Source organism: Betta splendens, chromosome 19, assembly GCF_900634795.4.
Source record: "Betta splendens chromosome 19, fBetSpl5.4, whole genome shotgun sequence".
Taxonomy (NCBI): domain Eukaryota; kingdom Metazoa; phylum Chordata; class Actinopteri; order Anabantiformes; family Osphronemidae; genus Betta; species Betta splendens.
The window spans coordinates 512,087-651,204 of NC_040898.2; the positions used below are offsets into that span (position 1 = coordinate 512,087).

Below are 139,118 nucleotides of genomic sequence, written 5' to 3' on the forward strand. Positions count from 1 at the left end.
GGTGATATCCGACAGGCTGACCTAGGCTTCCAATAAAGTGCAAAACACCAAAAAACGATAAAAAAGGCGTTGCGTTGAACACCGAAATGGCAACTAACCGGTTTTCAATAGACCACGTGAAAGCCCCCACAAGGCAGGATGAAGGGAGAATGGTGTCTGGGACAACATCCTCCTCGGATTCATGGACACGGGACAGTGCTTCAGGCCAACGTCAGGCCAACAATAATGACAAACATGCTTGACAAGAATTTAATCGCTCAGTGATCTAGGTATTCAAGGTTTTTGTGGTTTGTGTGAACCGTCTCTTTAACCCTTTAACGAGAAACGCATCTCCTTGAGTGAAACCTTGACTGCCAGGAGCTCCTTATTCCTGATATCATCATTTCTCTCTGTAGGACAGAGCTTGCCGGATATAAAAGCACATGGATGCAATGCACCTTCTGCGCCCCGCTGGGGCAAGACAGCTCCCATCCCGGTGTTGAAGGCGTCAACCTCTACTATGAATTGTCAAGCTGGATCTGCTGCTAGTCCCGGCGGGACTGTGGAACCCCCTAGTTCTCCACTGCTTGGGTCTTGGAGGAATCCATCCCATCCAGCCCAGGACTACAGGATAATAGGATGTGTTGGAGAAAAAATGGGGCCGGTGAGTAACTTTCCATAAGCGGCGTTCATCCAGGTCGGTGGTTTTTATGGTGGAGGGCAGTGGGAAGGTGAGGATGCCCCAATCTCTCTGATTCCATCAGACTTGCATCAGCTTCAGAGTCCACGAAGAAGGGCCTGCTGGATAGAGTTTTCCCGGAAAAAGATTACTGTGGGCATGGGACGTGAGGAGGCTTTGATCATGTGAGTGTGGGAAGTCTGGCTCACCACTAGCCTCCTGACTAGTGGCCAGCCGGTTCTTTTACTGTGCACAAGTGACTTACATCTCTGCATGTCCCACCTTTATGGGCTCGTCAAAAGGTGTCTGAGCATATGGCTTCAGAGTAGTGACCACTTCCCAAGGGATCCCGATTAGATGACTCACGATGATCCGACCACCTGGAAAGCATTGCTTGGTTCCCGGCTCCCTGGTGCTGATGGCAGGAGATAGCACAGAAGCTGAAGGCAATTGTTGGCTAAGTTGCTGTGCGTTGCATAGACAATCTGACAACTAGACTAGGTGAGTACTGGTGCTTATATGCAGAGACTGATGACTGATAGATTGAAGCTGGTAAATCACATGACTGATAGTAAAAACAGGAAGTACCAAAATAAAATCGGGAAACTATACAAGACATGACTATGGAGCTGGATGTGTGACAATCACGGTGGTGACAATCACAGACGGTAAACAGGCGTCTTGGTCAGAGCCTTTAAAGCTGAAGCTGCTATGCTTCCCGTCCGTCGTCTGTAGACGAGTGATGACTCTCCTGACTCTCATACACATTAAGTCAAGATGAAAGAATCAGAGGGAGCCATGGTTTAACACACAGCATCAATGATTTCCTCACACAATCAGTCCTAGCAGCCTTTCTGTCACACCAACACGTGACTCATGAGCTGCTTGGATCATTGTCATCCTGTTGGTGATTTGTATCTAGAGTGTTCATATAAATCTTATCTTCTTTTATTCATATTTTCCTACTTCAACTGCTCCAAACTACAAACCAGGGTTTTGCCTTTCAGTGTTTTATTTTTGACTTCTGCAGTTCAGAATAACTTCTTTGAGAAGCTGCATAGAAGCTCTGTTGTAATCAAACAACATTCTTGACACATGATAATTAAATGTGTGGAAAGATTGTTGTACATTTTCACCCTACAGATTTTTGATTTCATAAAATAACGGTAATTAAAATTTGAAGTAGAATTGTGTCTTTTACCAAAGTCTTAGAAAAAGGTGCAAGTACTATGAAGATCAAAGAGAAGACACATGTTCCAATATTCCTCCTTAGTTCAGGTTTGTGTCATCTTTTGTGTTCTTTACATTAACATCATAGCTGGTCTTGCCTCCTACAACAATTAGATTTGACATTTTACCGGATGAATCACATGTGGATGTATCCTCCTGGATTCTAACAGCATCCCTCCACACGTCCAAGCCAGACGTGATGACATCAGCTCTGGCCGATGTCTGGAAAGAACACGCTTCAGAACAGACCGTGATGCAGGATGGTGGCAGCACTGTGTTGGTTTCAAAACCAGGCTTACAGACAAAGGGGCCATGTCTAGAGCCGGGCCGTTTAACTCGACCTGTCACACCAATTAAAACAAACCTGGGGATAATGACCCCAGAACACAGGAGCCATCCTCTTCTTTGTTAGCACAGCAGATTTAAGGCAAAATCCTATTTGGCCCCTAGACCGGACCAGACACTGATTACATCTTGGAGAGCATTAGTGCTGGAGCAGCAGGCACTGGGCCACTGGCAGCCCACTGGCCGACCGCCCACACCTCGTCACCTGGCCATCGCCCAGGTGAAGGGGAAGTCCAGCTACTTACTGGGAGAAGATGGACTGTCACGTATTCCTCAGTGGCAGCTTTCGCTTTAGTGTCAATTTACTATCATTGAGGCTCATCACAGTCAAACACAGTAGCCCAGCGGGAAACACCCTGCACTCCTGGCTTCACACTCTGAGGGAACCTCTGGCACACATACAGGAAAGTAGCACCCGAAATAGATTCAGTTCAAAAGATAGAGTAGCCTAAACCTTCAAGCACCAACAGCAAAAATGCTGCCTGCTCCAAAGAGATGGCAGCCTCCATAGTGCAGGCATTTGTTCTGCCTGAATGAAGGCTGGCAAAGTGGCCGGTCTGCTGGCAGATGAGCTGGTGGCACATCGCCACCCTGTTGCAATTAAGAAGAGGAGATGGACATAGAACCCCCTCTGCATGCGCAAAATGACAGAGCACAGCTTTACGAAGCTGAAAATAATGAAAACTATCGCTACTGGATGAGGTACCGTCCTACTGTTCTCTCTGCTCATGTGGGGTCTTTAGCTCAGGCCAAAGCAATGGCACCACCTCGCAGCATTGAGCCCGTCGGGTTCAGTCAGGAGCTGAGTCTGGGCCCGGCTGCCTCTGAGCAATGAGTGTAGGAGCATGGCCTCCTAAACACACAGATCTGTTCAATTCAGAAACAGCCCAGTCATTGGACAGGACCAGTAAGCAGCCACCTCTAAGCCTGGTCTGCAGTCATCATCTCACAATGACCTGAGGTTGAAACCAAAGACTTCAGCCGCACACACATTAATTTCACTAAGGCTTGGTTTCAATTTCAGATCTATCTACGGTTTCACTCAGCATTTAAAGGATTTATCAGCCAGTCTCCTGGTCTCTGCCCCTTACCTCACATTCTTTGAATACTTTAGCTGTGGCTCTGTGGATTCTAGTGTGCGTGTCCTTGAAGAAGAAGGGCAGCAGAATGAAAGGACGTTTGTTCTTTAGCCTTTACATGGAGAACTTTGGGGTTTGATGAAATGAAGAAACCTTCCTTTTTTTCCAATTTGACAGATTTAAATAAGGTACTAAATGTCTGTTAGTGAATCTACGTCACATACAGTAGTTGCCACAGTGGACAATGAGCATCCAGTGGAGGCTTCGATCGACAGAACGAGTCGTCAAGGTGTGTTGCTTAGTGTGTAAATGAGACGTGATCCCTCAGCTCATATGACAGAGGAGGTCAGGTCACAGCCTTCTTACTGTCGTCATGGTAACAGCAGTCGCTGACAGACGCAATGGCGATGTTCGTCTGTCGGAACCATATCTGTTTGATCCGTCTTCAGATTTTTCCTCGAGTTCTGTAGTTGTGACGACAGACAAGGTGAAGAGGTAAATGGACCAGAATGCCACTCCATGTGTGCCAGTCAGACAGCCGGCATGGAGTAGACTGATACACACAACTGTTCATCAGACAAACTTTGAGACGCAGTGTTAAGCATCTGCCGACGCTGAAGGCTGGCAGCGTGCAGCCGGGGGGTGCAGAGGTAACGAACGGGGAGTTCTCCAATCAAAAAGCTGTGAGGGGGTTGTGCTGCACTGTGGCCCGCAGCGCTCTCCCCAGCTTTGTTCTGCCCGTTATCTTCAGCAGCAGATAATCCTGAATGTGCTGCATGGATCACAGCTGCTTCGCCAGGAATCAACCACCGGCTCATCACGCATGTTAAACTCATTATATATTCAAAGCGAGCTAAATCTCCTTTATATCTCTGTTGGCTTTGTGCATTTGTGTTTGCATGCACGTGTGTGTGTGTGTGTGTGTGTGTGTGTGTGTGTGTGTGTGTGTGTGTGTGTGTGTGTGTGTGTGTGTGTGTGTGTGTGTGTGTGTGTGTGTGTGTGTGTGTGTGTGTCTCAGCCGCTCGTTCCCTTCAAACAGGCTTTGCTACTGGCATTTTCCACCTTCTATTCAACAACCCCCACCCTCCTTCATCCCTCCTCTTTTTCACATGTGCTTAGAGAGTTGAAAATGGCTTTGACATAAAACTCTTGAGGATCCTCTGGTGATCAACAGAGCAGCTGAGTCTAGATGGATGAGTGTGTGGGTGGTGTGGGACACAGGGTCAAGACTCCAACCATGATGTGCTCCCAAAGGGCATGTAGGACCATATTAGACAGTGAGAGTCTGAAGGGTTCAAAGGTCAAGCTGAGCAAGCACACACTCTGATTTAAGAAACGAACCTGCAGTCGTTTAGTAAAGGCCAGACTCAAAACAAGGTTTTTCTGATGAATTACCAATCAGTCAATTAGCAAACGTGATGTTTCAGTGCAGCATTGTTCAAGTGCAACAAAGTTGGTTGAATACTGTAGCTAAATAAAAAGTAACGCAGAATGTGCAGAATTCCCACTTTGATGCTCTGGCACTGGGTGTGTTTATAGTGATTATCTGTGATTTGTTACTGAATATGTTCCTCAGTTAACATATTTACAACATACTGTCTTCAAACTGGTCAACAGATAAAGTAGATAAAGTATCAGCTACTTAACTCTTCAAACATCTTCACATGATGAGCTTGATTTGATCTAGAAGCAGAGCGCCTGACCTTCAATCAACCAAAGAGCAGGACTGTGACTCAGACACAACCAGAATTAGTGAAGCTCCATTAACTCTTTATACTGACTGCTTCTGTTTTCAAGGAGATGAGCAAACATTAAATATTTGCATTTTTGCTTCTACCAGAAAGTCGAATGTTAAAAAATGCTGCATTTGCATGTAACAGGGGCAATGCGCTCAGACAACAGATTTGTTGGAGATTAGCCTCCAACAAGCTTTAGACATATTCTGGCTATTGCCTCAGAAAGTCAATTAACCAACCAGGCCTGAGTGGAATATGGGCTCAGCAGCACAGCTAATTACATCGCTGTTCTCCTCTAAGCGGGATAAAAGCTGATCTGGGCTTTTCTAGCAGTGTGATACTGAATCACTCTATAACTGAGTTGTTTAGTAGCTTAGTAATGCACAAATTCTGTGGCTAGCACAGCGAAGGGTTTGGGCACGTCTGTATGACAGAAGCTGTCCTGGGCCCTGGTCTGTTGACCACCCACTGTATAAACATGCCCTTGTATGTTTCATCTTATAATGTTGATGCGATTTAGCAGCAGATCAGTTGAATGGACATCAGCTCAGGTTAATTAGTCGTGTGGATAATAGTGCTTGTTTGCATGTGCAGTTCAGTCAGTGGAGGCTGATCTCTCTGCAGCCGTCACCCCTTAATCCTGTCCCCAGACAGTCAGTGGCCCCCATCTCCACCAATGACCCTGCTGTTCTGGGGATCAGCCCCACAAGCTCCATCGCTGGGTTTCTACAAATCTGCCAAATATTTGCACTAAAGGCACTAAAAGGGTGGCAAAAGAGGTTAAATGGTGCAGAATAAACATCAAACAGACTTCAATATATCTTTACAGGCACATCTTTTTCTTATTTCTGTGTAAAAGAATATTCATGGTCCAGCTGAACTGCTGGGACTAAAGGTCACTTTCCCTGTAGACGTGTGACACTCAGTCAGGGCGTTGCTCATCCGTGGTAACAGCAGCATCTACTTTCTCTAACAGTCTATGAATGCTTGTCAGTACTTCTACTTTAGTATTTTTAGTATTTTAAGTATATTACTCCAACGTGAGGAGCAGTAAACGAAAACAAGGTTCAACTAACTGTTACCAATATAAGGAAGCATTTGTAGAAAACTGAATGAAGACGAGATAGAGCAGATCATGTACTCGTGGTTCTGGACCCACAGCAATAGCATCATTTAGTAGCAACGTAACCAGTCAGGTAATAGTGACAGTGGGTCAACTCAGCAGCTCTATTTTGTAAAAGCACTGTTATTTAGCAGGAGGCTGCATGAGCTGGGCACATATAATATAAAGATGCAGTGTTTTCCTTTTCAGACGCTGTGACTTTATGCTTTCTTTTCTTTGATGAAGCATAACCCATAATTACTCTGCTACACAAAATGGTGCTTTCGTCTGCTTTATATATTTAACCAGAGCAACGTGCTACAATCCTACAACCACAACACACACAAAACAAATGTGTGAACGATCAGGCGTAACACGTTCTTCAGACCTCCTCTGTTCTCTAGGCTTAAAATGGGTCATATTCTGGTGATAAGGCGGTTTCGTTCATTTACAGGACCCATATGAACTAAGGCTCACCGTGACCCAGGACATGCTCAGAATACAGATGAGCTGCTTGTGTCGGATGCCCTCAGTTCAACATTAATCGTCTAAACACATCATCCTTCTGTCACCTCCTCCACCGTCTCCTTAGTAGCGGAGAGAGAAACCTGTCTGCTATATATGGAGAGAGAGGAGCAGCACGTCCAGCGTGTCTCTGTTAAACCACTGAGACACACTCAGACCAGTCAACGCTAACTTGTGGGTTCTGGTTGTCAGCTTGAATAAATTCACCAGGAAAGTGGGTTGATGAGTAAACATGCCAGCATCAATACTGCATGAGACTGAACATCTAATGATGTCTGTAAGAGATCTGGGTCGAAGCTCCTCATGCCCTGACATGGAAATGTTTAGCTGTGTTTTTACAGATTAAAAACAAACTCTGAGCACAGAGGCTGTCAAAGCATCAAATAACTGAGGAGACAAACCATAAAGCACTGAATGTAAAGCCTCCTAAACGACAACAGAATGAGGAGTCAGCATCAACATCATGACCTGAGGCCCACGAGAGCAAGAGCAAAAAAGAGGATTCTACCTTGTTTACACGGAGCCAGAGCTGTTCAGCGGCTTTGTTGGTGCAGTGAGTTTCCCCAGTGAACTGAAGCAGATGTCAGCAGAGACACCTGCTCTGGCTCAGCCTCCTCCTCCGCTGCTGATGCCCCACATGTCAGGGGTCGAGCCACTCAGCCCCCCGGCATGCTCTTGTCTTAAGCAAATCTGCAGATTTCTTAACTTGTTAAGACATTTCACAACATTTTTCTGCTGCTGAAATGTTGAGCATGAGAAGAGCCACAGCTGATCATAACATAAGCAAAGAGGACGTCAATAATAACTCACTGTGATGAAAAGACCTAAATTAGTGATGAGCACAGAAAAACTGTAAGGAGCTTAGTGCGTCTCTCAGAGGAGTGGTCCAGGCTGGAGCTGGGTGGGGGCTGCATGCGCTGCCATCTGTCTCAGATGTCTCATGGTGGAGTTGACTGACAGTTGGGGAATCCAATATCTGTGGTTCAGAGTGGGACTCAGGGCGGCACTGGTCTCTTAGTGAGAAAGGACGCAGCTTCTTAACAGTAATGGATGAAAGTCAGATGTTGCATAACTCGGCATTGACACTGGGGCAGAAATGTCAGAGCTTTAATCAGACACATCAGCAAAGTGATTTATATCTGTCCTCAGCGAGGCACATCTCCACAGCAGCATGTGTTCATTCGTCTGTGGTACGTAAGCTAGGATGAGATGGGTTTCACTGAAAACCAGAGAACCATAGCTACAGTGAAAATCTGAAGAGCTCTACTGACCAGCTGTTTCTCTGAACTGGTAGAAAAGAGCCTTGAGGGACAGTGATCACCAGAGAGGAGTTAACAACTCGTCAACAGGTACAGCAGAGCTGGGAGACCCTCTGTAACGTGCTTCATCCCAGGCCCAAAGACACCTCTCTGCCTCTGCAGTTTGCTTTGGAGGAGAAGGTGGGAGTGGGAGTGGAGGACGCCATCTTGATGCACCGACACCTTTGTGAACAGGAGCAGTGGAGCTAGAAGAACCTCTCTAGCACTTTTAATGCCATCAGAGATAAACTGACAGCAATAGGAGCTCTCGCCAGGTGCAGCACAGACTCTCTGGCAGGTCAGGTCTGTCACCACAGAGATTCTGGTCACATGGGATCTCCAGCACAGCGTGGTGTCCTGTCACCTGCATGGGCTGAGTCAAGAAACTGACACAGACTTTGTTCCTTGGTGCAACTCCAGTCACCTGCAGCTCAACACTACCAGGACCAGAGACACGGTGCTGGACTCCAGGAGGATTATCTCTGATCTTCACCTGACTTCTTCACTTTTAGCAGGATGGGTTAGAGTTAGGGTTAGGTCTTACCAACAGTTGAAGCGTTAACGAGCCACTGAGCCTGTTCAATAGTGTCCTTCAAAACAAATTCAGCAGGGATTTGTTATATTAATTAAAGGCAAATAAAGTGAAAGCAGTGAGTTAGTGGCACAGTTGTTTGAGCTAATGTGTGGCTGATGAGTTTACAATTCTCTGAGCAACAAATAGGCAGTAAAGAGCACCAGCCCCTGAAAACAAGACTTAGATGTTAGCTATTCAGTTTGTTGTAGGTCAAAAGTGAAAGAGCAGAGTGATTTTGAATGCATGTAACCTAGATATAGGAAAAGGTTACTTTTCAGCAAAGCAAAGCTTGTGTGTCTATGATAGACCCTGAACTACACAGACGCTCTGTTCATCCTGCGGTTGCGTAGTCGTGTCCTGGAGGAAGGGAGGCCACACAGCTCACATGAAGTCGGTCACTTTGATGTGGTGCTTCTTTTACGCTTTTTACACTTTGACTCATGGATGGTGGTAAAACCTTACTCTCTCGGACAAACGACCACCTGCTCCATTCATGTCAGCATATATGTACAAAGAGCAGCTGACGTGTCACTCCACACCTGTTCTCCTCAAAGCCAGGTCTCAAGTCCTTGTGGACCAGTACTTGCTCTTCTTCTGTTAGTACAATAAGTACAGCAAGCACCACAGCAACGGACGTAGCCTAGCATACGTCATAAGCTGATGAGACATAGAGTCTCCACAGGCAGTAAGTATCAGCGGTGAAGCTGAGGCCTCTGCTCACTCGTATCTTACTTCAGCTCTGTTTTGGTCTCCACCAACTAGCCTGTGTTATAAAGAATGGATATACTGTACAGCTGTCTGTGCCTTTGCCTTCCGGTAATAAATAGCGCTTCATTCGTTAAAGGATTAGAAACAGCTCTGACTGTATAAACATGTTCACCTTTGGGTTGAATTTGCATAGAACCATTTCTTTCTAGACCATTAGAAACACTGTATATGTGTCTACTTGGTTTTGGTGTCTGATTGCTTTAAATATTTCATGTAAGCTACTGGCACAGTGACTACTCTAAGTGAAGTCCAGCTCTCATTTACTACCTATTGAAACAAACGAACACAACTTATCAACTGAGAGCGACGCCACATATGTGCTATTTTTACTGCAGTCAAAGAAAAACATAGCTGATAGAAGAGTTGTGACGTGAGGCTGGTGCATTTATTAACATTGCAAAAGAGCGTGGACATACGTAGTCTAAATTTAGAAGCCACTTCTTTCCACGCCAGATTTAGGTTACTGGGACACGGGAAACTGTCTTGTCTTCAGCACCAGTCCCTTGAGCTTCCAGATCTCAACATCAAAGCGCTTGGAGCTTCGCAAGAACAAGCACAGTTTTCTTAAACACACACTTTTTTCTGCTTTTCGGCTGCAGCTGGCACAGCCATGTACAGCAGGAGGAATGGCTGAGACAATATTTAATGTATAATGTTAGATTTCAGTATAACGGTAATTCATTGAGGTGAGGAGGTGCAAACACTGCACCACTACCACTGCTACAGACCGGTGCACATCCATCTGTTGGGCCACCTCCACCTCCTCTTTCTTTGTTGCTAGTCTTTTTACTCTTTGTTACATAGTTTGTGAGTATGTCACTTAAAAATGGGATCACTTTGGAGTAGTTCAAATATTTAAGCTGTTGGAGGAAGGAGAGAACTTGGGCACAAGGAATTAGGTCAAACTTTTGAAATGATAAATCTGCCTGAGCCTCTTTTTCCTCTGCTAAATATTTCAACAGGTGATAGTATCCTCACGCTTCTCATCTGCCTGCAATGGCAAACGTGAAAGGAGGAACTCTCCCAAAGTCTTATTGAGGATATATAGGCTAAAAACACACTTGCTAGTCATGGATTTAGATGTTAGACATCACATAGAGGAACTGTCAGCAGGGCGTGGTGTCTTTGGGACTAGGAAGACTAACAGAAATGTTAGTCCCTTAGGTGAACATGTCTGTGAACATTCAATTTGTCTCACTACTTTTATTTTCTATTTCCTTTGATGTTCATAGTGTTTCTGTGTCACAAGCTTAAATTCCAACTTCCCCGAATGACACAATGAGAAACTGTTTCCTGTCATATTCACCCTGTGTGAGCACCCACATTCATCCATCATCTCGTCGGGGTCATGAAGCTGGGTTCACCCCGGTCAGGGCCCCAGTCCATCACAGGACCACATACTGAGACCGACCAACACACAGTCACATCTACAGGCAACGCTGCGCCTCCACCTAACCACACGTCTCTGGACAGTGGAAGAAAGCTGCAGACAGATGCACCTTTTATAAGGCTCATTGTGTCTGACTCTGTAGCGTCCCAAGCTCAACAATAGCAACATAAATGACACTAAAACTATAAACTGATGGTACTGGAATGAAAGCATCATCACCATTACTAAAACTGAGAGTAGAAACCCAGTCTATTGAACTATCCTGTGAGAGTAGACAGACAAGAGTCCACCCCTCATGTCCTTTACTAATTGCTAATAATTGATCTACGGTAACAAGAATTGTACAACATACGTTTTATCATGTATTTTACGGCATTTGGGTAAAATTTGCAGCCCGTGCAGCAAATACATGCGTCAACAATCAGACCTATACCTTCTGTACTATATGCAGTAGTTGATACAACAGGAAAGCAAAGTAAAGGTAAAGGTACAGAACCACAGAACACAATGTGAAGGAAAAGGTTGCAGGTAGTGAAAAGGATGAGCTCAACAGCAATCGCTTCCTAACTCTGACCAAGGTACAGTTTAGTGCTGATGTAGCGCTTCACGCTGTATCACCAGAAAACACTACTCTCCCTGTGTGTACAGCCCAAATCAACCTTCCCTAACCTCTAAGACAGAGCCAGATGGCTTTTCCGTTCCCTGGGCCAGTCCGCTAGACAGCGCAGAGAGAGGACTTCACCCATCAAGTCAGAGCGGAAAGCAGCAGGAAGGAGAGTTGCAGCCCCTGGGAGCACGTCCTCCTCAGGTTACCAGCGAAGCCGTAACTCAGAGGCTGATTGAAGCCAGACACAGAGGAAGCCAGGGAGGGTGGAAGAGCGCACCAGAGGGAAAAGGAAAACGGCTGCTGTAGACGTATGCGCAGGTTTACATGGTTACGCTAGCGCTCTAGCTTCATTACGCTATGTTAAACACAGATAATGTAAAACCAGCTGGAGACTGAAGCCAGGATTCATGTGCACGCTTTGATTGCTCTCCAGTGGAGATAGTGCAGCAGGATAATCCTGGCAGATCACTTGACAATGTTCTGATTAACATTTATACAGTCCCATGGATTTACTCTTCTACATCTGATACAACAGGAGATGAGTGTGAAGGTATGATGTCCTGAACCACTGGCCTGCCGCTTATCTGCAAGCTCATTGGTGCCAAATGGAGATTGCACCTGAGAACGGAGCGTTTTTTCCATTGTGTAATAAATAGTAGGAGTTGTATTTAACAGCTGGAGGGACAAGAATGTGGGTCAAATGGTAGCGACAGTAGTGGTTTTAATCTGTGTTCACTGGCAGATGGTTGGGCTTTTCTTTATCTCAGACAGTTGTAAAGGAGTTTGCACTGAGGTGGCACTCAGTGTTCCTGCTAAAGCATGGAACAAAAAAAACGAAGCCACTCACAAATAACAAACCACCAGGACAATACACAATAGAAAAATACAAAAGACAAAGAAACACAAACTCAAGATTACTGCGTGGCTCAAACAAAATTATTATGTAGTGAACTGCCGTGGTACAATCTGGCCAGACCTGGACCCGGCTAGCACCCCGTTTTTGTTTCTAGTCGAGCTTTTTTGTACCAAAAGGAGGGAGTTTTTTGTTCATTGTTCTATTTGTGAACTGTTCCCGGTTTTCCGGAGGATATTCGACCCTATTTTACTGAGCTTGCGAGGGAATACGTGAAAGCGCCCAGCTCAAAAGCACAGTTCTGCGTAGTAAAGCTAGCAGTCGACATCCTGGAGGATGAGTATTGGTGGTTTGACGACCCTGGTGTAAAGAAGCTCTTCGCTCAGCTACGCTCAATAAGAGAGGATCTGGAAGATGCTCTGCGCGCAGCACCTGCCAGCGCTCCTGCTCCATGCCAGATGCCAGCTCCATCCACCGGCTCCTGGTTCTACCTTGTCACTGGCGGAGGAGGAGTTGTCTCCCAGCCGCCTGCCTGTCTATTTTATATTTTCATAGCTCCTTGATGTCGCCAGCTCAGCCACAGACCCACATGCCAGGACACACACCTACAGGAAGGTGGTGGCTCTTTTCCAGAGAAGCCCTGGGCTTCAGGAGCCAATAGGCATGTCAAACTGCCATTTTTTTCTGACCATTGAATCTCAGCCTGCATCAACCACTGTGTCTCAGCCTGCATCCCCCACTGATTCCCTGCCGGTCATGATCCCTGCTGCACCGGTCTCCCAGCCATATCAAGCTCCAGCGCAGCGTGCGTCACATTCTGTTCAAGTCCTAGAGGTGCAGCCATCTCAGCCAGCTCCAGCTTAGCCATGTCTTGCTCCAGCTGCAGCTCCAGCCACAGCTGTAGCTCAGCCCCGCCTTGCTCAAGCTCCAGCCCACTCAAACAAAGCCTCTGCCCAGTCAAGCTAGGTTTGGATTTCAGCCTCTGCCGGCCCAGAAGAGGCCGTTCCAGCGCCCGTCGGCCCGAAAGAGGCCGCAAAGAGGCCCGAAGAGGGCGTTTCCACGTCAACCTCGCTTCCTGGTGGTCCGGACTGGATCACGCCGGTCCTGTACCCTGTGTCTTTTGCTGTGTACAGGTGTCTTCCCCAGAGTTTCTGGTGGTTCTTAAACGAGCACGTCTGCTCCCATCCCTAGAGGTCCAAGGGGGACCACGCCAACTTCAGTCTCCAGTAGCCTGGAGATGACTGCATCAGGACGGCTCCCCGCCTGGAGGCAGCGTCGCTCCCTGTGGGGCTCTGGAGGTGGCTGGTTTCGACGACAATTTTTAATGGGGGTTGACCAAAAAAGGGGAAAGGGACACATTAAGGAACACTCAGATTCCTTCATAATTTCTTTGTAGAGAAATTATCATTTATTCCTCTGCTGGAAAGTGTTTCCTGGAGCACAAACGTTCTCTTTGCCATTATGTTTTGCATACACGTACAGTACTAATATTAAATGGCCAGAGGACCTGCTCTGGATTATTTATGATACAGCGAGTTCTGCTGTATCAGCACAGTCTGATATTCGTGGTTACTTTTATGCAGAATACAGCGTGTATAAGTTAAGCTGTAAACTAAGTACGAGCCGCAAACTGGTAGCTTACAGCAGAGAGCCAAGAAACGACATCCAGCAGCTGACAGCCAAGATAGATAGATAGATGAGTAAAGTTGAGGAAAGTTACGAGCTGCTGCTTGATGTGTTTTGGACTTGCGGGGACTTGCGCTAACCAGGCGGCCCTGGCCACATTGGCGCCCTCTACGACTGTCGAGTTTGCCTGTGCCCAGAGCTGGCTGGCCCTAGCTTATATTGTTAACGCTAGCTTGTGCTCTAGTTTGGCTGCAGCAACTCTGATACTAATTCAGTATTTAATTTTATCCTTTTATAGGTAAATCAGCCGGTCACGTATCGTCATAGAGACTCTTGGAAGGGACAACCATCTTGTTTTTTCCAGCTACTAACAGCAGATGAAGAAAAGGATTTTGGCTAAATGAAGAATCTGTGACTTTCTAACAACTGTCTGAGTTGATTCAAAATAAAAGCCTGCTATGATATCTGTGTTCAAACACATTGTTAAAATATAGCCTTTTGTTAAAAACGTAAAGCAATGACCAAATGTTTGTCTGTAACCCGGAGGCGTAAAACGCCCTGCAGGATTAGGTACATTCCAATCTCTGCAGGTTACGAGGTTTGTCAGAGTGCAATGCATTCTGGGTGTTGTGGGATTTGACCATTTTAAGCCGCAACACATAATACTGCCGCTTCTTCCTATTTTTGCTGGACACAAACCATCAAGGTAAACGTTTTTACACAGTAGTGTCCAATATGTATAACAACTTGCTTTTTAGTGGTGAACTATCCCTTTAAGTCTGAATATGAAAAACAACGCTGCACAGGTACACCTGCAGCCTCCAGTGTTTTCAACGGTAACACATGGTGCCAGTGATGGAGAAGGAGCTGCTCAGTGCACATGACCCTGGTCCACTGCCGTTAGGTGGACGACCGTTGGTTGTCATGACAACATGTCTAGCACCCAACCACTAAAATAAAATCTCATTCTTCATCTGAAAAAAAACTAGTTGGTGAGAGTTTGCAAAACTAGCTTAGACGAGATCGTCATACATTCTATATGTTACCACACACGTGATGCTGCTGGTAAACCTAGCAGCCTGTTACACAAGCTGGCTCTCATCTAATTTCAGAGACCATAACATAACTGCTTAAACGAGGACACCTTCAGTAGCTTGAAACCTCTTTTATCCTGTTTTCAAATCAGCATCATAACATACAACTTACAAAGATCCAGGCTGGATAAAACCACCCCTGAGGTCATTGCACACCGGCAGCAATCAGATCAGTATCACGATCCTATGTCAGCACAGCAGGGCTCCGCTGGGACAGCATCCTTAGAGGATGAAGGCAAACGAACAGTATCTGACACCACCTGACAGGTCCCAACTGGAACCGCTTCATGGATCCACACAAAGTCAGTAAAGGCAAGCAGCGATGCCCTGTCTCCACTCGTTTTTCTCCAGTGCCAGTGTTTTTATATAACAGCCTTAATGAGACTAGGATGATATCCACATGGGGAGAAATCTGTATCCTTGCACTCATAGTGTCTGATCCTTAAAAGTCATCTAATCCTTCAGATTGTTGAGTTTCAAAGCTTTGTCATTCAGCTCCGCTTTGCTTTGACATTCTGATACACTAGTGAAGGGATAGATTAGCCTAATCCGATTACTGAGGTGTCCTTCACATGTGAGAGAGCTTTTTATGAAGCACGCAAGGCTAAAATTCCTGCTTTCCCTCGAGGTTGTAATGCTGCTATATAGGAAAGGTTCAAACCAGCAAGTGTGTTCTCACAAAACCCGGTGATCTCACAAAAAGGAAAATCATTCAAACACTGTATAAACCTTTGTTACATTAGAGTAAACTTAACATCCTGTAGTGTTGGTTTGACACCAGGTGACAACTGCAGAGGTCACCTGGATAACAGTGTGTGCTGCTGGTTTCACACTTAGGGTGACAGACATAATCTATGACAGGAAGAATCAAACCTAGACCACTATATTAGAACTTTATTCTTTTTTTTTTACTTTTCTCAAAAAAGCAGCTCTCACTAACTTATTAACAGGCACGTAAACTCTTGGTCCTTCAGAGGCCAACAAACTGACTAGAAACCCTTCAAGAAAAAATAACATTGTACATAAACAAACTCAAGACACAAACAAAAAAATAACTTAAAGGAAAAACACAAAAAACACGGTTCAAACTAACAGGAAGAGACAAAGTTTTTAACTGACGGAGAAACAGGGAAGAACTTACAAACACAGAGAACATGAAAGCAAACTAACCAGATAAATGACAATGACTGCAGCATACTCACTGTTTCAATGCAGTTCTTCACGCATTAGATCTGATTAGAACATATCTTTGGTCTGTTGTCAATTCTGTCCGAACTACTTGAAATGTACTTCTGGCATATAAAACGTTTTATATATGTTTTGTACTGTTAAGAATAAAATAAAATTTTCAAATGGGCAAATAATTTCTTTTCAATATTGTGATCATTATACATATATATCTACATTGACCAACATGATTTTCCTTTAACACAGAATGTGCCAATACACAAAGACTCAGTATGAGAGAGTCATGATGGTCAGACAGGATCCCTCAGATCCATAGTTACAAACCAACTTTCCAGGCTTGGTGAAATGTGTGAGCCACGGCAGGGAAAGGTGCCCAACATAATGTCATTGCTTATTATCTTGGGGTTGATGCGGCTTCTTGCTCTGACAGCAGAGGAAGTGGACACATTCAACTTCCCGGGATGGTTGAAAGAAAGAGGTTGTTGCTATGGTAATGAGTGTGTGTTGCTATGGATTTGAAGTAGTGAAACTCAAAAAGGAGGGAGGAGCACAAAAGACTTGCAGTTTCATTAGAGATCTGATAGTCGAATATTCTCCCGAAGAAAATTGCTGAGTAAGTGATCTGAATCTGTATTTGATTGTAAGAGTCCACATCACTATCATTGAGAAAACAGGCTGTCCCACTTTGTAGAGCTTCCCTGTAATGATCTATTGAACCCATCCTGGGTAATGACCTAATTCTTCTGAACCTTCCAGTGAGCCCCCTGCGCCTCTTCTCTAGCTGCTGCCTCCTACTTCCCTTCTCACATCTTTCCATCGACTTACGAAGGATGCTAACATGTAGGCCAGCAGAAGGAAACATCACATGGGAGGTGGAGTAACCGCTCAGTCAAGGCTGTAACAGATGAAACTCGCGTCTAGCAGAGCCGTGACCTTCATCTGCTGTAGGGTAGAGGACACAATGTGATGGAGAGGCCTCTGTCTCTGGGACACTCACACACTGTTATCTTTTCTAACACTGGCCTGTCATAGGATGCAATATGAAGAAAAACACCCCATGCTCCTCTCTGTGCTGATGATGAAGCATCATATTGTTCCTGCACCGAGCCCCCTAGATGGGCTGGAGAAAAACAACTAGTGCAGGGTGTGGGCGACCCCCTACCTGTCCCACCTTGCGTCATTTAAACTGATCCCCTGTCATCACCAGAGGAAGTGTAATGGACGACAGTCCTTTGAAGCGTTCTACCTAATAATATTCTCAGTGATGAGAAAAACTCAAATGCCCTCACGTTTCTCACCATTAATCATTATGCTCCTGTACTGTGTTTTAATATCAGCGGCTGCTGACAAAGGGTGTGTCAGGCTGATGGACAATGTAGATAAAAAGGCAGCACTGGTGTGTGAAGGGAGCTTCATCCTCTGATAACAGAAAGCCATTAGCTACAGGTCTGTGACTTGCAAGGAGGCGACCTTTCGCCATCAGAAGCCGCAAATACTGCAAACGCATGCATGCAGCCAGTGGCAATAGTGTAGAACCACTAGATCCCTGTTTGTCGTGTCACCCCTGGGATGGACTCACTTTTTAAGGGTTTTCTTTATCATGGAACCAATTGTTGTTTAAATACATTGTTTTGATACCACTGAACTACAAATGTGAAAAACCTGATGCAAATAAAGACGCTCTCTTTACTTGACTGATTGTTGCCAAGTGACATGACAGAGTTGGTCCAGCAACTCCCAACACAGTAAACACAGACAAGGAAGCGTCCTGAGAGCTGAGACCAGGAGACCTGGACAGAGTCCTGACATGGGACAGAACCAACATCTAACACAGTAAAAGCATTATTGAAAAAAGACTGGGGTGGGAACAAAACAGGAGGAAGATGGAAATAAGATAATCAGGAGAAAATATGTCAGAATTAAATTAGCTGAGAATAAACCGAGGTCCAAACCACAGGGGCAGTACACTGAGAAATCAACTGTTCAAGTTGAAGTTGCTGTGTGGATCTTGAACAACAATAAACATTATACACAAGTCGCATAGTTCTGTATATGCCCAGTCAGCACCACCAGGATACAACCAGTACCTGGCTTAGAGATGTAATGTTGTTGAAGTAGTGTTGATCACTAGATTGTTATAGCTCAACTGCTCGTTAATCTGTGATCGTGTTCAGCCTGCAGCTTGGTCAACGCTCACTCACCCCTAAACTGTTAAAAATAATTGGTGCCTCCACTGCAATTCCAATACTGGTGTAAGGAGCATATGGAGCTCTAGAAGTGGCCCAGTAAGCTTTTTTCATTCTCACAGTTGCTTTTCTGTGCCGGAAGCTGTGAAACAGACCAAACTCAGTAATCCTGTTCATGCTAATTGAAGGGACGGTACAGCAGGTTTGGGTACAATGGAAAGGAAACAATACTGGCACTGTGAGGCCGACAGCTGGGTTCCCACCCCCTCTATGCTCCCCTGCCAGCCCCCACCAGCACAGCTTTGTTTCATCAGCTCGAGGCACAGCAGACTCAGGGCTTACCCAAACCCTCATGACATCACAGCCCAGCTGATAGGAAGCACAAAGGATGCAGCTACAAATCATGCCTTTTTTTACAATGTGCACCATGATGCTATTGCCTCAGTCACATGTTGGGTCTTCAGGCTTCTGTATTTAAATGTACAAGAGTGAAAAGAGCTTTCCTGAAGTCTGGAGAGCAGTGACTGACTGTCCCAAAATGCAGGGTGATGGACCCATATGCACAGCGCGGACAAGACGTGAGTGAAGATGATTTAATCAAGCTCGTGGTCAAACAGGCAAAGGTCGGTACACAGCAGGGACAACCAGGTATGAATAAGGCTCAGGCAAACAGTGGTCAGGACAGGCAATGGTCAATACTCACAGCGGCGGAACAGGATTCACAGGCTGGACAAGAGACGAGGTCTCACACACACACACACACACACACACACACACACACACACACACACACACACACACACACACACACACACACACACACACACACACACACACACACACAGTCTCTGAGAGTCTATTTGATCTGTACTGACACTGAGAACACAGTAGTTGATGTTACAAACTGACAATGTGTCATTTACCGAACTTCCTGTTTAATGTATCATGTCAATACATAAAGAATAATGTATGTGAAACTAGCAAAAACTACACACTCAATAGGACATACATGTAGATAAGATAGGTCAGACTTTATTAATCCTAATATTAACGCATACACACCAATGAGTAGCAGCGAGTAGCCACACATGTGGTTCTCTGGGAGCTAGTGTGATGTGACTTGGCATCAGCTACAACCTCCCGTTTCCAGACCTTCCGTTTCCCAGACCAATGCGCTACCCACTTAGCCACCAAATACCAACCTACATCACCACCAGAGGTCCATGTGTTTGGAGAGTGAAAAACTAAAGATATACTGCTCATTATATAATGTAGAACATGTAAAGCATATATCATGTTCACTTGCCACTTGTCTACCTGGTCTCTGTAGACCTCTCTGAGCTCATTGGAGGTGTCTGCGGAGTCATTTTCAGCTGGTAGAGTAAGTAGAGGACACCAACATAAGACCCGTTTTTCCTCTGGTTGAGCTCCTGTAATGAAGACAGACATTGGGCCTCAAACAGAGGCTGGTGCAGGTTGTTCTGCTCCAGAAGATGCTTATTGTTAAAATACAATCTTAGCTGAAGAACAGAGCTGCTCATCATAAAGAGGAAGCAGAGGTGAAGCCAGATCGAAAAAGTCTCCACACGGCATGGAAACGTTGCAATGATCTGTCCAGGGATTAATATAAATGCTCAGTGAGCAGACACACAAATCTTGTGACTTCCAGATCCCATTGATTAATGTATTCGATAAAGGTTTGCAGAGACATGTGACCGTGTAATTCATGCTGCCTATAGATGATTATTGACAGGCAGACACAATGATGTAAGAGCATGTACTGTAGCAGTTATTGTCTGCTCAGCATACTGATTCATTTCACAAAACCAGGAACGATGATGATGATGATGATGATGATGATGATGATGATGATGATGATGATGATGATGATGATGATGATGATGATGATGACCTCTCCAGGATTCCTAATGCGACTGTTAGTTGCTTCCTCAGATTGTGACAACTCCATGTAGATCCAAGACTTGCTACATGTGTGTCACATAGATCAAGGCGTCATCAACATATTAACACAGAGAGACACGGACCCTTGTCTGAGATTCAGGGGCATCTTGTTGATGTCATTTTTCTAAGATGGTCTTTGCAATGAATTGCCTGCTAGGTGTCATTGACGCTGAGACGTCATTCAAGGTGATGCCACACCACAATCAACCCTGATCTGAACTGTGACTGTAGAACTGATAACAAAACTGAACACAAATGTAACAGGATACGCGAAGCAACAAGTAATGGGGCCACAAGAAACAAGTCACTAAAGTGGTTAAACACAAATATAAGAACATACCTTAACCACAGTTTAAGTGCTCCTTGTCCTACAGTTCTTGGCGTGATGGGCCGTAACACATGGCAGTGGAAGAGCAGTATCTCAATTGCTCTTTACACCTTCTGCTCCAAGTCACAAGTCATTCATTTAAGAATGAAATCAACAAACCAGCGTCATATAGAAAAACCTCTGCATAGATGATTTTTAAAGTTTAAAACGTCAACACAATCTGCTGCTATGGGGCGACCAGTTCTCCCTGAAGCTGAGTCCCAACCCTGTTCTGCATTCACCCCAGTCAGCGTCCAGGTCTGCTCACAGCTCTGCCACAGTCATAGAAGTAGCTCATGGCCAGAAAGGAGCAGGATTATCCTGATCAACAAGCAATGGAGCTAAAGCTAACAATGCTACTGTAACAGCAAATGTAATGATGGCCTTCATCGAACAGAAACACACATTAAACCACAAAGACAGGATCATTGTAGAGCAGGGGTGGACAATCCTGGTCCTCAAGGGCCGGTGTCCCTGCAGGTTTTCCAACTCACTGCTGATCACCTTATCAGGTGTGTCAGTTAGCTTTTTTACCTGCTGATTGACTGAACACACCTAATCCAGGTAATCAGCTGTACCTGAGACAGGGAAAGTTGGAAAACCAGCAGGACAGCGGCCCTTGTGGACCAGGATTGGGTGCCGTTGTTGTAAAGAAACAGGAGCACTCAACATGTCAGAGTAGCTGCTAAAGTCAGATTTTTGCAGCAGATGCTTTTAGTCCTCTAAGTTTCATGCTCCAGCACATCTCACAGACACTCGCTTTTGTGAAAGGTAAGTTGGAGGCTACAAGTCAACTCCTCAAACTCAGTGATGCAGTTTTTCACCACTGCACCGTGGTCCATGGTTCCCAGTGGGTCTGATCCAGGCTCCCCGACCAGAGTGTGGCTTGTCACTGTGCAGCCGCTCTGATGCTCTGTGTATTTTGTGATGAACCTTTCATCACTTTCAGCTTCAATAGCTGTTGGACGAAGCCAGTCTCTTTCCCCCACATTCAGCAATGAGCCAATGATCGATGTCTAGATGATGGACTGTGGCAGCTTTATTCTTCTAGAAGACATTGTGTGGTATTATGTTTTCTGATGCCTTATCTTATAATACAACATGTTCCCAGATTATATTTCACTTACAAGCAGATGATTGCAAATGTTCCATAATACTGAAAGAGGGCTGGCAGAGGCACCACCATACTGTACCTCTGATTTATTGATGCTGGCCTGATCTCAGGAGCACAAGGAAAATACATTACTTGATCTTCTGGAGCCACATTCAAACACTTAAATACATCCAGCGGGATCAATTATGAGCAAAGTAGAGCACAACGGAAGACTGAGCCACCACAGGTGAGCTACAACAGGAAGCAGTGGAAAAGCAGTCACATGTGAACACCATCACCTTCTGGTTTCACTCCAAGGTGCAGGTAGGGACTTTTAATTTTGATTAATGGTGGCAAAGCTACAGATGAAAAGAAGTGGACACCTAATCAATCTATGTGACTTCAGTCAGCAGGGCAGAGGGAGCTTTGAAACTAGACCCAGTCTTTGGCTTTCCTACGCTCATATCATTAATCACTGCACAGGCTAAAGTCTGGTAAACCCTGTTCACTACTAATGACCAGCACAGAAGGCCATCACATCACATGTGTTAATGAATGCCACGTGTTTATTTAACTGAGTCTGAGGAGAAGTAAAATAAAGAAATGTAAAGAAATGAGCTGACAGATAAGATGCGATGAGACATAACAACACTGAATAAACATATATTAATCCCACAGCTGAGGTGTCACGTGTTTAGCAGCTCACAAGACAACAAGAGCACAATTTTTATATCTATTATCTACAATTACAAATTAGAATGGTAATAACATACAGATAATATAATATAATTATAATTATTAATTAATATATGTTAAGAGAACTGTGTCACATATAACAGTCAGTCACAGTCTGGACCCAGGACTCTGACGCCTCTGCATCCCACACTCTGAGGCCTCGGTTTAGTGATGTCACTGGCACTAGACTGTAGTGTTTGACTGAAGTTCCAGACCAGACAGCCATCATGTGTGAACAAACAGTCAGCGCACACTTTAACCTGGTCATGCACATGAACAGACTCCAAGTTGCCTAGGACCAATCATTACAGTAAGTACTCATGACAATAACGATTAGTTTCCCTGAAAAGACTTTACAGGAACCAAGAAGTGGTCCTGGACACCTGGACCATAGAGACCAAGCATTAGACCTGTCTGTCCATTATTGAGCTGTTTGTCCTCATAAGGCTGCTGAAACCTAGTTCACACTGGGCTTTAGTTGATGCATATCATCAGACAAATAGCATCATTAAATATCAGTTACCTGTATCAGCTTTGACACGTGTGTCTGGTGTCTTCTGAAGGATGTGGTCTGGCCCCACATATGGCTCCCCAGGGGGTCACTTACAGGTCCTCACCAGACCAAATTGATTTCACAGAAGAGGTCAAAGTCCTTTAATTAGCATAATGGATCCACTAGCACGCAGAGGCCTGTCTAATTGAAATGAGAGTCTACTCGCCTCACATCCTTCCATCTGAAGCTAATGTGGATCTGCACATGTTCTCAAGCCTCAGTTTTTTTGTTAACACACTTTAAATCTCAGTAAATGGAAATAAAAACATCATAATGTTATTCATCATAATTTCTGACACATGCTGTAGTTGCACCTTGTAAACCATCAGAAAGATAGAAGTGCCTGTGGTTTATTGGTCACAGGAGCAATCACCAAAGAGTGGGACACTTCTGGAACATTTGGTGCCTGGGCTTCATTTGGAAGAGGAGCTGAGCAGCTTGACCCAACACTGGAAAGTAAAAGAACAGTTATTGGGTTCTACAGAGCTGTATGGCCAAGACATATATCTTCATCTTAAACCTAGTTAAACACATCTGCAGGATATTTAACATACAGCTGTGCCACTGGAGGGTCAACGGTAAATTATATGGCTCGAGCCGCCAAGCATGATTTACACCTCTGTACAAGCAGTCATTTGACAAGGAGCAACATCTGTGTGCAGCCATCCCAGTCCACGCTGGACCCATAAACGCAAGGTTCAGGACAGAAGGTGTTGTAATGAGATACATGCAGGGTTCAACGCAGCAGTGAGGGATTTCTTTGTTTTGCTCCACAGAAGTCAGTCAGTCTCAGAGTCAGTTCCTCTCGTGCTCCTGCAGTTCTGGCTGTGAAACTCAAAACAAAACAGTAACCGCTGACAAGGAGAGAGTCCTGAGGAGACACGAACCATCTGCTTATAAAACCCCAGTCAAATACCAGCACCACCACAAAGTTATGGGTTTGAGAACAAATCTGCGCAGCAGAGTGGCTGAGAATGAACAGCATTGTCTCTAAAGCACACAGGGTTCAGTCATACCAGGTTGCTAAGAACCAACACTGAACAAAGGTCCAGCTTTAACTGGAAGGATGGGAAAGTTCTGTTGTAAAGCTACATGGTCCAGCACAGTGAGACTGGAGGAAGAAGGAGGTGAAGTCAACATACGATGCAGTTGAAGTCATAAATAAAATGACCAGACAATAAGAAGTCTAATAAACTAACAGGGAGGAGGGCTATGAATAAAGCTGACTCTGAAAGCTGAGCATTGTTTTTATGCTTAGATCAGAAGCCCTGAAGTAAGGCTACTTCAGCCTTCTAACTTCATATTGTCCTTTAATTCAGTCGCCAGATGTTGCTGACATCAGCAGCTCTCTGAGCAAAAGGAAAAGACAACAACATTAAAATGATTTTCCAGAACAACACAATGTTTTGCAGGACATCCTTTTTATTTTGTGTTAGTTTCCATGACTGGAGAACGGCTCTGGAGTCGTCAGGTTTTCCAGGATTTCAGGACCCCTGAAAAAGAAAGGCTGCTTTTCATGGAAGGCTTCATGGAGCTGACTCTGTGTGCTCTGTATTTGCTCTACCTTTGCTGTTTGATACTTTGGATTTATATGCAACATTTAAACATCTGTCTAACTATCACTGAACCAACGAAGCCTCTGTGTCTGGAAGTAAACACGTGCAGCTCCGCACGTCTCGTGGTCTCAGCTCCTCTGAGGTGGAGGTAATATTTGGCCAATGAAAGTGCCTTCAACACTCTGGAGAACACCTCTTGTTACAGATGAGAAATTGCCTCCACCAGGTGTCAGACAGCTGCTTTATCATCACTCGTCCCAGAGGTAAAATGCTCATATCCAGCTTTTGCCTTTGAATCTATTCACCCGCTCCAGTGTGTGACTTGTGGGAAGCACGATGTGACGTCCTACATCCTGAAGAGATGATGAGCTGATGATCCTGGTCTTAGGTAACTACAGGAACATGTATTACTTGTTGGGGATCGACTAATCTAATGATTCTAATGATTTTATCTTTGCGCATTCTGCAGTAAACACACACATTTAACTGATGTTAATGTGTCAATTTAAAGCTGAAAGCTCCTCTTCACATTTAAATTTCTCAAAGCAGCTCCTAAAGTGTCTTCACGTCTGTGGAGGTGAACCTGGCCTCCACCATAGGCTCTGCATGACTTAGGCACCTGGTTGAACGCGTGGCCAGTCAAGCTCCAACAAGCTGGACCTCTGAGGGGAGGAGGAGCCACCCTGCATCCACATGGGGAACAGCTGGAGGAGCTCAGGCCTGGTGTTTCTGATGGGGTTGCCGCGGCACCAGAGACAGACCATGGAGGTGTGGAGGCAGTCTGACTTCCTGTCATTTTCAGTTTGTTCCATGCCCACAAGCTGCTGACACAGAATGTTGTGTGTTTGCCTTCACAGGTCTAATGAAAGCCAAGGGAATGTGTGTTTTCAGCACATCAGCGGGAGGAGAAGTCTTGGAATGAGCTCACACACACAGAATGTGGGTTACCCTGTTAAAGCACCACATGAAAGGGACTCCTCTGGGTTTTTGTGGGAATCCATAAATCCCTCCACTCGTTTACCCTCCAGGAGTTTTCCAACCACTGGCCCCAAGTTAATGCTGGGTTCAGAACTTCTGGATGATCAGCTACTGTTCATCATAGTCCCACATTGAGGAGAGGATGACTGGGTTTGTGTGTAATTAGACCAGGTCAACTTTTCCTAGTTTGCTAAAGTTAAGCTAAAGCTGAGCATCTCAGCAGTGAAACAGCTGTTGGAATGGGAGACTGCTCGTGAGGGCCATAAAGGCAATAATAGAAGCGACAGAGTGATCTAAGACAAACACCAGAGCTGATGATGGTCCAGTATATCTGTGCCAAGGCCAGAACAAGGCAGCGAGGGAGTCAAACCCAGTACAGAACCTCACTCACCAAGGAACAGTTCTCTCTCCATTCACCTCTATTCATCCCTCGACCTTTTCAAAGATGAAGCCGGTTTATTTTCCCTCAGGAACTCAACATCGCACTCATCACAGGTGTCACAGGTCCAGTACAGACACTGCATCGCTCCTCCACCTGACTTTAGCCTGCGGTACGTTTTAGCCAGTGGCTGCTGGTAATCACCTTTGACTACCTGACACTGCCTGAGTCGAACCTGAGCGGTCGACGCCTGACGTGGCTGTGAGCTATGCTGTGAGCTGACAGAGGGACAGACCTGGAAGGAAGCGACTACCCATAAACCAGTTAAACGCTGACTGAGCACTTCATTAGTTGCACCTGTTCACTCTAATTCATTCATTAACCACAGGTAGTTACTTCTTAATGGACGTTGGTGTAGCATCCTCATCCCAGCGTGCCAGTGAATGATGATGTCATTAATGGCTCAAGGATGAAGGTTTCTGCCCACAAACCCTGTTCAGAGGGAGAATGGAAGGACCAACACCATCTTTCTGCCTACGCGTCGCCACTGGGCTTCAGATCAAACACAGGATCAGACATGATGGGAGGAAACTGCTGCGTGAGAATAAACAGAGTGCAGTCTGCCCTCTGCTGAGCCTCAAACACAGCGCACGCTCTGTGTCTTCGCTGCAGCGTTTCCATTCCTCACTGTTTGCTGCATGGTAGCAGACGTGAGAGCAGTGTTACCAACAGGCCAGTAGGTACAGTAGGTAACGCAGACACAAGACACGGTAACAGCTACAGTTTCCACTATTGGGTCAGTGCTAAACCTCCACTCACACAGAGAATCCAGTGAGCAGCGCGCTGACCTTCATTTGGAGTGAGCAGGTTTCACATAGAGGCTTTAATGCCAACACACAGGAGGAGATGCAGACTGAGACTGAGAGAAGACCAGGAAGCTGCATCGTCTTGGTCGCAGCTGCAGTGGATACTGGAGTTTTGTTTCACCTGATCTCTTGATATGTCTGAGCAGATTGTTGATGTGGGTTGTTTGAGCGTATGGTTCAGTATTGGACTGTTTTCACTGGGGTTTGTCTCTGGGGCTGGATGGCAGGTTACAGGAACGTTTGCCTTGGCAGTGAGCGGACGCTGTAGGATGATTTCCTTGGCTGTGCTCAACGGTTGTGGCAGCCAACACACCGTCTCCAAGGTATGAGGAGCTGAAGGGTAAGAGGTCGGTTAAGCACTCAATGCTCCACACAGTGTGGAGCCTCCACTCTTTCCTAGTTCCTGACCTGAGATGTGTGCCGGCTCAGGGGTCATATCAGGTTTCCATTGTCTGTGTACATTTCATTTAAGATGAACACAAAAAACCTGCCGTTTTAAGTTCCTCCATACACTATGTGTCATGGCCCTGGACCTAGATTCTGACACATTAGGTTCAAAAGCAATTATTCTCATTCAGGACATAACCTGATTTTAAATCACCCCCAGACAAAGCAGTCAGTCAGAGACACAGGAAGACGTTTACGACGTGGGGACCTGAGCTCACGGGGTTTCCAGGACCGACTAAGAGCAGCTGCCGTCCAGGTGATGCTGGGCTCAGACTCACTGTGTGCTGCAGTGTCTTCGCTTTAGCAGCGTGTCTGTGTCACAGCGGGATGCTGGTGCAGGCTGCATCTGGACCACTTGGTAGGTGTCTGTTTGTCCTGTGCCCGGCTGTTACTGTACCTGTGCTTGTAATATTGTAATTAATAAATTATATATATTACAGTACACTGACTTCAAATAATATGAACTGGTAGTGAGGCAGAGTGAGGCAGATAAACCTAATAGAAACATCCTTCATTCATTAATAAAAGACTCAACGTTAGCATAGTGCAGCCCCATGTGGTGAAATCAAGGCAAAGCGTCCTCAACATAGACCTGGTCAGATTAACTCTTTACTCAACACAAGTGTGACGATGGTTTAGGATATAATGTGACCTTGTCTGTGGAGGATCAATGACTCATACACAGATGCTCCCAAGTGCCACCATTCACCTGTTTTATTTTGTAGTATTTCCGGTTTTCTGCTCCACCAGGTTTAGTGGCAGTGTTACTTTGATTCAGCAGCTGTCATCTATTTGTAATAAGTCTGGGTATGTAGTCCAAAGTGCTCACCTCACTCCTTATTTCTGCCCCAGTGACAGGAGGCAAGCTGTAAAATGTCGTACATGTTTTATCATCCTGTTCCAATGATAACGTTGGAGACCAACGCGCTGTGTTCCATCAAGTAAACAAAGTGTGTACAAAAGGAAAGGTCGACACCTGTGCTTTTATGGTGGAGTGGAGCCAAACGGGAATTGGACACAACTGCTCCAGTGAACTACTTAAGTGTAGTGGACGTTTCGACTCATCACAGTCAACTTCTCCAAAAAGTAGGACAGACCAAGATGGAAACATGGCTTATTGTCCTGACAGCAGATATTCAGTGTGTTTCAACGTTTACAATAGTGACATTAACTTAACTTCTCTAAGGCATCTAAGTATTTTGGACAAACTAGTGAGTCCTTCTTAGTCACTAACATCCAGCAGTCTGGAACAAAGGGATTCTTGTTTCTGGTCAGCCTGATGAATGCTGCCTATCACGGGAGCTTGCAGCAGACCACTCCTCTGTGCCTGCAGACCTACCCCATCACCTGCGGATGGAAATGCTTTCTGCCCTCACCTACCCGGCCAGTTCCAGGACACTGACAAGCTGGCATGTTCTCCCAGCACCGGTGAATATCACTGAGCCCACAGCATCACGGGATGGAGATGCTCCAGACCACCCACTCTGTACTCACTTACCTGATACCTGATAATATCCCTAAGGAAAGTTGAAGCAGCAGATGGGAAACCAGTAGATAATTCATCCAGTCTCGGTCCTGGACACAGCTACAGTAAAGGAGACCCAGTAGGCGACGTTTCCGATGAGCCTTTCATCAATCAAAACTAGCTGGAGCTCAGATTGGACCAGGACGGAGCAAGATGTTTTCATGTGATTTCTGCTTATTCAGATCATTATACTTTTTGTCATTTTAAAATCTGTAAATTTTGTGAATAACGTGTGTTATTAAACACTCTAATGCGCATCAGGTTGTGAATTGGTTATAACAGCAGTAAGATAAAAAAAAAAGTTTAATATCAAAAGATATTTATTAGAACTTGTTAGCAAATATGTTTTATTTCTCATAAAATGCAACCTTTTCAATGACTTTGACCAGTAATCTTGTTAGTGAAGCTACAGAACATCTTCCACAGGTCCAACATGAAACGGAAACTGCAGCTAAGAGCAAAATAAGTCACAGTCCAACAGGCAGCACCGAGTGGTTGGAGGGTCCACATGTCAGCCCTCTGACACGCCACCATAAGTATAGAGTATGTACAGTATAATGATCCACCAATATGGCCCTTCACAAGGGAGCTGCAGTGCACAACCAGCACACGAGGGTATTCACAGCTGAAATACTGCATTCAGAATTCATGGAATTCAAGCAATGTTCACGACCACAACATGATTACCAACAAACATAGATCCGAGGCACAGATGTCAAAAAACTATACACCAACTACAGAACTACTAAGTGTGTGCAAAGCTGAGCAATACTCTGAAGGCTACAAGGGTTCGTAAATGCAAAACATGTCAGACAGCTTCTACTGAGCCCTGGACCCAGTGAACCCATCACTGGGCTCATGGCCAGTTACTGCCATGCTACGCTGAGGCTCAGTGTTTTCAGTTCTCGATAAAAGAAAAATATCTGGAAAATCCACTTTAAAAAGACAAGATATACAAAACAGGTGAGGATCAGATAACAAAAATACAGTCTGCTTCACAGGCCAAGTGGAATCAGCCAGAAAGCTGCTCCAGTTATGTTTCTATGTGAAGGTTAGGTCATTGCTCTGTCATCCCATCATCCACCTGCCCACCATCTTCTAAAAGTAAGAGAAGCGCAAGACGCAGGAACCAAAGCAAATTAAACATTCAGCTGACACAGCTCATCTCCTAACTGATTAGTACAGCTTTAAGTACAGTATGTTCATTTTGTCCGATGACTGCTGCTGCTCTGGACCTTAACTATGCACCAGAAGCAAAATGTCTTGTTTGTCAGAGACCAATGTCATTTAATTTGTTTGGGCTACAGGCCAGGTGTGACCTGGTAGCTCAGTGGGTAGGGCATCGGCCAGGGAAATGAGAGGTCCTCGGTTCGATCCCTGTCTCTCACTTCAAGGTCCTTGAGCAAGATACTTCACACTAGCACCCCAAGGGGATGGTTCAAATGCAGGGAATTGGTGTTCTGGTAGCTTAGTTGGTAAAGCGTTCCCCACTGCAGACTTTAATTTAAGTTAGATTCAAGTTGTGAATGAACTATGTTAACATGTGGATAATGTGGACATCATTGGCACTAGCCAACGCTCCACTCTTTCCATGTCCAAGCCTGGATGAAACCATCAAAAATAAGAAAAGTGCTCACCGAGGCCTTGGAATGTTGTCTATCAGCACCTGTAAAACACGCACAATGTTCATACAACTGTGAACTAGCTACAGTGGCTGTGGGTCCAGAGCCTCATTTTCTGGTGACGAATGATGAATCCTTCATTTCGATGCCAAACTGTCTTCATCCTTAGAGCCCCGTGAGGTCTACAATGGCTTTGATGAAAATTGTATCATCGCGAATGTATGAGTTTTTAGAGTCCAGCTTTGAGAGCGGGCAGAAGAGTGGGCAGCCGCTTGCAATGTTCATATCACTGACTGGCCTCTGGAACGAAGACGACGAGATGTCGGGCCGGAAGGCGTCAATGATGTGCTCCTTGTTGTTCTGATCCAGCAGCATTAGGGTGACCTGCAAGGAGAAGCACAGGTAAACTGGAAGCAGACAACGAGGCAGAAAGCCCTAAACATTTGCAGTAATTTACAGTTTTTGGTAAGAACTGCCAACTGACAACCAAAACAACTTACTGTGCTGGTTTTGTTAAGGTTCAAAGCCAAAGTAGAAAAAGCTTAAATCACAATGTACAATGTATCTATGTATGTAAACAGTAACTATGTGTGTATCAGTTAACTATGTATTTAGTATGTAACTATGTATGGAACTATTTATATAGCATGTAACTATGTATGTAATTATGTGTGTAGCATGTAACTGTGTATGTTACTATATGTAGCATGTAACTGTATGTAACGATATATGTAGCATGTAACTATGTATGTTACTATATATGTAGCATGTAACTGTATATGTAACTATATATGTAGCATGTAATTATGTATGTAACTATGTGTGTAGCATGTAACTATGTATGTAATTATGTGTGTAGCATGTAACTGTGTATGTAACTATAAATGTAGCATGTAACTATGTTACTATATATGTAGCATGTAACTATATATGTAGCATGTAACTATGTGTGTAGCATGTAACTGTGTATGTAACTATGTGTGTAGCAGGTAGCTATGTGTGTAGCATGTAACTATGTATGTAACTATGTGTGTAGCATGTAACTGTGTATGTAACTGTATATGTAGCATGTAACTATGTATGTAACAATGTGTGTAGCATGTAACTATGTATGTAACTATGTGTGTAGCATGTAACTGTGTATGTAACTGTATATGTAGCATGTAACTATGTATGTAACTATGTGTGTAGCATGTAACTATGTATGTAATTATGTGTGTAGCATGTAACTGTGTATGTAACTATATATGTGGCATGTAACTATGTATGTTTCTATGCATGTAACACGCAACTATGCATGTAGCATGTATGCAACACTATGTATGTAATTTTGCATGTAACTATGCACTTAACCTGTGCACAAGAAGCACTCACAAAATATAGCAGACAGTGGTTTTGAGGTTAAACCATTCATTAGCTCCATTTAAACATTAATGACGTTTCTCCTAATATGGAATGTGAGCAGCCGCTTTAAAAACCAATTCACAGTGCATTAAACTAGTCCTACGTGCTACATCTTGTGTTGTGTTACCTTCTGATTGAACGGCCACTTGAGCAGTGCGTCACTGTGCCCCCTCATCACCACAAAGAACAGTGACAAGTGGGAGCTCCGGCCCGTCCCATCACCGTTCAGGTAGATCCGTAAGCACATCTTGTAGCCGTATTTACTGGTGTAAAAGGCTGAAACACAAGATACATAGAAGTGTTTGCAATGTGGCTCTGCATTAGTGTGGATTTTAGATTTGTGATGCATGTAACATGTACTGTAACCATGTATGTAACAATGCATGTATTTATGTACAGTATACAACATGGAACTATGCATGTAAAATGTTACTATGCGTGAAACATGTACAAGTGGAACAGTAACAAGTGGGAGCTCCGGCCCAGCCCATCACCGTTCAGGTAGATACGTAAGCACATCTTGTAGCAATACTTTTTGGTGTAAAAGGCTAAAACACAAGATACATAGAAGTGTGTGCAATGTGGCTCTGCATTGGTGTGCGTTACCAGGAGAGAACATGGCAGGGGCGCGGCCAGCCATGGCATCCTGCCTCTTCTTAGTGAAATCTGATATCTTCCAGACAAAGATGCCATCATACGTGGCTGCAGACAGTTCTCTCATTTTCGCCTCCATCTCCATGATTGACAGGTCTCTGAGGCTCACCGTCCTCTCCAGCTGACGAACCTGCAGGACAGCAATGTGTGAACAAGTAAGGCAAGGTTATAACAATTTGTTTAAGTCTACCGGTGTCCCAACACCTCATTCTGCTCTGCTAGACAGACATTGAAGTGTCCTGAGACACCAGTGCATCACACACACAAAGACATACAAACACTTAACTGCCCTACATATAGACACTTTAGAATAGCCAACCTAGCTGCATGTCTTTGAAAACAGGAGTTTCCTGCTCCTGAGGCCAGTCTGGCCTTAAATCAGATATTATTCTTTACCTTGTTGTTGAGGATCTCGATCTTATCCTGGTCCAGCCTATGCTGGCGGTTATAGGCCTCCATGGTGGCACAGGATCGCTCCATTTCTCTATTCAGGACGCAGATGATGTTCTCGAACGTGCTCACTTTGAGCTCGAGCTCCTGGCAGCGCCGGCTCAGCTCCGTCACCTTGGTCTTTTCACTTTGAAGCTGAAGGTCCAGGGCGGCACCCACAGCACTGGGCAGTGGGGTGAAGTAGGTGGAGAGGGTGGAAGCACAAGCACCCTGAACGGGAGCCGCACCAGCACCACCCAGCTGATTCATTTTTACCTCTAGGTCCCTGAGGGACTGGTGGAGCTCCTGTAGCTTATGGCTAGCCATCTCCAAGCTCTGGGGCTGCAGGCTCTCCAGGCTCACTTTAATGCCCATGATGAAATGCAGCAGGAGGTTAAGGTGCTCGTAGGAACACTGACGTTCATGCTCATGAATCTTTTCTTTCTCCACCTAGGAATCAGGAAAGATGCACAATTATCCTTAGCTGTTACATGGGATAAGAGAACGATCCTGCTTGTTTTCCCACAAACGAGGAAATGTCAGGGTGAACAAGACAAGCCACCTAACAGCGATCAGTAGTATGATGAACAGTAGTATTCTAATGGCCTAGATATAGAAATGCAGGAGGATTCAAATCTCACTGAACTTCCTACATATACATCATTTATTTAAAATAGACTTATGTTTAAGGCACAGTGATGAAATATTCCACAATGGTCAATAACACAACTGGTACCGTTCTGCTAGTGGAAGGAAACCCAGCACATGGAGTTGGAGCTCAGTGAGTATGATGATCAACAACTAAAGAATGGGCTATTTGACTTGGGTTATGAGCCGCATGTTCATTTTGTTCTCATCATAAGTTGGAACTTGCTAAAAAAATAAAAAGAAATCAAACAATTTACATTAGGTTTCTGCACAAAACTATAACTCACTTTAATATAATCTGAAACATCCTGTTACACCTTTACACAGACAAACGCTGTGTCAGTGGAGCAGGTCATGCAGGCACCACCTCTGTGGAGAAACCAGTCCTGCCTGGTCGGACCTGCTGCTGCTGCTGGAGGAGTGAATAGGGCCTGTGCCTCCTGCTGATGACCTGCATTAGGTCTGTCCAGTTGTCAAAGGAAGACAGCTTAAGAGAAGCTTCTCTTCTCCGGTGGGATTTGTTTTCATAGTCAAATTGTGAAATACTTTCTTTGTAAAAAGTGACATGAGATAATGCCAAACGTGTTTTCAGTACAAACACACATTCCATCAACCACCGTGAAGCAGCAGCTTAGAGTCTCTGGTAACAAGTGTCAGATTTTACACGTATTAAACTTGGTTCTAAAAGTCAACGTGAGGCAGAAGTACAGGCAGTGAACTGAACAACAGAACAACTTATTATTGCTCCACTTGGCTCAGACAGTAAAAGCACAGAAATATCTAATAGCTACTCTGATGCCGTTCTATTGTATTTTCCAGTGTAGCACGTGGCTCATTACAAAGGAGGGGTCTACTTACAGAGGTATCGCAGCCAACAACATGAAATCTGCACGGTGCTTTAAATTTACTGCAGAGTTTAATATGGTCCACATACTATAAAAGAGAGAGACATGAAAGAGGCAATGACATAAAGAACACGACGGTGGATGAGGTCTATTTAACAAAAAACATCAGAATTCATGAGAAATCACTTGCAGCGATACCTTTTCTCTCGGGATCTTCTTCTTTGCACAACCTTCACAAATCATTGGAAACTTTGGACAGATCTCATCATGAGCCTGAGAACAAATGTGATACTATTGTAATAATAATAATAATAATAATAATAATGACGTTTGAGCTTTTTGAGCTGCACATAGACAGTAAATATACAAGTACAGGGGGTCGCAGTCCAACATGTGGGAGCTAAACCACTGACCCGGTTCATGAACTGCTGCTTTTCTCTGCGACATAGTAAAACTGCCTCCATCTGATATTGGTCCAAGCTGCATCACATGACTTCTAAACATGGAACCTTGAATTAACTAAACACAGAGGCTGTAAGAGCTCAACCCTCTGAGCAGGGAGCAGGTTTCACTTGTCACTTGTATGTGCATCCATGTATGTCGGATAGACAGACAGACAGACAGACAATATATATACACAAACAGACAGGCGCGCACACACACACACACACACACACACACACACACACACACACACACACACACACACACACACACACACACACACACACACACACACACACACACACACACACACACACACACACACACACACACACACATATATAAATATTCCCACTCACCACTTCCTTGGAGCGTCTTACTCCTACAAGCCCGGGTCCTCTACCAGAAGCCTGGGAGCTTGAGGGTCTGCGCAGTATCTTAGCTGTTCCTAGGACTGCACTCTTCTGGAGATCTCAGATGTTGTTCCTGGGATCTGCTGGAGCCAGTCTCCCAGTTTGGGAGTTACAGCCCCTAGTCTTCCTATCACCACGCATTGTACCCTCACCCTCCACATCTTCTCAATCTCTTCTTTCAGCCCTTGGTACTTCTCCACCTTCTCATGCTCCTTCTTCCTGATGTTGCCATCACCTGGGAATGCTACATCTATCACTACAGCCTTGTTCTCCTATTTGTCCACCACTACTATGTCGGGTTGGTTGGCCATTGCCAGTTTGTCAGTCTGTATCTGGAAGTCCCACAGGATCTTAGCTCTGTCGTTCTCAACCACCTTTGGAGATGTGTCCCATTTAGACTTTGGGACTTCCAGCCTGTGCTTAGCACCGATGTTCCGGTATACTATGTCAGCCACTTTGCTCCATGTATGCCCTGCCTCCTAGCATCGTGCATCCTGTTGTTATGTGCTGGCTTGTTTCAGGGGCATCTTTGCACTGCCTGCACCTGGGCTCCAGCCTGGTATGGTAGGTCCCAGTCTCTATTGACCTGGTACTCAGGGCCTGCTCCTGTGCTGCTTGGATTAATGTCGATATCAGCCACTTCTTGTTCCTGCCGGTGGTACATACCGTGCAGGGGTTTGTGTTTCCATGAGGGTTCCTCCTCTTCCTTATCCTCCTCCTCTGGTTTCTGGTGCCAGAGGTATTCACTAAGCATATCATCTGTTGGGGCCATCTTCCGGATGTATTCATGTAGCTTAGTTGTTTCATCCTGGAGAACAAAGCGGGTCCTCACTAATCCTCTGGCCTCCGTCCTTACACTTGGGGTGAAACCTTCCGTGCATTGTAAGGAACACTTAGGTCTCTAACTCCCAAGCTGGGAGAGCAGCTCCAGCAGATCCCAGGAACAACATCTGAGATCTCTGTCCAGAAGAGTGCAGTCCTACGAACAGCTGAGACACTGCGCAGACCCTCAAGCTCCCAGGCCTCTGGTAGAGGACCCGGGCTTGTAGGAGTAAGAGCGAATCCAAGAAGGGGCGAGATTTGTTTTTTTCTGTCAGACAGACAGACAGACAGACAGACACAGACAGACAGACAGACAGACAGACAGACAGACAGACAGACAGACAGACAGACAGACAGACAGACAGACAGACAGACAGACAGGGCTGGGCTTGAGCGGTGACACACGCAGACAGACAGACAGACAGACCTTTATGTTCTTTAACAGGAAGGGTTCTTTGCAGTATTTGCAGTTGAGTGTTCTCTCTGGACATTCTCTCTCGTTGTGTCGCTCCTGTTCGTTGGCTCGCATCAGCTCTTTACAGGAAGGACACAGGATGATCATGAACTCACAGTTCCCCTCGTGGTTGGCCTGCAACACACCAGAACAAAGGTGCTGCTTCTATGAGTTGTTACAGATGTGTCTCGTATTTTTGATCAATGTGTCCTGAAAACAATCACTTAGATGCACAACTCATCCAAACAATTAAGTAAAATCTTAGATTTCAACTTTGTGACAAACTACAAATACTTTATTTCTTTTTATACAATTTAATAATGACATAAAGCAAAGATTTTGCATCTCAGCATATGTTAATGTCTAATGCTGTTAACTCTGCTCTCTACTGTAACTACAGAACATGAGTACTGTACACACTGTACTGTGTGTGTCTGCCTGTCCTGACCTCTGTCCATGACATGAACTGCAGCAGCTTGTGATAATGCTGTGAGTGATTTGTGTAAACTCTGTAGTTTCCAGTCTCTGAATCTGAGCAGTAGCTGAGACATTCTGCTTAATGTCCGACAGACACAGGGACAAAGCTGCATCACACTATGGGAAATACACCAAACATGGCCGCCGAGTACACACCTCAAACTCTTTGATGGTTCCCATCCATGAGCATCCCTCGTTGGGACACACGGCTGCCAAGGCCTCCACTTCTCTCCGAGCCGCATTGTCTGGGAACGCCTGGATGAAGAGGTTGTTTTTACACAGTGAGGGCTCGTGTTACAAACACAGCATCAGTTTACAGAGCTCACTTTTCTGTCCTGCCTCTAGTTTCTCCAGCACATTTGATCTTGCTAATGACACATCATTTCTGATTTGATTATGTTTTCTCTCCACGTTGACATGCAGAAAAGCATCACCGTCTTGGAACTTGAACTGTTCTCAATGAGCCGAACCTGAAATCTACCAATGTGAAGATGATGTTAATCATCCCAGTGCTGGTTATCAGACTGGCTTTGAAGGACTGGATCAACAGGAACCTTGCCAGACAAGACGAGTCTTCATTGTGCCAACCCTCTATAAAATGATGCAACGTAGGGTACTTACACCACCTTGCTTGAGAATAGAGGTGGACTCCTCAAACAGGTCTTCCTTGATGCAAGCATTGCATTTCTGTGGTCCACAACTTGAAGAGAGCAGAAGCATTTATAATAAAACATAAAAGCATTTAAATAAATATAGTACATATATGTGGTATAATACTATCCACATAGTTGTTTATACTACCCTTGTTTAACCTTCCCTTCACATCTTACAACATATAAAGAGCTGATTCACATGAGCCTGTAAACCTATAAAATACAGTTCTGTGACTTGTCAGTGTACAATCCTGCTCATCTTCTGTATCTCCTGTTTCTTTGTGGCTGCTTTGGCAATTGAATTTCTTCCCTGTGAGATGAATCTTATCTTCAAATCACCCCTCGTCATCGCCTGGTGTTCAGCAAATAGAATAACTTTGATGATTTTTATCAGTTTAGTCTGATTTAATGAATCAGTGACAGAAATAGAACTGACTCCGTGTGCTGGACATAAGGTCCAACACTCAACAGGACAAAGCACAGTGAATGAACAGTAGGCCTTAGTGGAGTGACACAGCAAGTCTGTAGGCAGAGCACAATCAAGGAACCGTCTGCAGTAGTAAACACAGTTTACATCAGTTTATATGTGTACTGGCCGAACCATTGCAACCACCTACTGCCTGATCATGATCTGGACCCTGAAAACCTATGACTCCAGCCGCAGTAATTCAGACACAAGCAGCCACTAAGGATGAGGCGCAGTGGCTGAGACTCTCTGTTAGGCGCTGGTGTTAGTTTTCCGCAGCTAGTGTCAGATCACCCGCTGCTAGCTTAGCTTAGCCTCCGGCAGCCTGACGGGTCAGCTGACTGACCCATCTCACAGACTGACACTGTGCAGGGCTTGAGGGCTGACTGGTGAATGACAACACATGCTCGCTGCCTCATTTACAGGTCATAGCTGAGTCCCAATCGTTTTTAAGACTGATGATGCGGCTGGTAGTGACAATAAACAGAGGGCTTGTGAGAAGCTGACTTGTCATGTAGGCTACACGTGTAGCTAGCTCGGTAGCAGCTCTACTCACCTCACGATCTTGTGGAAGCAGAAGGCACAGTAGCGATGGCCGCACTGCGCTTGCAGAGGCCTCCTCAGGATTTTCTGGCACGAGTTGCACAAATGCTTGTCTTCCAGACTGTTGGCTAGGATTTTCTTCGGGAAGCCTGGCTTGTTGCCTTCCAAGGAAGATGGTGGAGATGGCTCCTGTGCAGCCATTATTCCCCTTCAGCCGTATCGGGGTTCTCAGCGGGGTCTGTCAAGACAGCGAGCACGGCTAAATAGTATCTTTGGAAAAACTAGCGCATTTATTCATTTGTGGCCATGTGATCCATTTAATCGGACAGTCGTATGTACAAACACACGACACCAAGCATTTTCTGTTATAAATTTGACAGATGCTAATATTCGTCCTGTGTTACTATAGCGACCGCTAGGCGCCGCAGCCGGGCAGATGCGCATCCGGATAAGGTCCCATTGGAGTAAAGTGTCCTTCATAAAAGGCAGGGCTATGTGTAATGAAATGCCAGCAAACTAAAGATAACCAAAGGGGGGGTGCAGTCAATAGAAGTAAGAAATGCAATTACAGAAATTACTGCCCAGAAACGATCTAATTTCGCATAACGTTTTCACATGCATTTTATTGTGACAGTTTTAGCGGAAGTTGTTGGACGCTGTACACGTCGCAGGAAACTTGACGCCGTGTCGGTGTAGCTGTTTTCTTTGCAGAGGAATGTCGCTGCTATCGCTCCGTCAGGATGTTTTGAAAAAACGAGGTTGGGACCGCACTCTCGTGTCTCACTAAATAACTGTAAGTATTTGTAGGCGTTGCCGTCTGTAAAGCACCCGGCTCAGTTGTTACACTGACCATAGGAGAGCTAGCATTAAGCTACATGGGCTGGAGCTAGCTACTGTCAGCTAAAGCAGAACCAATGATGATGTTATTGGCTACGAAATCAACGCGTCTCACAGCCGTTGGACGCTCATGTTGACCCCGACTCGCCCTCTGTAATTGGGAATTTAACATTTTGTCAGTTGTTAAAACACATCGCAATACTCTTTTGGTAGGCGCTAGTAGCACGGGTAGCTAACGTTAGCCGAGGAATATTAAAGGGAAATTTCACTGCATAGGTGTCAGTAATTGTGGCTTGGATGTTGATTTCCGCTCAGCAGCGAGGCGCGTATCGTAGTGGTAATGCTCATTGGACACACATTCCGCCACTGATCTTGATGGTGAATAATGTAACAACCCGGGGACCCTGTGACAGCTCCGGGATTCTACACCGAGTCACTCCGGTGACGTTACGTATCGCTTTCATATATCGCAATATAGCGATGATATTTTCTTCGAGACCCGAGACTGACTCGCTTCTTTGTATTTAAACGAGTCCTGACTAGGTCACACACGCGTAGCTCGATCACCAACATTACAACAACCCACAGATGTATTTAACCACCATGGGTCAATTAACCTACAGAAAGGATTTTCACCACATTTTCCAGTTCAGATATGCTAAATATAATAATAATTCTGTAAAATGTCAGAACGATTTCCAGAGTCAAAGCTGTTCTCTCTTCTTGTGTCAGTACTTGAGGTGTTAGGACAAACAGCCTTTGGGGTTTTTTATCAGAACAGTGTTTAATACCCACCTTTTTATTGGTTTATGTGGATATTAAACTTCATTTAAGTGTCTCTACATTTTGCAGAAGAGCTAAGTTGAAATATTGTATATATTTGTAAGGAACTGAATTCCCAACAATTACTCCTGTGTCTCTCTGCTTTTCTTTTAGATGATGCTCAAAACAACATGATAGTTTCCTCCACCGCTGACTGTCATGCAAGAACATCTGAGCAGATTGAACAACTGTTCAATTTAGAATCAACACGAGGGATTTGGCATCATTTATTTGGCACTGTGTTAGCATGGACCCGTAATTTCCTCAGCCATTAGGAGACCCCTTTCTTCATTGCGTCACATATTGTACAAACGTGTCAACTCTCATCAAAATGTTTTCGGCACTCAAAAAGCTGGTGGGATCTGAACCAGGGCAGCTCAGAGATAAGAACATTCCGGCTGGTCTGCAATCTATGAACCAGAGTTTGCAGAGACGCTTTGCCAAAGGGGTTCAGTATAATAGTAAGTAACCCAGCACATCAGTGCCAGTGTAGCTTCACTCACTTCAAAGCGTTGCGCTCCTCCATCATCCTCCTACATCAGATTATTTCCCTCTGAGGAGTGAGAAACAATGTTTTGAAAGCGCTATGTGGGAATACAACAGACAGTCCTTGTGGAGGTCTGTGTTGGGAACCAACACATCACTTCACTGGAAATATTGTAATCTGGTGTCAGATACATTATGAGGATGAATATTCAGTCTAGGGCCGTTTACTATTATAATTCAAGAACTTTTTTTTTTTCTAACACAATGCAACCTTTGATGTTGTTTGCCACACGCTTGGACCAGCTATCACTCCAGTCAGCATGTATTGACACGTTAGTGGTTTCTTTATTTGTCCGCTCATCTTCTAGGTGCATAAGTACATATGCATAAGTGATAGGATTTATAGATTGGATAACGTTCAGTGACCAGTTAATGCAGAAAACCAAGAATTTGATCTTGTGCATCAATAAGCTCACTTCCTACTCAGTAAATTTCCCATCTTTTTTCCACTCAAGTGAAAATAGTTATCCGTGGAGACAGAAACACTGGAAAGAGTACATTATGGTATCGACTGCAGGGCAAGAAGTTTGTGGAGGAGTACATCCCTACTCAGGAGATTCAAGCCACAAGTATCCATTGGAATTACAAAAGTAAGTGGGTACATATTTCCCCTACAGAGGATTTAGTTTTTTCAACACCGCGGTTTTTCACTGTTAATGTTTGGTGTCTGCTGTCTGTGCCTTGGTGATTCATTTCAGTGGCTCCATATCAAGGTAAAAAAAACTAGACTAGATTAATTTTCAGCCACAGACCTTTAGAATAGGTCTCCTGCATTTGCCTTAGTACTTCGTCCAAAGTCCTTCACTTCATGTAGTGCTTTTAGCTACTGGATCTATACTGGAGTTTCTCAACATTCTCCACATGTCAGTTGTGTTACTGTGTGATATAAAAACATGATTAATGGATTTTTTTTCTCTCTCAGCTACTGATGACGTGGTGAAGGTAGAGGTGTGGGACGTAGTAGACAAAGGTGAGTGTTGACACAAACGTCAGCTGGTGACTTTCCACCGGGCCTGAACGTTTTATGACTTCAGATGGATGCCTGGTTGCGTGTCTGATGTTCAGGCGTCACTCTTGATGTTTTCTTTCCTTTGCACTTTCTTGCACTCATCTCAGGCCAAAAATATCCTCTTCCTGAAGGTGTAGGTGAGCACCACTGTAGTGTGTCGACAGTAAGCTTGATTGTGTGCCGTGGGTTTGCTCCGCCTTCATGCACCCTTTATCTGAATGTCAGCGTTCTCTGGGTTTGGCTACATCCAGGTTTGCTGTATGGCTACTTGTCATAGTTTAGCTGACTTCTCCTGTGATAGAGCATCTGAGCATCTGCGCTGTATGAGCCACTGAATTTAGCTCACTTAAATTAGCCTGGAAAGAGCATTTTGCAGATGTTGTTCTCTGCTTGCTTCACTGACTGTAAACTAATGTAAACCAGCAAACTAAGCAGCAACTCTGATATTATAACACATTTCTTGTTCTTTCAGGCAAAGGCAAAAAGCGTGGAGACAATTTGAAACTGGAGAATGAGCCCCAAGAGGTGACTATCATATGACCATCATGTGTTGAGGATAGAAAGCTTACGTGTTCTATGTAGGTCAGTGGAATTAGCCAGAGCCTGTATGGGTGAAAGCTAGAAGCAGTCAGACTAAAACTATCATGTTTTTTTTAATTCTGTTTGATTTAATCCAGTGTTTGTCCGTGCATCTGTTGTAGTCAGACGAGGTGGCCCTGGACGCAGAGTTCCTGGATGTGTACAAGAACTGCAATGGAGTGATCATGATGTTTGATATTACCAAGCAGTGGTAAGCTCCTCTGTCTGAGCTACTGCTTCAACGCGATCTCCACTTAAATGCTGCAATATGCATGGACTGCTTCGGTTTCAGTCTGCATGAGAGGATAGGTGCACCCGTGCAGAGTTTGTCCAAAGGACTCAAACTGTTAGAAAAATATTTCAACACCTGTGTGTGTGTGTGCGTGTGTGTGAACAGTGATAGTGGTATGATATTATTACACTCCAGATACCAGCATTCACAAATCACCTCTATACTTGATAAATGTACAGCAGTTTACTTCACGGAGCCTGAAGTGAACAGTAAATGCTTCCTCAGGGTTGAATCTGAGGTTAACCTTTAATAATTATTAGTTCATGAAATAATTTTATCCAGTAAAATTAGATTCAGACAAAACGAGCACAACTCATTTGATCTCAATTGTCTGAGGTTTTTGTCTAAACAACCTGAAACCATGTAAACTGCCAAGAATGGTCCACGGTTCAGTTGCATTAGTCTGTGCAGCTGTGTTTTATTCACCCACACACTTTTTAGTCTCGTCATTTTTGTCAATTACAGGACATTTAACTATATCATGAGGGAGCTGCCCAAAGTCCCCACCCATGTGCCGGTGTGCGTGTTGGGGAACCACAGGGACATGGGCGAACATCGCGTCATCCTCCCTGATGATATTAGGGAGCTGATTGCTGGACTGAACAGGTAGAGGTCAGACTCTTCGAAGGGCAATGACATCCATGCACATCAGCATCTCTAGTTTCTCTCAGACATTTTGTTTTATATAAGACACACTTTTTCCATTTATTTGTGTTTCACAGGCCAATGGGCTCCTCCTACATCCACTACGCTGAGTCCTCTATGAAAAACGGATTTGGTTTAAAATATCTTCACAGGTTTTTCAACATCCCCTTCCTGCAGCTTCAGGTTATTTCCCAGTTTGGTTTATCAGGACATCTACATAATACTCCGATCAGAGAAAAACGACGGCTTTGTTTCAGCTCTGTGGCGTGTTGTTATTCACTTTGTGACTGTGCATGCAGAGGGAAACCCTGCTGAGGCAGCTGGAGACCAACCAGCTGGACATGGACGCCACCCTGGAGGAGCTCTCTGTCCAGCAAGAGACAGAAGATCAGAACTATGAGATGTAATCTATCTGTTGTCTTAGGCTGAAATATTTCAGCTAACAGACACATTTCTCACTAACCAGTGCTCTGATCACTGCAGTTTCCTGGAGAACGTGGAGTCTCGCAGTAAGGGCTATGGCTCACCTGGTCCGGCCAATGGCCAGAGTCCCTCCTCAGGCTCCCAGTCCCCCATCGTCCCTCCCAGTGGGGCCTCCACAGGAAGCTCCAGCCCCAGCACCCCTCAGCTCCCAGTCCCCTCTCAGATGCTCCCACAGTCTCCGTCTGTGTCTGTGTCTTCCCCTCCACCACCCACGGCAGCAGCTAGCGGCGCAGCTTTACCCACTGTTGAGTCAAAGCAATCAATTCAGTCACCTGAACACCTGCAGTCATCAGCTCCCCAAAAACGCAGCTTCATGTCTCGCTGGTTTGGTTCAGCACCTTCTGCTGATGCTGCCCTGTCTGCTCCAGGTAAGTCCAAGCAGTGTTTTAGTGACCCAGGCCCTGTGTTACTCATGGATGGATGAATACAGTACAGTATATACTAGACTTCTTGTCCACAGAAAGGCAAACATACTTAAACATGGGACTGTTACTGTCAGAACGTGACTTCTTCTATTGGCATGTTCTAGTGCCAATCATGTGACTCTGTCTGCAGATGACACTCCAGCACCCGCTTGTCCCACGAAGGTTCAGAGTGTGGATGATTTCGTGCCAGATGAGAGACTTGACAGGAGTTTCTTAGATGACAGCATGCCCTCCAAGACCAAGGTCCCTCATCCTGCCCCTGTTATGGCTGGGGACAGTGACAGGTGAGTTTGTAATATTCAGCAATATGCTTCAATACATTTGTTGATGCTCATGAAGGAAGCATTACTTAGAAGAACCATGCAACGTTGCCAAAGTAACTGAGAACCTGCCTATGCTGCCTCCGTCCGACAACAGGAGTTCAATGTGTTTTATTGTACAAGCTGTGTCCAAAACCATGTGGTGTTAACTGCACAGGGCACCACTAGCCAGCCATTGCTTTCAGGAACCTGGCTTGGTTGATATACTCATACTATACTCATGTAGGTCACATTAAATCAGCATTTCTAATGATGCTCTTTCATTTTAAATAATAGAGGGCCAGCCTAAGGTATTATATCCCTAATATTCCTAATATTCCTTTTATTTATTTGCTAATAAGTAAAAGTAACAAGGCATTTTTCATGTTTCTCTATCCCAGTGATGGTGAAGAAAAAGGAAACCCAATGGTGTCCGGTTTCCAAGATGAACTTGATCCTGACGACACAGAGCCGAGCCTTCCTCAGCCTAAAACCCTGCCCCTAGGCAAAGATATAACTCTCAGCAGTGATGAGGAGGATGCAGTACCAGCAGCCCCCACTGTCACACAGGACCAAGACTTGGAGAGTGAGCCGGAGCTGAAGGCGTGAGTCTGCTCAAAGTTAATAATGTGTGGATGTAATGCATCACCTAAATACTGTTCATCTTGCTAAGGACATTTACACATGTTATTAATTTTTGATTCCTTTGACCCACCCTTTATTTAAATCTGCTGCCCACTGCAACTCTGGGTTGCAGTGGGTCCAAACTTGCCTTGTAATTGTGTAATGACAATAAAGTTTAATCTAATCTATTTACATCCAAAACCCTGATTCAGTAATAATGAACAGCTAAAATCATATGGCACCTGGGATTGCAGTAAATATTGTTTCCAGAGATGTTTTGGGAATCCAGTTTTACTTAATGGCCAACCAATGCTGTTAGGTCACTGAGTTACAGATCGGCAGCTAGGCTGTGATAGGATTTGTCGTTAGTTGAACACCAAGTGATTTGAATTTAATTTGACTAAATGTGACATTGCCTGTTCAAAAAATGTTTTTAGGAAGTGTTAAATTTTAAGGAAGGATTCCATTTATTCTCTAAGCTAAGTGTTTATGTTAAATGTTATGTTTAATGAGCAACTTCTGAAAAATACTGGGTCTGCACCTTCTGGTGGCGTGTGCTCTACACAGACCAGGAGGAACCAGGGCTCATGATCAGTGGTTAGATAGTGAAGGAATGTGTCCATCATCTCTTCTACATTTATCTCCAATTCAGCAATTTGCAATTAATTGACAAACTGATATTGACGCAAATAAATGCACTGAAGCCTCACAACTGTTACTCTCCTTCAGGCCTGTCATCCAAACGGCCAAACCAAAGTTATTAACTAAAGCTCTGGAGTCCAGAGGCCAGACCCCAGCACCCATCTCCCTCACTTTAACTCCAGCTTCAGAGCAACATACCAGACCACAGAGCAAGAAGAAGGGAGGTACACCCAAAGCTGAGGAATCCGACAGCGACCTAGAGGCCCCAGTGGCCCAGCAGATGCTCTCCTTTGTTTTGGATGACCCAGACTTTGAGTCTGAAGCATCAGACACACCAAAAAAAGCAAAGGTAAAATAAAAAGCGCTAAGTATCAGACTGACTCTGGGGTGGTTGCTGGTTGAGTTCATTGTGCCCTGTCCTTGCAGGATACATTTCCAGTCAGAGATGAGCTGCTTTCAGACTTATCTGAGGATGACATGCAGTTAGCCAAGGTGCAGGAGCCTCTGAAACCTACTCTGATTTCCTTCAAACACAAGGATGACACCGACCTGTTTGGTCTTGGAATCCAAGAAGAGGCTTCTGCAGCCAAGGACAGCAGTGAGGACCAGGAAGGTGAGTTTAATTACTAGGTTGTATTTGAAGCACTTGGTCTGATTTTCCAACATTAACATTAGCATAACCATAAACCTTTGTGAAAACAAGGCGATCACAGTAGACAGAAGGGAGATGAACTGAGGGATGGTTGCGGTTCCCTAGGCAGATCAGTCCTCCTCCAGTTGGGTGAATGGTGGTTGGATCCCTTTGTGACCATGTGTGCAGGCGCGAGCCCTGCTGCAGCATGCCGTGCTGTCTGTATTTTTACTTACTTTTTACTTACTGCGTGTGATTTTTAGTCTTGGTATTTAAGGTGCACCCTCTGATCAGAGTTTTTTGGTCCGTTTCCACTTGGATTTATACTTTCCCTCATCTGTAAAGCTGGTGCACAAGAGCAGAGCCGGCGTCACATGAACTTCGTTTACACCCGTAACCCCTGATCTCACTAAATTTGGAGAGTTCCTCTTGGGTGGAAAAAGTTATGCATTGTGCCACTGAATAAGACGTCACATCCCAGAGTCCTCAATGACCACAGACCTGGTTTAATCCAGTTTGCATATCAACCCCAACTAGGAGTGGATGACGCCATCATATATATGCGCCATCGCACCTACAACCACCTGGATAAGCCTGGCGCCTTAGTGAGGATCATGTTCTTTGATTTCTCCAGTGCATTCAAAACTGTCCAAATCTGTGAGTGCTGTCACCCTCTCACTATTAAAAATAAAGAGGTGGAGGTCTTGAACGAGTGCAAATACCTGTGAGTGTACTTGGACAATAAACTGGACTCGAAAAAGAACTCCTCATCTGTGTACAAGACGATGTACTTCCTGAGGAGGCTCAGGTTCTTTAACGTCAGCAGCTCCATGCTGAGGATGTGCTATGAGTCTGTGGGTCCAGTGTTTTAGGCTGTGGTCTGTGGGGCAGCAGCATGAATGTAGCAGACAGTAACAGACTGGACAAAGTGATCAGGAGGGCTGGTTCTGTTCTGGGGGTGGAGCTGGACCCCCTACATGCTGTAGGATGCTGGTCCAACTCCTCTCTATAGACAACACCTCCACCCCCACACAGTGTGTGGCTGGACAGAGGAGCACCTTCAGCCAGAGGCTGATCAGTATTAGGTTCTCCACAGAACGCCACCGGAGAACCTTCCTACTGGTGCCATCAGCCTGTACAACTCCTCCTCTCTCTGATAGGGTTATTCTTCATCCATGCAATAACATGTATAATAAAACTTTAGTTCGCAATTAGATGTGAGTGTGTGTGCTGTGTTAGCGTTCTTGTTTTTGATCTCCCGTCCTTCTTGTGTGTACCTCAAACTGTGACAGTGATCAAAGTCTGCAAATCCCCTTTATTAATCCCTCTGGGATAATAAATGCCTCAGTTTAAAATATAAGAGAAATGCTTTAATAATTTTTTCAGTGTTTAGTTTGATATTAACGTGTTTATAACAAACAGACTAAATCTATTAATACATCACCATAAACCTATTATATGTATCCTCTTCACTTTCAGATAAAGAAAGCAAACACTCTAAAGAAAAGAAGAAAAAGAAGAAGAAAAGCAAAGAGGTAAAGTGTTTGTGTGTTTTCAGCTGCACTCTGTAGCTTTTATACTTAACAGCGTTGCCTGAACCATTACCTGGAAGCTACTGTTTGAGTGACTTAACATGCTGCGTTATGATTGGTCAGAAATGTTCCAGCCAGATATTAGGGAAATCAACCTCAGTGCTAAAACAAATGCTGCTTTTTTCCACAGTGAAATTTATTGTTAAATTAAAATTAAGCAGTTTGTTGATAAAACAAACATTGATGATGCTCTAGCAAATTACCTCTATAAAGTTGCTACAATGCTGCTTCTATAATCATAAGTAAGTAGTACTGTGTATTTTCTTTCTCTTTTAGGAGGACGACAAGAGCAAGAAGAAACACAAACACAAGAAGAAGGATCAAGATGAAGCTGCAGGAGACGACAAAGAGAAAAAGAAAAAAAAATCCCGGACCAAGAAAAAAGAGGTGGACGAGCTGGAGGACTTCTTGGGTGGCGGACCGGGATCGATCAAAAGAGATGAGGGGGATTATGAGGAACTATAAAAGCTCCTGTTGTACTAGAAGTCTTCAAAGACTTCTAGTTTCTTGGTCACTCGACTTCTATGTGCATAAAGCAGCATCTCCAAGCCATACACAAAACCCAAGGCTACCAATCACACCCAGGTAGAAGGAGATATGTGGAGGACTGATTAGCCCACTGCACTACTGCTGTTCATTCCATCCAGAAAGGAAACCAGAGAGGACCAACATGTCTTGTGTTGCACTAGTGAGCACTAGTTTGTCGGGTGATGATGGCTGTAGACATCAAGTGGCTATTTGTTCCTTCACATCATATTTTCTTTGCTTGGTCCACTCTGAACCAGTTGCTGTAAATACGGTTACAGTCGTCTGAATGTTGGTGTAGTAATGGAGAGCATGCTCAAAGTGTCCGGCTGAGAGTTCGGTGTTCTTTATAACTTTGTAGCTGAGGGCTCTCAGATCTGTCTCCATCACCAACAGAAGAAGTTTCTTTCCACTTTTTACTGTTGGATTGTGTACAGGCTATATTTGTTTTGTGTCTGAATCTGCTTGGGCTCTAGAGCTCAGCTCATCTTTTGGGAGGCTCTCAGCCTAATCGAGTTAGCATCACCCTGGTTCCCGCCACCCCTCAGGATCAGTCATCTTCTCTGCATGTGAGACTAGCTTGTTTCTCATACAGAGTCACTGACAGAGCATCTATCGTACAGTAAATACCCCTCAGACCGTCAGAGTCCATTTATCAGAATGTGATTCCTTTGGCCCAGCCTGAAGGAGGAGTTAGCACAAGAACAGCTAACACACCCCCTCGTCTCTGCTTGTAGTGGTTGTGTGCGTTGTACCGTTTGCACCACAAAGATCGTCCGTCTTATCCACATCATTCATACATTTGAATGAGTATGTAGTGAATGGTAGCGTATGGAGCTTATCACGAGCCATTTATACAGACTATGATCAGTCTTTGTCATCATCAACCAACTGAAACCTCACTTCATGGATGTCCTCTTGACCGAATTTCAGTCACCACACCTGGAGATGCTTTGGCCCTGGAAGAGAAATCCTCATGTAGCTGAAGTTAGCTTCCTATTGGATACATAAGTTAAATGATGATATTTACAGTCTAATTTATTGATTTTTTTTACACACACACGAAGTGTGTTGAGCATCTGAGTTAAGGCCTTAATACATTTTAAACCCACTTTCACATTTGTGACAGTCACATTTTAATACTGGAACACTGAAAACCTCTTTTAAAACACTATTCTGCATTGATCTTAATATTCAGTTATGTTTCATCACAGCCACTGAATGTGAAGAATTCATCAAACATCAGCATCACATTTTGTGATTCACAAAGCTTTGCTAATCATGGAGTTTCAGTAAACCTCTAATCATTTCATTCACTCATTCGCCTGTTTCTAAACACAGCCAAGGAGAATGTGGTGCAACAATGAAGTTGACAGCGACACCTACTGTTCATTCGATGTTTTTCCACTAGAAGGCTTCTGGTGTTTTATAAAAGAAATAAAAACTAGGACGCTGTGGTCAAATCAGTTGAAGGAAACTGGGATATTTTTTCCTTCTACTGCAGAGCCACAGGTTTCCACCCAGGTCGGTTGGTGGCTCTTACATGTGCAGCAGAACTTTAAAGGAACTGGCTGGATGTCCATCCTGCTGTTTTCAGATGATGTGGAGTAATGTCTACACACCTGATGCCACTGCCCTTCCTGTCTAAGCTCATTAACATCTGCTACACACAAACTAGTTTTGTGTTTTCTGCATCTGCCTTACTGGAGGTCAGTTTAAGGGAATGTCTCCATCAGCCTTGGGTTAAGTGTTCTTAATGCAAACCACTGCTGGGCACAGTGTGTCCTCCTTAAAGCCTGGCCTGAAATTGCAGTGGATTAATACTTGTTTGTTTTTCTTTGGTTCCCATTGGACAGCAATCCAGAATTTAGCTTTCTCTGTATGTGACACTCCCATAATTTCATCATCGTTTTACCCTGATGATATTTATTGCTTGGATTTATGTTTGAGTGACTTGTGTTTGCAGAGCATGCAGCTTTTTTCTGGGCTAGTGTTTAGTGCTATAGGTTTCATGTATCTTTCATCCAGCAGCTGCTCACTGCAAATGGAGACTCCATGTAATGATTCCAGTAAGGAAGGCTTCATGGTCAATAGAAACAGTGTATTTTTAGACATTTTGACAGATTTCATACACTTTTCGTGCTCCACACACTGTTACACTGTTTACAGTTGAAGCTATGCAGCATTGATCCTGAATACTGTCTGCTGTTTTGTCTTGTGTGATTGAGGATAAATGCTGAAAGCAGTTTCAAGTAAGGCATGAGAATTAAATGTACACTATGGAAAGAATGTTTAGGGTAGGTACAGATCTAAATATATTTAAGGAGCTTTGTTCCAAAATGCGTAGACCACGTGGAAACTGTGACAGAAAGGTTCTAGTCGGGGGGTGCTTCTAGAATTCTGGCATTTCTCATTGTAGATTTGCACTTTGAAATCATTGTAATTAAGGTGTTTTTCCATGTGGCTCCTTTGGAATGAAACATTTATTTTTCACCCCATATGATCTGCTCTTACACAATGTGTGGGATTGCCTGTGTTCAGATTTGTCCAATAAAGGCAAACATTTCTTCATACAGGATGTTTTATCTTGTTTCACCTTTACCCTCATCATTCAACATTCCCCTACTGTGGGTCATTCCTATTGATCCTGAATCACTTAGCCTGTAGAATAGTCTAGGGTCCTTACTAGGAAAGAAAAGAGGTGTATGGATGTTTCAGCTCCTGCCAGTAGAGAAGCCACACAGGCATCTGTACACAGACCTCTGGTAAGCAGCACAAGAATCTGACTACCGGTAATCATTGTAAACTTAAACACTCTATACAGCAATGCATTGCGTAGTAACTAGTAAAGTCAAATTTTACACCGATTCAATACTACTACTATTCTAATGGCTCACTGTTATTCCACAGTGAAGTTGTAAACTTTAAGGAGTCATATTAAAATCGGGCAATGCATAAACTAATAAGTTATATAGCCAAATTATTTTTTGGGTTATACATTCTTGATAAATGTGTCAGTAATATGTCGTCTGTGTGTATATGAAGTTGTTACAGGTTTCTAGCCTATAGAGGTTTTGTGATGGTGCTGGGTGTTTCTGGGGAAAGGAATCAAAGTCATCATGCCTTTCCTGATGGACAAGACACTTATTCCACAGGTGGTCTAAATCCAACATAACTCATCAATTACCGTTTGAGTAAATGTGTTTTTTCTGTGCAGTACTCTAAGTATTTCTTGTTTCCAGAATAAAAAAAATCTAATTGATTTTACTGCATCGTTTTGAAATAATCCATTACTAAAATATTAAACAGTAAACAGTCTAAGAACCAATAACTGAAATTTGACCTATCATAAAATTTGTTCCTCCAATTATTAGCACACTGTTACTTCACAGTAATACAGAGTACTTCATAGACTACTACCACAGCAAATATGAATTTGCTCAAAGTATACAGTAAAATTACCTGATACTTTTTATGGTAGTAGTCACTTACAATATCACAAGTAGTATTTACTAACTCTACAATGAAGTACTAAGTAAAACTGTAAAGGTGTTCTAATAATTTCTAATCTAATAATCTAAAAAGTGTTCTTTTATGAGAGGTCAAAGTTCAGCCATTGAACTTTGCTAATCATCATCATATCAAGGCTATATAGTGTAAGAAGCTTTAGTAATGTATTATTCCAAAACGATGCAGTAGAATTGTATATTTTCTGTGGTCTATGAAGTACTAGGAAGAAACTATGTTAATTATAATTAGAGGAATTATATTATTATTATAATTAGAGGAACTCATTTTATGAGAGGTCAAAGTTCAGTCATTAGTTTCAAGGCCGTTTACTGTAAAACAATTTAGAAATGGATTATTTCAAAACGATAAAGTAAAATTGGATGATATTTGCTGTGGCAGTAGTCTATGAAGTACTAAGTAGTACTGTCGAGGAATAATGTTTTTCTACTTTGAGGAAGTCATTTTATTTAAAGCCAAGCTTTAGAATAGAGGCCAGTTGTGGTTTTATACATTTCATCAGTGAATATTTCCAAACATACATTAAAATTCCACCACTTCTGATATTTTGCAGTTTACAGTTTGTTTCTTTAGGACGTTAGCTCTAATATTATATCCGTTGTTTACTAGCTCCTCCTTGAACCGCCGCCTTATCGTGGTGGAGGAGTTTGTGTGCCTGATGACCCCGGGAGCTATGTAGTTGGGGGCTAAATGCCCCTGGTAGCGTCTCCCAAGGCAAACAGGTCCTGGGTGACTGGTCAGAGCGGTTCACAAACCCCCTAGGAAAAGCATAACAACAAGGACTGAGACGTCAGGCAGTTGGGGCTCGCATGCGAGCGCCAGGAGGCCGGGCCTATTCTCACAGGGCCATAGCCTGAAGGAGCGCCGTGGGACCGTCCTCAGGTGGATGTGCAGGAGTAGCCGTAGGCGGCTGGTGCATAGTGGAATGGGCAGCAGTCGAAGGCAGGAGCCTCGGCGACCCAATCCCTGGATAACCAATCTGGCTATTGGGACATGGAATGCCACTGGAGGGAAAGGAGCCTGAGCTTGTGCAGGAGGTCGAGCGGTACCGGCTAGAAATAGTCGAGCTCACCTCCACACACAGCCTGGGCTCTGGAACCCAAGTCCTTGAGAGGGGCTGGACCCTCTTCTACTCTGGAGTTGCCTGCGGTGAGAGGCGGTGGGCTGGTGTGGGCTTGCTCATAGCTCCCCAGCTTAGTCGCCATGTGTTGGACTTTTCCCCGGTGGACGAGAGGGTCGCTTCCCTGCGCTTTTGGGTGGGGAATAGGTCACTCACTGTTGTTTGTGCTTACGGGCCATACGGTAGTGTAAGTACCCGGCCTTCTTGGGGTCTCTGGAGGGAGTGTTGGAAAGTGCTCCAACTGGGGACTCCATCATTATTCTGGGATATTTCAATGCCCAAGTGGGTAACGACAGTGATACCTGGAGAGGCGTGATTGGGAGGAACGGCCTCCCTGATCTGAACCCAAACAGTGTTATGTTATTGGACTTCTGTGCTAGGCACAGTTTGGCCATTACAAACACCATGGTCGAACAAAAGGGTGTCCATTGGTACACATGGCACCAGGACACCCTAGGCCGGAGGTCGATGATAGACTTTGTAGTCATTTCACCTGACCTTCGGCCATATGTTTTGGACACTCGGTTAAAACAGGGGATGAGCTGTCAACTGCGAACCAGAGTCAGAGCTTGGTTCGCATTGCCGGCAGTAAGTTAAACCTGTTCCCAGTGCATATTGGACTTTATCAGGGCTGACCTTTGTCACCGGTTCTGTTCATTATTTTTATGGGCAGAATTTCTAGGCACAGCCAGGGGCCCGAGTGGGTCCGGTTTAGGGACCACAGGATTGCGTCTCTGCTTTTTGCAGATGATGTTGTCCTGTTGGCTTCATCAGGCCAGGACCTCCAGCGTGCGCTGGGGCGGTTTGCAGCTGAGTGTGAAGCGGCTGGGATTAGAATCAGTTTCTCTAAATCTGAGGCCATGGTTCTCGACAGGAAAAAGGTGGTTTGCTTTTTCCAGGTTGGAGGAGAGTTCCTGCCCCAAGTGGAGGAGTTCAAGTATCTTGGGGTCTTGTTCACGAGTGAGGGAAGAAAGGAGCGTGCGATTGACAGAAGGATCGGTGCAGCGGCTGCAGTAATGCGGTTGGTGTACCGGTCCATCGTCATAAAGAGGGAGCTGAGCCGAAAAGCAAAGCTCTTAATTTACCGGTCAATCTACGTTCCTACCCTCACCTATGGTCATGAGCTTTGGGTCATGACCGAAAGGGCAAGGTCACGGATACAAGCGGCTAAAATGAGCTTCCTCCGCAGGGTGGCTGGACGCTCCCTTAGAGATAAGGTGAGGAGCTCGGAGTAGAGTCGCTGCTCCTCCACATCGAGAGGATCCAGTTGAGGTGGCTCGGGCATCTGGTTCGGATGCCTCCTGGACGCCTCCCTGGGGAGGTGTTCCTCGCGTGTCCCACCGGTAGTAGGCCACGAGGAAGACCAAGGACGCGCTGGAGAGACTACGTCTCTCGGCTGGCCTGGAACGTCTTGGGGTCCCACCAGAAGAGCTGGAGGAAGTGTCCAGGGAGAGGAAAATCTGGAACTACTTGCTCAGACTGCTGCCCCATGACCCGGCCCCGGATAAGTGGTTGAAAATGGATGGATGGATGGATGGATAGGTTGTTCACTCGGCTGGCTCTTGGCTATTCTCTGTGATTGCAACACTGATACCTTAATGGTAACAGTGTTGCAACACTGTTACTATCATGGTAACAGTGTTGGGATCACAGTATCGCACGAATCACGCACTTCAACCATAGCGGCGTCTCATTTGACTCCAGTAAAAAAAAACATCAGATGAGAAATACCTGGACTTTAACTATTCTAATGTGAAATCCAAAATGTCAGCGCAAATCTGCTATTGGCCAAACAATCATCATAGTCCTGTTAAATAAGTCAGATACATACCTTCATTTAAATATATCCCTTACTGCACTATTCCAATTATTTGTGCCATGTCATGTTGTATGTTGTACTGTCTGCACCTTTTCAATGCTGAAATGCATCATCTTCCAACACCAAGTCAAATTCCTCGTTCTGTAAATTGTGCTCTACAGGATCTGGCAATAAAGCTTTTGTGATTCTGATTCTGATTCTGATTAAACCCTCTAAATGAAGTCTCCTAATTTCCCCTTATCTGTCCACAACCACTTATCCCTGCTCACTCCCTATACACACTTCTCTAAATGACATGTTTTCCTTAATAAATGTAGACCACCCTGCACACATGGAGCCGTCTATGAAGCCTAAGTGACAGTAAGAGGAGAAACATAAATACTGTACTGACCTGTGTGGTGTAACTGGTGGAGTCTTTTGATGGTCAACACAATGTGACTGATCTCACTGAGGTCAATGTGCTTAAACTCGTGGCTAATATTTTTTGTTCTTCATTGTTTTAGTTATAAATTCAAATACAACATAAAGCATGAGTTTTCATGGGCATGCATTATACCTTTACAAACTAATCATGTGAAGAGTTTGAGTTCCCCAGACTTTGCTTCCCTCATGACCCAGGAAGCATCTGATAAGTTCTGAATGTGTTCACCCATCTTAACATCTGTGTCTTCCATCTTAATCACATGGAGACAGCTGTGCATATAAACACATAAATGGATAGTGTAATGTGCAGAACTAACACACATACACAAACACACACCGTTGGACGCCACACGCGCGGCATAAGAAAGCAAGACTCTTATTTTGAAAAGGAGTGCAACGACGGCAGGAAGCCGAGCTTTTAATCTGATGGGGAAATCTAACTGTTAGAACGTACACGAACCGGACCAAGTGAGCATCGATTGCTCTCATTGGCTGTACTGTAAGCCAATAAAGAACATTATTGTACGCATGTCCTCTGTTGTCCATGTGAGCTGCGTAGCTGTTAACTGCAAGCTAAACAAGAAAACATGGTAAGTCGATGTTTGACAACAATTTCATTCAACAACATATTTGTTAAATAGATCGACTTGAATCTCTACTTGCGAACAAATGAGTGTCCCACTGAAGCGACGCTACGTCCATCCACGTTCTACGTTCAACGTAAACACCACAATGTGGTTCACAGTCTGTTAACTATCGTTTGAACGTTGACTGCGATACTATTAAACGAGACACAATCAAGTACAGTTGTGGTGACGAGCACACTAAAGAAACGAATCTTTGTCTTTGTGAGATATTTGTGGTTGCCACACTATATTAAACCTGTTGTTAGTCACACAGATATGGACATGTGTATCTGTTATATATTCTTAGACCTTATCTTGGCTTCAACGATCTGGGTTTAATGTTAACAGCTTCGTCGAGAGGTGAGACTGAGGAGGGAGTACCTGTACAGGAAAGCACAGGAGGACAGACTGCGAACCATCGAGGAGAAAAAACAGAAGTTGAAGAAAGCACTTGAAGGTTTGTCGCCATGGTTATTGCATCCATTGTTATTAATTGGATTTCGCAGGAAAATGTTTTCCTCGAATCCAGGTACGAAACCAGCAGTTTTGTTCTCTCTACAGAAAATAGTCTTCTTCCGACTGAGGTCCGCAAAGAAGCGCTGCAGCTCCAGAAACTGACGGAGTATGATGATGAAGGGGCAGAAGGCTAGTGCTCTTAAATTACAAATATTACCTGCTTCCACTTGTTTCCCTTTAAATGTCAGCCAATGGTTATGTCTGTGCAGGCGTCAGCTCTCATATGGATGATGAGTACAAATGGGCTGGAGTGGAAGATCCTAAAGTCATGGTCACTACATCTAGAGACCCCAGTTCCAGACTTAAAATGTTTGCCAAGGTCAGACCAAAGTCAGCTTTATTGTCCATACAACCATATGTGCAAGACATGAAGTGTATCGAAATTAAGTCTCTCTCGAACCCGTATCTATATATGTAGAACAAGTCAAAACTAGGCACAGCAGAAGTATGTGTAAGCAAATATATTAGAAAGTGTAGAAAATATTAAGTATTGTAATTTATTGAGATTTACACACACAACCCTGCACTGCTGCTGATAGAATAGTATGATTTGCTGTTTCAGGAGGTGAAGCTGATGTTCCCTGGAGCTCAACGCATGAACAGAGGAAACCATGAAATTTCTGCGCTGGTGCGGGCCTGCAAAGCCAACAACGTTACAGACCTTGTCATTGTGCACGAAACAAGAGGACAGCCAGGTACGTGTGTTAATCTGAGGTGGGAAGTATTCAGATCCTGTTCTTGTCTAAGTTAAAACATGCCTCTTAAAAATGTAATCACAAACTGGAGTCTTTCTTTCATACACACTGTTGGATGTGTGTATATCATGGTGAAATGGAAGAAATTAGTAAATACTTTCCTCACAGTATTTTACATAGATTGTTCAGCCACTCTGCCACTAACAATAAGACAAGTAATTAGTTGAATTTCTCAGTGGTAGAAAAGGTAAACATAGCCAAGAAAAGATGACGTAGTGAAAGACCTTTCTGAAAAGGTAACGTGTTTTGCAGTACGAGCGACCTGAGACACGGAGGCCTGTCTTTCAGCAACAGTAACTTAAACTTAAATGGCTTCAGGACGCTCTCAGGCGGCGTATGAGTGTTGGTGGTAAAGGCCAGTCTTAAACCCATCTCTAGAAGGGCCTGTCAGAAGAAGTGTCCCTAAATATTTGTAAAGTAAATATTAATTAATTGAATTGAGAAACTTGATTTACTCATCCCATTTTCATTTGCAAATTTCACAAGCACATTTACTTTTTTGTAAGCTATGAAGTGAATAAATATGCAGCTTTCTAGGCTGGCTAGCAATGTCACTATACAGGTGGTGTTTCTCACTATATGCCTTGGTTTAGATTGTCTATCGAATTATATTTTCAAAACTATAGGAGGGGTTTTGTAGAAATTTCAAATAGGCGTTGCTTCAGAGGATGTCTCCTGATCAGTGGGATGATCTTTCCTACAGCACCTCTAGAAAGACGTGACTTTGGTTTCCTTGTGAATAACTTTGTAATTGTGCATTTACAGATGGTCTGGTGGTGTGCCATCTGCCATTTGGACCTACAGCTTATTTCACACTTTACAATGTGGTGATGAGGCATGACATTCCTGAAATAGGCACCATGTCTGAGGCCTTCCCCCACCTCATTTTTCACAACTTCACCTCACAGCTTGGCAAGAGGGTGAGTTAGCGCTACATCGTGTTCTGTGCCCAAGCCACTGCTGTTATATTACAACACTTTTCTGTGTACACTGCTAATTAGTTCTGCTCCTACAGGTGTCGAATATCCTCAAGTATCTTTTTCCAGTGCCGAAAGACGACAGTAGGCGTGTAATTACATTTGCCAACCAAGAGGACTTTATCTCTTTCAGGTTGGTTACAAAACCTTCTTGACCATAAACGTCTTTTTAAACTTTAACAAACCCAGACCCCTACAGAAAGTGGGGCTGGAGTACTGGGTTTGGGAACCAAACAGTAATACTTTTTCCTATTACAGACATCACAACTACAAGAAAACAGACCACAAGAACATAGAGCTGACAGAAGTAGGACCCAGGTTTGAAATGAAATGTATGTAAAATGATCTTTTATTTATTTTTTTCTTTTAGACTGATCCAGTAGAAAGTAGAAGAAAGATCTGTTCAGACCAGTCTCTAGATCCAGGGTTAGCTTAAAACATGGCAGGACACAGGGAAAGATGGTCTTGGAATAGATCGTGATCAGAAAAGTGTGCACTAGCAAGCAATATGTCAAAAGAACACTATAGTTCAGAGCAGTGTTGTTTAAGCTGTTGATGATGCTAGGAAAAGCATTTCTCTCCAGCAATTTGCTTCCAAAAAAAAGTGCACAAATTTGTGCACATATTTGATTGACCCGGGTAAGTGACATGGCATGCAGGCATTCATGTTGCATTGAAGTAACAGTAATGATGATGTCTGTACACTGTGCAGAGGTTAATGGTGTATAATACACAGGCTGTCAAACATCACTGTGACACACTGATAAAGCTGAAGCTACCTTTTAAATCAATTATGTGACAAAGATCTTTAACAGAAATCCTGGTAATATTGTTTGACAGCATAGGAATATTATAACATAAGAATCTGCTGTTTAACTTTGGCATGCTACCCTTTTGTTTAGTGTACATGATCAAACTCGGCACCCTGGAAAATGAGACCACCGCAGATGTTGAGTGGCGTCACCACGCATATACACACACGGCCAAGAAGAGGAGGTTCCTCAGTGTGTAACAGGAGCCTATAAAGGAAGTTAAAATACAGATGACTGTGGTCAGAAGTCTGAGTTATCAAATGTGGAGTTTATAAATGCAGAGTGTTGTTTGAGTATCCTGTCCTGTATGACTTCAGCTATCATCACTATGTCCAGGGAATAAATGAAGCTTCATATTACCAGGTCCTCACACTCATTATTGTTATAGTCTTGATCATTTGACTTTATTATAACTGCTGTTCTATTTTCTAATAAACGTGGATTATGATTACCTGTGCTGGCTCGGTGCCCATTGACAACCAAGAGTTGAAATTCCGAGATATGACAGAATAGTGTGTGCCCTGCTTCTGTTAGCGGAGGGCTCGCGACAGAACGGTGGACTCAGGTCCCGCCCCTTGAACGCATCTGCCGTTGGCCAATGAAAACACACAACTACAAGAATAAGCCAATCGACGCGAGCGTTCTAGAGGTTTCCGCTCTCCCTGAACTTCTTGGTAGATCCGACTTCAGATTGAGAGAAATCAAGATGGCTGCTACAGGTAAGATTGTAACTTTGCAAAAACTGTGAAAACACTTAGAGGTAACGATGCATTGTTGTAATTACGACAAGACTGCAGTGATACTTACGATACTATTCACACGTTTACGTATTAGTTTAATAACTAACTGTGTATTATGGGAAGTTGACTAGCAAGCTGACGCGGTGATACCCCCCCACCAAATTGGCTAGCTAGCGTTAGCATCAGAGCTTTAACTACACAGTAAAGTAAATTGGCCGGATAATCTTACCTCACTCGAGAGCTCAGCTTGCTAGCGCAGTTTCACGTCGAGCTCAAGAGATTTTAACAGAAGCTTTGGTCGTGTTGACTTTTATTGCCGTTTCGTTATGAATACCACGAAACGTAGTTGGCCAGTGTTAGATAGCTAGTTAAATTCATTTATCTGGCGCCCCGAGATTAACATGGCCTCCTAAAACTCAAACGTCAAATAGCACAGCAAGCAAATCCCATGCTAAGCTAACGTCTGCTAACATTAGCACTGTGTGAGTGGTTAGCTGCTTAGATCCTTCATTTTAGTCTTGACACGCCACATTTAAACTTGAACGTCATGTAGAAGAGGCTGTGCCGCTGCATTACAAATGTGGCATTAGTGTTATCACGCGGTACGTGGCTTTTTCTCAACGTTGTTGCGGTATATGCATAAGTCCAAACCCCGGCTAACGTGCGCTGCTAGTAACATTACCTGTTGAATCGTTGGGATTTATTCGCGTTTCCTGCTTTGCGTACTATCCAGCAGTTCTTGTTAGGACTTCTATATCTGTATCCGCGATACTAGCAGAGCAGACATTTTGTCATCACCTTGTTAAGAATCTAAAAGTGAATTACACCACAACGTCTTTGAACTCAAAATAGTATTAGATGCTTCTTTGCACTTCTGAAAAGCCAACAAGTCACATGTACCAATGAGTGTGCTTTAATTCATACCGTCTTAAGTTGTGCATGTAAGTGTAAATACTGTACCCTGGTTATGTCAATCAAGGATGGTGTCCAAATGCCAAGATTCCCACAATTGTGCAGCAGGCACCAAACCGCTCTGTTTTTTTTGTACGGCAGAGATACCTACACGCTAACCCAAGGGTGGGCAATCCTGGTCCGGCGTCCCTGCAGGTATTCCAACTCACTGCTGATCACCTTCATCAGGTGTGTTAGTTAGCTTTTTCAGCAGCTGATTGACTGAACACACCTGATCAAGGTAATCAGTGGTAACTGATACAGGAAAAGTTGGAAAACCAGCAGCGGCCCTTGAGGACAAAGTTTGCCCACCCCTGCGCTAACCCATGGCATCATTACCATTTTTATTACCTACAGTGTCTCTTTTTCCAACTACCAATTCTGCTGTCTTAACACAGGGTGTCTATATTAACATAGATCCATGTTGTTACAGGTTCTGTGTAAAGACTTAACTCCACTGGACTCTACTGTGCATGAAGCTCTGCTAAGGTTGTGGTGTTTAACTTCTACATCCCCCAGCATCTCCTGCCTATCATCATGTCCTCCACCTCTTCCTCCTACTCCTCCTCGGGGGAGACCAGTCCAGAGGATGTACCCCGAGGTGGGGGCACCATACGAGTCTACCTCCCCAACAAACAGAGGACAGTGGTGAGACGATTAGCACTATATGTCTGTGTATTATAGTTTAAGTGCATATGTCTCATCAACAAATATATAGTTTTATGTAACTCAATTAGAAACAGATGACTGTTACCACCAGAAATTATGATCCCACTGATGGGTGTCAGTGTTGTTTCTCACAGAATTTTACATCTTTCACAGCACATTAACGAGACAGCTCTTATGCACAGTTGGTGTCAGGTTTCACAGACCAGCCATAATCTTTCAACATGCTGGACATAAAATTACCACCACAAATACAGTTGTTTAAAAAGATGCTGAGCCCTTCACCTTTTGTACTTTTGTGTACCTTGTATCGCAGGATACAAGGTACAAGGATACAAGGTTTTTGTTGGGTTTTTTTTGTTTGTTTTTTTTTAGAAAAAATTGCCATTTTGCTGTTAGTTTTCACAGAATCTTTTCCAGAAAGGTTTAGTCTTCATAATCATCAAGTTAAAACTAAACCCTTCCTTCACAAAAAATAGTGTATTCAATCAGTCTATTCAAACAGGTCCTTACAGGCTTCAACACCCTAGCTACAGCTGAGGTTGTAAGCTGTAGCTAGGCTAAGATGTAAAAAAAAAAGGAAAGACAGGAAGTTTAAGAGCAGAAACCTGCATGTGTTCATTTTGTTAAACCTGCACACACAAATCTTTGTCCTACAACCATTGCCCACAGGCATTTCTATATTAATTCCAGGCTTCAACCTGACCCGCATGCTAATGTTAGTTGAACCCATACATCATGGGTTTACATGACTCAAGTTAAAACTGTCAGACTGTGGGCTGTTTATCAGCAGCATGTTGTGTTTGTGGACAACATTACTGTTCTGTTCAAATATACAACACATACTCTAGGTGTGTGCTAAACACAAACCAATTCCAAATAAAAATGGGATTTGCTAATAATCTGTCCACATTTAAACTCACCAGCTGCTGTCAGTCTAGTACATTCTGTTACTACCCCACGTGAAATTGCATTGCTATTATTATTACCATAACTCTTCTGTTCTCGTCTGCCAGCATTCAATGCTTTTAATTGTAGCCAATTAATAAATAACAGTGCAGAGATTAAAACCCCCTATTTGTAAAGGAAGAAGCCTTCAACATAACTAGGCTCAATGTAGGTGAACATCTGCCTAGACTGGTTGGGGTGAAAGATGGAGAAGAGAGAAAATAATAACAGTAAGCAGTAACTGAACAGGACGGTTGGACCACTAACTGAACACAGAAAGGACAGTCTAATCAATGACTGGACGCAGGTAGGATGGTTGAGCTGGCTGGTTTTATATAAATATGTGGTTTAAACAAAGCCACAAGACAAAAAATTTGAAATAAGGTTCTCTACTTATTTAAATACTAATTACCTTAAGGAATCATTTTAGCTCCAGCTTCAACAATAACATACTGGTCGTTCTTCTGTGAAGGTCTGTTTGCTGTAAGGGTACTGAAGTGGTCATCTTTCTGCATGGTTCCCATCAAGGCCAATTGGCTTCCATCCATGCATCCAGTCATAATAACTTTTTGTGAAAACAAAGAACATGGGTATAACATTGATAAATCTTTGGGCGTGTATTGAGATTCTGAAGCCTGGAAAGAGAGAAAAGCGCCATGTGCCACACTTTTTTACTTGGTTTCAGCTGTACAGAGATGTAACACTTGCCTACTTAATGCTACTGTGGGATGCATCGTGTTATGAGGGGCCAGGGAGTTTTGTACACTTGATGGAAACATAAGCATAAACTAATCAGTGTCATGATGAGTTATAATAATTTCAAAGTCTTTTGTTTTCAGGTGAATGTTCGCCAAGGACAGACAGTATATGAGAGTCTAGACAAGGCACTCAAAGTAAGAGGCTTAAGCCAGGACTGCTGTGCTGTTTTTCGTCTTCTGGAAGGGTAAGGTTGCTCTGTGTAGCGATGAGTGATTTTTATAGTTGTATTATCATGATGAATACTGTTTGGCTTTGCGGAAGGTATGTTTCTTTTTAAGAAAATGCCAAGCCGCATCTTGCATGTGTTCATGGTTAGCATGGCTGAGTAGTAAACTGCGGTCAATCTCTGTTCTGATTTTTGCTACATGAACATTTTTACAAAGGAGCTAAAATCTTATCTCAAACAGTAATCAGCAAGAATGCGTTTTAAAGAAAAGGTGCTAAACATACTCCTGTCTCAAATAACAATACTTTTGTCTTAGTTTGAAGATTAAATTAGATAATAAAGATAAAAATGTCCTTTTTTAAATCTTGGTCTGATTTAAAAACCATTACATTATCTTGGTATTTATTTATGCAGTGTCAGTATTGGATGCAGAGTTTGAGTTGGTTTAGGATTAACAGTTTGCATGTGACCCTGATTTAAAATGATTTTATAGTGCTGCCCAGACAGTCTACAATCTACCTAACTTAATACAGTTGTCTGAAACTATTTGACCCATAGTATTTGATCATCTGACGGCTTGTTTTCTTGCAAAGCAGAGCTGTAGGTGTCCAATAATTACAAATTAAGCTTTTCACCATAAAAAAGTGTAGCGTTGAACGGGTGTGAATAAATGACTCGTACGTACAAAAATCTATGGTTTGTACAAATAAAATATGCTAATGTTTCCTTTGTTTGACCCCCAGTCGTAAGAGACTGACAGACTGGGACACAGACATCACTCCTCTGGTTGGAGAGGAGCTTTTAGTGGAAGTCCTGGATGATATTCCTCTCACAATGCACAACTTCGTAAGTAAATGTTTATGTTTCTAGAATACCAGCCTGTAAAAATGCACACACAGTTTCTGTAAATTGTTTTGCCTTATTGCTTAGCCTTTTAGTATTGTGACCCCTGTATGTCTGCAGGTACGGAAAACCTTCTTCAAGCTAGCTTACTGTGATTTTTGCCACAAGTTCCTTTTTAATGGCTTTCGATGTCAGACATGCGGCTACAAATTTCACCAGCACTGCAGTAGCAAAGTGCCTACTGTGTGTGTGGACATGGATACTGTGAGCAAGCGGTGAGTTGACTTGACTTAATTGTGTTTACAGTAGTTACATATGGGCACCAGGTGCCTTTCTGGTCATATGATGCCAGCAAGGTCGTGCGTGCGTGCGTGCGTGCGTGCGTGCGTGCGTGCGTGCGTGCGTGCGTGCGTGCGTGCGTGCGTGGTCTTGGGGGTCGTCTTGTCTAAGCACTGGTTTCCATCACCTCAGTTTTTTTTTTTTTTTATCTGTCATTTGTTTTGTCCAGGTGTGATTCCCATTCTTGCACAGACGAATTCCCGCGGATACTATTACCAGAAAATTCCCCATCACAGCCTAATGTACCCTTAACTCCTGAACCTCCTGGGTACACAACATTTCTATGCAAATTATATAAAAATAAAACCAGTATTAGTTTAAAATACACCAGTATTGTATTAAAATACACATTTACTACTTGCTTTGCTCCATCACACAGGATGGACCTCTTGTCCCCAACCTCAGCGTTTCGCTTCCCTATGCCTGGTGGAGACGGCCAGTCTCTACAGAGGCATCGCTCCACCTCAACACCCAATGTTCATATGGTCAGCACAGTAAGCCCGGTCGGTGCCAGCGTCATAGAGGTTAGTGATGCCACACATGAATTTTCTTGCAACTTTGCTTGGCTTGTCTGGCCTACATTATTTGACTAGTACACATCCAACACAGACAAGATTGGCTGTGTTGCTTGTGAAATAATCATGTTTTGATGCAGCTTAACTACAGAAACTATCCTGGCATCATATGTTTGTTAAAGTTGGGTTCTTCTTTCTTTTTAGGAAGCACTAAAACTCAACAATACAATGGGTGCGTCTTTTAATTTAGAATTTATTGGCAATTTAAGATTTTTTATGTTATTTTATTTTTTGTATTTAACTTTGTCTATTTTCTGTCCACATAGGTCCTGAACCGTCTCCGAAGCCCTCCACCAGCCCACCCTCTTGTCTTGGTTCCCCAGGGAGGAGACCACCAAAGTCCCCCTCTGAGCATAAGGAGCGTAAGCCATCCTCCTCTGACGACAAAAAGAAAGTGGTAGGTAGTGTGTAAACTTATTCATAGGTCTTCCTTTTTGTTTCAGGTGAAATAAAGTTACGCAGTAATTTATAATGTCAAACACGTGCTTTTTTCCTCCAGCACCGAGGGGGATACAGAGACTCCAGTTACTACTGGGAGGTCCACTCTCGAGAAGTCACCATTCTAAAGAGAATAGGCACTGGTTCTTTTGGAACAGTCTTCAAGGGCAAGTGGCACGGAGATGTGGCAATCAAGATCCTTAAAGTCACAGAGCCGACACCTGAGCAGTTACAGGCCTTCAAAAATGAAATGCAGGTCCTAAGGCAAGTAGTGCTCTTTGAGTTTTATCTACAAAAGTCTTTGGTATCTTGCAGATTTAGCCTGAATAGTTTATTACAAAACCTCATTTAGTGGAGAATTTCACTATTTTGAGGATACTACACAATGACTTAACTGGACCTTAAGATGAGAATATGGAATTTCTAACATCATTACTGCGTCTGTGCTTGACAGGAAAACCCGCCACGTCAACATCCTGCTGTTCATGGGCTTCATGACTAAGCCCAACTTTGCCATTATCACACAGTGGTGTGAAGGCAGCAGCCTGTATCGCCATCTGCATGTCACAGAAACAAAGTTTGACACTATGCGGCGCATCGATGTGGCCAGGCAGACTGCACAGGGCATGGAGTAAGAGCTCCATCGTGACACACCTCGCATTAACAGTCACTTGGCGTTTTTTTTTTTCTTGTGTTCAGTATTGGTCTAGTATTTCTTTAGCATGTATAGATCTCAATAACATTGTGAGACCGCCTTTTGGGAAAGCGTAGTTAAATTAAAGTTAACTGTGGCTTTAATTCATTCAATTCTTTGTTTTTCAGTTATCTTCACGCGAAGAACATAATTCATCGAGATCTGAAATCAAACAGTATCCTTTTATTTACTGCTTTGTTCAAACTGCCATGAGAGAGGTGTGTAGTGTTTGAGCTTACACCACTGTGCACTCAACCCATAACCACAATGACAAATTTAACACTGTTTTGCAACTAGCAAGCGTTTAACCACATGCACGACCCATTACCTTGTATGAAATGGCTATATAGAACAGTAAAATACAACGTAAAATACTTATTTCCTCTCACACTGAACAAGTAACACGATGAACCTGAGTAACTCAGAAGTTATGTTAAGCCTTGTAACTTTTAACTTGATTAATTCCATACAACGTTTCCTGAGCCTTGCTGTTAGATATATTTCTCCATGAAGGCTGGACTGTAAAGATCGGGGACTTTGGTTTGGCCACAGTAAAGTCCCGGTGGAGCGGATCTCAACAGGTTGAACAGCCGAGTGGATCTATTCTCTGGATGGTAGGCCCCATGTGTATTATAATATAAACAGCGAAGCCACTCAAGGTGTATTACAGATTCAGACCATCCTCACTGGCTTGTACATCATAATGAGTAGCTCAATGTGGCATTAAATTAAATTGCCTAATTGTGTTTTCACACACCAGATTGCATATCATGCTTCCTTATAACAATTATTATTGTATCAACAAGCAGCAATTACACGGACCCAAGTTACTGGAAATCTGAGGAATCTAAGCCCCCAATTCAAATGAAGCTTGGTTGTAATATATAGAAAATGGTTTGCAGATTAAATTCCAGAGCAGAAAATTTGTGTTTAAACTGATCACTATAATCCCCTTATTTTCAATTTGATGCCTGCGATGAGGTGCAACAACTGGCTGAGAACATTTTCCAACAGTTGTCAAACACAATCTGTACCTCTTGCCACCAGGTCTTGCTGCAGTGCTAAAGCCAGGTCTGTGATGTATGGGCACATGTCAGGCTCATGGCATTGCTAACTTGCACATGTGAGGGCATTATTAATGCTGAAAGGTCATTTTCTGGGAGGTCCTCCCCAAATTCAATAAGCCAATGCCAGACCGCATTCTGCATGTAAGGCTGTGGATACTAGACTGGCCGGACCTCAGTTCTGACCTGGGTCTGAAGGTTCCTTTTCCTAGCTTCTCATTATCCTTAACCCTATTACCAGTAATGTTGTATTGTCTGGAAACATGACATCTGTGTTTCTTGTCTCCTTTAGGCTCCTGAGGTGATCCGAATGCAGGACAGCAACCCATACACCTTCCAGTCGGATGTTTACGGCTATGGAGTTGTGCTGTTTGAGCTCATGTCGGGGACTCTGCCTTACTCCAATATCAACAACAGAGACCAGGTAACGTCAGGAGCTACTTTGGCTATTTCTGTGAATGTTGTTGTTGTTGTTCCAAACATAAGGAACCCTTGTAAAGTCAGCATTAACTCTAAGGATGTTGGTTGTAGGTCGCACCTAATTTCTAAATATTCAGTTGCAGTTTCAGTTATTCTGTTGATTATTTCTTCAATTAGTTGTGTAAACACTTTTGGACATATTGTGTTTAGGTACTTGCTTGTTTGTTTCTTAAATTCAGGGCATTGCTCCTCACGAAAACAGGCCAACTGCTCATCTGGGTTACAACTACTACACTCAAAGAAATGAGTTGTTGGATTTGCTTAACTGGGTTGTGTCAACCGGTCCCACACAATGCAGCTGCTTAAATAGAAATAAAAATGGACAAATAAATACAACAACATGCTCTTAAGTTATTTGAACTTAACATAAGTAAATGCTATGGCATGGAATTATGTTCAGTCAACATGATACTATTACATTGAGGCAACATGATCCTATACTATGTTCAGTGTACTTAACCTAACAATTTTTGTCCAATTTAATAAAATTTAAAAAATTAAAAAATTTTTTAGGGTTCTCATTGTAACTAATCCCCACGGGGCATTGCTCCTACGTTTCTTTATTTGAGACCCTTTGCCCTTCACGAATCAAACCTCTCAGATTCGTACTCACAACCTCTTTATCAACAGCGCAACACTCTAAGCACTGTACCAACGCACTAGTACTGGCTCAGAACGTTAAATATATATACAACTCTTTACAATCACCTTACCTTACTTTCGATAAAGTGCTTCAATCAGAAGTTTACTACAATTGTTAATCCCTCTGAATCATCCAGAAGGCAAATGCAAAACAAAAACGCTACTAACAAAAATTTATTAGTTGATACAAAAATACAGCACATGCAAAATGATAAATAATTGCTTTTAAAGTGCCCAAACTCTAAAGAAATGAATTGTGAATGAATTGTATTACGTTAAAACTGCGAAGAAAGGTTAATTTTAGTGAGGAAAACCGAGGCAGCATGTTGAATCAATGTAATATTGTGTGTTTTCAGCGATACGTAATACTGTTAATTTAAACCAACATAACTCAGTCGTTTAAAACGGCACGAACGGCATTGCGTAATTACTGGGAAAGATTTGAAAGCGGCATCCTGTGCAATGCGCATGCGTGCCTATAACTACGGAAAGTTTGCTGGGACATTTGTTACTTCATTCAATGCCGTTCGTGCCTTTTAAACGACAGACCTATGTTGGTTCAAATTAACAGTATTATGTACCTTTGAAAACAAACAATATTACGTTGATTCAACATAACTGCCTTGGTTTTCTTCACTAAAATTAACCTTTCTTCGTAGTAACACCCAAAGTTCATTTTTTTGAGTGTATAAAGCTTCTCTGATGAGCTCACAGTCCGCAATGGTTTAACACTGCTTCACAACATTGGTGCCATTTATGCTAAAAAAATTAAACCAGAGCTACTCTATGACAAATCTAATGGATGGTGGTCTGTTTACCATCTGCACTTTCCTACCATGATTAAATTCATCCTTGTATCTTAACATATAATACTATTTTCAAATCTTTGATGACATCATGTCATTTGTCTAAATAAATTCCTTCCCTGCTTCCTACGATGTATTGTTGCATCAATTAGCCTGTTTAGTGTGTCATTGAGGCAGCCTGCTATGCTGGTGGGCTACACCACCCCGTTAGTAATGATCTGATCTGCTCAGATGTCACAAAATGAACAACTGCACCTTGGCTTGAAGTAATTCATTTACACATGCATCATGGTTGTCAGCTTTCAGTAAATGTCTCCTTCTGCATTTCTTTTCCAGATAATCTTTATGGTTGGACGTGGTTATCTGTCTCCAGATCTCAGTAAGCTGTATAGTACCTCACCCAAGTCCATGAAAAGGCTTATTGTTGACTGTCTGAAGTTCAAAGGCGACGAAAGGCCCCTTTTTCCACAGGTTAGTGATCAACGTGCACTCGATGCCATCCAGCACAGGCCGAGCACAAAAACACTTTGCTTTCAATAGTGACAGTGGCGATTTGTCTTTTTGTTGCCTTGTCTTCAAATGTTTTATTCTGACTTCCGTGCGGTGTATGTTTGGCAGTGTTACATGGCTATTAATTGACTTCATAGGTACAGTCTGAGCAGCATGTTTCAGATTCACTAATACACTGTATTTACATAAAGCAGCGGCCAGAACCTCAGACGCTTTTATACTGATGATGTTAAAGTTGTTCTTGCTTTTGTGTTACCTTTTAAACCCAGCGCTGCTCGTCACAGTGTTACTATGATTTTTTCATGTTGCAGGTTCTTTGCTGTGTATGTTCTATAGCACAAAATATGTAGCTCTTAAAAGGTAGTGGATGCAGACATCATGTGGACCACGGTGAAATAACCAGAGTCTAGAGTGTGCATTCATGCCTTTTGTAACATGTTGTGGTGGGTTTCCTTCTTTAGATCCTGGTGGCCATAGAGCAGGTGCAAGACCTGCTGCCAAAAATTGAGCGGAGTCGCTCTGAGCCTTCACTTCATCGGGCTGTCCACGCTGAGGACCTGAATCCCCTCCTGTTGCATACCACCAGACTGTTGCCCCTCTAAACTTTCTGCAATGTGGACAGAGAGACTGTCCCCCTGTCCAGAACATCTATGTCCCTACGCCTCCTCCACCTTTGGAGCTGGACCATTCACAAATCTCAGTAATAATATAATTATTTTGCTTAGTCTGGTAGCGAATGTTTTTTTTTCCTTAATACAGTGACGGACACATTTACGTCTCAGAATGTGTGGTAAACTCTTTTTGATCGGGCCAGGCTAAATCTGTCCAATATGCTGGGGCTCCTGGTTTGGGTCAGCTGTTCACTTCTACGGTTCAGCAGTGTCGCTGCCGCGTCAGTACAAATGGTAGAGTGTAAATGAGGCCAGAGACACGACGCCTGTATCTGCTCAAAACATGGGAGCTTCTATTTTCTTTTTCTTTTTTTACCTCTAATATTTACTTCATTGCGTTTTTCAAAGCATCACATTCTACAATATGGGCAAACTAACAGACAGGTAGATAATCCAAGCTTGGGTTCCTAGGATCAAAGTTGTAGGAAACTAAAAAAATGGACGTTTGTCCCAGCAGATGCAGCTCAGCAGTGCTTGCAGAGAGAAATGACCTTAATCACACACTAACAGTTTTTGTTTACATAAAGGTCGAGTGTTTCCGTTGGTGCCACAGTGAGCCAGTATCCGGTTGATCAGCTGGCTCAGCTAAACGGCTAAGGCACCGTCCAGTGGGGCGCCGCATTCTGCTTTGCTTCACTCCGTTTAGTCTTAAAATGCTGTGGAAGCGAAACGATGCTCTGCTTTTGGTTTTTTTACTGGTCATTCAGAAGCACAGACAGCAGGCACAACGATGTCACTGTTTCCAACAACAGAGCTCCTTCTCACAACTGCTTTTTTAAAATTTGGTTTCCTCACCAAGGTTGGCCAGCTATCTGTTCTCCAGTGTCTGTCTGGTACTCTGGCGTCCTCCCACTGTCTGAGGACATTCAGTAATGTGTTAGTATCTTAGTGAGAGTTTGTCTAGGTGACCCTGTGATGGTCCCATGGGGTAGAAAGAGGCTTAAAGGGGCCTTAACATTTAAGGAAGTAGTTTGACAGTTGGCAAGTTAAGACTAATGGAAGTCAGTTGTTTTTAAAGACCAGCAGTTTAAAGTGTCTTCTTTTATAAATCAATTTATGCCCAAAGCATGAATGTTCAGGAAGTGATCATAGAATTTCAGTTTTGGAGGATTCCAGCATACAGACTCTTGGATGATTACGTTGCGATTGTTTTGTGGAGGCAGTGTTTATGGACCAAACCGTGGTGACTGTTGTGGATGGACGTGTTTGTCATGCTGCTGACGCTGATTCTAGTTCAGGCTGCAGGTAGTTATTAAGGTTTATGTGTGATCCTTGTGGATAGAGCCTCGTGATGTTTCTGAGAGAGGAACGATGGAGCAAAGCATTTAGGATGCTGCAGAGTTCATGCACAGTTGATAGACCATCTCCAGTTTCACCTGTAAATCTCAGAAATCTGACACGGTCTCATACCTTTGAAGTCTCTGTACTTTAACTTCAGCCCAATGTTTAAAACAAGGTGCCTTACATTACTGTCAGACAAAGAGATGAGTTTCCTTTCCATCTCTGATCTGTGACACTAGAAGGATGTGTTGTATTCACAGGGACCTTCTCTTGGTGCCTCCACTGTATTGTTGCTGATTCCACTTGGGCTTTAACAGAACCTCTTCACATACGCTTAAAAAAGCCAACATTCCCCACAAACAAGCTGCTTATTCCACCAAGCAGTCAGTGACACTCTGTTCCTCTGTGCTTTTAAGGTTGACCAGGATGCGAGTCATTGTAGGTTTCCATTCACTGCCAGCAAACAATACATAGGTGGAGGAATTTAAATATTTGTGTCAGTGGTTCGGTAGCACTTTTCCAAGTTGCCATGGAATTTTCTATTCTTGACCTTCGAGCAGCAGCGTAGTCATTCCTTAAGCCCATCCATCCATCCATCTTCCATTCCATTCAATCCCACGCGAACTCGGGGAAAAAATGCAAACTCCATACAGAAACTACCCACTGCACCACCTCCTTAACCCCCAATGGTCTTTTTTTTCCTACGTCTATCAACTCCACATGATGGTGAATGGTGTGTGGTACAGTGACAAAATGAACTCTGTTGCGATATTACTGATATATAATGACAGCACCTGTTTGTGGTTTCTAAAGTTTATGACCAAAATGAATCTTGGTTCTGGCCATTACAGGGACCAGGAGGCTTTGGCCCAACTTGGTTCCTCCACCTGCTTCCACTGGTGGGACCAGGGCCTTGCCTGTAGTTGAGAAGCTTCATGTGGACAGTAGGAGGAGTGGCCTAACAGCATTACACACAAGAGCGTCTTTGTTTATGTGCTTCTGTTTGGCTTTGGTCCCAAACGTGAGGTTCCTTAACTTGAGTTACTTGAAAGGAAAAATGCCTTTTCAGTGACCAGTGACTTTCTGGTGGAGCTCCTGGCTGGCAGGAAGCGATTGCCCCTGGGTTTTCGAGATGTTGGCCAACAAGCTTTTGTTAAAGGGCTATATAGATAAACTTGATTTGATTTTCACCCAGAGTTCGTACAGATGTGCTTTACAGTTGCCGCTCAAGGCAGCAAAGGAGGCGAACGTTCTTGCTTTGTGTTGTTTAGTTCCTGTGTGTTGTCATTGCTATCACAGTGGTTATGTTGGAGGTGGGCAGTGTGGTTGTGGTCTCTCTCTGGCGTCACTGTTTACTTCTAAGTATTAGCTTTATTATATAAATACAAGCAGCATCTGTGAGGTGGTTTCTGCTGGTGTGAACTGGCTTCTGCCTTTAGCCTAATGAGTAAATGTCTGCGTCGGTCAGCAGAGCAAATAGTTCAATGTTGTACTAGGGGCTGGGAACCCTACCTGTTCTTTCTTCCTTCTAGCAGTTGGTGGGCTGTTAGCTTTGGTAGTAGACATTGTGGATTAGTGAACCAGGGTGGGGAAAGACTTCGCTGCCGTCTTTCTCTTATTTATTAATGTCTCGTCTGCAGCGTGGCTTTTAAGGTGGATGAATATGTGGACGATGGTTCATGTCGTGGACACGGTACTGGCTGTCCTTTCAACTGACCTTTAGCACAGGGTTATTTCTGTTCTGTTTCCAGCACCTTGAGCACAAACTAGTTAATGAACTATTTAAAGTAGTTCTGTTGATTGTGTTCATACGGTTTCACTACGATAGCATTTATAAATGGCAACACTTTGAAACAAAATGAAAAAATGCTGTAAGAATAACTTATTAGGTGTGATGTTCAGGGTGAGTCTGGCCTGTGTGCAGCGTACACACAGTTAATGAGCAGAAGGCTGGTGAATGGAGTCAACCCAACTTTTCCAAATGAGCTGCTTTTTATAAACAAAGCAATATCATGAATAGAATGTCTCCTCTTTCCGACTGTAAGAAACGTGCGTTGCCATTTGGAGGAACGCACTGAAGCGGAGCTTTCTTCTGACGGTGTCCAAACGGAAACGATGGACCCGTAATGGTTTCACGTGTGACATGCTGCCTCTGGACACATTCGAGGGGCAGCGGAGGAGAAAAGCAGATTGAACCCATGTCTAAAAGAAGAGGACACGAGCTGATATCAGTAGTTTTATTTCTTTTCATATCTGTAAGGTGAACTGCAATAATGTGTTTATAGTTTGAGGTGTTGGGTGTTCAGTTTGCAATACATGGTATATTCTGCTGTGTACAGTTACATTTTTTAAATGACGAAAATTGTACTTGTTTCTATTTTTTGTGTGATGGTTTGAAAAAGAACAAAATTATTTTAAGTGTAAAGAAATCTTAGTATTTTTTTAGTTGTCTTAAAATATTGATGCAGGATTTATTCTTAAAATAAATAAATTCATTCATGTTATGTCCGTCTGTGTTTTGATTTTTGGAAAAAGCTGTTTCAACGCTCACAAATGAAATGATTTTCAGCAGTTCTGAAATAACTTTGAGAAATGCAGCTAAACACATTAGAGGAAGCATCAAGGCCAGAAGAGGAAGCAGGTCCGTTTACGCCTGCAGCACCACTCGGCTAAAGGGAGGAAATGCTGATCATGATCATCTAAGAATATGAAGACTGCACGCACGATCCAACCTTGTGAACAAGACTTTATTGGTATAAGATCGTCAACGGTTGTCAGAGAAGAGTTAATACGTTTATTACATTGTGATGTATGGGAGAAAATTCTGTTTATTCTGATGCAGGGACTACGACAAAGATGTCATGTTACAGTTCAGTTAATATTAGCTTAGAAATTGGAATCACATAAAAGGTGTGTGTTTAGTCTTTTGCATATACATAGATGATTTACTAAAATGACAGAACTGTACAATGGAGGAAAGCAATCATAATCTATAGTTTGTAGCGGATCTCCGATCGGCTGATGTGGCAGAGGAGCGTCATGGCGAAGCACATTCCCAAAACCTGTGAAAGCAGAAAGAGATGATGGATGTTTGATGACATCATCCTACTTTAATATAGACATCAGTATCTTTGATATGTCAAAGTATAAAGCGCATTCCTGGATGAGAGACACCGGCAGGGTTCTGTCTGCCAGTCACAAGCCCTTGCTCAAGGACACACTGACCTACTGAAAACAATGCTGAATGCTGGTTCCTTTACCTCAATAATGCAGAGGACGATGACAGAAATCCCAGTGATCAGGAAATTTTCTTCAAAGAAGTTCTTCATCTTCTCCAAGCAGCCCTGTGAACAGAGAGAACAATGATTTGTTGAGCTCTCAGGAAGGAGCAGGAGGAAGATTTCCAAATACTCCATGTTAGCACAATAACACGAAAGCATTAGAGCAAGAAATTACTAAATACCCACAGCAAAATCAGGTTACGCTGCATTTTTAACAGAAAAAGGTGTTTCCTCACAAATGTGACAAATCCAGTTGTAGAGGTGTTGTAGTGTGTGTGTGTGCGCGTGTATGTGATGAGTAACAATCATTTGAAGGCTACTTAGAGGAAACGCTAAGTTTAGACATCATCGTCATCAGATTCAACTCGTACCTTTTCCCAGTAACTGGCTTCTGGGGTGTTACACTTGTTCCTACAACAGGACTGTGGAATCGTTTTCCAGTCTGTCTTATTATTAACTCCACAGCACTGCAGCTGAAACAACAGAAAAAGCACACTGAGACCACACAACACAAACATTTGAGATTTGTGCCTTGTCTGATGTTGTGCTCAGATTCTTACCCACTCCTGAAGAATCTTCCAATCGTTCATTAGTTCGGTTGAGTTTTCAAGCTTTCCATTTTCTAATCCTCTTTGCAGATCCTCTGTTACCCACTTACCAATCTATGTGGTGAGGTGAGATTCTCAGGTCAAAAATATTTACAAACAAAAATAACAAAGCACACACTGATATGATAAACATAAGACTCTGTACCTCTTGCTCGTACATGAGCAGTAAACAGGCCAGAGTCAGTTCCACCAACATCAGGAAGAAAAGCAGCAGGAAGAACTGAATAGATCATACAACAGTTCACAGCGTGTTAGATAGGTGAGGATCATGGTGGAGTGGGGTGGGGCACCACCCCATGCCTCCCTGTGGACCCGCCCCTGTAAAGATGCCACGTGTGCTCTACCGTCAGGAGGAGACAGCGGTTCTCCTTCAGAGCTCCCAGGAAGCCCAAGAAGGACACGCAGGTGATGATGATGCCAGTGATCAGCAGCACGTTGGACACGCTGAATTTAGCCAAGGAAGGAGTGAGAGCAGCCAGCTTGAAGTTGATGGTCATGTACACACCAAAGCCCAGCACTGCCACGCCGCACATCTGGCAGAGCGACAACAACAGGGTCACAGAGTCGTCACCAGAACAGTTACAGTCACAGTCAACGAGTCGTCACCAACACAGTTACAGTCACAGTCAACGAGTCGTTACCAACACAGTTACAGTCACAGTCAACGAGTCGTTACCAACACAGTTACAGTCACAGTCAAGGAGTCGTCACCAGAACAGTTACAGTCACAGTCAAGGAGTCGTCACCAGAACAGTTACAGTCACAGTCAACGAGTCGTTACCAACACAGTTACAGTCACAGTCAAGGAGTCGTCACCAGAACAGTTACAGTCACAGTCAAGGAGTCGTCACCAGAACAGTTACAGTCACAGTCAACGAGTCGTCACCAACACAGTTACAGTCACAGTCAACGAGTCGTTACCAACACAGTTACAGTCACAGTCAAGGAGTCGTCACCAGAACAGTTACAGTCACAGTCAACGAGTCGTTACCAACACAGTTACAGTCACAGTCAAGGAGTCGTCACCAGAACAGTTACAGTCACAGTCAAGGAGTCGTCACCAGAACAGTTACAGTCACAGTCAACGAGTCGTCACCAACACAGTTACAGTCACAGTCAAGGAGTCGTTACCAACACAGTTACAGTCACAGTCAACGAGTCATCACCAGCACAGTTACAGGGTCTAGAGCAGCTGTCAAACGGCTCATGGTCAATACTACAACACTCCACGCTGATCACCGTGATTCAACTCTGGCCTATCCAGATGTTGATGGACTGAACACCTGGAGGAGGTGATCAGTGGAAGCTGGAGCAGATGGAACCGGCAGCATGTTTGTGTTTTACTTTATTTGTCTCATGATCCAAAATAAGAGCCCTAGGTTCAGCTGGTTGTTCAGTACTTACGAAACATAGGAGGTTGGCGGCACACATAGTGTACTTCAAACACTTGAGGCAGCCTTGAGCCATGGTGAAGAACCTCTGATCAGACCTGCAGCAGGAGGCCCAGAGTCAGTGCTGACAGAGGAGCAGTGTGAGTGGGTGGAGCTGCTGTTAAAGCTGGTGGGTGCGACTGAGTCTGTCTAAACGCTGATGACACACGACGGCGCTGCTGCTAACGCTCTCTTCCAGTGCTGTACATTACAGGAACAATGCGCGTCTGCCATGTTTTAGCCACATTCATTTTATCAGCTGATCACTGAGGCCGGATCCTTTCTCCAACTGTAAAAAGCTCTAAAAAAGCAGAGTACGGCCGCTCACACAACGTGACGTCGTGTCATAAACCATCCCAGTAGTTACTCTAACATCACAACATCAACATATCCACATTTAAAAGGCATCTGTACTAGAGGCGAAGTTGACGTCTCACTGTTATTTCTTAATATTTCCAGTAAGTCCGGTAGAGCTATAAAGACAAAGACTCCACTACAGCAAAGAATCTACAGCCGGCTCAGCTTTGTAGTTGAGGAACGAACAGGTCTTACCTGAGCGGAGAATCAGACTTGTTGTTTGCGACTCGCTGCTGCTCACACTTCCCTTCTCATCGTGCTCTGGCTGCTGCTTTCAGCTGCTCCTCTCACTTCCTCTTTCACAACATTAGCAACATGGAAACTGCACGACTGAGAAAGTGCAAAGGGGAACAACACCGAAATATCAGCAGCAGCATCACCAGACGCGCTGCGTATATTTAGACTTATGTTCAGAAAAAGGTCCGAGATGAAACTGATTCAGTCTCTGTAGGTTTATAGAACCGAGAACAAAGAGCAAGACGATGCGCTTCATGTTTATCTCTAGATTACGCAAGAGCAAAGGGGGAAGCAGAAATGTCTCAGTCCATTTGGCTCTGTGGTTTCTCCAGTAACACATGTTCTAAGGGCAGGGTTCCTCTCCCACCTCTAGGGGAACTTCTATGTTTTTTCAGATTTAGTTAAATTACTGCATGACTGACCTGCGTAAGTGTAGGTGTGAGCCAAGGGTCAAGTTGAGGTGTGGAGTGATGTGAATACTGTTTCCCTGCAGCAGGTTGTCATGTAAGATTGAGCCTATGCTGATGGCTGCGACCTGGCAAAATGAAGTGGATCCCACATCTGAGCCTGTCACAGAATGAGCTCGTGGTAAAATTGGTCAAGGTTCAGTGGGAGTCAAGGTCATAGAGGGAGGCTCGCGTCTGAGGCCACCAGATGAAAAAAACACAAGTCCTCCCTTCACATAGGCCTGAAACAAATACAGAGCCTGCACCTTATCTCTACTAATGAAAGTTATAAAGTCATCATTTAGTTATATTTAAATCCAAACAAATAGGATAAGAATAAGAACAGGAATGCCTTCATTAGTTCCACAGCTCACAACAGCAACAGGACAGAAAACAGAGAAAAACTATACAAACACTGTCTGTCACTGAAGCTGCTCCAGAGCAGACAGTGAGTCCTCCAGTGGGTCAGAGTCCTGGTCCAGGATGGATGTGGGTTCAGCCAGGACCCTCCTCTCACCACTTCCTCCAAATAATGCAGTCCAGTCAAACATCAGGATCAATGCCAGCATGTTGTCCTGGCCTTTAAGTTAAACTCATGTTTTACTGCAGGCCAGCAGGTTTTTGCACTTACACACCTGATTAATGCTAGAAATCAAAGTATAATCATGCTACTTTGAACAGCGATCAGATTTCAAACACATCTGAACAATAATGCAGCATGTTCATTCACGTCATTTGCTTTTACTTGTGTTTACTCGCTCCTCAAGCGCCGTCGTCCGTTTCATCAGCACAAAGGTAAACGAAGCTGACTCCTTCGTCCTACGCGACCCCAGTTTGCACCGGAGGTGGAGGTGTGGTTTTCTCGTTGTCATGGTGACGCTCTGCCCCTTCATATAACCCACCAAACGGAAACTGAAGCAGCACCGGAGGAAACAAGCTCGCACAGTAAGAAATAGTCTGTGAAACCAGCTGCAGTAAAGAAGTGACCACGAGTCTGAGAGATGTCTTTGTCTCTGAACTTAAGGAGTAAAAGCATCTGCTCGAAGGCATTTCTGATGTAAAGCCTGTTTACCAGCGACTAAAACAAAGTCTGGAATGTGATCATCAAACAAACTAGACCGACTAGTGTTGAACGCGGTGGAGGATGAAACTTCAGGTGGATGATGTCATCATAACTGGAGGTCTGTAGGTGGAAAATGGCTCTGAGCAGTGATTCTGCTGCTTCTGAAACTGTTTCTGAGACTTTCAAAACAGCCGTCTGACCCGGGGTCAGATCACAACAAGGCATGGGACATATTATTATGTAATAGGACAACTTTCTATTATGACTGGTAATAAAAAAACAAAAACAGGTCATTAGCTTTATTCCAGTTCAGTTACTACACAATAAGAGAGAAAGAGTGAAGATGTTAGGATTTGAGAGTTTACAGGTATCGACGCCTAAATGTCACATTCATGAAGGACAGACTTGAGCTCATCACAGTCCACGTTCCCACAGCTGTAACATCACATAAGAACAAGCTCGTCGCGGGACGTGTGACATGTGCCTCCTCTTCTTTTAATAGAGATAAAAGCCACGCATGCACCTGAACACTAGCCCGTTCCTCCTTTAATCCCCTGGGGTCCCATGAACTACCGCTAACACTAACTAACAGAGTGTGCGGCAGTGGTCAGACTCCACCTTTCTTACTCTAAGTTAAAGGTTAGGTTGTGTAACGACTGGCGTTTTTGCCCTGTTATCTCCTATCATTCTAGACGAGCGTCTCCTCCTTCCATGCTTTTTCATCCCTCATAGTCCGAGGCGGCGCTTTCTGCCACCTCCTCGTCGTAGTCGGTCTGGTATTCATCAGACACTTCTCCTGAGGAAACAAAGTGCCTCAGTAATTAACAGAGCAATAAATAATTCTGCATAGAAATGTGGCTTTCACAAGTACAGTCATCACTTTCAAATGTTGTTCCTGTGAAGCTGATGACGGCTGTAGAACAGAAATCTGCGTCCTATCACACGGATCCACAGATCTGTGGATCTGTGGGTTTTAATGTCTCACCACTGATCAGGATGTTCTTGACTGGTTCGATCCTCGACACAATCTCAGCCAGATCTGTAAAGGAGGCGTTCGGGCAAGTGACCACCTGAAAACAATCAATCGTTTACAAGTTAATTATGTGCTGACACACATCATCATCATCATCATCATCATCACTCACGTGGCTGGACTTGGTCTTGTGGAACTCCTCCTGGTGTCGGTCCTTCAGCATGCTGTCCACCACCCCGCTGCGGTGCCACACATCAAACAGCGTCTTGCCGTGCTGGTACCCGACCTCCTGCGGCACCACAGGGTCAAAGGTGAGGGCGACGCCGCGAGCACATGGGGGAGAGTGGTGAGAGGGGCAGAGGGCCAACTCACAGCTATCTCGTCAAACCTGCCGAAGTCCAAGGTGCCGTAGTGGTCGATGGGCGGCCGGATGTACTCGCAGTACTCGCTGTCTTTGACCAGTTCCAGCTGCCGCACGCAGCAGACGTAGGCGAGCCGGGTCTGGATCTCTGCCATGTTCAAAACCTGCAAGGAGGGTGCGTCAGTGTGGTGGTTGGACTTCACTGGAGGACAAGCGGCAGCTCTGGTGCTGTACCTTTACTTTCTCAGCCAGTGGGTTGAATCGCTTCCACAGGAGCCACCACCCGCTGAGCGAGTCCCCGTAGTTGGTCAGGTTGGTTTCATCCTGGCTTCCAACGTCGATAGCGAGGACAACCTTGGCCCCCATGGAGCGAGCCACGTCCGCTGGGCACCCAAACACAGACACCTGGTCACCACAGCTAGATCCTGTGCTGTGATCTAACTGAGGTGAAACAATCAACAAGCCGTGTCCCAGCTTCTGCCCTCCCACGAGCCTCACCAGGCAGGTTGTTGATGTAGCCTCCGTCCATTAGTAGGTGTCCATCTTTAGGATCACAGAGCGGGGGGAGGTATCCAGACAGAGACATGCTGGCCCTGACGTACCGCCACAGGGACCCTGAGGGACAGGAAGTAGAGATCTGACACTGTGTGTGGTCGCCTGCTAGGACAGACGCCTACAGGAAGACCTGCCGACTCCAAACGGCTTCTATCCAACTCTTATTGACTTCAAATCTAACTGTATACATTCATTTATAGATAAATAGACTTATTCATTGAACTAATAATAAACAGGAGGTGGGTGGAAGGTGGACGCAAACTGTCCCAGTGGTAGGGATTCAGATCTACATCCTACGTAACAACAGACCATCGGTATGAACTCTCATGGAGGAGGCGGTGATGTCAGTGGTGATGTTGAAGTACGGCAGCCACAGGTCCTGTCACAGATGATGAGAGGATTCAACAGTCAACACGTGGCATCAAACCATCGTCACCAGACGTGGAAAGGATCAGCACACACCTCATCTGTGTGATTTTGCTGTAGCTCATTCATTCATTCATTGTTGTCTGTAGGCCTGGTTGTTTACCTCTATTTGTTTGTCCTTGAACACTGAGCTAATGCTGGAGTTAAAGGAGGCTCCAGAGAACATGGACGTCACTGGGTAGGTCAGATCCAGGATCTTCTTAAAGTAAGATGTCATGTCCTGAGGAGCACAGGCCAAAGGTGTGATTGGAAACATGAGATTCTAGAGCGGGAGCTGTTTAAGTGTCCGGTGCCAAGCCCACTCACCATGGCCCACTCACGGGCCCGGACCCTGGTTCGACTGCTACTCTTCTCCTCAGCATACAGGGCTCCCATTAAGGAGCCGATGGAGGTGCCTCCCACCATGTCGACAGGAATCCCCAGGTCGTTGAGCGCCTGCAGGATCCCGACCTGACAGCAGCCCCTGGAGAGATCCAACGGAGACAGACAGTTTGCAGCATTGTGTCATGTCTGATGGGTTCATGTTCATCCTGGCAGTAACGAGCTGAGGCAGCTTCACTTATTAGACAAGTCTGTGAGGAGCAGGTGATGTTATGGAGTGGACCAGAACCAAGTCAGCGGGGATTCAAAAAATGTCGGCATAAATATATTAAAATTTCATAGTTATCCTAAAAACAAAGGGCGTCTGTTACACAAGCTCCGGGATCCATAGCCCAACAAGAGTCAGACCTGCTGAGGTCGGGCCGGTCTCACACACACCATCACCACAGGAGAGTCAAAGCAGAGAAACACAGATCGACAACAAGCACAGAACTCGGATGAGTCTTCACCATGTGGTGTTACCTGGCGCCGCCTCCTCCCAGAACTAGAGCAATACTGTTTCCTGTCAGGATCCGGGCCAAGCGCGAGAAGTCCGAGTGGCGATCCGGGCGTTTGTCGAACACTCGCTGGTACAGTTCTCTCTGTCAACATGTCAACAAACACATGAACAAACATGATCGGGCATCTGAAGGCTAGAGATCCCAGCGTGGACCAGTACCAGCTTGGGCAAACTCCTCCTGGAGAACACCCTGCGCGGGCAGGACAGGTGGTGGTGTCTGGAGATCCAGCTGCGCATGTTGAGCCACTCGGCCGTCCCTTTGGGTGGAGGCCCGTCCTCCCTGTGCAGCAGCACCAGCTGCTTCTGGGCCCGAACGGCACCACTCTCCAACATGCGCTCCAGCTGCAGGAGACGCACAGACACCAGCTCACCAATGTCCATTAACAAAGAGCCGTTCTCGACCTCCCTACTCTAAGTGTCAGTGACGCTCACAACTCCTTCAGAGGGTTCTTGTGTTTAAGTGGGGACAGACGAGGGGTTTCTGACCTACAACCACCTGCCAACCAGTAAGGGACTGGGATCTGGGCTCACTGAAGGCCTCATGCAGCTGTACCTCACCCACGGTGGGCTCCCGCTCGCCCAGGCCCACAATGATGATGCAGTCGGCCTGGCGGATGCAGCGCTGGGTCCAGGGCGTGAGGCTGGAGTCGGACTGGTAGAGCACGATGCGATGAACGTCTTCCTGCTGCCCGAGCCAGCTGGAAAGACGGTACTCGTGCACGCTTGGGAGGAAAGAGACGAGGATCAGGCTTTTATGACTCCACTAATTATAAGTGGAGCCTTTTAGTGAACGTCTACCTGTCCAGAGCAGCAGAGCCCAGACGCTGTTGGATGATGTCGCTGGTCAGGAGGAGAGTGGGACCTTCACAGAGAACAATGGCGTCTTGTTACCTGCTAAATACTGCATCATAGTGTACATGATGCTGCTGGACATGCAGCCAGGGGCAGACTGTCTACACAGTATGTGAATCTTGATCTGTTTCAAGGCTCCCCTGCTTTTTCTTGCTGCAGAGATTGTCATCCATACACAAACTGACATCAACATATTGTACCTATAGCACTGAGCGCATGCTGCAGCTCCAGGGTGAAGGAGGTGAGAGGAACCTCCTCCGACACCGGCAGGATGGCCACGGTGGACAGGTTGGACGCCAGGGTTTCAGCATCCCACTTACTGGTGTGGGTGTGGAGAGCCACACTGTGGCCTGGGGGGGGGAGGGCTTCTCTTGTTACACATCCCACACACACTGGCACATACACAATACACACTGCATGTAAAGTGATCTCCTCCCGGCCTGACGAGAACATGATGAAGCGTAGGTACCGGCCAGAGGTCTGCTGACCGGCTGCATGCTGCCCAGGATCTTCTGTCCCAGCAGGTGGATGAGCCGGGTCACGACCTGAGGATACCTCCTCTTTATGGAGTTCAGAGCTCCTTCAGGTAGCTTGGCCAGCTCCGAGTCTCTGATGGCGTGGACTGTGGTGGCTCGATTCATGTGTGTCAGGGTCTCAACCTAAGAACACACAAAACAACACCGCCGTTTCATTTCGTTTCCGTTCACAGTCCAACCCAGCAGAGACAGACGCTCACCACGCCGATCAGGTCCCCGCGCCCGTACTCTCCGGCCAGCTCCTTCTTCCCATTATCCTTGGCGATGACCGAGCGAAGTCGGCCACTGAGGACGATGAAGGTGCTGTCTGATTTGTCTCCTTGTCTAAAAGCAATGAGGAATGAGCAATGAATATACTACCAATCATATAGAAGATGACAGAGAGGGAGGGGGCCTGTACCTGTAGACAGCACGCCCCGCCTCCACAGCCATCCAGTCCAAAGCAAAGTCGATCTGTCTGACAAACGGCGACACCCTCTTCACCACCGTGTGAGCTACGTTCAGGACCACCCAGGGCTCCTCACGCATTATCCTGCAAACACGGCACAGTGTGTGTCTGCATCCCGCCAACATGACGCCAGTCGTGACGGCTCTTACTCGTAGAAGTGGGCCTTGGAGATGCAGAGGAAGGTGCAGTCCCTGTGAGCCTTCACGCTGAAAATGAGGGGCTCCCCTGTGAGAACGGCGAGGTGACTGACCATCTCCCCCGGGTGGGTGACGAACAGCAGAGACTCCACCTCGCTGTCAATCATTCGCTGGTAGACGTGGAGCGAACCCGAGATGACGAACGCCACGCTCACGTCCTGCAATGGGCACAGATGTAGTCAGCTGACTCCAGGTTTATGTGCAGGGCTCATTCTTTCTATGCTCTTCCTTCTAAATGGTTTGAACACATGTGAAAGTCCACAGATCTCTGTAAAGCCTGACTAAACCTGCAAAGCTCAAATAAATTAAAATAAACTCATCTTAGTACTTAAAGATGTACATTTGGAGACACACAGGTTTTCAAATTGTATTTATTAACATATTCCCCAACAGAAGTACTTGTAACTTGTAGCTGCTACATTTTTTTCAGAACTCCACACACCACTGAACTTTCACTTCTTTGCCACGGGAGTGGTCGCTGGACCGACCCAGTCGACTGTGAGCTTGTTTGCCTAAGAAACATCTGCGACGCATGAACGCCTGAGAGACTAGAGCAGCACATTAGGAATCAACATTAGACTGACCTGGTCCCCCTGGTGGGCCACAACAGAACCAGCCTTGACCTGATGAAGACTCACCCTTCCGTCAAGCAGAGTCGGGTCCTGGTGACGAGACAAACAGAGACATGACTGGGATCCTGTGGCCCAGAGCTACATGCATTCAGCTGTTAGGTCCAGCTAGGTCCAGTTAGCCCAGTGTGGACAGATCGGACTCTGGTGGACCTGGAGTTCTGCAGATGTGGTGCTTTATTATTGGAGATACGTGCTGGTCACACGCTGGCCTCCATTTCCAGTGCGTGCAGTCTAGAGGATGTGGGCCCAGACGGGCTCTGTGTTCTACAGACCCATGGCTGCTTCAGGGCTCACCTTTATGTGGATGACCTGCAGCAAATCCCGTTTGGCAGCTTGGAAAAGGGCGCTGACTTTATTTTCTCTCTCGTTTCCACTACAGAGGGAAACGGCCGATGAGGTTGGCTGCACGGTGCCGGCCTTCTTCAGAATCGACTGAGGGAAAGGCGTGGGACAGAAACATGTTCACCAACCACCAACAGGACACGGGACATGACCAAATAGCCAACGTCCAACAAGCAACAACACTGCTGCCGAGAAGAAACAGAAGGAATCCAGAAACCTTCAAAGCAGCAGGATGAAAGCTGTCCTGCTCATAAACTCTGATGAGGTCCGATGAACTTTCACCTGCACAAAAATACACTCACTATATGTAACAAAAGGAAAATATGGGTGTCTACCTGTAAAAGCCGCCGGGTGGCAAGAACACGAGACACTGTTTGTCCCACATCAGTAAATGTTGCTACAGTTTCTGACCTCGATCCATTTTTTCAGAGCCCGGCTCGTCAGGATGTGACGTCTGCCTGCGGAGGCCTCTGTGAGCATGAGTGTCCCCCAGAACGTGAGCCACCGACAGCAGGGAGACAGCCTGGCTCTCCTGGAACACACAACACACGCCTGGAGCTGAGGACGCAATATAATACACTGGAGCTGATCTCACACAAGAAAGGGCAAACAGTGGGAGAGACACCAGGCATACGAGGGGGCTCCTTTAGATGATGGACGAAGGCACAGAATGGAAATGATAAATAGTTTTACACTCACACAGCTTTTCTACCTTAACACTGCGTCAACTGCAGTCACACACACACACACACACACTGGTGACAGAGCTGGGGCAACACCGCGGACAGCTTGGGGTTCAGTGTCCTGCCCAATGACACTTCGGCACTGACACTGGACGCCAGGAATGGAACCACCAACCCCACGGTTTGTGCCCAAAAGCTGCACCTCTGGAGCCACTGCTGTAAACACCAGACATTCCTCCAACATGCATTCTAGTCATTCAAGATTCGAATCTGCAGGGAGAGGACGCCTGTCTGAGGGCAGGTGGCCCCTGCGTGCAGACTCCCTCCTCCTGTTGAATCAAAAATGGAAGCGGAAAAGTCGGATTTTGTTTTTCCAGCTTTGTTCCACAGCGGAGGTTTCTGTGCCACAGTCCATCTGTGTGCAGAGGTTTCTCACTTTGACATATTGACATTTGATATTTTTTGGACAATAAGCTAAAGGAGTTTATCTGGAGGTTAGTCACGGATCAGTACCGGGTTGAAGAGCTCAGTGGTCAGGCCGAGGTAGTTGTGAAGGGCAAGGAAGGTGACTCTCTGAAGACGCACCATGATTATCTGCAGACGGCAGCACAGACAGGGTGAGACCACAGACTCCGTGCTTATCTCAGGTTCACGCTCTGTCGCTCGTCGTTACCTGGATGACTCGGACCAGAGTTTCAGGATATTTCTCAAAAACAGACTGGAAGGCTGCAGCTGGAAGACGCAGGACGGTGGAGGGGACGGCCGCTCTTGCAGACACCGTCTTGTACGGGGCGGGGTAGCCCTGGTGTCCACATACAGGAGGGAAGCAGTCAGTAGCAAAGCATGCAGAAACATGGACCACATCAGACAGACACTTCACATACGGTGATGACGTCCAGGATGCTGAGTAAACTGTGGACGCTGTCTCCCGGTAAAACGTCTTTGACCACGGCATCTGTACCGTCCTGCAGGCAGGAAACAAGGCAGTCAGTCAGGCAGCAGAGGAACTCAGGGCTGACGGAGCACAACCTACACTCTCGTGGATGCACAGCTCCAGACGGCCGTCCTGAACCACATAAATGCTGTCGTCCGTGTCTCCCGGTCTGAAGAGACCCTCTCCCTGGTGCAGACTGATCAGCAGCATGTGGCGACACAGCTCCAGAAACACGGGCTTCTCGAAGTGGCCGAGTACCCTGATCACAAGAGTGAGAGCGAAGGATTACGTTTCAACGGATCTGATCTAGGGTCTGATACGCGCCATCGACTTGTCTTCCTCGGAGTTTAGTCCACCATGTGCTTTGTGTTAAAGCCCAGTGGGTCATGATAACACACACTCCATCAGATAAACGATTCATTTATCCCAGAAACCTTCCTCGGGTTAGTTTAATTCTAAGCTTGTAGGACTTTAAAAGAGGCAAGAAATCCAAAGTGGCAGCTCGTTGCTCCAGACAGTTTCACGCAGCTTGAAGCTCATGTTGCCTTGTCCAGCTTCCTAAACCTCGCCATCGGCTTCCTAGGTTTGGAGACGACAGTGCCTTGTCAGCAGCGCCGGCTCTGGGCATAGGTGAACTAAGCACACCATTGTTTTTCTTGTGAAATGCCCAATAAGTTTGATGTGTCACATGACCCTCTTCCTATTAAAAAAACAAAAGGTGGATCCAAGATGGCCGACTTCAAAATGGCCGCCATGGCCACCACCCATGTTGGAAAGTTTACCCCCTCACATATACTAATGTGCCACAAACAGGACGTTAATACCACCAACCATTCCCATTTTATTTAACGGACCACCCCGTATTTCTGCTGACCTGACATTTTTCAGCATGTACAGCACTTCAGAGGGCAAGTGGGAGTTCTGCACGTCTGACTCGGTCAGGTCCGCCTCCAGCAGACTGGGGGGAGGCTCCTTGGGCTGCAGGGTGGGGGGCTCCTTCCGGATCCGCAGGATCCTAACACGTACAAAACAGACATGCTGTGAGGGTTCAGCTTTTACTGGATTGGTCTCATTCAGCAGCAAACAGCCAAAGCGCAGAACGCCTTCACCGAGCGCTTGAAGCCACTCACTTGCGAGCCAGCGACAGCACTTTGGTTCTCTTCCTCACCCTCTCACGGGAGGCCGAGCTCGAGGTGGAGGACAGGGTCTGAACCTGAAACAACAGCAGCCAGACATGATGTGTGCGTGTGTGTGTGCGTGCGTGCGTGCGTGTATGCGTGTGTGTGTGTGTGTGTGCGTGCGTGTGTACGCGTGTGTGTGTGTGTGCGTGTGTGTGCGTGTGTGCATGCGTGTGCGTGCGTGCGTGTGTGCTCGTGCGTGCGTGTGCGTGCTTGTGTGTGTGTGTACGCGTGTGTGTGTGTGCGTGCGTGTGTGTGTGTGTGTACGCGTGTGTGCGTGCGTGCGTGTGTGTGTGTGTGTGCGTGTGTGTGTGTACGCGTGTGTGCATGTGTGTGTGCGTGCGCGTGTGTGCGTGCGTGCGTGCGTGAAGGCTGGGGCTTCACGACACAAACACTGACCTTTCTCATGATCTTCCTGCCATAAAACATGACCTTGTCTCTCTTCCTGAAGCGGTAGTGAACACCAGGCTTCTCTAAACACAGCAGACATTAAACACCCAGTGACTTAGAACACATGCTGTAACAGGCCCCGTTAAATGTTAGGAGCTGCTTGGACAGTGAACAGGTTTAAATGCACTGACTTGACTGTTGGTATCGTCTGTAGAGAAGGAACAGAACAACTCCAACTATACAAACAGCTGTGGCAGCTCCGATCAGCACCGCCGTCCACTGGAGGAAGAAGCACAGGAGAAAAAGAGCTTTTAATGAATAACTGCCTCATTGCTCTCACTTTTCAAAGTCAAGACATTACCAAATTAAACACTTGAAGAATGAGCTCACCGTATTGACTTCTGTCCTCTCCTCCACGAACCTCAGCATCCGCGCCTTGAGCTCATCACCGAGTACAACCAGGCTCTGCAGTGGACGCAGTGTTGTAATTCACACAAGCACTGGCTTCATATATCAAACCATAAGCAAGGCTGTCCACTGCACTCAGGCTGGGGGGGGGGTCATTGTGGTGAAATCACTGCAGGCATTGATCACATTCCTTCCTGTCCTGGAATCACAGAAGCTCTAAAGTCTTCTTTGTTTGTTACAACTAGCAACTCAGATCAAATGACATCAGCTGATCATGGGATCGGCTGCTGGACACCAGACACTATCTGCTGCAGAGTATCAGCAGACGTCCTGTTGTGATGAATGACCTTTTATCAGTTTGTTAAACGCTAAGTGAAGTCAACCTCCTACAGGTGTGTGGACTCATACTAGACGTTTACTACGAATAGTTAGAGGAGACGTCTGTAAATACAAAACATTCCATTAAGGTCAATGACATTTCAGTAAATTCTTAAAACACAGGTTTTCAAAGGATCAAATCTGTCCTGGTCTGGGTTGTGTTGTGTTGTGTGTCCTGGTCTGTGTTGTGTTATGTTGTGTGTCCTGGTCTGTGTTGTGTTGTGTGTCCTGGTCCGTGTGGTGTTGTGTTATGTTGTGTGTCCTGGTCTGTGTTGTGTTGTGTGTCCTGGTCTGTGTTGGGTTGTGTTGCGTGTCCTGGTCTGTTTTGTGTGTCCTGGTCCGTGTGGTGTTGTGTTATGTTGTGTGTCCTGGTCTGTGTTGTGTTGTGTGTCCTGGTCTGTGTGGTGTTGTGTTGTGTGTCCTGGTCCGTGTGGTGTTGTGTTATGTTGTGTGTCCTGGTCTGTGTTGTGTTGTTTTGTGTGTCCTGGTCCGTGTGGTGTTGTGTTATGTTGTGTGTCCTGGTCTGTGTTGTGTTGTGTGTCCTGGTCTGTGTTGTGTTATGTTGTGTGTCCTGGTCTGTGTTGTGTTGTTTTGTGTGTCCTGGTCCGTGTGGTGTTGTGTTATGTTGTGTGTCCTGGTCTGTGTTGTGTTGTGTGTCCTGGTCTGTGTGGTGTTGTGCCGTGTGTCCTGGTCTGTGTGGTGTGGTGTTGTGTTATGTTGTGTGTCCTGGTCTGTGTTGTGTTGTGTGTCCTGGTCTGTGTGGTGTGGTGTTGTGCTGTGTGTCCTGGTCTGTGTTGTGTTGTGTGTCCTGGTCTGTGTTGTGTTGTGTTGCGAGTCCTGGTCTGTGTTGTGTGTCCTGGTCTGTGTGGTGTTGTGTTATGTAGTGTGTCCTGGTGTGTGTTGTGTTGTTTTGTGTTGTGTTGTGTGTCTTGGTGTGTGTTGTGTTATGTTGCGTGTCCTGGTTTGTGTTGTGTTGTGTGTCCTGGTCTGTGTGGTGTTGTGTTGCGTGTCCTGGTTTGTGTTGTGTTGCGTGTCCTGGTGTGTGTTTGCTGTTCTGATCCTACAGTTGGCTGCAGTGGAACATGCAGTAATAACATACCGTACTGCACGTGTCCTCTTCATCGCTGTCTTCCATGACAACGCTGCTAAAAAGACACATTCAACTTTCAAAAAGCTCAGCGGCAGCAGCAGCGGCTCACGGGACATTTAAAGCCGCATTGTTCCTTGTTCAGCATTAGCGTTAGCGTCGCTCCATCCAACACAAACTGCTCACTGAGCAGCTTTATGGACTCTGGGCTAAAGACCACCAAGAAAAACGGGTCACGAGCGTCTGTTTGCGTCCAGACGCTGCTCCGCTGAGCTTCTGTTGGCCACGACTGGAAGGTGGTATAAAGTAAAGCAAAGTTAAAAAACAATGAGAAAAACAACGAATGTGTTTATAGCTGGCTTTAAATCTGTGGCTCAGTGTTAACAGTCAACAGGAGCAGCGTCCAGTGAGTAACGTTCTATTGGGTTAAAACCACGGGCTGTTTAATACAAGAGTTCAGCCCGTCACTTGTAACAATTAATGCACCAAGCGCACATTTACATTCCTCGTTGACTAAAAAGGTCGAACAAAAGTAGCCGCGTCCCCTAAAGTTCCAAAAGTATTTTTAGAGTTTTTTACATTCCCCAAACAGAGTGAAGCGAATAATGTACAAACGATCCGAACATCCGGTCACCGTGTCAACATAAAATCCACATAAATGTAAATGTCTGGCTCAGATTGGGTGGCACAGCCTTTAAGGTTGAGCTGCAAAAATATTATAAAATAAGTTCATATCAGTCCAGGTGGGTATTAATTAAATAAGGGGTAAGTTCATTGATCACACGGTGGTTTATTTAAACTTTTATTCTGAAGTGTCGTCTGCGCATGTAGGGAGTTCCGTTCAGAGACCTGCGGTAGCATCCTGTATTCCAATTGGTGGATGGCAGTTCTTTTGAGCCAATCACTAAACATTTCACTGGGCAGTCGCTCACATTACCAGTGTCTGTTCGTCAGTGTGCTCAAGGTGAGGCGAACACATTTTCTAACAATTATTACAGCGATGGTCATTTAATGTGTGAATGTAAACACGCCGTTAGCTAAGCTGGCTTAAAAGTCAACGTTAGCCAGGAAACAGCGGATTTCCGAGAAGTGTTCGCTTTTGTCTGAACAGCCGAGCTTAATATATATAAACGGTATAAATAGTTCCAAAATCTGAACAGAAGTGACATAATTTAACCGCAGACGTTTGAGTGGTAAAAGTATCCATCTTCCGGTGCCGACCTGCTTGACGCAGTCCCCGTTTTAGCGCAAGAATAAAAGGGTTGTTGTCCGCAGGTTTCCTGGGCGGCATCATGGGAGTGTTGTCCACGCTGATGAGAGGTCTGGTGAGAGGAGCCGACAGAATGAGTGAGTTCACCAGCAAACGCGGATCAAGGACTCACAATAAAGGCCGGGGCGCCAGGCCCACTGGACTGAGGCTGTCCAGCAACAAGTTTGTCGCCATCAAGGCCATGATTCCTGAGTTTGTGGTGCCAAACCTGGAGGGATTCAGACTTAAACCGTACGTCTCGTATCGCTGTCCCAGAGGAACGGAGCCTCCTGTCACAGCACAAAGTCTGTTTAATGAGGTGGTGGCTCCTCAGATCAAGCACGACTTTAAAGAAGGGACTTTCAGCAAAGATCAGCTGGAGAAATATGGATTTGAGCCCACACAGGAGAAGAAGCTCTTCAAGCTTTACCCCAAGAACTATGTGCGTTAACACACTCGGAGTGTATTTAAAATTTAAAGCATCTGACCAGTGGTAGAACAAAAGGGAGCATATTTTGGTTCAACAGTACTTCTAGAAAAGTGAAAAGGACATAATTCATTGTGAACTGTATGAGCAGCGTAAAACTGTTGTCTGCTAAAAACAATGTAATGTGCAAGGTTGGAATAAATGACAAATAATCAGTAATTCTAGACACTTACACTACCTGAACCTTGCCTGTGTCCACCATATACAGTCAACCCCTACGAATAATGAAAACGTCTCAGCAGTCTGGAGAACTCAGACCAGCCTGTCACAATGTCTTAACATAGGCCAGTAGAGACCTAGAGGGTTCTTAACAGTCACACACTGCACTGGTCACTAGTTTACTGCACAAAAAGCCAGAGTCTGAGGTGAATATTGCATGTTGGTAGTTGAAGTGGTTGTTCAACTAGTCATATTGTGACATCAATGAGGTGTGATGAGTGTTCCCCAAATATGTAACTGTTGCGCTCACAGAAAAAAACCTTACGTTAGACATAGCATGGCCATTTTAATGGTTGTAGTGATGTCCTGACATGAGCTACAGTGTAACAATTATATACAATTTGCTTAAATACAAGATTATAAAAATATATAGTTTTACCAATTGCATATTCTGAGACCTGTGTCATGCCCGTGTCACAGGTGGTCTATACATTCTGCTTTACTTGGGTAAAACATCATTTGAGCAACATTTGCAGAAAGTAATTTCAACCACTGCCTGTTACTGTTCAGCATTGCTGTGATTCCTGCTGAGCCTCCTCTGGAGTCCAGTCCCAGCGCCACACATGGAGCATGTGGTCATAGAAGGAACAGCTCGCTAGCAGACAGGACAATGATGAGGCTTCGCCTTTAGGGTCAAGCGCAGGGGCTGCAGTTTGGGGAGTAGAGGCCACTGCAATGCCCTCTGGGATGTATCTTCCAGCATCATCCTCCAGGGAAGCATCAAAGCTTGCAGTGGGAGATTCATACTGAATCCTCAAATGTCCTCCGCTCTCGGTGAAGCTTTCCTTTGGTTCTGCAGCAGTAGGGGAGCAGGGAACAGGTTTCTCCAGGGACAGTTGGGACCAGTCTGCTCCATATGCTAGAGAGTTGTGGAGGATGTATGAGGCTGCAACAGGACAGGCTTCTCCGCTGCCCTCTGAACAACAAGGAAGCACGATTATAGAGAAATTCTGCAAACAACTAAAACATATGTTGTTCTCATGAGATCAATTTAAATCACTATTCACACATTCTTTGCATTGTCTTTTGGCAGATCCAAATCTTTTAATACAAATGATGAGAATTTGTCAATTTGCAGCAGAATTTGCAGCAGCAGTGTTTTGTCATTAAAAAAGAGTCAAACCTCCAACTTTGAAAAAGATAAATGTATGAAGTATGTTTTCCACAGTTTACATGTTTTTCTACAATGCCCCATACAAAAAACATCAAAGGGAACTGCTCATAAAAGTACACAATGCATGCATGGATTGATGGAATTGTATGTCCACCGAAGTAAACAAGCATTCCAAGTGTGGCTGAAACAGTCCACTTTACATCAGATTTGACTTTTCACTACAAAAGTTATGTTTATCTGTCTGTGCATGTGTTCTTGTTGTCTCTCATTTATACTCACCCAGAGCTTGCTGGCAGTTAAGGATGTGGAAGTCATTGTGCATGCAGGCTGCTAGAAGCAGGTGCTGATGGGTTGGATGCCACTTGAGCCTCCACACTCCACCACCCACGGCACTGTCACTGAGAGGACGCTGCATGTTCCTGCCATCCCACAGCAAAACGTGCTCATCATAGCTGCCACAATATGAGATATATACACAGTCAATGAGGCAGCTTATGGTTTCGAACAAGAAGCCAAAGGCAATCTGCCATATATACAGGACTGTATTTCACTGGGGAATTTACCTGCCTGTAGCCACAATATGTTCCCGATGCGGGTTGCTGTGAATACTGCACACACCCATCGAGTGCCTTTAAGAGAACATGTCAGAAACTGTCACCATACATAGGTGTTAATGTACAGTACAAATGAAAGTTGCTCAGATCTCAACTAACTTTTCACTCCTAAAAGTGGGACGAGAGGGGTCAACTCTGAGATCCCAGCCTTTCAGTTTGCAGTCATCACCGCCTGGTGTTGAAAGAAATTCTCCAAAGTTATGGTTGCTTTTAGCTGTAGTACATGAGATCTGTTACATATAGTCGGTTATTACCAGAGTAAACCAGTTGTAGGTCCCAGTATGAGAAAGCGGAGATCCAGGCCTCAAAGTCATGTGCTTTCCACTGTGACAGAGTGGTCAGAGAGCCTTCAGCCACAGAAAGAACAGTGATGCAGCCTGCAGAGTCGCTGCACACCACCTGCACATCACTGCTGCTGACGACGGCAGACGACACCCAGCATGAACACAGTGACCATTAGTATAGGGCTGTTAAACACCGTTGTTCAACTTCTGGACAGTCTGAACAGGTGAGTCTCTTACCTGTTCATTCTTCCAGTGCTCCAATCTAATGACAGGGCCAATCGATCAACGCCCACCTCCAAGTTGCACAGAGAGTGTAGGCTGCGGGGACCTTCCTACTGGATACATGTATTTATGAGAAGAGACACAACAGTTTGAAACATCACCCTGCACTGCTAGATTCATTCAGTCCTCATCCTCCCAGCTCTGTGCTGGGCTGCACTCTGTACTCAGGGAGGGAGATGGAAGACAGAAGGGTTCTGGCATAGTTCAAATCTATGTTGTTGCTGTGGGAAGGAGAGATTTCACAAGTCTTTTCTTCCTGCTGCTACATGACTTTACAATGAACACCTGTAACACACACATTTCTACCACCCTGCTATACGCTCTACATATTATACCAGTCACTTTAACAACCGTGTAGTGTATGGGGCTAAGGTGACTCTATATGTTACTATTATGTTATGCACTACCATAGACTGTATATGTTAATCAGCATATAACTTGTAAAGATTTTACAGATTATACCTTTTTTCTCTTGTACTATATCTTTCTCTTCTGCTGTTGCAACATTTTCCCATTGTGGGACAAATAAAAGTTTTCTAATCTAATCTACTAATTTTAAACTATGGCAACGATCATAGTTTTGTGAGAAAAAATTTTTTACAAAGGCCATTGTATAATAATAACAATGTTCCTGTTAGTGTATCTGACACTGAAAGTGTTCACTGAGAGCAGGGCTGTATTGCAGTAGCAGGAGGCTACAGTGTTGACTCACCTGACTGTCTGACAGCGTGTACAGATGCAGATCTCCGGTGGCAGCTGCCATTCCCAGCACTGCCTTCCCTGAAAGCGGCACATGGCACCTAAACACATGAACACACAAACGTAGAGGAAAGCAACAAGAACAGCAGGAACAATGGAAGAATCTGACATCTTACCACTTCAAATCTAAAACCGCTGCTGTGTCCATCTCCTGCAGTTTAGAAAGTGGAGGACTCATCGACCCCTCCTGCTGGAATTCAAAAAGGTACAAACGACCAGTCCTGCTAGTGGAGGCATCGTCTTCCCCGGTCTACAGCAAAAAAAGTTCATTGAAAGTTGACAGTCACAATTCATGAGAAACATGACTGGCTGTAACCCGTAATAATGATAGCAATTGTAATAATAACGGTTTAACAATCACGACCTGAAAACAGGCTTAACAAAGCAACGTCTGCTTTGCAAAGCTCATTTTAATTTAGAACCAAACATCCACTGATCGACCTGTTGTCCACTAAACTTAGCACACAGATATAATGGGGACCAAGCACAGGTCAATACTCCACCACCACGAAGTTTGTCCAGCAACACGGACGACATAAGCATCGGCAGCACAGAGGGCGCATCTGCCCACGTGACAGGCCGCGGTAACGGCGCCGGTAGTCACCCCTTTCTGCAGCTGATACGTCCCGCAGGCTAGGATGTCGTGGTTCGAGGAGACGGGGCACCACTCCACCGTGTCAGCGCTCAGCTCCGTGTCAAACACCTGTAGACTGCGAGTCCTCGACTTCCAGGCCATGGCCTCCTGCTTTATATAACGTTAATGCGCTAATAAGTACAATCCTGCAGTTTACGTTTGAAAAGCGAATCCTCCAGCAGCGCTGCCTAGCGGTAGCTAACTTTCATTAAGCTAATTGCGCTAGCTAAAAAGATGTTAAATGACTAGTCTACACGATACACAGCAAATATGTCCAAAAGCAAAGTACCATTGTTTTTTATTACTGTATATTCACAAAACAAATATGAGTCAACAAAACTCACACGTGAGGCAGGTCCAACTGGGTGAGTTACTCAAAGATGGCGCCCAGTCACGTGAATTATGCCTGTACGCCTGTGAGGAGCTACGTACGGAACGTATGTCTGTTATGGTTTCAACGTCTCGATTGCGTCACTTCCTGTCGTTGGGAAGATCAATTTTGAAAAGACTTTAATTGCCTAACCCACGTTAAAATTGAACCGTATTTTATATAAATATTTCCGTATTTTATAGAAATATAGAAATATAGAAATATATATATATATATATATATATATATATATATATATATATATATATATATATATATATATATATATATATATGTATATATATATATATATATATATATATATATATATAGCTCACTGGATAGCTCAATCGGTAAAGTCGCAAGACTTGTATACGGGTGGTTAGGGCGCATAGGCATCCAGTGTGGGTCCTTGGGCAAGACCCTTCAAGCTACCGCCTACCTCATATCATGAGAGACAATGAACCACATGAGATACCGGCTCAGACGTCGCCCGGTCTAACAAGGTCTGCGTCAGGTGTTGGGGAACCAGAGCACCTTGGCGAGAAGTGGGCTACTGGAACAAGAAAGAAATGGCTGAGATGCGAGAACAAGGCTCTGTTGGAATGCTACTACTCAAGTAACCCTAGTCAGAGGGGTTACATGCAAAGAATGTGCGGTGAATGGGAACGGAGAAACCCACATTCAAGGCTGACGGCGAAGCAACTAGTAGCTCAGTGTTCCAACATCCACAAACGGCAACTGCTATCACAACTTGAGATTGACGAGATACAACACAAATGCTACGGCAAGGGGGAGCCAGGACGCCAGGTCAGAGGGGAGGTTTCACCATCTCCCCAACCGGAAATTGGGTACGAAGCCCCAATAAGCACAGATACGCTGAGCGAGGCAGCAACTGACCTGAAAGATAAGATCATGGCGAGATTGAACAGGCAACCCCGAACCCCACTACAACGGCTAAGTGAAGTACCATCAGAAAGTCTCATGGAAGATGTGAATGCAGCATTGAGAGCGATCCCTACCACAACAATCACGGAAACCAATGAGCTGGTATACGCTTCAGCATCAGTGATCCTAGAGGTGCTTGGCTATAACAGCAACCATGGGAGCCATGAGAAACAATACCCACCATGGAAACGAAGGTTGGAGGCAAAAAACAAGGCAGCTCGGAGGGAAGTGAGCCAAATGACAGAGGCCCAGAGAGGTGCAATGAGAAGACCGATGCCCAAGAGGTACAGCCAGATGCCCATACCTGAAGCACTCGAAACTGCCAAGCAAAGGCTACAAGCCTTGGCCAGCCGCCTAAAGAGATACACCAGAGACAACGAAGCCAGACGAATAAACCGGCTGTTCGCAACACAACCTGCGAAAGTGTACTCTCAATGGCAGGGTAATAACAACAGAGCAGACCCACCAAGGCTGGAAACTGAACAGTACTGGAAAGGCATATGGGAGAGGGAGGCATCACACAACAGTGATGCACAGTGGCTGGTGGATCTGAGGGAAGACCACAGCAACCTCCCTGAACAGAATCCAGTGACTATCACAGTGGCAGACATCCAACAAAGAGTCTCGGGTATGAAAAACTGGACAGCACCCGGCCCTGACATGATCCACGCCTACTGGCTAAAGAAGCTCACTGCAATCCATGAGCGCCTGGCAACACAAATGAACCAGCTGCTAAGGGATGGGACTCACCCTGAATGGCTAACCGAAGGGCGAACGATCCTGATAATGAAGGATCCCTCAAAGGGTGCAGTCCCATCCAACTACCCGCCAATAACCTGCCTCTCCACAACATGGAAGCTCATGTCAGGCATCATCGCAGCTAAGATAAGTGGGCACATGGGTCAATACATGAGCGAAGCACAGAAGGGCATTAGTAAGGATACCAGAGGAGCCAAACACCAACTCCTGGTTGACAGAACAGTCGCCCAAGACTGCAGAGTGCGACACACCAACCTGTGCACAGCCTGGATCGACTACAAGAAAGCCTATGACTCAATGCCACACACATGGATCATTGAATGCTTGGAGCTGTACAACATCAACAGAACTCTAAGGGCCTTCATTGCAAACTCAATGAGGTTGTGGAGAACCACCCTTGAAGCCAATGGGAAGCCACTTGCCCAAGTATCCATCAAATGTGGCATATACCAAGGAGATGCACTGTCCCCACTGCTGTTCTGCATAGGTCTGAACCCCCTCAGCCAAATAATAAACAAGACTGGCTATGGATACCGACTCCGGAACGGGGCCACCATAAGTCACCTCCTCTACATGGATGACATCAAGCTGTACGCCAAGAGTGAGCGAGACATCGACTCGCTGATCCACACCACCAGGATCTACAGCTCGGACATTGGGATGTCATTCGGACTCGAGAAATGTGGGAGGATGGTGACAAAGAGAGGCAAGGTAATCCACACAGAAGGGGTCTCACTCCCAGAAGGAACAATAGCAGACATTGAGAACAGTTACAAGTACCTTGGAATACCACAGGCGAACGGCAACCTTGAACAGGCAACAAGGAATGTGGCAACAGCCAAATACCTACAACGAGTAAGGCAAGTACTAAGAAGCCAGCTCAATGGCAAGAACAAATCCCAGGCAATAAACAGCTACGCCCTGCCAGTGATCAGATACCCTGCGGGAATAATAAGGTGGCCAAAGGAAGAGATACAGACCACAGATGTTAAGACACGAAAGCTCCTCACCATGCATGGAGGGTTCCACCCCAAATCCAGCACCCTGAGACTGTACGCTAGCCGCAAGGAAGGAGGCCGAGGACTAGTGAGCGTGAGAGCCACTATCCAGGATGAAACATCCATCCAAAGATCCATAAGTACACCAAGGATAAGGCCCCGACAGATGACATGCTGAGTGAATGTCTCAGGCAGTGGAGAACAGAGAACGAGATGCTGGAAGAGGGACCATCATGGGAGGACAAGCCCTTGCACGGGATGTACCACCGGAACATAACTGAAGTGGTTGATCTCAACAAATCCTACCAATGGCTTGAAAGGGCTGGGCTGAAGGACAGCACAGAGGCACTCATCCTGGCTGCACAGGAGCATGCCCTGAGCACCAGAGCCATAGAGGCCCAGATCTACCACACCAGACAAGACCCAAGGTGTAGACTGTGCAAAGAGGCCCCTGAGACGGTCCAGCACATAACTGCAGGGTGTAAGATGCTGGCAGCGAAAGCATACATGGAACGCCATAACCAAGTGGCTGGCATAGTATACAGGAACATCTGCGCAGAGTATGGACTGGAAACCCCAAGGTCAAAGTGGGAAACACCTCCCAAGGTGGTAGAGAACGAGCGAGCCAAGATCCTGTGGGACTTCCAGATACAGACAGACAGAATGGTAATGGCGAACCAACCAGACATTGTGGTGGTGGATAAAGAACAGAGGAAAGCCGTAGTGGTGGATGTGGCAATACCAAGTGATGGCAACATCAGGAAAAAGGAACATGAGAAACTAGAGAAATACCAAGAGCTCAGAGAAGAACTGGAGAAGGCTTGGAAGGTGAAGGCCACAGTAGTGCCTGTGGTGATTGGAGCACTGGGGGCAGTGACCCCCAAACAGGAGGAGTGGCTACAACAGATCCCTGGAAAAACATCCAACATCTCAGTCCAGAAAAGTGCAGTCCTAGGAACAGCAAGGATACTGCGCAGAACCCTCAAGCTCCCTGGCCTCTGGCAGAGGACCCGAGCTTGGAAGGTGGACAAGACCACCCGCGTGGGGTGAGAAGGGAGTTTTTTCTTTATATATGTGTATATATATATATATATATATATATATATATATATATATATAGGTGTGTGTGTGTGTGTGTATATGTATACACACACACACACATTCTCACAGAAATAACTAATGTCAAAATGTAAAATAATAGATTACCTCCACTGACATCATGAGAGGTAGAAGCCTGGGTGATTTTCCCTCTGCTTTGTTGTGCCCTTCTAATGGTAGCACACTCTGAGATCAGTCACTTTATAGCTTCAATGGCTTTTGTTTGACTGAAAAACCCAATGATTTTAAATCGGGGGTCCAGGAGTATAGCAAGGGACATGATGCTCATTGACTGTAAAGTATAAAGCTTCTCCCGTAGTGTGTCATCTACATAATCTCAATGCTTTATCTATTGTAAACATGAACATAGGCTGTTCACCTTGTACTACAACAATCTTTAAATATATAAATCTTTGAATAAAAGGGAAATGCTAATTCTTTTACACAACTCTTTATTTCACGTCCACATTCACTAAACCCAACCCTAAAACATAACATCTTTTAAAAAGAGACCACATTAAAAGACATTCATTGTATTGACAGATATAAATATCGTTAAAAATCACTGTTCCAATTTCTGATACTGTCATTGTCACTGTCATGATAGAGTTTGTGTTTATGGATTAAAAAGAGACATTCTATGTTGAATAAGCAGCAGTGATGGAACCATGGAGGCCACATCAGTCTTCTTCTGCATCATCAAAGGCCACACCAGTAGCTTGAAGTTTTCTACAAAGAAAAAGGACAATCTGGTTATGTGCACATCTACAAAATACTGTGGCTACTGTTTGAGATTCGCTGTACTTTTTAGCTCCTGGGTTGATAAGAGAAGCCCCTGGAAGTCGTCTCTTCACAGTCACTGATGAAGCACAGTTCTGATGCTGGCGGGGCTCAAAATCTACAATACAGCAATATGATCTGTGTAAGTTGGTGAAGGAAGCAGTCATCAACAACACATCTATATCACAAACATGGACTATTCTGGATTCTGCTGTGTATGATCTAATATTGGTATTTAATAATTGCAGATCAATTTAGAATATTAAAGAGATCTGGCAACAGACTAGACCTGCTAGTTTTCAAACTTCACACAGACAGAAGCAATAAAGTCTCCATCCATCAAACAGTTAGTGTTGGTTGACAAGGTGCATTTGATGCAAGAGGTGAGGTAACAGTATCTTGTAGTACAGTCAGTTTCTACAACAACAACAACAACAACAACAACATGAGCTATAATGAGCCCACCACAGTTTTTGTTTAGCAGCTCTAAAAGCATGAATACTCTCCATGTAAACAGATAGAACGGGTACCTGCAGCACGCCTTTGGTGATTTTTCACTGGACTGACTAAGGTGGAGGTACCTGGTGAGAAAGACAAAACACAATCACAATTGATTCCACAGTGACCTTTAACAAGGCATCGCTCACTTTAAGTGATGCAACAACTGCTGCAAGTCACAAGATCAAGAGTCTTACTGTTGAGGCGAGTGAGACTGTCAGCCATTTCGAACAGCAGCTCCTTCAGTTCCTCCGCGGCCTGTGGGCCTTTTAGCCTGGACAGGGTAACGCTCAGGTCCCCTGGAGTGGAGCCCACATGAAGCTCTGCAGTGGAGTCGTGCACCGCGACAGACACATCCCCACTACTACAGGCTGCCCTTTAAGGTGGATGGAGGTTTATGGTTGATGATTATGGTTTATGCGCACATATATGGAGCAGGTCAGTCTAACTGTAATCTTACCTGAGCTTCACAATGTAATCATCTGTAGACGTCAAAGCAAACCTCTGTCCCTAAAAAAGGGTATTGTCAGAATGATAAAGGTCCATATTTGAAGTGAGGCATTAGTGAGTTTATATTATTAGAGTGCGCAGCCTGGGGAACGTACAGACGCGGTAGTCGGGTCCTCATCGTACTCAGCGCTCCACACATCAGCAGCATCTGTCAAGCTAAAAAAACAGCAAAACAGCGGGCGAACTGGCATCAAGTCACATGTATGCAACATCATTAGTACAAAGTATAACAGAGGATAAACACCAGCTGTACGGTTCAAAGGCACATATTGGATGAGATGTACGTCATTACAAGCAGATCAACTTTAATTTGTTGGTTTTATCAACCCACTCTTCACTTAAGCGAGTTTCCCTTCAGATGTTATGATCCTTTGTTATTGTGAACCACTGTTCACCACTGTTTCTGCTCATGAACGCAGCCGTCGACTCACCTGACACAAAACGCTCCGTTTTTCCTCCGTGTGTAGCAAATGAATTTAAACGGTCCCTTTTTATCTACAATAGTGAAGTACGCGCGTTGGTTCACGTCCATTTCACACAGGAAGCAACACAAACAAGACGTTCCTTAAAACAACAATACGCTTCCTCGGGTTTCCGTGTGGTTCGCAACATGTGCGCAGCGCGAGGCCGCCCCCTGGCGGCGGCGCGAGGACCTGCAGGTGGAAGGTAACGCGTTGGATGGACGTACCTGAACAGTTCAATGCAATATAATACATTAGTTATTTAATTATCATTTCTCATTTTCAAATGAAACTACTAGATTATATTATTATTATATTAAAAGCTGTTTCTAACTTTTTCTGTTTTAGCTTAACTATCTAAAAGGAAGTGTAAGTTTAATTAACCTTAGGTCATATTAAATCAGATACAGACTATAGAATATTGTGTTACACAGAAGCAGATGATGGCATTAGGGCTGTGTATCAGCAGGAAGCCGACACTGTGAGCAAAGTGTATCCTATCTATCCTTTCTCAGCTACTCCTTGTAAGGGTCAGAGGAGAGTTGAGTCGATCCCATCTGTTACCTGGAAGAGAGACAGTAACCCTGGACGATCCATCACAGACACACAGACACCTTATGAGCCAGCTGCACGTCTTTGGACTGGGAGGAACCCAAGGAACAGAAAAGCTCCTGGTCGACCCTGGAGTCCGACCTAGGACCTTCCTGCTGTGAGCCAACAGTGGTTGTTTAAGCGCTGCTGAACAGCTGCTGCCTCTCACCTCAGTGCTGCAGTCATCTACTGATCGCTGGCTCAGTGCACATTCTCTGTGCAGCTTCTCGGTGTGACCACATGTGCTCCTTGTTTCTTTGGGGCTTTGCTCCTAAGTATGTGTATGTTGTGTGTCATTAGAGATGATTCTTGTTTTCCAGGACGTCTAGGATTCTCCTCACTCTCATCTTGTCATGACTCGTTCAGGCTCCACAGTGACTGATCCACTGTCGATCCTCTCCTTTTCCTCAAACACTTAGTTCAGTTGAGTGGAGACTTAAAAGCACTAACAGCAGTAACTGAATTCAGTAAGTGACCTGTTGGATCAGAAGAAGCTCAGCGGCAGTTTGCAGTCTCACCCCAACGTTTCAGTTCCTGAAGCGTTTATTAGAAATGAATGACTGTAACTGGAAATATTTAAAAATGTTTAACATTGTAGTTCAAATTAAAACTTTACTCTTATCAAAGCAGAACCCAGATCCACAACACAGGAAGAAACAAGAGATGAGTTTGGAAGGTCAGACAGCGTGACAGTGACCACCAGGAAAAAGCCTGGGAGTCCCTGAGGCGCCGGCACGAGTCCGTGTGAGCAGCTCCCTCATCTCCTGCAGCTGCGCTCCTCATGACACGCAACATGCAAACTGCTGCTTTCCTGCTCGTGTCTCAATATATGAGACTCACTCTAAGGTTTGAAAGGTTAGAATGGACGTGGATTCCCCTTGACTGCTTCAATTTCACTTCCCATTTCTCAGAAAATCCTTCAAGCCATGATGAAAAGTCAAGTGCTGACTCTGCAGGACAGCAGAAGTGACAACATGCCTGATACCACAGTCTACTGTAAAGTTGATGTGCAGGTCACCAAAGAGGTCGCCATCTGCTTCCGTTCAGAAGGAAATTGTTATTAGAAGATGTGACGTGTCTGTATTTGTGTCTGTGGATGCTGCAGCTGGAGCTCTCTCTCTCTCTGTCTCTGTGTCTCTCCCTCAGATGCAAGATTTCCATCACGCTTCTCACACGTGTCTATTCAGTGTTTACAGTCTGAGATGTAATGTTTCACGTCTGCTTTGGGGAGTTTCCCTTAAGCCACAGAAATGAGAAGAACCATAAATTATGAAAATGAAACGTTTTTGCTGACTCTGCTCCAGATTTACTCATCAACTGAAGCAGTTCAGCAAAGCAAACACTAAATTTAAGAGAATTATATGGAGCTTTAAGGGTCCCCATCAAACAATAATGATTGTAGTGCAATTTTCCCATAAAAAGGCAGATGAGCGAGTTGTCTTTTGTGTGATTTGTTGTAAAAATAAAGGAAAACAAGAATAATGGGAGAGCAAATCAAAAACATGGATGTTGATTGTGCACATCAACAAACCAAAAACCAGCTGTGAGATCAGTGCACACACCATGAAGGTGTGATGCAAAGAGCCCACGGTCCTCAAGATGCTTCTGCCTTTTAACCCTCTGTCCGTGTACGCTGGAACGTCTGTGTGGCCCAATCAGACTGATGCACCATCTCATCCCTGCCACTGTGTGTGTAGAGATGTTTATGTTCTCACACCTGCATCGCTGACGTCCAACTATCTGTGAGAAAGGAGCACCAAGTCTAAACAGACAGAGACACGACTCCCCGACCTTGGGTTTGGGAGCTAGAGTTGAGAGTCTATCAGGCAGAGACGACCATTGAACAATGTAGGTCAAATGTCAATACATAAAACAGATGTAAGACAAAACATAAGATATTTCTTGCGGAACATAAGTCATAAATCATATAATAACTGCATAGAATAAGGAAGAAACCATTTTTCCTATAACATGATACACAACAACAACAACAGCAACAACAACAACAACAATCATCATCACCATCAGTAATACTTGAGTTTTTGACAGTTAATATGTGAACAGGGTGTTTTTGTCTTGTTTGTTTAATTACATTCAGTTGATCTAGTTACAAACTGTGATTATGTCAGAAACACGCCAGAACACACATCACACTAATAGCAAGCTAATAGGCTCCTCAGAGGAGGGTTCTGCATCCAAGCATTCTCAGTTTCACAGAAATGGTGGCGCTAAAGGAAAGAGGAAAGGCCAGAGAAAGTGAAAGGCGAGTATGAAAGTGAAAGCAGACAGACTGCTGATGGGCTCCTATAAAAGAGCCAAGCGAAGGCTGAGCACAGACAAACCTGCCTGCAGCATGAAGTCAGCCGCCGCCGCCGCCGTCTCCTGCCTGCTGCTTCTCTGTGTTCAAGGTAAGGATGAGTGGGTGGACGTCGTCCAGGCCCACGACTCAGCATCTCTTAACATGCAGTGTCTCCCTCCTCCAGCACAACCAGGCAGCAGATCCAACAGGTGCAAGTGTGTGAACAGCTTCATCGGCAGAGTCAACGCGCAGCTCATCCAGGCGGAGCCCGTCATATATGAGCCCAACATCTTCTGCACCAGGACAGAGATCATGTGAGTCCCACAGCGGCGCCGAAGCTGCTGCGTCGTCCTGCTGCTCTGACACCTGCTGTCTCCCTCCTCCCAGTGTCACCATCGGCAACAAGGACAAATGTGTGAATCCCCAGTCGCCGTTCGGGAAGCTCATCCTGAGGAACAGACAGAGGTAAATGAGGCCCAGGTGCTCCTGCAGACTGTGCGGCTGTGCCCACTGTCCTCTGACACAGTCCTCCCCTCATCCAGGCAGGCGAGCAGAGCTGCAGCCAGAGCCTCGACGGCCTCCAGCCACACGCAGCCCTGGAGCTCAGCCACGCTGTAGAAGCTGCTGTAGGACGAGCCTCTGCAATATTTATCCTGTGTCTGGGAATCATTGTACAGTGTGTAAAGACTACTAATAAAACATGTCTAAACTAAACCTTTGCTGTTTTTGTGTGTGGAGTAGAATAGAATTATAGAATTATCAGAGAACAGTGAAACTGAAATATAACAGTGGAAGAGCAAAAACAACAGGGTGAAATTAGCAAAGGAAGATTGAGACGCTACGGCTGAAGAAGTGGAAGTGAAACTGTGTGTGGTTTGTTGTTGTAAGTGGTACTGCAGTAATAATAATACTACTGTAGTTTGGTATTAAAGTAATGATCACAATCCCATAATAGTTATCACAGTAATAAGATGCTGGGTTTTAAATCACAGCACTCCGTTACTGCTGTTACTTAGTTTTACGGTGAAATGTCATTTTAATTAAAATATTGAATAAAAACAAAAAGCTGCTCATTGTACGTATTTTATTTATTGGAAAATAAAATTCAACTTTTTATAAACAGTAAATACTCTACAGATTCACTTAAAAGTGCAAGAACAATGAATTGTGAAGAAGAAGACGATTCTTTCTGAACATGATTCTTCTTACTGGGATGGAATGAAGAGTTAGTAACTGGTGTAGAAGTGCTCGTTAAATACAATCCTACAGCAAATAAGATCTACAAATAAACTATTGTCTGTAAACAAAACTAATTCTCAAGTCTCACCAGAGTGATGCCACACGTGGACTCCGATATTTATTTATATTATATTATATAGATGAACGCGAATCTCAGTACTTCAGCTCTGAATCTATTAATCTTGTAACAGAAACCGATCAGATATTTGCAATAATATCCTGTGTATATAGTTATGTGCTGTCTTACCAGCTTACTACTAGTACTGCATCGCTACTTTTATCTCGGAGGTGCACTTTCGACGGCAAAATTGACATGGATATAAATATACCTGAGCTGACTTGATGTAAAGTTGTAAAAACAATTATTTACCATGATTATATGATGATGGATTCAAAAATATACATTTTAATATCTTAATCTATCTTAATATCGTAACTGGCCTTGACCCGTTTTCTTTCTGCTCCGTGATAAATGAGCTGTTTTTATGGTTTAAAAAATCTCGCTTGAATAAATATTGTATTATTATTATATACAGTACATAATATTTACTGTAGAATTCTCCCGTTCGCCAATTCGCCAATGAATTTTAACCGAGATGCATTGCAGCTTTACAGCAAGAAGCTGCATGTAAGATCTACAGAACGAATTTGGGAATTATACAGTAATATTGCTGTAAAAACTACAGAAACTTTCTACAGTGCAGTAATCTGGAAGCAAAGCCTTATTGTTGCTTTCATGTCTGTGGAACCGTGGATCATGATCTTTCAGTAGTGTGAAGAGTTGCGGTTCATGGGTCAACGTGTTCCACAAGCTGGGACGTAAACCTTCAGTTACTACTTTATCAGACAGTGAGAGGCTCAGAGAAGACGGTGTAAAGGTGTGTATCAACAGATCCACAGTTGGACTCATGGTGCGTTATCAGCTGATGAGAAGGTTTCAGCTTTCATGTTCTGACATGATGCCTCAGTATTTCACTTACTCCACTCTGCAGACCAACACTCTAATATCAATCTGACTTCTTCATGCAGCGATTCTCACTTTCATAGAAATTGTAGAGTTAAAGGAAAGAGGAAAGGCCACGAGAAGTGAAAGGATTATTGGAAAATGTCATGTTGCACAAGCTCCGAGCTTGTCCCAGATCCACGAACGCTCCGTTTTACCCTCCTTCAACAGGCGATAACAAAACCAGGAGCAGCTGATCTGTGGCAAGACGTGGTTAAATGTTTGAGCTTGTTCTAATCATCACAGAGCGAAGAACCAGGCCTGTTTAGATCCAGCTTACCTCAGACACCGTCCTCCCGTCACGGCGACAGGCTGCTCTGCTACAACAAAGGTCCGGACTTTTAGAGCTGTTACACACCAAGCAGCCCTTTGCACTGAATGTGTGATGTACTGTAGAGAACGCAGTGGCTCAGTCTCCCTAAGCGCCCTTACAGGTGATGGGTCAGTCAGTCATTTAGTCCCAGCCGCAGCAGCAGACACTTAGATCCACAGATCTCACACCTACAGGTTATTCAGAACCCGTGCATGGAAACAACTACGACATGGAATGTGTTCACCTTTTTATTCAGCTGCTGATACATCATATGCATGAAGTCATGTGTGAAACAGGAAGTGTGCTCATATGTTATAGCTGATGTGTTGTTAATACTGTAAGAAGTGATGAGGACACGGTAAAGTCACAAATACTGAGCGTAGAGCATCCACTGCGCTGTGATGCCCAATAGTTGTTCACCTGTTGTGATGTTTGCTGGGTTCATCCAAATCACTACTTGTAACAAACAAACTCATGTGAAACTGAAGAAAGTTCAAGCTCCCTCCCAGGACGTTAAAGCTGCAGTAAAGGAAGCCAGAATCATGGCTGCCACAGGCACAGTGAGGTTGGTAGCACCAGTATGAACCAGCAGCTGCTTGTAATACTGAAGTAAAAGGAGTAACAGTCTTCTAGGAGAGCGTGGAGTCAGCAGGAAGCAGACGTGTGAAAGCAACTAAAAAAATAAGACTTCATTTCAACCCATGTACTAGATGTATGAAGGCGACACACTTAACCAGCGCTAAACATTCAGTAGCGATTACATTGTACGGCTTCACTGTTAAAAGGACAAAGCGTTAATACTTTGATTTCACTCTGACATCAGTTTATGATAAAAGCTGTGTTTTATGTGTTAATATGTTACCAAAGTTTCAGATCCGCGTCAGCCTTCTGTCCATAATGAATATGTTGGCCAGAGCTCCGACATTTAGACTCAAGGTTTAGCTCTGACACACAGACAGAAGTGACACCACGCATGATGAACATGTGAGTAACCAACACAGCAAACCAACCTCCACCACACCAGCACCGGAGGCTCCATCTGCTTCAAACACAACCACTACACTCACCAAAGCCTGGAAAGGCTCAAACACTGGCAGTAGCTGAGCAAAGTGGGGTCGGGCCCAGAGCTCCTTCACTGGGGCACTGCATCTTGGGACGTGGAGTCCAGAGCAGCTTCTGCAGTTCCCGTCATGGAGACCTGAGAGAGCAGCTGCCCCGGAGGCCGCAGGAAAACCACCATCACGGTGATGTTATCACTGGAACCAGCTGCTTTAGCGTGGGCTACCAGGCGCTGAGCCACTCTGGGCCCAACTGCCTCCTCCGTCTGGTTCAGCGAAGCGCCGGCTCCTTCTTCAGGATCAACCGGCTGCTGGAGCGCGTTCAGGACCAGCTCTGGAACCATCGAAGGTCTGACTGCATCGAAGAAGCCGTCACACGCCAGCAGCACGTAGTCCTCATCCCCGTGGAGCCGGGTCACGGTGCAGTCTGCGTCTCCGGACACGTAGGGCTTCTGGTCAAAGTCACCTGTGTGTGTGTGTGTGGGGGGGGTTTAGACGACCTCACCTACAGCACTGCAGCGACAATGTGGTCATCTCACCTATAGCTCTGGACACGGCATAAGTGCCATTCACACGCCAGCAGCCCATGAAGGTTATACAGCCCCCCAGGTCCTCAATCCTCTGCTTCTCATCCTGGACGATAAAAGAGACTTCATTTACTTCGTCACACAGCTTGTGCTTATGCTGAATCAAAGATCTGCCAGTAAGCTGAGGCACAGATACAGACAGGATGTCTGACAGACAGACAGACGTGAACAGCGTCTGCTTATTTAAGGATCTATTAACCGGCTTTAAATAAACGCGAGTAAAATATGCAGAGTTTAGACTCAGCTGGAACCTAATTCATCCAGATAAACGACCAAATGAGATACAAAGCAACGCCCTCTTGTGGCCGGACGTTGCATGTCATCCTCACCTCTCTCTCTGGCTTATGAGGCTCCATGACCGTTACAGCTTCTCCCTTTCTCACCAGTACTGCCTGAGAGTCTCCCAGCCAGGCCACCGTCAGCTCCTGACCCTGGATCAGCACCGCCACACCCGTGGAGCCGCTCCGGAGACGCTGACACATGCACGAAAACCATATATGCCTTTAATTGACTGGTTTAGAATGGCTTTTAATTCCACACCCTGTCACTACCTCTCTCTGGACTTTGCTTCTGAACATGTCATCAGTGTGTTGAAAGGCGACTTTAAAGGCCGCGGCTGCATCGCTCCTCAGTGTCTCCTGTTTGCTGAGAGCAACGTGGAGGTGTGTGGCGGCGTAGGTGGCCGCGTCCACGCCTCCGTGGCCGTCAAACACCGCATAGTAGGCCCTCTCCACGCCATCCTGCCACAGCACAGAGAGGAAGGCCACATCACACGGGTATTCTGGAACAGGCTTGAAGCTCTGGGTCCAGATGAACGCCTGCTACCTGGATGCCAAAGAGCTGGTTGAACTCTGCTAGAGCCACGTGTTTGTCCTCCATTTTCCGCCGAGTGTTCTTGATGGCGTGAGTGGAGCAGGGCAGCCATCGGGACGGGCAGAGGTCGCTGGGGATGTTTTGATGCCATGACAGAGCTACATTTATCAGCGTGTTCAGGAAGAGGCGCTGGACGGACTCAGACTGAAGCACTGATGAGAAGACACACATGGCGGTGGTTTAAGTGCTTCATGCACCACAGAGCAGCAGAACAAGCTGTTGATCAGCCTGTTCACAGAACCACTCATGACGAGCAGCCTGGTCACACTGGTCTGACTGGACCAAACCTGGCACAGCCCACTGGGACCAGCCAGTCACATTGGTGGATGTGCATCTAAGCCCCAGTTAACAGCCAGGTCACTGCCCAGGGTTCTAGCGTGGTTAGCATTCATTAGCACCACCAGCACTTTAAACTGCCACATTGTCAATGGACTCAGCAAAACTGTAAAGTACAGTCAGACGAGATGGAACATGAATATGCTGAAGCAACAGGTTCACGCCATGAAGCTTAGTTACAGAGGACTGATATCTGGTGGACATGAATGCAGCTTCTGTAAGCTGCTCTCACTGTAGAAGGTGTCACCCTGCACAGCCCAGTCTGTCTGCAGCCTCACATCGTCACTTAAGAGGAGGAGCACTGTGGAAAAATAGAACTAAAAACGCTAAACACACCAAGATCTTACATTTGAGTTCCTTTTTATCTTCCTGGTCGGCGTCCGCGTCCTGTGGGATGTAGAAAGGTGACAGGTCATTCTGAAGCAGCTGGGAATAGGCTTCATGGCACAAGAGGGCCGCGAGGCCGGCAGAGGCGCCCCTGAAACAACACACACAGGTCCCAGTGTGAACAGGACGGCAGCAGCATGAAACTAACTGTTTCCGCACCAGACGGAGAAACAAACGAGTGATGGAATGCGTGGTTCACGTCATGTTGTGAGACAGACTCTGGCAGAGAGGACGGGCCTCGCCAAACAGGAAGTGAGGAGAACAATGGAAGTGAGCACAGGGAGACGAGCTTCCTCATCATGGTGTTAACTGCATACGCGTCTGTGTTTGGGGGGGGGGGTGCAATGCTGAAGGAGCAGGGCGAGTGCACGCACACACGCAGCCGCGCACGCAGCCGCGCACGCAGCCACGCACGCACGCAGCCACGCACGCACGCAGCCACGCACGCACGCAGCCACGCACGCACGCAGCCACGCACGCAGCCACGCACGCACGCAGCCACGCACGCACGCAGCCACGCACGCACGCAGCCACGCACGCACGCAGCCACGCACGCACGCAGCCTGTAGCTGCCTGTAGCTGCGTGTGCTCCACTACAACAAGCTTGTCCTTTGACTGATCACTATCCACTCGTGTGGTTCAGGGTGTCTGCATTTGGCTCTCAGGCCACAGTAGCATCAGCTCTCACCTGGCCGTCAGCAGACGCAGGCCCAGCTCCAGGCTCTCGCCGTGCAGCTCCTCCACAGACACTCTGCGGCTCAGGGCGCTGACGGGCAACGGGCTCCCTTCATCCAGAGCAGCCGGGAACTCCTGCACAAACCTGCCCAGGAAGCTCCTCGCCACCTCGTCCTCCATGGCTCAGGCTGCGGGACGCTCTCAGGTCAACGGGTGGTGTGGGCGTCACTTAAGGGTAAAACAGGTTGAAGGTGGAATTACACAACAATCCTCACTTGTTACTTTTTAACAGACACGTTCTCAGCTGCTGTCAAAGTCCGACTTCATGGACAATACAAGCAATTTGCTGTAATATTGTCATTATTATGTTAATGTAGTTATTATTGCGTTTTTATAACCAAAAGAACTCAAACATAACGGACCTAACACGCATTGATGCTGTGGCGGATCGTTTTAAGTCAGTGCAGTGATTTACTATAAACTAATGCAAATCAAAATACACTTAATAAAGACCCGGCGCGCGTTTATTTAAAAAAATAACGAATTTACAAGGGGTTTTTGTAATGACTTAATTCCTCTCGTTGCGTCCTTCGCCGTCACTCTTAGGTGAAGTGTCCAAGACAGAGCTCCTGCTTCTTTTCCCTGGTCGTGATTCAGCTTCCATGATCTACATGTTTCTGTTTTCTTTGTCTGAACCTATAAGAACAGAACGAACAGCCGACGGAACCACGCCCCGCGGCAAACAACGAGTCACTGCACGGAACAAACCTGCGTTAGACACAAGAAGCTTCAGCTCATGCTACGAATTCAAACACGGCAGCGACACAAAACTGATAGTTCGAAACAAATTCGCAGTAAAAGAGTCGAACGTCTCTACAGCCACTTCCTCTACGTCACTTCCGGATCCGGCTGCCTTAAAGGACCAGTGCACGCGCCGTGGAGGATAGAGGTAAGAAATGATGCAGACTCGACTTACACCATGGATGAATATTACCAGACAAACAGACGGAGAACAAATGCAGATGTTGCAGCTGTTCACCTCTTGTTTGGACCATAAACATCACACTCAGGTCCATGAGGTCAGATGAAGCCAGATGACCGTATCCAAGGACCCTTTCAAATAAGCAGTTTGGCGCCCGGCTCACGCAGTAGAAGGTCCCACTGACACCCTGAGGACTTGGAGGATGTGGATGGAGTTCTGTTCAATTTATAGAAGTGTTTGTTTTGCAACTCAAGTACTGTAGGGAACATACTGTGCAAACGTTTTATGCAGATGGGGAAAAATGTAATCAGTTTTTTAATCAGTTATTAAAGGAACCTGGCTGCTGTTTTTAACAAACATCTTGGGAGAACTAGCCACAGATGAACCTGATGAAAATGACCAACTGTTTGGTTTAACTGATCATACATCTGACTATAATCCTACAAAGTCCCTGACTTTGTACAGGTGCACGTAAAAGAATTGATGCAGGCTTTAAGTCAAAAAGTGGCAACGCCAAACTCTGATTTGATTTAGATTCATCTTTTGTTTATTTGCAGCGTGTTGTTCATTTATAATGACTTATAACATTTTAACACCCATTCACACCTGCCTAAAACCTTTGCTGCATGACGTCTGCATAGACTTCAGGAAATCTGGGAGTCCTGTCACTATTAAAATGGAAGAGGTGGAGGTGGTGACTGAGTGCAAATACCTGGGAGTGTACTGACAATAAACTGGACTGGAAAAAGAACTCCTCATCTGTGAACCAGAAGGCTCAGAGCAGGATGTACCTCCTGAGGAGGCTCAGGTCCTTTAACGTCTGCAGCTCCATGCTGAGGATGTTCTGAGTCTATTAGGGACAGCAGCATGAATGTAGCAGACAGTAACAGACTGGACAAAGTGATCAGGAGGGCTGGTTCTGTTCTGGGGGTGGAGCTGGACCCCCAACATGCTGTAGCTGAGAGGAGGATGCTGGTCCAACTCCTCTCTATAGACGACACCTCCACCCCCCACACAGTGTGTGGCTGGACAGAGGAGCACCTTCAGCCAGAGGCTGATCAGTATTAGGTTCTCCACAGAACGCCACCGGAGAACCTTCCTACCGGTGCCAGCAGCCTGTACAACTGCTCCTCTGTAAGGGTTGATCTTCATTCATGCAGTAACATGTATAATAAAACTTAATAAAACTAGCTAGTAAATAGATGTAATTAGACAATAGTAATTAGACGTGTGTGTAGATGTGTTCTTTCTTATTTTTAATCTCCCGTCCTTCTTGTTTGTACCTCCAACTGTGACAATCAAAGTGTGCAAAATATTTTCCCTCTGGCATTAATAAAGTTTTTTGAATCTTGAATCTTAGTAGTGTCCTAAAGCTTGGAGGCAAATGAGCATTTTAGAGCATAGAGCATCTGATGGAGAAAGGACAGAGAACAGCTTTGTGCACTGAGGGACATGTGGAGGAATTGGTTCTGGGCTTTTAAGCTGAGACACAAAAGACAAACACTTACGGAAAACATGTTATAATGTGTTTTACTCAGTAACTAAACACATGTACCAGTATGTAAATAACAGACACTACACAAAGTAAGCTGCCAGGGCGGCCATCTTGTCTTTAGGTTTTTTAGGATTGCCTCGGCGCCCCCTGCCTCGCCCCCGTCCTCCTCGCCGTGCGCCCCCCCCTCGGTGCATGGCGTGCCTCAGGCTGGCGTGTTTGAGCTCCACCAGATCCTGAAACACAGGGTCACAGAACACGCAGCCGGTGTGCTGGGTCTCGCCAGCAGGAAGTGGCGTACGGGCCTTGTTGAAGTCAACAGCCACCAGGGAGGCTTCACAGGCATTGCAGCTGTCCTGAGCAACCTGAGAGAGGAGACAGGACCCTGAGAACGGACTGGACTACTGTTGGAGCCTGCTGCACTTCACATGACATGAAGCAGGACCAGACGCCCCCTCACCTGCACGCGATGGGCGTGTTCAAAGAAGTGAACCACCACATTGCACTTGTTACAGGCCATCTTCCATTTTGGTCCAGATGTGGGATCCAGCACCAGAACCCCACTCTCACACTCCACACACTGTCCGATGCCCAAAGAGTTGAGAGAGTGCTGGCAGGATGGATGGGTGCACTCATTGCATCCCAGACCTAGGAAATGGAAGACGATTGCATGACATATCGCATAATGTGAAGCCACTGAGGATCCACCCAGATCAATGACCCACATCATTACCTTTCTTCATGTCCCTGAAGGGGGGGTTGCTGAAGCAGTAGGGACACAGCGGGTAGCTCTTGCCACGGGCCCCAGAGGTCCACAGGACAAGCTCAAAGTCATCCAGTGGACAGCGCAGCTCCTTGTAAAGCTTGATGGCCCCGTTCTGTGGAAGGCTGTAGGTCTCGTCACAGTGGGAGCAGTGGAGCCTGCTGGGCTTGGCCTGAGCACGTTAGGACAGAGCGTCACCAACAACCCCAAGCAGCTACAACCGAGGCACTGCTTCCTTCCGGCAGGCCATAATTTATCATTTAGAACATGAATCACACAAATCCTGTCATTTCCATTAATTTGAATGTACACAGCTCATCTCTAACCTCGGCCATTTAAAACAACACACGCTAATCTTTTGGGTAGGTCTAACGTTTGCCTGCTAGTCACCTACAACATAGATTTCAAGGCACTACTGTTAGTTTCTAAATCACTCAATGGATTGGGGACAAGACGCATTTCTAGTAAGCTTAGAGATCCCAAAGCCAGCAGGGCTCCTAGGTCTTTAGGCAACAATCAGAAGCTCACAGGGTGAAGCGACCTTTAGCTTCTACAGTACGCTCCACACAAATGGAACCAGTTGCTGATGTTAAATGTTGGCCCAGTCTACTGGGTACACTGGGAACACTGGGTATATGTAGAGAGTAGAAAGGCCTCCTACGTTCTGATACTGTATGCTCCTATGTACTGTATGCTGTATGCTGCCACTTCACAAAGCAGCAGTAGCTCTGACCTACACACCCCAGTCCAACATGGCCCACGCGTCATGGATTACTGTTTTTGATGCGTGCTGTCGTACCTGAAGCACCTTGAACTTCCTTTGTGTTTTAAATGTGCTACATAAAGAAAGCTGCTTATTTAATGACCATGTCCAAAACATTTGCTACCTCATGAGTCCTTCATGAATTTCAAGTGGGACAGCTAATAGGTGGAAATGCTAATGTCAAGTGAAGTTTGAAGGTCAAAAAGCAAAATGTTCTGAGTTATAACAGAGAACAAATGAAGCACATAACTGTAACAATGTGTATCTGATCAATGTCAAAACCCATCTGCTGCTTAAAGTCTTAGAGAACTACTTCACCTAAAGTATTTTAGATCTGTAGTTTGATATAATCACAGTAAATGAACTGTATCACATGGACATGAATGTCCGGTTACAGTTGTTCCTGTGGCTGACAATAGATTTTTAGCCAATGTCATTTAGTTGAAACACAGAACAACAGGACAGTAACCACAATTAGGTTAAATATACTTAATAATTTGGGAAGCACACATGTGCCGAGTCATCCAGGTCCATAGACAGATGTCCACAGGTTTAAACCGTGGAACAAGGCAGGTCAGCAAACATCAGAGCGTAGGGGAACCGTCAGCTTTTCTATAAGCATAGTACCAGTAGCAGCAGTGCTCTGCTCACCTGGATGTACTTCATGAAGCGGTGGCACTTGCCACAGCGGGACATGGGCTTCCCAGTTGCAGCAATAGGGGAGAAAGAAACCTCCATTAACTCATCCATGCCTGCAACACAAGCAGGTTACAGACATCCTTTAAACACGGAGTCCTTTGATGAAGAACAGCTTCTTACAAAGAAAAGTGCAACTGAGTAGCTTTTCAAAATGAATAACAAAGCGTTCATGTTGGAAATAGCAGAGCAAGCTCACCTGTAATGGAATCCACAAAGTAGTGGAACTTCCTCTTGAAGATGTCCAGCGTGTGCTGCAGGACCTGCTGGTAGTTGGCCTTCCCCTGAGCAATGAGGTTCAGCTGCTTCTCCACGGCGCTGCGGATGGTTGGCAGCACCAGCTCTGCATCTGCACAGCAGGCGTTGGAATCAAAGCACATTAAATAACATCAAACAGAAACATTCTGTTGATTTTAGTCCTTCACTATTAGAAATCATCACCTATCTTGTAGTAGCCGTGGACTAGGACAATGCCCAGGTTGGTTGGCTTCAACCTGCGTCCACTCTCCACGGTCACATAGTTCCTCTGGCAGATGTTATTGATGTGCACAGGGATGCTGGCATCAGTTCCTACAGTGGGGGCAGAAGCCAACCTGTGAGACGGCCGGAGCCTTAATGGGAGCCACTACTGGACTTCCAGGATTTGGATCAGGGGGATCTAACAAATACAATACTGCAAGCACTAAGCATAGGTCTTTGGAGGAGTTCAACACCAAGATTAAACTTTTGACAAAGAAATCTATTCTTGCTGTTTCCATTTTAAATTCTACTTTCACAAGCACCTGTAAGGTCACACACAGCGTGTCCAGTCAGTAACTACATCTGTGCGACAGGCAGAGCGGCTGGTTACCGATTCCATGTTTCTCCATGAGGGTGATGAGCTCAGCCTCAGTCAGGTAGTCTGGAGGACTGGTTTGCTTTTCCACCTGCTTGATTTCATCCACCGTGAAAGTGTCTCCCCGCTCACAAGCTGGCATTGCCTCCTCTAGAGGGATGCCCTGCCAGGGCATCACTGCTGTGTAACCTGGGAATGAAAGCCAGCACACTGCCTTTACCACAGTCCTTATGTCTTTCTTTATACTTAGTTGCACAAAACAACACATAAATTATAATAACTTATTATTAATAACATGCACAGCTGCCTCTAAAAGCATCTCAGTACGAGACCAGCGACTGGTACCTGGTGATATCAAGGTTTTGCCGCTACATGAGAAACCTTCTGGGCCGATGCTGAAGTCGATGGTGGTCTGTAGGTACTTGCAGTCCTGACTGACAGTGGCAATAAAATGCCGAGTAATGTACTCGTATAGACGCCACCCATCACTGCCTGTAAGACCACACATGCAGATGGCACTTGGTTAGGAGCTAAACATGCAGGTGAGAACTGTTTGTACACTTTCTTATGCGCAACATTCATGTAATGTGCAGTCATTACCCATAATGCCGTACACCAATGCCACAAATTCATTTATTAGGCTCTAATGCTGTGTAAATCTCACATTCTCTTTCTCAGGTATCTTAGCTTATATGGTTTGTGTTGAGCCCAGCCACTGCTTAGATGTGTGAGTCCACTAAGCTGTGCCCAAAGCATGGGCACAGCTTACAAGCTTCCCTTGTAGAAGAGTGAGCATAGTGTGGGAGCTGGGAAGCGCTGGTGTGGCTCCACTGGCCTTACAGGAATGTTCCTCTGCCTGGCTGAGTACTGATGTGCATATGACCCACCCAGCTCAGCTTCTGAGGCAGCACGCATGGGGGTAATAGGTGGATGGTCCCCAGCATCGTTTCCCTTCCTGGGTCGATTTAATCCATTTTCAAGTAGAGCCTTGACCTGAGGGACAGATGGAGCAGAGAGACACACTATGACATGTATAAAACTGCCTTTCCACACAGGGACAGTCAAGCTTTCCATGGACACAACCAGCCATTAACACGGTTATGCAAACTTAACATAACCGAGTAAAGTGTATCTAAGCCTATAACAACTGCACATGAAAGCGTTCTTGTGTTACTCCAACCTCCTCCGCCCACACAGGATTGTTGCTCTGCTGCCTCAAAGTCCCTTTCAGGTCAAAGTTCTCAGGGTAGTGGGTCGTCTCAGTGCGTGGGTAACTGATGTAGCCTTGTGTATACAGACGCTCAGCGATCTGCATAGCATGCTGGGGGCCGATGCCTGAGGCCAAGAAACATCAGAACCAGTCAACTTAGAGGTTGAAAACTGAATAAAGCAATAACACAAGCTACAGACTCATTATGTTACGTTTGCTCCAATGGTGACCACAGACATCCAGCAACTACAACATTTCGTGCATTATTTGACACCAGAAAGAACACAAGTAGAAAAACAAACCCTGCATAATAATCTTACCTAAGGCGGAGCTGGCCACTCGCAGCATCTCCACCGTGTTCAAAGCCTGAGGTCTCTGCTTGGTCTTGTCTTTCTTACTCACCGACTCCACCTGTAGGTGAGACATATTCCAGATGGTATGCTTGGGCTATGTGCGACTATGATGTGACATCAACCAAACAAGTCTTGCCTTGGCCTCCCTGGATGTCTTGGCCAGGTTAAGGAACATCTGCCCAATGTCCCTGTCGAAAACACGAACTCTGTTCCAGTCCAGTGTTATAGGGCTCTCCTTTCCTTTGAACACCTAACAGAAACAACACAGGCCTGTCTGTGTCCATGCAGCCCACTAGGACGAGATCAGGAACGTTGTGTCAGCTGACAGAAGCTGGACACTGACCTTTGCTTGAAGGATCCAGTAAGTCTCTGGCTTGAAGGACTGGATTTTGTCATGGCGTTCCACACAGAAGCCAAGAGTCGGGGTCTGACAGGGCCCAAACGAGATCAAGGAAGAGTCCAGATTGCCGTATTTACCTTGGAAATATTTGGTTTGGAACCTGGAAAATATTTCACCCACACGAAAGAAATTAGACTCTCAATGCACTGAAGATTTACCTGCATTAATCTCAAACGTGTAGAGTAGTGAACTCAGCAACAATCCGATTTTCTGTATAATTCTGATTATAATAAAGAGCAAAACACTCTGATGCCTCCAGCACAGTGATCCTCAGGCTACAGAATCTCATTGTCTCATTTTTAGAGCCCTTTGCTCCCAATTATTGTTTCATTCATATCACACCAGAGACTACAGACTCCACGCATAATGATTTACCAACATTTCCACTGTTCAGAACAATCGGCTAATTAAAGAACCCATGTTGACCTAATACAGATATAATTAAATGTAACTGAAGACAGTTACATACTAATTCTAAATGAATGCATGTAAAGCAGCTACCGTGTGAAAGCACAGCCAATTCTCAGGTCCAACTCCTGACGCGCGTCCACTGAGAGGGCTTCGTTGCGGTTGGGCTCTCCCAGGTGGTTCATGGCGTTCCAGATGTCAGTGTCCGTGATGGAGCTGAACTTGGCTCGGTAAACACTGCGCTCCCTGACACTGCCTTTGTTCATCACTGGCTGAACAGCATCCAGCACCTTGGAAGCAAGACAAGTAAGAGCTACTGAAAAACAGCGAAAAGAGTAACTTTAAATAAACAATGAGGAACATGAACATGTGTATATTACAGTAAATGTCTTTGTATTATGATGGCAAAACATCTGAAAATCAGAAGGAACCATGGAGTGAATGCGTTTGTGCTGTCGACTGAATTACCTCAAAACAGATGTTCTCGCCTTCTTTATCGCAGTCCAACCATAAAACCACGTAGTCACAGCCTCTGGCTTCAACCTACATGACACCAGACGTCAGTGAAACGCCAGACGTGCTCCGTCTCACACGGATCCCTGAACGCTCAGGCCAGCCATCACACTCTACCTGGAGGTACTTGACCATGCTGAGCTTGGGGGCGGCTTCCTTCTTTTCTGTGGGAGCTTTGCTGAAGAGCTCTGCAGGGTCCACCTTGTCCCAGTTGTTGTACTTCCCTTTAAGACAGATTAAGTCAGGTTCTTCTGTGTCACTGCATTTTAGGATGTGAGCAAATACTTTTGCAAGTAGACAGAGGATTCAGTTCTCACATGGCACCCAAGAGAGAACGCTAACTGTGTGTTAGAGTAAGTACAGAACTGTGTGCAACAGTCTGACTTGGTTTTAATCTCTGACATGATCGTGTCATGACTTCACTCATCATCTAATGCGGGCAACACTAGAGCTGTAATCGGGACTGAAAAGTCAGGCCTGACAGAATTCAGGCCCCACAAGGTTTTAATTGGCAGCCTGAACGTTCACATTATTCCCTGTGCGCATGGTGCACGCACACAGCTTATGCAGAGAATGAGTTTTAACATAATTAGTGGGAGAGCTGAACAGCTCTCACACTATTGATATCTTCGCTCTTTATTTTTCTTCTTATTATTATTATTTCGCCCCGTTTTTCGGTCGCTTTCATCGTCTCAACGCTTCGTCGTAGAATCGCCGTTCAACTTTCTAAACGTGTGTCGTCTTTAGGAGATGGGGGCTATTACTTTTCACGTTTTCAGCTTTTCAACTTTTAACGTTATTCAACGTTTTCCGTCGTTTTTTTATAATGGTCGTCTATGGGAATCATCGTTCAACTTTTTGTCAACTTCCCTCTTTTTATCAGCGTCTATCATCGTCATACTTTGGCGTAGAAACGTCATTTCAACGTCAAAAGCGTCTATCATCTTTCAACGTTCTCCGTGTAAATCAGCGTCCTCGTATCTTTTATAGTTTTTCGACTTGTGAGCGTTTAAATATCGTGTGGTTTTTGTTAAATTTTCAGCTTTTCCATTAGTGTGTATTGCGTCTGCTAAAGTGCGTGATGTCACAGCTACAGTGAGAAGGTGCGCTTTTTTAAGACAGAACTTCTGTCTCTAACTTGTCACTACAGCCACAATTTTTACTCTATCAACGTAATTACTTCACTAAATCGTAGTCATACTTGTCTTCTTTCTAATGATGTGTCTGGATATACCCTCAGACCTATACTTTAGTCGCTATCAACCTCAAAGCACAGAGACATCCTGAAATTCTCCCATAGACTCTAATGATAATTTTTGGCAGACGTCTGAGGAGAAAAACAGAGGAGACATATTTTGAAATTGCCACTGTGGCTACAAGCTTTTGTCCTTAAACATAAAATTCACACCATTTGCTCATTGAAGCCTTGGGACTCGTAAAATGAAATAATTTTTGTGATAACTATCATGGTTTAGCTGAAACAAGCCTGTTTATACAGGGTGAAACTCTGCTTTTACAGAGCAGAGTGAGGCCTGATTTTCCCGCCTTTCGTCTCCATGGCGACGGCGCAGCTGCAGATTTCACTGACAGGTCAAACTCCTGATGCTCAGTGTAGACAGCAGTTCCATGCTTATTACTGATTACTCAACTACACTATTGGATTGTGTAGTAATTAAGCACACACTTCCTCTAAATCCTTTCAAAATAAAAGCACCAAGCCAAATAATTAGCTTTAATAGCAATATTTCTGCTTTTAGATGGGTAATTATGACTGTTTAAATATAGATTAACAGTTTAGTAATGACCCACACATGCTTCCTCTACATCCTTTCAAAATAAAAGCACCAATGCCAATTATTAGCTTTAACTGCACTGTTTTTGCCTTTGAATGGGTAATTATGATTATTTAAAGACTAGTTGACAGTTACGCTATTACCCCCACACATTTCCTCTAAATCCTTTCAAAATAAAAGCACCAATTACAATTTTTTACTTTTAATGGCAAGATTGATTAGAAAGTTTGTGGTTCTGAATACTAACCAATCGTTAATGAGACTACTTTAGAGTTCAGTAAATAGCCACTCAAACTTATTAGGGTGCTTTTATTCTGAAAGGGCTAAATCTAAATCTTTTGCTTTAATAGGGCTATTGTTGCTATTGAATGATAAATGACTATCTAATGACTATTTTATAATTTAGTAATCACTCACACACCTCTAAATCCTTTCAAAATAAAAGCACCAATGTAATTTATTATCTTAAATGGCAAGATTTTTGTTTCTGACTGGTAAATTTTTAATAGTTATTAAACTATTACACAGTTAGGTAATTATTTAAAAATACTTTCTTCAAATCAAAAAGATAGTCAGCTTATTTATGATTGTCAACAATGCACTCTGGTCAACTTTTTAATCTTTGACATCTTTTTACCTTGGTCAACTTTTGAGTCATTGTCATATTTTAATCTTGTCTTAGTATGACCTTGGTCATCTTTTTAATCATCATGTTTTTAATCGCCATCTTTTGTCATCGTTTTAATCTTTGTCATCGTTTCCTCGTTTTCATCGTTTTGCCGTAGTCAACTTTTGGACGTAGTCAACTTTTTGACGTCAGCAGCTTAATCAGCGTTTGTCATCGTTGCGGCAGCAGATGAGCTCTCCCACGTAATTTCTCGAGAAATTACTTTTTCTAGTTTATTGATAACATATTTATACATATATAATGTCATTTTGCAACCAAGACCATCCACTTTATTTTCCATGACAGCCGTTTTAACGTAGCGAGTGACCTCTTGTTGCCGGAGGACTGGTGGTGGGTTTGACTGCTTGAGAAGCTGTCCACCTGCAGCCATGGCTCGCAGAAGAGCGTGGACATGAGCCTGCATGGCCTCCCTGTCCCTGCTGGCTCAATTTGAGCCAGAGAAATGTTGCGATCTTGTGAAGGTCCTGTATTTTCACTTTACACTCAAGACGGTCTCCGTGCCATTTACACACAACAGCTTGTACAGCTCCAAATAGAGGCAGAAGCCCCAAGTGCCTAAGGATCGGAATCAGAAATCTAAAGTTCATCATCTTTATATTTAACCTGGGTGTCTACTCAGAAGTAAAGCTGCATGTGTCAGTAATGGAGACAGGACACGTTCATACAGGTCACCTCTTATCTTCAGCATGTTTCAATTGTTTCATCCTAATCCACTGGTGGAGCGTGGAGCACAAATGAGGTGGAACACCTTTAACAACAGGCTACGGTCTCCAAGGCCTAGTCTAGGATAAACCCACCAATGAAATCCAGAGTCATCACGTGTCCACAAACAGAAGTCATCTTGAATCGGACACTTTGGCCCTGGAAGCTGCCGGCGTACTCGTGCACTGAGCACGCTCCGTTGAGCCCTTTACGGCTGGTGCAGCTTCCTGGAGGGCGAGAAGAACGGAAGACAAAGTAAAAAGCCAGAACACTTCCGAGCATATTAATGGTCATGTATACTAATGCAATTACTAGCATGAAAACTGTTAGTTTTGACATGGAGAACTACCAGGTGGTGGTGGGGGGGGGGGGGGGGCTGCCCTCCTGCACTTTTCCTGTTTTTTTAAACTGGCATTGACTTATCTGGTCTAAAAACGTTTCCCAGTGCTGTGTCATATTTATGATGCAGACAATTTAGTCACTGATAGAACACAACACCTGCAGCATCCAGACATTAACATACGAGCTGGAAAGTTTGTTGCGTTTCCTTTTGCTAATCAAGGTACAACCTTTGCACAACACAACACAACACAACACACTTCGTTCATGTTTTTATTTTACATAAAAATGTCCTGTTTCATTTTTTGAAGCACACATTAAGTAGTCAAAGTTATGCAGCTACATCAACCGTCAGAGTTGTGCTTTTCTCCCTGGGCTCAATGCTACAAAGTGATGTCATCTTTGAATAGAATGGATCTGTCAAGGCTGAACACACACGCACTCATGCACGTACGCACACACACACATGCACGCACACGTACCACATGACACAACTCAGTCGTCAATACCTCTGCCATCTTTAGGACAGAACACAAACAGAAGTGGGCATAAAAATCAGGTCCAGGTCCCAGAACAGAGCACTCCTCCAGCAGCTGAACAGCTATCGCCTACTTCAAACGGCAGCCATATTATTCAGCCATGGAACAACTCCAGGTAAGGGACCTGGCTCTTTCAGCATGGGTAGCTCTAGAATGAACAAGCATTAAAGCAAAGGTACATTCTTCTGAATGCACCTTGATGCAAACGCAGCCACCTGTGACTAAAACTATTGGTTTGTCTCATCAATGATGGCTGAGATCCCTAATAGCACAGCAGACCCACAGTCCACTGTCAGTTCAGTTGCTTCTATGAGGCTTTAGGAGCCTCACGTCATTTATCTTCAGTCAGATGTGCAATACAAAGCAATGTCATAGTCACCTACATTAAGTAGTTAAAGGGATTCTTAATCATTTTTTTAGTATTGAAAAAAGATTGTGAACAGTCACTGAAGTGATTAGAGCTTTTTCCTTTTTTAATGCATGTCTTTTCAGGGACTAGCATTCTGACTCAGACTCAACCTGAGGGGAATCAGTGAACCAGACTTTTTTGGTAATCTTGCTGCTCTTGACTTTGGTAAACCTCACAAACAATGTTTAGGTCAAATGGCAAGCAGTCAAAAGTTTCTTTGTCTATGTATTGATAAAGTGTGTAAGAGAGAGAATTAAGTTTCAGCTGGAGGAATATATAAATAAAATAATTACACAGGAAAACCAAATAAATTGAAGAGTGGGCGTACGATCTGAGCAGCTGTGTGACAGCTCAACGGACCGCATGGTTGATCTGTGTGCAGGTCCTGCGTGCCGTTCTGCTGTGCCTCCTAGCCCTCCACCAATGTCTGGCCATGCCACTGGATAGCCAGTGTGTGGAGGAGTCCTTCTGTGCCTACAGCCTGCAGGACTACCACAGTCAGCTGGTCAACCTGCCAAGCCGCATCAATGAGCGCAGCATCGCAACCTGGACTTACGTGTGAGTACAATGAAGCAAATGGGACCTTGTTGACTGGTTCCAGTTTCTCAAATATGGGTGCCACTACTGTTTGCGTTATTTTTAAGGAAAAAAATCAAGTAAGTTATTATAAGAATTGGACTATTTTTGAAAATCTAATAGTGATTAAGATCTAATATTGACTCAAACATCTCACAGCTAGTCCACAGTGTTGATGAGAGGAATGTGAAGACCACAAGAAATACAACTCATCTCAATCTTTTTTAAACTGATACATTTTTTATCACCAGATTTTTCCAATGCCCATTTCTGGCTGTAATGTTTAAATGTGCAGTCTAGAAATGTCCATAAAAAGTCTGCCGATTATCAGAGGATTCCTTCAGCAGCACTAAAGTTGTACGGCTGCATTACAGAGCGACTGACTGAAATCTGGTCTCTGACATCTCATCAGGGAGAACATCAATTTGAACCGTGTGCCTCAGGTCATCCATGAGGCCAGCTGCCACACCGACCACTCCTGCAGGGGACTTGACAATGCTTTCGGTCTAGAAACCATCCCGGTGTCCCTGAGAATGCCTGTGCTGAAGAAGAACCCTGGCTGCTTCCCCACCGCCAGCTACTCCCTGGAGTTTGAGCTCATCACCATAGCTTGTATATGTGCCCTCTCCAGGCACAGCTAAACATGACTGACTGCTCTGACGTCAACTTAGGACAAGAATATGTTTGATGGTGGCTTCTAATATTAGTCCATCACCGTCAGTGTTATCATTCTCCAGATGACACTTTTATGTCATATGTGTCAAACGTCATATTGTAAAGCTCTTAATCCACTTCTCGAAACAATTAAAGACATTCTGTATTAACTGGACTATTCTGAGGTCTGACATCTTAATTCAAGCTACAAAGTAATATGAATGATAATCGCTGGTTAGGAAACAACAGTATATTTTATGTGGAAGGTACGAAGATGTATTCATCAAATAAATCAACTGTTACATAAATATAAGCAAAGCATCATATTATGATATTATATTATCTTACTTTATCAATCCCAGTATAAACCAACTCTGCCCACAATGCGCCACAGAAAAAGATTGAATAAAAAATAACAATCAAAACCATTGGCCCTGATAACAGACACTAAAGCTGATGAATAAATCAGGGGCTTTAAAAACGTAATTAATTTCTATATATAGTTGTAATAATAAGTAGTAATAATAGTAGTAATAGTTACTTAATATAATATTTTTATTAAGCACAGAATAGAATAAAACGGAAAGAAAAAATAATTTGCTCAAACAATAATTATTCTCTTAACATAATTTCGAATTCTTTAGGATTCAACGTAGAGACGTGAAACTGCTCTTATTATTTCTTTCTGACTCCAATGCTAACTGCTAACAGCTAAGCAGCTGATGTGCACCGGCACCAGGTTCTGTCAGTGACGTTGCTACGAGCTCCCACCTTTAGACAGGATTTTGGCAATGGACTGAGCCAACGACGGCTTCTCTGCCACCATCAGAACCGTCCTCATGTTGGATCACGCGTTCCTGCAGCGTAGGCACGTTTGTGACTGAACCTTGTGGTTCCTGTCGTCTTGTTTTAGGCCGTAGTGCGAACACGGGCCGCTCTAACTTCAACAGTCTCGATTATGTATGTAAGAAATTACAAAAGACGCCATGACAGTTTGATGATTTTCTTCCGGTTCCATGATCTCCAATGGCTTCTTCTTCTTCTTTTTCCGGTGTGATTATTAGCTGGTCATAGTGACGGCTGGTTGGAGCGGAAGCTCCGGAACGTGTATCAAAAAAAAAACACTGCAGATGCTTGATTCGTTTGGCAAAAATCACGTGATCAGTGACGTACGAAGCGCCGTTCGCTGCTTCAATACGAGGTTCAAATCATTATAAGGAGAAGAGTTAACAAAATTTGTTTTGTGATTAGGTGACGATTTTGTTTAATTGAAAGTGACATATGAGACACATTGAGCCTGCGAGGAAGAGAGGACGTTCTGACGCAACACTTCGAATTGAATTGATTGCAAATTCTGTTTCTAAATAAACATCAAATTAAATTAAATATAAATATTGTACATGCGTTGTGATATTGGACACTGGATGTTTGGTCCAGAGACTGGACACAGGCATGAGTCCAAAGTGACAAGAAAGAGACAAGGTTAGTTAAGTTAGTAATTTCCCCATTGCAGGACAATTAAGGTATTATGTCTTTCTAAACATGGAACAATGATGGGAGGTTATTGGACAGAAGAGGTAGAAGGAAACAGAGGAGCTCAGTGTATAAATTAAGTCCCCCAGCAGTCTATGTCTATTGCAGCTTAACTAAGAGATGGTTCCTGTGACTAACAATCATTGCCAGTGACCTGAACCATCTCTAACTATAAGCTTTATCAAAAAGGAAGGTTTTAAGCCTAATCTTAAAGGTGGAGAGTGTGTCAGCTTCTCGAACCTGAAGAGGGAGCTGGTTTCACAGGAGAGAAGCTTCCACCGCTCTGCCTCCACTTTTGAAGACTCTAGGAACCACAAGGAGGGCGGCAAGGTGGCACAGCAAGAAGGTTCTGGCTTCGATTCCCGGATTCCCTTGTGCCCTTCTGTGTGGCGTTCGCACGTTCTCCCCGTGCTTGCGTGGGTTCTCTCCGGGTTCTCTGGCTTCCTCCCACAGTCCAAAGACATGCATTAGGTTGATTGGCTTCTCTCCATTGCCCGTAGGTGTGAGTGTGTGTGTGAATGGTTGTCTGTCTCTGTGTTGCCCTGCGATGGACTGGCGACCCATCCAGGGTGGACCCTGCCTCTCGCCCATAGCCAGCTGGGTTAGGCTCCAGCACGTGACCCCGCATTAGGGAATAAGCGGTTTGGAAAATGGAGGGATGGACCCACAAGTAGCCCAGCGCTCTGAGAACGAAGTGTTTTGCTGGGAGCATAAAGAACTATGAGGTCTTTAAGATAAGAAGGAGCTTTATCATTGAGTACTTTGTAGGTGAGTAGGAAAATTTTAAATTCTATCCTCCATTTTACAGGCAACCAGTGCAGAGAAGCTAATGTAGGAGAAATGTGATCTCTCTTTCTAAGTCCTGTCAGAACTCTGGCTGCAGCATTTTGAATAAGCTGTAGGCTTTTTAAGGAGCTGTTAGGACATCCTATGAGTAAGGAGTTACAGTAGTCCAGCCTAGAGGTAACAAATGCATGGATCAGTTTCTCTGCATCGCTCTGAGAGAGGATGCTTCTGATTTTAACTATATTTCTAAGATGGAAGTAGGCGGTTCTGGACATTTGTTTAATGTATGATGTAAAAGAGAGATCCTGGTCAAAGATGACACCAAGGTTCCTCACAGTAGAATCTGAAGCTAATGTTATGTCATCTAGGGTGGCTATCTGACTCAGTCTGTCATCCATCCATCGGTGAGAACGTGCAAACTCCACACAGAAAGGCACCAGGGCCGCCTCCGGGAATCAAACCCAGAACCTTCTTGCTGTGAGGCGACAGTGCTTTAACAAAGGTTTGACGACAACCACCATAAAAGCCTGTGGCACATAGCCTATTAAGATTGGTTGATTTGATTTAATATGGACGAGCTGATTAAAGGCAAAACATCGTAATTTGTTAATTCGTTGGGAAAGACAAGTGGAAGAGTTAATTATTGAAGTTAATGAGTTATGGGGGAAAGACCTCAAAGTAAGACAGAGGACTAGGCAAATTTATTAAAGTTGTTGTATCTAGACAGTAATTTCTGTCATTTGGAGGAAGAAGCTGGTAAATATTTTCTCTAATAGTGATCATTTTATTAGTGAAGCTATGACTCTTTGTCAGCCTGGCTACAGTGCTGAAAAGAAGCCTGGGGTTGTTTTTGTTTTCCTCAATTAAGGAGGAATATGTTTTTCTAGCAGCACAAAGTGTTTTTCAATATATTATTAGACTGTCCTTCCATGCAATGCAGTTTACATTTATTTTGATGATGGAATCATCAGCTTGAATCTGGCAACAGCGTTGTCAAATAAACATCTGCTATACTAACATTTCTTTCCAGCTATTGTAAGGTCAATTATGCTAAATTCAAAAGTTAATAAGAAATGGTCAGATAACAGAGGGTTTTGGGGAAGAACTATTCAATTATCAATGTCAACCCCATATGTCAGGACAAGATCAAGGGTGTGGTTAAAACAATGAGTGGGTTCATTTACCTGCTGTGTAAAACCAATAGTGTCTATTAAGGAGTTAAAAGCAGTGCTGAGACAGTTGCTGTCAACATCTACATGAATGTTAAAGTCTCCCACTACAATGACTTTATCTGTGCTAAGAACTAAGTCAGATAAGAATTCAGAGAATTCAGTTAAGAACTCTGAATATGGAGCAGGAGGACGGTAAACAATACAAAACACAACTGGTTTCTGAGTTTTAGAGTCTGGGTGAGAAAGGCTCAGAGTGAGGCTCTCAAATGAGTTATAACTATGTTTAGGTTTAGGAGTAATTAATAAATCTGATTTATAAACTGCTGCTACTCCTCCACCTCTACCTGTACTTCTTGGAACATGATAGTTGATGTGACTCATTGGAGTCGACTCATTTAAAGTAACATATTCATCCTGCTGCAGCCAGGTTTCAGTGAGACAGAACAGATCTATGTGATGGTCACTTATCAAGTCATTTATTAAAAAGGAGAGATCTGATATTTAATGAACCACACTTTATTAACTTACTGTTACTTTGTTCTGAAGAGGAACTGTTTTGATGTTTATTAAATTCTGGTAAATCACTCCTCTTTGATTTGTGTGTGACTTGTATAGTTTAGGTGGTCGGGGAGCAGACACAGTCTCTATGCGATAACTAATATAACTAAGACTAAGAGTGGGTGGCGGCTGTAGAGAACGTGCAGAGAGGCGTGTAAGACTGCGTCCTGGGCTCCACTCTGAGTTGTCCAGAGAACAGGGAGTAGATACAGGCAGGATGGTTGGATCTTATGTAGTTTCTTGCTTCCTTTATTTTATTTTTTTATTTTTTTATTTTTTTATTTTTTTGACTTATGTTTTGGATTTTGTCTTTCCTACATTATTTCTTAAATTTGTGACCTGCATGTTCTTTTTTCTATCGAAGGCCTGTAAGGTATTGGATTACGTTTGTGACTGAAGCCCACTGTGTTTGTACAGTTCAGTAGAAACGCCTGGCTTTCATTTTCCGTGGCTCCATTAGAATGGAATGCCCTCTACCTGTAAAACCGGGTACAGTATGACTACAATCAAGAAGTAGACGGACCGTGGCTGTTTCTTCCTTGGCCACTAGGTGGCACTACATGACAGAAAATAATCAAAGGAGAAGTTTTCTGCGCACATGAGGAAAAAGCTGCCTGGCACCACACAGGTTTTGATGTTGAGGAGTCTGTGTTTCTATGCAGATTAAAAGTGTCCGAAATCTGAACCTGCAAAAGAAGCGAGTCTCTCAATATAAGAGCTCGGTTACTGGTCACATCCTCTAAAATCGCAGCCGCAACGGGGCGTCCATTCATCCACAGTCCTCCCGTCTACTCCGTGCTGCTCTGGCTGGGTCTGGGTCAGGTCACTGAGGGCAGGGGATGATGGAGGGAGCGGTGGGAGGTTGTGGGGGAGGTGAACCCCCAGGCAGATGGTCTGAGGACAGACGTGTGGCTACTGGTGTGTGTGGCTTCATCCAACCCCTCCTCCACACTTCAAAGTGGCTAATCAATTAAATGCATCCTAACCACCGCGTCCCCTCCCAGCCGTCCATCAAGTCAGCGGATCTCGGAGCAGATGCAGGCCAATGCATATGACTCAGAGGGGGTGTTTTGCATAAGTTGAGGAGGGGCCCTGTGCTTTGGGGGAGGTCGCTATAGAATGGCCTCAGGGGCTGCGCTCACAATATGAATATATTTAGATGGCAGTGAGCAGTACAGTGAACAGCTCCATTAGGTTTGGACCAACCTGCACTGAGCCCTGTTCCAGTGAAGGCGGTGGTGTGTGTGGACCTTCACTCGCCTTGTTTTGTCTTTCTTTCACTCACTTTGACACTTTTACAAATGACTTATTTTTTGCGGATGTAGATTTCCAGTAAACTACTGTTGTATAACTACGGAGGTCAAAGCTTATCGCTGTGTTTTACCAACTCACTTTCCTCACTTTTATTTGGGACTTTGGTGAAGATCACATATTTCAAACGAGGTAGGACTTGACTTAAAGACAAATAGTTCAAGTCAGATATATATATATATATTTTTTTATTTATTCTGCATCTAAAAACGTACATGAATAAACGTGTGCAACTCATCGGACGTCAAGGACACTTCAACAAGCTGACCTGTTTCCTTCCAAATTCATACTCAGTATTTATTTGTCCATACACAACCATACACAACACAATATGCAGTGAAATGCATGCATGCATCTCATGCAATAATGAATGAATGAATCATCTTAATAAAACGTAGGTGCTTTTGTCTGAGCGTCGAGCACAGTCACAGCATTAACACACCAGGCCAAGCAGCCTTTGGTTACACTGTGACTGGGTCCACACAGACCAGAACCCACCTGCTCCAACCATCTGCTTCTGCTTCATTTAGGCTGTCGACTAAACCTCAGACACCTCCGCCGCTGCTCAGACTGAGTGTACATTAGTGTGCAGCTCTCCTCTCTCCCTATATCATACGAAAGTCTGTGGCAGGCAGCGTTGCTATGGCGTTTCTATGGCAACACACCCCCATTTTCCTCAACAATGCCAGATCCATCCGGAATAGAGCTCAGATAGCAGGCTCAGATCCGGAGCTGCAGAAGGAAGGGAGTATTATGGTATGGATCCGATGCAGGCAAAGCAGACACACACACACACACACACACACACACACACACACACACACACACACACACACAATGCAGGGCAGAATGTGGATTAGAAGAATTACACTGTTCTTTACCCAGAGGTTTTGGGATCAATAGCTTGAATCTGATCAGATGTTGACTGCTGAGACCTCAACAAACATGAGTATTCAGATGGGTTATAAAGCAGGTATGTCTGTTACTTTATGACTGAGGATGAGGATGGAGTGTGGAACATTTTACCATGAGCATTAAATGTTTTCACCTTGAAACTTGTCAGCCATCATCTGATCTGCCGTGGCCCAGTAGGTTCACAGGATGCTGTCACTGGACTGTGGGAGAGAACCTGAAGCAAGAACCTCTTGCTGCTGCTACAATTACAGGGTTTGTTGAAATCATTAGATGGTGGGTGAACATATCATCTACAATATGACATGTAATCTGATTGCTTTTGGCTGATAACCGCAATGCTGCTGTTTAAAGACCCTGCTATGGTTAGAAACACTGTTTAATAACCTGCCCCAAATCTAGCTCTAGATAAACATAAAATGTAAAAAATGTCTATAGTTTGTTATTGTTGTAGAGGTGAATAACTCAAACTGATATTAGGAGTAATGTTAGCAGCTGCATATTTTAAATAGCGATGGCTCATAGATGACTGATTAGTAGAAACTGCACCACGGAGCCTTCAGCATCTCCTGACATGTCATCATCATATTTAACATATAAATAAAGTCCTGCCATTCCAAACATATTAAAAGCATCTTGTTCAGAGGCAGCTACCTGCACACAGGCTCCACCTGCCACCAGAGGGCTCAGTTAGAGAAGGTCCTGGGCAGAAAAACCATTTCTCCTCATATGTGATGATTTCAAAATTGAAGTGAAAATTCTGCTCTAAAAGCAAGAAGCATTTCCCTCTTCCTTTTACTACAGTTTTTCTTTTAAGACTAAAAGCATGTCCACCTGCTTGGATGTGTGCCTGCACCGAGTCCTTCCAGCTCTTCCTCATTCTTCCTTCCTGACCTGAGTTTTCCCACACTGTGACAAACGACCTTTGACCTTTTGGTGAAGGGTCATGTTGGTAGCAAGCACTGCGGAGCTGACACGAATTCTCCGCTCACCAGATGCATTTTTATGATTTAATTCATAATTCTATCCTAATACTAGATCTCTGCTTCTGTTCTTCAGAGAATGAATCTGTCTACTGCATTTTGATTTATGTTTGTGAAAAGCACATGAAAAGGAACATTTTTAGTATTTAGGAATATACCCAGCGGGCAACCGACCTTCAACCGACCTTCAGTGTTAAAATATGGTAGAAATAATCAGTTATTGTTGTGACGTTGCTGCAACATTGAAACAACGTTGAATGCTGATGATTGTAATAAGGTTAACAAAATAATTTTAAATTAACGTTAAAATATTGTCAGTTGTTTTTGTGACGTTAATGTAACATTGAAACAACGTTTGATCATCGTTTAATCAACATTTGATCAACGTTGAATCAACGATGCCCCATTAATGTTGATTCACCTTTCAAAATCAACACACAATCCAATGTTCATTCAACCATAATATGACATTATATGATTCAACTATGATTCAACGTTGAAATGCCTGCTGGGATAGTAAACATAAAACAACTTGTGTTCATAACTTCAAATTTGCAAAAATAATAATGACTACATTCACATGGTGATTGGAATCACTCCTGCTCCAGTGATGAAAGTTTATTAATAACCTCCTCACTGGATGCATGTGATTTTAGAGTAGGAATTTCCCAGTTCTATTTTGGAGAATACGTCTAAGAATAACAATAAATATATATTTAAATTGTGTTTGCAGGGAATTAAAAACACGTTATACTAATAATGTGAAACTTTTTTCTATTTGATCTTTTTAATAGTCAACACATGAACACAGTCTAGTTCAAACCTATTGGATGCAGTTCCAACTATGACAAACAAATCACAAAACAACACACCACCAGCAAAACTGACACTGTTTTTCGGGTTAATTCAATGTTAGACTATTTGTTACTTCTCAAAAATATTGTTTTTTACATTCTCTGGTCAACATGAAAACAGACTTTGCACCAGTGGTTTATTTGTAACAGCCAATAAAGCAAAGTCTGGACAATGAGACATTCAAGACACAGCTTTACTCTGGGTGTCAAACACATAACAGTGATGTCTCTGTCTTGGATATTAGGTTTCATCCATTTTTCCTTTTTTATCAGATGTCTGATACTAAATATTTTGGCATTCTTGCTCATTTTTGATTAAAACGTTACCATTATGAACAAATATGAGTGAAGTCTCTGTTCTTTCAAGAACGACAGGCCTGTAATAAATGTGTAGGCGTACAGGCCTACTGGGATAAAAAAAATATTCTATCACATACACTGAGCAAAACAAACAAGCAGATTTATTAGATTTGGAATAAATAAGATGAAGATTTGCACATTAGTACCCAAACCCAAAGTCAAACCACCTTCGAGTGTCTCGTGCTTCAGCTTTTTGGACACATTAGGCCCAAGGTTAAAAAAAGATCAGAATCATCTGAACAAAGCATTTACAGTCTAGAAATTCGTTAACTATAATTTAGCTGGACATATTGACGTGACAATCTCCTGCTGTGGAAGCAGTAAAGAAATGATTGTTGACCTTTTATAGTTTTATTCACGGCGTTAATCCCATTAAGTCCATTAGTTTGGCCTGTCTCAGAATAAATGAAGCTCTGGTTGATCTAAACTGGTTTGGTCAGTGCCCAACGTCCAACATGTGTGGTCCATCAGATCCCGGTTTAACCCTTTCACGGCGGCGCTCCTGTTCCTTCCCATTCCTTTAAAAACAGTGTGTGCACGTGCATACATGTGCCATGACACGCGCGGGCAGAGGAGCCAGTGTGAACGCTGCTGTCACTCCGCCGTGAAATATAGTCCCGAAATCGTTTGAAGATTCGCGTGCGCAACACGCAACATGTTTTTGAATTTGGGCCTTTTACGTTTAAACGTTGCATTCACGTCACAAAACAGTAAAAACTAACTGTTTGAATCGCTTCTGCGTTAGAACACAGTTTTTACACAGCGGTACAAATCGTTTGATTTGCGTTTTTATACACATGACTTTTGGGCTACGGATCAATTTGGAACTATTTCGTTTTAATATGCAGAACGTTCCATCAACCACAAACAGGAATAGACGCCTGTTCTCCACACTTGGTATTGAACGCAAGAAAAATTGACAAATTCAACTATGAGGTTATGTGAAAGTGTTAATTGATTTATTCACGTAGACGCGCCTTATTATGACGACATAACCCTAAGTTTCTCTTTTTAAAGCGCTGTAATTCCCATCTTTCTTCTGTCCATTGAATGCAGCATGAGGCTCCAACAGAAGGCCCCACCTTCAGGAATGCCAAAGCATGGCCCCGCCCCCCGGCGCCTTTCAAAGACAGGGTCGCGTCAAGCTCACAGCCGGTCCGGCAGCAAACATGCGCTTCTGCCCTGGATGCAACCTGAGACACGTTGCATGAAATATGTCGTTAAAAATTATTAACATCTAACAATAATAATTAATAAACATCTAATAGGCCACCAATTGAAGTGTCGAAAATCTGAATAATTAAGGCCAAACGAACGATTTGATAATCACCCATAACCACAATCGCTTTTCTTTCTGTAGCATCTGTATTGCTCCTTGAAGAGGCCACACCTTTCAAACAGAAAGAGGTGTAATAAACCTTTTTCTGAATCATTTCCATTGGTGGAAATACATTACATTTATTTAAAAATATATGATAAATCATTGTGTATCAAAAAAATTTAATTATTACCTTATCTCAGAAAGCCTCAGCTTAGAGCCTAGAAATTTAGGAAATTTTAGAGATATTCACACTGGTGCCTAAGTGTTGAATAAAATATCCTGCGATATCTGTATTTTCACTCAGGTTTCTTACTCTAGATTTTAATATATATTTTTAAATTTTTAGGGCGTTTAAAAGAAAAATAATGAGAAGAATTAAGTTTAGCTTAATTGTTTTTAAGTTGTGTCACGTTCTACTCGGCAGGGTAGTGAGATGGTGCTGATGTTGCATCATTAGCATTATTGTCTATGACCTTTAACAGAGGAGAACTATCAGGACAATGTGGCTGTGCTGATTCTGATATAACCATATAAAATATCTGCAACTCTAGAATCTGCATTTTCCTTTGATCCTTTAACCACCATCCATAACATTGACTGCTTTGTCTTGTCTAGGGTCTTGGAGGTGCTCAACCAGGTGTCAGTGGGCAGACGTCTGTAGACGTCTATAGACGTCTATATCTGTAGAGCCCATTTGTCAGTTTGTGTCGTCATGCCGTGTGTGAGTCGGTGTGTGGAGAAGGTCCAGCGCTGCTTCTCACCTTTCCCTCTCTTTTACTTCCTGCCTTGTATAAAAGCTCCCCACCCCCACCCTGACATCTGGCTTCTCTACGGCAGCTGACCCTTTGAGGTCAAGGGTCAGATGGTGTAGGAGCGACGGCGCAGTGGGAGGAGGTGACTGATAGTTTCCTTTTCAGTACCAGTGAGAGGCTTAAAGAGATAAAAGGGGAGTGAGGGGGTATTATGCTGTTAATGATTCATCCATGTATTGCACTTTTACTTTTAGTTTTTATGTTGGTACCAACGTTTAGCGTATCCATGACGGCAATAAACATGTAATACAATAGTTTGTATATTATATGTGTATATAGTATGTATATTATATATATTGTTGTGGGTAAAAAAAAAATATTGGCACTGCTGTCGTATAAAAATGTAAATAATTTTAAGTAAAATTAAGGTTAAAAAAGAAGAATACTGTAAGATCACGTAGAATTATGAGCCACCTCATGATGCTTTGAAACGTGACCTTCACTGCTCTATGAAGATCTGGAGAGAGAACAACAAAGAAAACTCAAGAAAAAAGCAAAACCCAAATACTTCATCCTCACAAACAGGAGAAAGGAACATGAAGGAGACAGATCACCTTCAACATAAGAACATAGGAGAGAAAAGGAGGCTGGAAATACTAAACATCTGGACTGTGGCTATGACGGTCCAGTGGGAGCAGGCTTCATACAGCAGGTCTAAGAACGGCTGGAGATCTGATGTGACTCAAAGGACGCTCAGCACATGCTCAGATCCTCAGCGATGCTGCAGTACGACTGGCACTCATAACAGCTGAACGCTGGGCATGAGCAGCTGTTCAGGCCACATCTTCCTATGAAAGCGGTTAAAACGAACACTTGTGAGTCTCCATCGAACCCGACCACGTGTCCGCAGAGAAAGGCACCTGGCCTGAAGCAGGCTCCTGTGCGACTACAGCGCATAGCGCACGAACACAGGCAGAGTGAGTGCAATGAACGAGGATGAGGACGGTTGAGCCCTGAGCACAGAGAGGAGGCCGGAGCTCTGTTGTCAGATACAAGGGTCGTCATCTTATTGCCACAGTCTCTGAACACTCAGTGTGAACGGTTGTCTCTGATGATGTCCCCTCATTAATGGGCAACGACAGAATCTGAAAGACTAAACTGTACGTAATGTCAGTAAACGTAGCTTTTTTTGGGCTTTTGTTCTAACGTTTGAGCCCAGAGTGAGAATAATCAGACTTCTTGGTGTTTGGATTTTTAAAAATGATGTTTTTTTACGGTTCTTGTTGATTAAACATCTCTTTAATTGTCTGTGGGATCAGATTCATAGCATCAAAGTATGAAGCGTATGCTGCCAGTGAATCTGATCCAAGCATCTGGTCTGCTACTGTAATACACTAATAATAAATTATTAATAAATACATGGTCCCATTTTAATGACATTCTTTTTTTTTCTGACCATCTACCTTATTATAAATTACCAAGGAAACCAGCTTTAGCTGTGAGCTCAATGTACATCACACTATGGACCAATACTGTGTGCTTGACATGAAGTTATTGTCTTCTAACTTCCTCTCCTGTCAGAACTGTAGTGTGTTGCTCAAGACGTTGCAGGAACAGGGCGTTGAGCTGCTGATCCATCCTGTTGCACCCAGCCTCGGGTGCCTAGTTGGGACACGGAGCCTCGTCACTGAGCCTCTTCTGATCGTCCTACAGTTTACTTCACCTCCACAACCACCTCAGTTCTGGTGTCAGAGTGGCAGAACGGACGCCCCGCACTGGTGGTTTTCCTGTGAGAGCCAGAGGTGTATCCTGCTGCTGCTGCTGCTGACTGGTCACATGACCGGCACCGGGGGCCAGGCCGGGACCAACACATGCTGTCAGCCTGAATTCTTTCAAATGTGATTGGCTTAAAGTAACAATGTGACGCTTTGGTGAATGGCAGTCAGCACTGCTGTGTTGTTTTCTTCTTCTGCCTATAAAAGTTTGCGAAGGTCACAGAATAAAAATAGGGGAAGAGATTAATATAGTTAATGGGTAATGGTTTGTTATTAAGACTGTAGTCTCATCAGCTTAATGCATACATCATCTATACCACAAATCAGTATGAATTATGTGTATCGCTCTTATTAGAGTTTTGGTGGAAAAGCTACATGCTCGTTTGATTGTTTGTCTAATGTTAAATATTTGCTGAACCTTCTTGAACTTCGTCGTGGTTTAGTCTACGTTTGTCAACCAGAAGCTTATTTATATAGTTAGACTAGCAGTGGCCTGTCTGACGGTCACTGTGAGGGGAAGCAGAGCCTTTTGCCGACTGTCCAAATATTCCAACTATTCTGAAACCTCAGACCATGAGAGCTCTGATTTATGGGACAGTTCTTATTTTGGAGTGACAGTGTTGTGAGTGAAGACAAGACGTTTAGGTCCATTAAGTCGATGCCACTCTTTTATATCACATCTTTTATAAACTCTGCCTAATGAGCACAAAGCCTGTTATTGTGCAGTTGTGTAAATAATGCTGCTCCCCATGTTAACTTCTGCTCTCTGCAATCTGTTGCACAATTTTTAGTAAAAATTAACCTGCAGCCTGCTCTGACAAACAAGTCTGGACCCTGGCCATGCCGACCTGTGCTCGCTGCTGGATGGGGTCTGAACACATGGAC

General features: G+C 44.5%; 11 protein-coding genes and 1 long non-coding RNA gene across 22 annotated transcripts; 4 read left to right on the plus strand and 8 right to left on the minus strand.

Annotated features, from left to right (window-relative positions):
- Positions 1 to 29,022: 29,022 nt before the first annotated feature.
- LOC114845605 (TNF receptor-associated factor 2-like) lies at positions 29,023 to 39,124 on the minus strand. Of its 2 annotated transcripts, XM_029133797.3 has the most exons (10): positions 38,608 to 39,124; positions 37,554 to 37,632; positions 37,089 to 37,187; positions 36,429 to 36,590; positions 34,521 to 34,595; positions 34,336 to 34,410; positions 32,797 to 33,279; positions 32,353 to 32,530; positions 31,874 to 32,022; positions 29,023 to 30,726 (listed from the first exon to the last, which is right to left on the minus strand). In XM_029133797.3, the coding sequence occupies exons 1-10, from the start codon at positions 38,793 to 38,795 to the stop codon at positions 30,508 to 30,510; spliced, it is 1,707 nt and encodes a 568-aa protein (XP_028989630.1). In that variant the 5' UTR covers positions 38,796 to 39,124; the 3' UTR covers positions 29,023 to 30,507. The 2 variants fall into 2 exon arrangements, with proteins under 2 accessions (XP_028989630.1, XP_028989631.1); XM_029133798.3 differs by lacking the exons at positions 34,336 to 34,410; positions 34,521 to 34,595 and having other exon boundaries at positions 38,608 to 39,121.
- Positions 39,125 to 39,226: 102 nt separating this feature from the next.
- rabl6b (RAB, member RAS oncogene family-like 6b) lies at positions 39,227 to 51,118 on the plus strand. Of its 2 annotated transcripts, XM_029133795.3 has the most exons (17): positions 39,227 to 39,387; positions 40,368 to 40,714; positions 41,255 to 41,389; positions 41,722 to 41,769; positions 41,916 to 41,945; positions 42,281 to 42,333; positions 42,510 to 42,598; positions 43,145 to 43,285; positions 43,402 to 43,507; positions 43,624 to 43,727; positions 43,808 to 44,175; positions 44,363 to 44,516; positions 44,933 to 45,136; positions 45,885 to 46,146; positions 46,224 to 46,410; positions 47,908 to 47,963; positions 48,297 to 51,118. In XM_029133795.3, the coding sequence occupies exons 2-17, from the start codon at positions 40,585 to 40,587 to the stop codon at positions 48,483 to 48,485; spliced, it is 2,256 nt and encodes a 751-aa protein (XP_028989628.1). In that variant the 5' UTR covers positions 39,227 to 39,387; positions 40,368 to 40,584; the 3' UTR covers positions 48,486 to 51,118. The 2 variants fall into 2 exon arrangements, with proteins under 2 accessions (XP_028989628.1, XP_028989629.1); XM_029133796.3 differs by lacking the exon at positions 41,916 to 41,945 and having other exon boundaries at positions 39,229 to 39,387.
- A 4,749-nt stretch (positions 51,119 to 55,867) lies between these two features.
- Positions 55,868 to 59,574, plus strand: imp4 (IMP U3 small nucleolar ribonucleoprotein 4). Its single transcript, XM_029133906.3, has 9 exons — positions 55,868 to 56,025; positions 56,410 to 56,518; positions 56,623 to 56,706; positions 56,787 to 56,896; positions 57,140 to 57,272; positions 58,098 to 58,252; positions 58,348 to 58,442; positions 58,568 to 58,641; positions 59,212 to 59,574. Exons 1-9 carry the CDS (start codon positions 56,023 to 56,025, stop codon positions 59,319 to 59,321), a joined length of 873 nt encoding a protein of 290 aa, XP_028989739.1. The 5' UTR covers positions 55,868 to 56,022; the 3' UTR covers positions 59,322 to 59,574.
- Positions 58,526 to 60,959, minus strand: LOC114845649 (uncharacterized). 4 transcript variants are annotated; one of them, XR_008693148.1, is made up of 3 exons: positions 60,091 to 60,472; positions 59,574 to 59,733; positions 58,526 to 59,328 (listed from the first exon to the last, which is right to left on the minus strand). It is a non-coding gene; the product is annotated as an uncharacterized LOC114845649 (long non-coding RNA). The 4 variants fall into 4 exon arrangements; XR_008693147.1 differs by having other exon boundaries at positions 59,574 to 59,706; positions 60,091 to 60,468; XR_003783917.3 differs by lacking the exons at positions 59,574 to 59,733; positions 60,091 to 60,472 and adding an exon at positions 60,822 to 60,959.
- Positions 59,731 to 74,198, plus strand: araf (A-Raf proto-oncogene, serine/threonine kinase). Its single transcript, XM_029133903.3, has 16 exons — positions 59,731 to 59,840; positions 61,246 to 61,460; positions 63,266 to 63,369; positions 64,095 to 64,197; positions 64,315 to 64,469; positions 64,703 to 64,801; positions 64,913 to 65,057; positions 65,253 to 65,280; positions 65,375 to 65,505; positions 65,608 to 65,810; positions 66,001 to 66,177; positions 66,369 to 66,415; positions 66,736 to 66,854; positions 67,597 to 67,728; positions 69,569 to 69,703; positions 70,204 to 74,198. The coding sequence occupies exons 2-16, from the start codon at positions 61,350 to 61,352 to the stop codon at positions 70,342 to 70,344; spliced, it is 1,830 nt and encodes a 609-aa protein (XP_028989736.1). The 5' UTR covers positions 59,731 to 59,840; positions 61,246 to 61,349; the 3' UTR covers positions 70,345 to 74,198.
- Positions 74,199 to 74,425: 227 nt separating this feature from the next.
- On the minus strand, positions 74,426 to 77,845 carry zgc:64051 (leukocyte surface antigen CD53). Its single transcript, XM_029135389.3, has 8 exons — positions 77,566 to 77,845; positions 76,988 to 77,072; positions 75,928 to 76,116; positions 75,729 to 75,803; positions 75,536 to 75,637; positions 75,347 to 75,448; positions 74,955 to 75,038; positions 74,426 to 74,756 (listed from the first exon to the last, which is right to left on the minus strand). Exons 2-8 carry the CDS (start codon positions 77,048 to 77,050, stop codon positions 74,685 to 74,687), a joined length of 687 nt encoding a protein of 228 aa, XP_028991222.1. The 5' UTR covers positions 77,051 to 77,072; positions 77,566 to 77,845; the 3' UTR covers positions 74,426 to 74,684.
- A 1,556-nt stretch (positions 77,846 to 79,401) lies between these two features.
- Positions 79,402 to 90,989, minus strand: pnpla7b (patatin-like phospholipase domain containing 7b). 2 transcript variants are annotated; one of them, XM_029134016.3, is made up of 32 exons: positions 90,389 to 90,987; positions 88,894 to 88,968; positions 88,695 to 88,782; positions 88,513 to 88,586; positions 88,066 to 88,148; positions 87,810 to 87,950; positions 87,035 to 87,194; positions 86,886 to 86,966; positions 86,675 to 86,803; positions 86,515 to 86,595; positions 85,730 to 85,850; positions 85,536 to 85,600; positions 85,271 to 85,408; positions 84,929 to 85,006; positions 84,297 to 84,502; positions 84,100 to 84,231; positions 83,900 to 84,023; positions 83,633 to 83,822; positions 83,364 to 83,513; positions 83,110 to 83,173; positions 82,865 to 83,033; positions 82,471 to 82,653; positions 82,275 to 82,393; positions 81,738 to 81,894; positions 81,535 to 81,651; positions 81,315 to 81,384; positions 80,949 to 81,065; positions 80,685 to 80,833; positions 80,462 to 80,614; positions 80,262 to 80,378; positions 80,102 to 80,186; positions 79,402 to 79,912 (listed from the first exon to the last, which is right to left on the minus strand). In XM_029134016.3, the coding sequence occupies exons 1-32, from the start codon at positions 90,446 to 90,448 to the stop codon at positions 79,836 to 79,838; spliced, it is 3,753 nt and encodes a 1,250-aa protein (XP_028989849.1). In that variant the 5' UTR covers positions 90,449 to 90,987; the 3' UTR covers positions 79,402 to 79,835. The 2 variants fall into 2 exon arrangements, with proteins under 2 accessions (XP_028989849.1, XP_055360193.1); XM_055504218.1 differs by lacking the exon at positions 79,402 to 79,912 and having other exon boundaries at positions 80,096 to 80,186; positions 80,478 to 80,614; positions 90,389 to 90,989.
- Positions 90,990 to 91,188: 199 nt separating this feature from the next.
- mrpl41 (mitochondrial ribosomal protein L41) lies at positions 91,189 to 92,284 on the plus strand. The gene is made up of 2 exons (XM_029134021.3): positions 91,189 to 91,340; positions 91,652 to 92,284. Exon 2 carries the CDS (start codon positions 91,669 to 91,671, stop codon positions 92,074 to 92,076), a length of 408 nt encoding a protein of 135 aa, XP_028989854.1. The 5' UTR covers positions 91,189 to 91,340; positions 91,652 to 91,668; the 3' UTR covers positions 92,077 to 92,284.
- Positions 92,285 to 92,597: 313 nt separating this feature from the next.
- Positions 92,598 to 96,500, minus strand: dph7 (diphthamide biosynthesis 7). Of its 4 annotated transcripts, none has more exons than XM_029134018.2 (10): positions 96,363 to 96,500; positions 95,989 to 96,126; positions 95,501 to 95,634; positions 95,338 to 95,425; positions 94,581 to 94,675; positions 94,314 to 94,474; positions 94,159 to 94,231; positions 94,009 to 94,074; positions 93,725 to 93,897; positions 92,598 to 93,247 (listed from the first exon to the last, which is right to left on the minus strand). In XM_029134018.2, exons 2-10 carry the CDS (start codon positions 96,118 to 96,120, stop codon positions 92,838 to 92,840), a joined length of 1,332 nt encoding a protein of 443 aa, XP_028989851.1. In that variant the 5' UTR covers positions 96,121 to 96,126; positions 96,363 to 96,500; the 3' UTR covers positions 92,598 to 92,837. The 4 variants fall into 4 exon arrangements, with proteins under 4 accessions (XP_028989851.1, XP_028989850.1, XP_028989853.1 ...); XM_029134017.2 differs by having other exon boundaries at positions 95,989 to 96,129; positions 96,363 to 96,489; XM_029134020.3 differs by lacking the exon at positions 95,989 to 96,126 and having other exon boundaries at positions 96,363 to 96,471.
- A 4,126-nt stretch (positions 96,501 to 100,626) lies between these two features.
- On the minus strand, positions 100,627 to 102,590 carry paxx (PAXX non-homologous end joining factor). The gene is made up of 7 exons (XM_029135464.3): positions 102,411 to 102,590; positions 102,075 to 102,135; positions 101,930 to 101,979; positions 101,667 to 101,845; positions 101,502 to 101,552; positions 100,996 to 101,089; positions 100,627 to 100,920 (listed from the first exon to the last, which is right to left on the minus strand). The coding sequence occupies exons 1-7, from the start codon at positions 102,509 to 102,511 to the stop codon at positions 100,872 to 100,874; spliced, it is 585 nt and encodes a 194-aa protein (XP_028991297.1). The 5' UTR covers positions 102,512 to 102,590; the 3' UTR covers positions 100,627 to 100,871.
- Positions 102,591 to 108,120: 5,530 nt separating this feature from the next.
- Positions 108,121 to 112,727, minus strand: ppm1f (protein phosphatase, Mg2+/Mn2+ dependent, 1F). 2 transcript variants are annotated; one of them, XM_029135140.2, is made up of 8 exons: positions 112,570 to 112,727; positions 111,815 to 112,029; positions 111,087 to 111,217; positions 110,356 to 110,555; positions 110,082 to 110,270; positions 109,860 to 110,003; positions 109,483 to 109,576; positions 108,121 to 109,409 (listed from the first exon to the last, which is right to left on the minus strand). In XM_029135140.2, exons 2-8 carry the CDS (start codon positions 111,979 to 111,981, stop codon positions 109,018 to 109,020), a joined length of 1,317 nt encoding a protein of 438 aa, XP_028990973.1. In that variant the 5' UTR covers positions 111,982 to 112,029; positions 112,570 to 112,727; the 3' UTR covers positions 108,121 to 109,017. The 2 variants fall into 2 exon arrangements, with proteins under 2 accessions (XP_028990973.1, XP_028990974.1); XM_029135141.3 differs by lacking the exon at positions 112,570 to 112,727 and adding an exon at positions 112,351 to 112,543.
- Positions 112,728 to 114,292: 1,565 nt separating this feature from the next.
- top3b (DNA topoisomerase III beta) lies at positions 114,293 to 126,982 on the minus strand. The gene is made up of 18 exons (XM_029135209.3): positions 126,688 to 126,982; positions 123,495 to 123,626; positions 120,334 to 120,440; positions 120,172 to 120,246; positions 119,797 to 119,993; positions 119,239 to 119,395; positions 119,032 to 119,145; positions 118,863 to 118,953; positions 118,513 to 118,667; positions 118,220 to 118,325; positions 117,678 to 117,824; positions 117,348 to 117,521; positions 116,939 to 117,067; positions 116,697 to 116,846; positions 116,453 to 116,553; positions 115,009 to 115,210; positions 114,736 to 114,923; positions 114,293 to 114,640 (listed from the first exon to the last, which is right to left on the minus strand). The coding sequence occupies exons 1-18, from the start codon at positions 126,755 to 126,757 to the stop codon at positions 114,359 to 114,361; spliced, it is 2,577 nt and encodes an 858-aa protein (XP_028991042.1). The 5' UTR covers positions 126,758 to 126,982; the 3' UTR covers positions 114,293 to 114,358.
- Positions 126,983 to 139,118: the final 12,136 nt, after the last annotated feature.

Coding starts and splice junctions, on each gene's coding strand:
- top3b (XM_029135209.3), bottom strand. CDS start 126,757: ATGAGGACGGTTCTGATGGTGGCAGAGAAGCCGTCGTTGGCTCAGTCC. Junction 123,627..126,687: donor TGCCAAAATCCTGTCTAAAG/GTGGGAGCTCGT, acceptor CTCGCCCTCCAG/GAAGCTGCACCAGCCGTAAA. Junction 114,641..114,735: donor AACACGCCCATCGCGTGCAG/GTGAGGGGGCGT, acceptor CTCCTCTCTCAG/GTTGCTCAGGACAGCTGCAA.
- ppm1f (XM_029135140.2), bottom strand. CDS start 111,981: ATGGAGGACGAGGTGGCGAGGAGCTTCCTGGGCAGGTTTGTGCAGGAG. Junction 111,218..111,814: donor CTGCGTCTGCTGACGGCCAG/GTGAGAGCTGAT, acceptor GTGTTGTTTCAG/GGGCGCCTCTGCCGGCCTCG. Junction 110,556..111,086: donor AGATAAAAAGGAACTCAAAT/GTAAGATCTTGG, acceptor TCTTCTCATCAG/TGCTTCAGTCTGAGTCCGTC.
- LOC114845605 (XM_029133797.3), bottom strand. CDS start 38,795: ATGGCTGCACAGGAGCCATCTCCACCATCTTCCTTGGAAGGCAACAAG. Junction 37,188..37,553: donor CTATTCTCAAGCAAGGTGGT/GTAAGTACCCTA, acceptor CTCTTCATCCAG/GCGTTCCCAGACAATGCGGC. Junction 34,411..34,520: donor AGAAGATCCCGAGAGAAAAG/GTATCGCTGCAA, acceptor TCTCTTTTATAG/TATGTGGACCATATTAAACT.
- araf (XM_029133903.3), top strand. CDS start 61,350: ATGTCCTCCACCTCTTCCTCCTACTCCTCCTCGGGGGAGACCAGTCCA. Junction 64,802..64,912: donor TTAACTCCTGAACCTCCTGG/GTACACAACATT, acceptor TCCATCACACAG/GATGGACCTCTTGTCCCCAA. Junction 66,178..66,368: donor CAGACTGCACAGGGCATGGA/GTAAGAGCTCCA, acceptor TTTGTTTTTCAG/TTATCTTCACGCGAAGAACA.
- paxx (XM_029135464.3), bottom strand. CDS start 102,511: ATGGACGTGAACCAACGCGCGTACTTCACTATTGTAGATAAAAAGGGA. Junction 102,136..102,410: donor AACGGAGCGTTTTGTGTCAG/GTGAGTCGACGG, acceptor CTGTTTTTTTAG/CTTGACAGATGCTGCTGATG. Junction 100,921..100,995: donor ATCAACCCAGGAGCTAAAAA/GTACAGCGAATC, acceptor TTTTCTTTGTAG/AAAACTTCAAGCTACTGGTG.
- pnpla7b (XM_029134016.3), bottom strand. CDS start 90,448: ATGTGTCTTTTTAGCAGCGTTGTCATGGAAGACAGCGATGAAGAGGAC. Junction 85,851..86,514: donor CCACTGAGCTCTTCAACCCG/GTACTGATCCGT, acceptor TGTGTGTTCCAG/GAGAGCCAGGCTGTCTCCCT. Junction 85,409..85,535: donor TTCATCCTGCTGCTTTGAAG/GTTTCTGGATTC, acceptor CCTTTCCCTCAG/TCGATTCTGAAGAAGGCCGG.
- imp4 (XM_029133906.3), top strand. Junction 56,519..56,622: donor GTTGAAGAAAGCACTTGAAG/GTTTGTCGCCAT, acceptor TTCTCTCTACAG/AAAATAGTCTTCTTCCGACT. Junction 58,253..58,347: donor CCTCACAGCTTGGCAAGAGG/GTGAGTTAGCGC, acceptor CTGCTCCTACAG/GTGTCGAATATCCTCAAGTA.
- dph7 (XM_029134018.2), bottom strand. CDS start 96,120: ATGGCCTGGAAGTCGAGGACTCGCAGTCTACAGGTGTTTGACACGGAG. Junction 95,426..95,500: donor GCGGTTTTAGATTTGAAGTG/GTAAGATGTCAG, acceptor TCATGTGTTTAG/GTGCCATGTGCCGCTTTCAG. Junction 94,676..95,337: donor ACACGCTGTCAGACAGTCAG/GTGAGTCAACAC, acceptor TGTATCCAGTAG/GAAGGTCCCCGCAGCCTACA.
- zgc:64051 (XM_029135389.3), bottom strand. CDS start 77,050: ATGGCTCAAGGCTGCCTCAAGTGTTTGAAGTACACTATGTGTGCCGCC. Junction 75,804..75,927: donor ACCGCTGTCTCCTCCTGACG/GTAGAGCACACG, acceptor TGATCTATTCAG/TTCTTCCTGCTGCTTTTCTT. Junction 75,449..75,535: donor GGAAGATTCTTCAGGAGTGG/GTAAGAATCTGA, acceptor CTGTTGTTTCAG/CTGCAGTGCTGTGGAGTTAA.
- mrpl41 (XM_029134021.3), top strand. CDS start 91,669: ATGGGAGTGTTGTCCACGCTGATGAGAGGTCTGGTGAGAGGAGCCGAC.
- rabl6b (XM_029133795.3), top strand. CDS start 40,585: ATGTTTTCGGCACTCAAAAAGCTGGTGGGATCTGAACCAGGGCAGCTC. Junction 42,599..43,144: donor TTTGATATTACCAAGCAGTG/GTAAGCTCCTCT, acceptor TGTCAATTACAG/GACATTTAACTATATCATGA. Junction 44,517..44,932: donor ATGGCTGGGGACAGTGACAG/GTGAGTTTGTAA, acceptor TCTCTATCCCAG/TGATGGTGAAGAAAAAGGAA.